Source organism: Oncorhynchus clarkii, chromosome 2 (genome assembly GCF_045791955.1).
Source record: "Oncorhynchus clarkii lewisi isolate Uvic-CL-2024 chromosome 2, UVic_Ocla_1.0, whole genome shotgun sequence".
NCBI lineage: Eukaryota > Metazoa > Chordata > Actinopteri > Salmoniformes > Salmonidae > Oncorhynchus > Oncorhynchus clarkii.
Genome location: NC_092148.1, coordinates 75,833,843 through 75,949,499, shown reverse-complemented (window position 1 = coordinate 75,949,499; position 115,657 = coordinate 75,833,843). Strand labels below are relative to the sequence as shown.

Here is a 115,657-nt window from a genome sequence, read left to right as displayed (position 1 = left end):
AGAAAACCACATTTTAATGGAAGGGCTATAAATATATCATTTAGTTAAAGGGCATCAGCAAGATTCAAATCTGTGATCATCTGGTCCCTGGTCCCCTTCCAGGGCCTAGTCCACTGCACTAGCAAGGGGAGGGCACCACTTTTATTTTTTTTCTTATATATATATATATATATAGCTGTTCAGTCAGTGATTGACTACAAGCATTGCATCAACCAAAGGTTTTGCGCCACCTCATTGACTTTGCGGTCAGGCACCAAATTCCTATCATATGACGTGGTTATCTATGTTAAACACCTATCCAAGCATTGTGAGATCTGGCAGGCATCTGCAATGTAGTCGGGCAAGAATGCCACAAGTCAGATTATGGGCTCTTCAATCTGTATTGATCAAGAGTTGAGGCATCTGCATACTAGGTCCGGTTTGCTCCTAGCGGAACTTGCCAAGGCGAATTGAGCACCTGTGCCTTGCATATTCCCTTAAAAGACCTTCGCAATCGTAATGTTTGTCCCTCTTGAGACGCCGTAGCCAGTTTATATGTCCTCAATAATTAATCTAAAATGACTCATGTTATTCATTTTTACCTTTTTTCCTAGGAGATCTTAGTCACACAATTTTACATCAAACTAATGTTAGGTTCAGTATTTAAAGTGAAAAAAACAAGTAGTCTCGTTGAATGGCAACATACTTAATTGAAGAATCCCTACTGTTGACCAATCACTGACAAAGGGGTGTGAATTTAGGCTTCCTCAAGAAAAAATGTGGCTGAACAATGTCGTCATATATGCACAAACTGTTTCAGATGAGAAGCATGCAGACACCTTTACACGCTAGAAATGTAAAGGTCATTTTCGAACGAGCCAACATATTAACTGTGTTAACTGTGATTGCAGTCTCCACGAGTGCGGGAACATTGTCTTTAACTTCCACAATACAGATGGAATAGAGCCCTAGAAATGTACTAAGTACATTAATGTCTCATTCCAAAATCATGGAGTTGGTCCCCCCTTTGCTATAACAGCCTCCACTCTTCTGGAAGGCTTTTCACTAGATGTTGGAACATTGCTGCAGGGACTTGATTCCATTCAGCCACAATAGCATTAGTGAGGTCGGGCACTGATGTTGGGCGATTAGGCCTGCCTTGCAGTCGGCGTTCTAATTCATCCTAAAGGTGTTAGATTAATGTCAGGGCTCTGAGCAGGCCAGTCAAGTTCTTCCACTCTGATTGACAAACCATCTCCGTATGGACCTCACTTTGTGCATTGTCATGCTGAAGCAGGAACGAGCCTTCCCCAAACTGTTGCCACAAAGTTTGTAGCACAGAATCGTCTAGAATGTCATTTAAGATTTCCCTTCACTGGAACTAAGGGGCCAAGCCGAACCATAAAAGACAGCCACCAGACCAGTATTATTCAGCCACCAAACTTTAGTTGGCCCACCCTCCCTCGGGCAGGTAGCGTTCTCCTGGCTTCCGCCAAACCCAGATTCATCACTCCAGAGAACGCGTTTTCACTGCTACAGAGTCCAATGGCGGTGAGCTTTACACCACTCCAGCCGACATTGTGCATGGTGATCGTAGGCTGCTCGGCCATGGAAACCCATTTCATGAAGCTCCCGACGACCAGTTATTGTGCTGATGTTGCTTCCAGAAGCAGTTTAACTCAGTTGTGAGTGTTGCAATAGAGGACAAAGGTGCTACAGTACTCGGCGGTCCCGTTCTGTGAGGTTGTGTGGCCTACAAATTTGAAGGGGTGTCCACATACTTTTGTATATATAGTGTATGCTGGGTAGACTGTTAAACAAAAAACGCATTGGGATTTGAACTGGGAACCTTGTGTTGCAACTCACATTTTAACGCTCTCCAATCTACCTATCTGCAAGCCTTTTATTTCACTGTCACGAAGATCTGCTCACTGAGCTTTCATCCACCAATCAGTCCCGGCTACCTCCGGAGGTGGTCGGAATGATGATCAATCTGTTTTTTAAAATGTCTATACTGTTCTAAAAATGTGGGCACAATCAGAATGTGGGAAAGGACACCGAACCAATGTTGGCACCAGGTGTAAACAGGGCTCATGAGGAAAGAAAGTGTTAAATTACATAGTTATTCTCACTCTAATAATTCAGTTAATGAGAACAGAGATTTGAAAATGGTTTTCCTTGGTAAATGACCACTACTACCTGCTCACTCTAGCTAGAACATAATGAACTTGTAAAATAATATTGTAACTATACTCTGTCAGTTGTTGCCTGGCTACCCGAACTCCTTTCTGCTGCCAAACACTACGCCATGATCACAGACATTGTTTATTCTCTGCCTTGAGTCTAGATCTGATGCTGTGTTCAAAAACAACTGGGAACTCAAATCGCTGACTTCCGAGTGAAAAAACAGTTTGGGGAAGAATTTGTTTTGAACGGTCATCCAACTTGGAAACTGGCATCTTTCTAGAGCTCAGACTTTGACCTGAAGAACACTGACATGATTTGACCTAGTTTTTTTTCAGTTCCCAGTTTTGAAAGCACCAAGAGTACCTCCAAGATGTTTTTAGGAGAGAACTTTTGATTTGAAACTTTTGATTGGTCCCAGAAACCGATTGGGTTGGGTCAGCGTGAGAACACACGTGGGTAAAGCAGAGGTTTGAAAATGTGTCATTGGCTTTGCTACTCTGATTGGTTAGAGATGATCCAATCAATAACTTTTTGTACAATACCCCTAAAATGTTGTCACTACAAACAACTTCGATGATGGCAGTCTCAGACTGAAGTATTTAGCGGAAGAATTTGTCAGGCAATGTCAGTTGTCCTCCACACAAAAAAACAATAGAGCACACACACGGATCACTTGGGTTCCCGTTTGGAAGGAAAACATGTCTATTTAATGTGGCTTTTATATATACAGTGCCTTGCGAAAGTATTCGGCCCCCTTGAACTTTGCGACCTTTTGCCACATTTCAGGCTTCAAACATAAAGATATAAAACTGTATTTTTTTGTGAAGAATCAACACCAAGTGGGACACAATCATGAATTGGAACGACATTTATTGGATATTTCAAACTTTTTTAACAAATCAAAAACTGAAAAATTGGGCGTGCAAAATTATTCAGCCCCTTTACTTTCAGTGCAGCAAACTCTCTCCAGAAGTTCAGTGAGGATCTCTGAATGATCCAATGTTGACCTAACCCAATCCACCTGTGTGTAATCAAGTCTCCGTATAAATGCACCTGCACTGTGATAGTCTCAGAGGTCCGTTAAAAGCGCAGAGAGCATCATGAAGAACAAGGAACACACCAGGCAGGTCCGAGATACTGTTGTGAAGAAGTTTAAAGCCGGATTTCGATACAAAAAGATTTCCCAAGCTTTAAAACATCCCAAGGAGCACTGTGCAAGCGATAATATTGAAATGGAAGGAGTATCAGACCACTGCAAATCTACCAAGACCTGGCCGTCCCTCTAAGCTTTCAGCTCATACAAGGAGAAGACTGATCAGAGATGCAGCCAAGAGGCCCATGATAACTCTGGATGAACTGCAGAGATCTACAGCTGAGGTGGGAGACTGTCCATAGGACAACAATCAGTCGTATATTGCACAAATCTGGCCTTTATGGAAGAGTGGCAAGAAGAAAGCCATTTCTTAAAGATATCCATAAAAAGTGTCGTTTAAAGTTTGCCACAAGCCACCTGGGAGACACACCAAACATGTGGAAGAAGGTGCTCTGGTCAGATGAAACCAAAATTGAACTTTTTGGCAACAATGCAAAACGTTATGTTTGGCGTAAAAGCAACACAGCTCATCACCCTGAACACACCATCCCCACTGTCAAACATGGTGGTGGCAGCATCATGGTTTGGGCCTGCTTTTCTTCAGCAGGGACAGGGAAGATGGTTAAAATTGATGGGAAGATGGATGGAGCCAAATACAGGACCATTCTGGAAGAAAACCTGATGGAGTCTGCAAAAGACCTGAGACTGGGACGGAGATTTGTCTTCCAACAAGACAATGATCCAAAACATAAAGCAAAATCTACAATGGAATGGTTCAAAAATAAACATATCCAGGTGTTAGAATGGCCAAGTCAAAGTCCAGAGCTGAATCCAATTGAGAATCTGTGGAAAGAACTGAAAACTGCTGTTCACAAATGCTCTCCATCCAACCTCACTGAGCTCGAGCTGTTTTGCAAGGAGGAATGGGAAAAAAATTTCAGTCTCTCGATGTGCAAAACTGATAGAGACATACCCCAAGCGACTTACAGCTGTAATCGCAGCAAAAGGTGGCGCTACAAAGTATTAACTTAAGGGGGCTGAATAATTTTGCACGCCCAATTTTTCAGTTTTTGATTTGTTAAAAAAGTTTGAAATATCCAATAAATGTCGTTCCACTTCATGATTGTGTCCCACTTGTTGTTGATTCTTCACAAAAAAATACAGTTTTATATCTTTATGTTTGAAGCCTGAAATGTGGCAAAAGGTCGCAAAGTTCAAGGGGGCCGAATACTTTCGCAAGGCACTGTATATAAAAATGTCAGGCCTCTTTCAAAGTTATTAAATATGAACTATCCTGAATTGTATTTTATGTACCAATCACAGATATAGACATGAGATAGAACTTTGCATTTTTAGTGGAATACAACACAGAAGACAAAAGGCTAAGTTTAATTTATTATTAAATATGTATTTTTGTACAATTAATAACAATACAGTCCTGTCCAAAATAAATCTAACCAAAAGGAATACATGAAGTATACAGTTAAAACCACATATGAATTAAGGACAACCCTTATCCTGGCGTTAATTTCTGAACCTTTCATGAGGATGATGAAAAAAGGAAACTGCCCTACTAGACCATTCATAAGTCAAAACATTTAAAAAAGGATCATTTTATATTTTGTCCTGAAAATACAAGTGCTCAATGGTCTTTAATTCAAAATGTGAAGTGTTGAATCCCAGAGGGGTACTGCATAGACGGGTGAATAAGTGACCTGTGGAGAACAGTGCAATGAGTTTGTGCAAAATGGAATACTTGCATTAGGCTAACATTGACAGAGCATGGAACCTGTCACTCAGAGCAAACTCTGCATACGTTTCAAATGCACACATACACAGATATTGGGTCCTTGACTCCTATGTTGAAGGGCAGAGACATTTATGAGTTTTGGATGGAGCCCCCCCCACTCAGTGGCAGCGGTGTCTGAAAACACACACAGCGGGACACTGCAAACTCGGGAGGTCACGTCTCCCATGGTAATTTACCACTGTCCTCTACAAGCTGGGCATAAGCCCAAGTTCCTGCCCTCCTCCCCCAAGCCTGAATACCCATTTAGACAAACCCCCGAATCCTCACTTTGCCGGCCATTTCAGACAACGAGGAGGTTCACTTATGTGCTGAACATGTCAATTTGCATTGATTTGAAACATTCATACTGTACACATGCACACGTCAGCTGACAAACTTTTTCCAGTATTTCCTCGACCAATTGAAAAGAGTGTATTTTTTTGGGGGGGGGGGGGCCCAGGGGACATGTTCAATTTCATTTACTTGGGCTGGATGAAACTATGCTCTTGCTGTCTGACTGACTCGGAGTCGCTCTCACTGCTGCCGTTGGTGGGGCCACGGGCCCCTGGCCTGGATTTAGGGGGCAACCTTCCTCGGGGCTCTGATGCCCCTCTCCTCCCCAGGCCAGTGGCTTTGGTCTGGGTGGGCCCTTCTCGGCCCCTTCCTGATGAAACATTGCTTACCAGAGTAGGGATGGTCTGCAGAGAAATGACGCAACCAGTTTTGTTCACAACACATAAAAATACTAATCTAAGACCATGACAAACCAAGAGAGAGCAAGCTAGTTCAAACAGATTTTAAGCAGATGCCACTAGAAATAACACTGGCCTAAACTGAATATATATAGAAAGTGTTGCATTGTACATACCCCATTTTCCTGACTGGTCATCAGGTCTTGGATCTCGGAATGCCACCCTAGGAATTCACCAAACCTCCTGACCGTGTCCACCAGGTCCCCCAGCTCTATGTAGTCGCCCCTCCTCAGGGGCACCTTCTGAAAGGGACCCACTGCGTCCCGGTTCAGGAGCAGCCGCGGAACCGTGGACCTCACTGTGTTCACCAGGCTGGCAAAGGGCTCGATCTGGCAGAAACCACATGATGTGAGACAGTGAGTCAGATCCATAGAAAGAACGCTGATGTTATGACATTGGTTCACTATTTTATGCTTATTTTCAAGTCTTATGGTGTTGTTGTTTCATCACAACTGTGTTTAAGTTTGTAATCTGGTTAAGATCAGCTAAAATAAAAAGTGAATTAACACTTTTAGGCAACTGAACTCAAGTGACAAATAGTGTGGAGTAGTAGTTGGCCGTGTGGTGCGGTACCAATATAACATTTCTGCAGCCGCTTAACAGTTTTGAGGTTCACCTGTAAAGACGTGCCCATGATGATGAGCAGGTCAGCTTTAGGGAAGTCTTTAGAATGCAGGAAGTACTTCTCAGGAAGGTCCTCTCCAAAGAACACTATGTCCGGTTTGACTGTGGCCTGGCAGAATGTACAGACCGGGACCTTGTCACTCATTATGGCACTCTGGAAGAGACGGTTATCCAAGAGAAGTTGGTCAAAGATTTACCAGGACTACTTTAGGCTGTTTAGCTCCTGCACTTGAATGTCTTGAATATTCTTTAAAGCAAACCCTGAATCAAGTCCATATTCATCTGTGTTACAAACTGGTGGCTTATTATTTCCATCTCTTTGTGGGTTTTGTGAATTAAGTTATTTTCATTTCTGATATTTTGCTGACCACCTGTGATTGGCATGGGCTGGTGACCTTTTGTCCTGGTTTACCTTGGCCTCCTGGGCAGGGAATGGGGTGTAGCACAGGTGACAGGAAGCAGTCGCAAAACTTCCATGAGCCTCCACCAGCTTCTCGTCTGGGATGCCACTTACTGTTAAGGGGAGAGGATGAGTCAGTGTCAATAACATTCACTAACATGGATAGTGATGTCCTTTCTCACATCTTTAATGTCAGTTGTTTGAGATGATACTGCCTGTTTAAGTTTCCCCTGCTCTGTCACAATGAAAGGCATGCTGCAATTCTGTGCTTTCTTTCTGTTTTCTACCACACATTTCATTGAAGGACGAGTAGACTTCAAATATAGCTAATGTCCTTATAAACTTAGACATGAGCAGATTCACTTTCCCAAAAGACCCACCCAGTCCCTCCCCCCACACCCACTCTTCTCCAGGCCGTCAATGTTCTGGGTGTACATGCGGAGCAGCAGGCCCTTGAGGTGCAGCATGTGGATGAAGTAGTGGATGTAGTTGGGTCGGTGGCTGCCTGGGTACAACTCCTTGGCCAGGGAGAAGAAGGGCCGAGGGTCGTTGGAGAAGTACTCGATGTTGAAGATGGCCTCCGGGTAGGGGATGTTGTACTTGGCCAAGTTGGCATACAGCCCTGTGCCCGGGGTCCTAGTGGGAGGGAGGATAGAAACACAAATTGGAGTGAGACAAAAACGAGAGCAAGAGAAAGTGAGCAAGTATACTCTAGAACCCATAGGACTTGCACCCACAACCCCACCTAAAGTCTGGGATACCGCTGGCCGTACTGATGCCTGCACCGGCCACTACCACCACGTTCTTACAGCGCCCCAGTTTCACCAGTCGAGCCACAGCAGCCAGGCCTCCCCGGGGAGAGGGATTCATTGCCGGCCCAGAGGGGGAGCTCTGTGTAGGCTTAGAGCCAGAGGACGACGGACCCTCTTGGATGGGGCCACTGCTGCCCTTAGACACCCTCCCTTTCCTGAAACAACACAAAGTTAGAAAATCATTATTCAATCTTATTGTCACATCTGTGACCCCACAGTCTCCAATCTTTTGATGTTATTAATTTTACAAAAGATATTTGCTGCGAAATGGAATTCAGTTCTTCCCAAATGCAAGAAGTACAAGTATCCATCCAACTGGATAACTGAAAATATTCTTCATGACTGACGTAACTGGAATTACCGTGGTAGTGAGGTGTCCTGTCCACTCACACTCATTTGACTGAGGTCCTGGGCCAGGGGTAGGGCTGAGTCTGTCTGCTTCCTCTGCTGGGTCCCATGTGGGCCAGGCCCAGAGTCCTGGGGCGGCTCTGTGTGCCAGGCCTGGGGGGTGGAGCTACGGGTCACCCTGCTGGATCTGGCCTTGCTCATATTTCCACCTGCCAATGGAAATACAGGACCATCCAAATGTCAGTCTCTTGACACTTCAGTCAGAAGCTAGCTCACATTTTCATCTGAAAATCAAAAAGTCTTTACCACTATGAGATGTGTTGTTTGGAAATTAGGGGGGAAAAAAATCTGAATTTAGGTGAAATATCATGCACTTGTTTGTTCAGCCACTTATCATTTTAAAATGTTACATATTTCTTAATCCATTGATTCCTTTTTTTCTATTAAAGGGTTTCTTAAATGTTTATATTTTCTAAATTGTAACTATGAAATAATACATATGGAATCATGTAGTAACCAAAGAAAAGTGTTAAACAAATAAAACTGTTATATTTAAGATTCTTCAAAGAATCTTTGTGCAAAGCTGCCTTGACAGCTTTGCACAATCTTGCCATTCTCTAAATCAGAACCATGAGGTGGAACCACCTGGAATGCATTTCAATTAACAGGTATGCTTTGTTAAAAGTTAAATAGTGTAACTTTGTAAGTTCTTCAAGTGCAGTCGCAAAAACCATCAAGCTCAGGCCTAAGGCACTGCATCGCAGTGCTAGCTGTGCCACCAGAGACTGGGTTTGCGCCCAGGCTCTGTCACAGCCGGCCGCGACCGGAAGGTCTGTGGGGCGACGCACAATTGGCCTAGCATCGTCCGGGTTAGGGTGGGTTTGGCCGGTAGGGATATCCTTGTCTCATCGCGCACCAGCGACTCCTGTGGCGGGCCGGGAGCAGTGTGCGCTAACCAAGGAAATGGTGTTTCCTCCGACACATTGGTGCGGCTGGCTTCCGAGTTGGAGGTGCGCTGTGTTAAGAAGCAGTGCGGGTTGTGTTGGGTTTCGGAGGACGCATGGCTTTCGACCTTCGTCTCTCCCGAGCTCCCGAGTAATTACTAACAATTGGATACCACGAAATTGGGGCGAAAAGGGGGTCAAATTGATTTAATATCTAAAAAAAACTTCAAGCTCTATGATGAAACTGGCTCTCATGAGGACCGCCACAGAAAAGGAAGACCCAGAGTTATCGCTGCAGCAGAGGATAAATTCATTAGTGATAAGCCTCAGATTGCAGCCCAAATAGATGCGTCACAGAGTTCAAGTAACAGAAACATATCAACATCAACTGTTCAGAGGAGACTGTGTGAATCAGGCCTTCATGGTCAAATTGCTGCAAAGAAACCACTACTAAAGGAGACTAATAATAAGAAGAGACTTGCTTGGGCCAAGAAACACGAGCCATGGACATTAGACCGGTGGAAATCTGTCCTTTGGTCTGATTTGACATTTTTGGATCCAACCTCCATGTCTTTCTGAGATGCAGAGTAGGTGAACGGATGTGGGGTGCTTTGCTGGTGACACTTTTCAGTGATTTATTTAGAATTCAAGGCACACTTAACAGCATTCTGCATCAATACGCCATCCTATCTGGTTTGCGCTTAGTGGGACTATCATTTGTTTTTCAACAGGACAATTACCCAACACACCTTCAGGCTGTGTAAGGGATATTTGACCAAGAAGGAGAGTGATGGAGTGCTGCATCAGTTATGCCTGGCCTCCACAATCACCTGACCTCAACCCAATTGAGATGGTTTGGGATGAGTTGGACCGCAGAGTGAAGGAAAAGCAGCCAACAAGTACTGAGCATGTGGGAACTCCTTCAAGACTGTTGGAAAAGCATTCCAGGTGAAGCTGGTTGAGAGAATGCCAAGAGTGTGCAAAGCTGTCACCAAGGGAAAGGGTGGCTACATTGAAGAATCTAAAATCTATTAAGATATGTTTAACACTTTTTTGGTTACTACATGATTCCATATGTGTCATTTCATAGTTTTGATGTCTTCACTATTATTCTACAATGTAGAAAATAGTACAAAATAAAGAAAAACCCTTGAATGAGTAGGTGTACTAAAACCTTTGACTGGTACTGTATAATAAACGACTTAATTGTTTTTAGCTCCAACAGGTTTCACACAGCTTTACACGCTCTGAACCCCCTCCCTCTGAATTACGCTAGCTTTCTGACCCATATTTAAAAATCAGGTTCAACAGAATCATAGTGGCGCTCCTTTGTGCTCCCTCCCTTGGCCCAGTGAAAAGCTGAAATGTTTTAAAAACTGTCACCGCTCAAACAAAAGGTAATGGCTGTAATATATTTAGCACCCCCCTCTTCAGCGGCTATGCTAATACAGTCCACAGCTGTGGCAGCTTTCATGTTCTGAGAGAGAAGAGAGGGGCGAGTAGAGGTGGAGTGAGGGGGGCGAGGGTAAAAAGCGGGGTGGTGGACAGGGGTGAAAGAGAACCCTAGATTGACTGTGTGTCAACAAACCCAGCTGGGAGAGAAAGGAGGGTGTCCCTTCCAGGCCCCCTCAAACAGAGGAGAAAAGGAGAGGGGGTGCAGAGAAATGATATGGAGGGAACGAAGGAGAAGAGAACGGAAAGGAGGGTGTGTGTGTCTTTTGCAAACCTTTTCTGGGCCTTCAAAAAACTTGCATGGGCAATGAGTGAGTGAGAGTGATCAGGGGAGAGAGAGAGAGAAAGAGAGGAGACAAAGGAGCTACTACCCATAAAGCAGGGCCAGCGTCAGAGCATGGGGAGGAGATAAGACCAGGCTTTTCACCAGGGCTCCTTATCGGCCTCAGGAGGTGGTGACATGGGGGGTCTCAATGTAAGCAGTTCACATGACATTGATGCAATACACAACAAAGCTATAAAAACATTTAGGCTACTGACTGATGGAAGGAGGAGATGTTCTAAGTGTCTCTATGGTGGGTAGCTAGCATCGACATGGTAAAATAAAACATCTTGTAGTCAATCTACGGCTGGTGTTCTTGAAGAAAAAAAATAGGTCTACTCTTAAAAATATTGAACGGGATCTTAAGCACTTACAAATTCTTAACATGTTGTACAGTTGGAATTGGTAACAGATATTTTTTTTTCAGGATGTAAGATATCATACAAAATGGATGACATACAGAATTGTCAGTGACCCGTTTAGACTTGTGAGTGCCACTTTCAAAACTACTGGCTAAAATGATATAAAACATCTGTAGCATAACTTTAACTCTAAGACAAACGTATCAAAAAGGAACAGCAACTTGACTTTCAAATCATATTTTTTAGCCAAGAAAACTATGAGCTCATTTTCTGGACATTTAATCTTTTTAACCACCAGACCAGTGGCATCTTGTCCTGAAAGGCTGAAGTCCCCACATCACCACTGCTTTCATGCATGTTCCTGCAGTTCTATTAAAAAGCTCAGGTGGGGGGGTGGGGGGTATTTGGTCCCCCCAAAAAGACACTGCTGAGTAGGACCAATAAATCACTGCACTGGTTATTAAGGTCCCACACAGATGGTGCAGGGTTACTGGCTAGTCCACTCAGTCCTGGCATGAGCCACAGTATAACAGTCATCTTCAAGAGAGAGTTAATGCAGCAAGCAAGAAACAGCAATGAGAGTGTGTGTTCGGATGTGGTTTGCCCATTTTGTGCAAAGGGGCATTCCAGAGTCATTATGAAGGTGAAGGGCAGGCTTCTTTTAGGTGGAATGATTGGGGACAAATGAAGCAGTGGACTGAATGTTTCATTGGTCTTGTCCCACACATAGCAACCTTGTGAACAGAAAAATTGGTTAATTAGAACCATAACTCACTTCAACATGCCTGATAGCGGATCTAAAACCACATGATCCTACTCTAGAAGAGGAACAGGATGAATAGGTAAGCGAATTTAGCAAGCAAAAAACATGTTTAGATAGTGTGATCATATGAGCTTAATTCATGAAAATGGTTAACTAGGCCTAACTTTCGTAACTATTTAATGGATAGCCTATCCATTCAATAGGTAGCCCTTTACACCCGCACCAGTATGTATACAGGTTGAAAATGGCAGATCTGGGCACTGATAAGCACCCAAATAGAAACACAGTGGCTGTACAGTAACATGCTATACATGAAGTCAGAGCTCAGGGTCTCGGTCACCGCGCTGTATGAGTTTTGACTAACAGACATTCTGAACTTGAGCACCTCGCGCAGCAAGAAGCTGCCGCCACTTTGATGTCATACCAGCAAGCAAAACACCCCGAGTCCAAAATCGGCACTTCACATTTCCATTTAATAAATCTCATGTCATATATAGTCTCAACTAGAGGTTGACTGATTAAATCGGCATGGCCGATTAATTAGGGCCGATTTCAAGTTTTCATATCAATCAGTAAAAATCAGTAAATCTGCATTTGTGGATGCCGATTATGGCCGATTACATTGCAATCCACGAGGAGACTGCATGGCACGCGAGTGCAAAAAGGAGCCAAGGTAAGATGCTAGCTAGCATTAAACTTATCTTATAAAAAAAACTATCAATCTTAACATAATCACTGGTTAATTACACATAGTTCATGATATTATTAGTTTAACTAGCTTGTCCTGCGTTGCATATAATTGATTTATAATCGAATCACAGACTACTTCGCCAAACAGGTGATGTTTTAACAGAAGCGCAATCGTTGCACCAATGTACCTAACTGTAAACATCAGTGCCTTTCTTAAAATCAATACACAAGTATATATTTTTAAACCTGCATATTTAGTTAAAATAAATTAATGTTAGCAAGCAATATTAACTAGGGAAATTGTATCACTTCTCTTGCGTTCTGTGCAAGCAGAGTCAGGGTATATGCAGCAGTTTGGGCCGCCTGGCTCGTTGCGAACTGTGTGAAAATAATTTATTCCTAACAATGACAGTAATTTGCCAGAATTTTACATAATTATGACATAACATGTTCTGAGCAAGCAACTTAAACATGAGCTGTTTTTTTACATGGAACATATTGCACTTTTACTTTCTTCTCCAACACTTTGTCTTTGCATTATTTAAACCAAATTGAACATGTTTCATTATTTATTTGAGAATAAATTGATTTAATTTATGTATTATATTAAGTTAAAATAAAAGTGTTAAGGCCTCCCGGGTGGCGCAGTGGTTAAGGGCGCTGTACTGCAGCGCCAGCTGTGCCATCAGAGTCCTGGGTTCGCGCCCAGGCTCTGTCGTAACCGGCCGCGACCGGGAGGTCCGTGGGGCGACGCACAATTGGCCTAGCGTCGCCCGGGTTAGGGAGGGCTTGGTCGGTAGGGGTGTCCTTGTCTCATCGCGCACCAGCAACTCCTGTGGCGGGCTGGGCGCAGTGTACGCTAGCCAAGGTGGCCAGGTGCACGGTGTTTCCTCCGGCGCATTGGTGCGGCTGGCTTCCGGGTTGGATGTGTGCTGTGTTAAAGAAGCAGCGGCTTGGTTGGTTGTGTATCGGAGGACGCATGACTTTCAACCTTCGTCTCTCCCGAGCCCGTACGGGAGTTGTAGCGATGAGACAAGATAGTAGCTACTACAACAATTGGATACTACGAAATTGGGGAGAAAAAGGGGTAAAATTCAAAAAAATACATAAAAAATAAATAAATAAAAGTGTTAATTCAGTATTGTTGTAATTGTCCTTACTACAAATATATATACAAATAAAATATATATATATACACAAATAAACAAATAAATATACTACAAATAAATAAATATATATATATATATATATATATATATATGTAGTATATATATTTTTTAAATTGTCCGATTAATCGGTATCAGCTTTTTTTTGGTCCTCCAATAAATCGGTATTGGCGTTGAAAAATCATAATCGGTCGACCTCTAGTGTCAACGTTTATGATCACTATGTTTGATGTAGTTACAAGATTACATGGCGTTATACCCTGGGTTGTCCTGAACAATCAAGCATTTCGCCACACCTGCAATAACATCTGCTAAAAATGTGTAGGTGAACAATAACATTTGATTTGAATTGCCTTGTGAAAGCCCAAGACGAAGATCGTATTTTATAATTTAGCGAGTCATGTTGGCAATAGAACATGCCTTCAAATGATGCCCACCTGACCCAGATTGTGATTTTAAAAGGGACTGTTTTTGGATTGTGTAAACAAAGGTAATTGTGGATACAGGGTTGTGTTCCAAACCAAACAACTACAAGTGTGCTTGCTATAGTTCCACAACAACACAGCTAGGAAAGCACCTTATAGTTGAAGACTCTTCTTTGAGTCATAAAAGTACATTGAAATTACTTAGGAACTGTGCACACGAGGTGTGTGGCCACTTGGAAACACAAGTTACTCCTCTCACTCAAACCCTTGTCATTTTTTTGTCTTATGATGGACCTACCAAACATTGTCCAATAATATTATGTTACTGAATGTATCCAGAGTATTTTCAGATTTCGTTGTCATCAAATGTGGCAAAAAGTACAATAAAATGTCAAATGCACATAAAATCAACAGTGTAATGCTTGGATTCAATCTTGTATCAGGTGAACTGTTGTGTCCTCACCTTTAGTCTAATCATTTTCCAATAATATCGAAACGGTTCCCTTTTAATTGCTACCATGTTCATGCACATTTCCATATTTCTTCTGTAAGAAACATTTAAATTTTAGCCCCATCCATATAGGCCAATTCCCACGAGTGGAAGGGTTTAAGAATGGTTGAATCTGAAGTGAAGTATGAATCAAATAAAACAAACTATGTCACATGTGCCGAATACAACCTTACCGTGAAATGCTTACTTGAGAGCCCTTAACCAACAATCCAGAGTTAGAAAAGATTAATAAAATGTTGCTAAATAAACTAAAAGGAAAATAGTAACACAATAACAATAACAAGGCTAGATACAAGGGGTACCGGTACAGAGTCAATGTGCAGGTGTACGGGTTAGTTGAGGTAATATTTTCCACATTTTGTTATGCTACAGCCTTATTCTATTATGGATTAAATAAAAACATTTCCTCAATCTACACAGAATACCCCAGAAAGTTGTGCAACTTTATATTTAAAATAAAGTTGTATAAAGTTACAGAAGTATTCAAATCCTTTGCTATGAGACTCCAAATTGAGCTCAGGTGCATCCTGTTTCCATTGATCATCCTTGAGATGCTTCTAAAACTTGGAGTCCACCTGTGGTAAATTCAATTGACTAGACGTGATTTGGAAAGGTACACACCTGTCTGTATAAAGGTCCCACAGATGACAGTGCATGTCAGAGCAAAAACCAAGCCATGAGGTCGAAGGAATTGTCCGTAGAGCTTTGAGACAGGATTGTGTCGAGGCACAGATCTGGGGAAGAGTACCAAAACATTTCTGCAGCATTGAAGCTCCCAAGAACGCAGTGGCCTCCATCATTCTTAAATGGAAGAAGTTTGGAATCACCAAAACTCTTCCTAGAGCTGGCCACCCAGCCAAACTGAGCAATCGGGGGAGAAGAGCCATGGTCAGGAAGGTGACCAAGAACCCAATGGTCACTCTGACAGAGCTCCAGATGTCCTCTGTGGAGATGAGAGAACCTTCCAGAAGGATAACCATCTCTGCAGCACTCCACCAATCAGGCCTTTATGGTAGAGTGACCAGACAGAAGTCACTCCTCAGTAAAAAAGGCACTTGACAGCCCGCTTGGAGTTTGCCAAAAGGCACCTAAAGGACTCTTAGACCATGAGAAACGAGATTCTCTGGTCTGATGACACCAAGATTTAAAACTCTTTGGCCAGAATGCCAAGCGTCACATCTGGAAGAAACCTGGCACCACCCCTGTGGTGAAGCATGGTGGTGACAGCATCATGCTGTGGGGATGTTTTTCAGCGGCAGTGACTGGGAGACTATTCAGGATCGATAGAAAGATGAGCGGAACAAAGTACAGAGAGATCCTTAATGAAAATCTTCTCCAGAGCCCTCACGGCTTTAGACTGGGAGTGAAGGTTCACCTTCCAACAGGACAATGACCCTAAGCACACAGCCAAGACAACGCAGGAGTGGTTTCGGGACAAGTCTCTGAATGTCCTTGAGTGGCCCAGCCAGAGCCCAGACTTGAACCCGATCTAACATCTCTGGAGAGACCTGAATATAGCTGTGCAGTGACGCTCCCCGTCCAACCTGAGAGAATCTGCAGAGAAGAATGGGAAAAAGTCCCCAAATACAGGAGTGCCAAGCTTGTAGCGTCATACCCAAGAAGTCCCAAAGTTGAAATCGCTGCCAAAGGTGCTTCAACAAAGTACTGAGTAAAGGGTCTGCATACTGTAAACATGATGTTTTTTTAAACATTTGTTATACTTTTGCAAAAAACCTAAGAAACCTGTTTTTGATTTGTCATTATGGGGTATTGTGTGTAGATTGATGAGGAAAACAAACAATTGAACTCATTTTAGAATAAGGCTGTAACATAACAAAATGTGGGAAAAGTGAAGGGGTCTGAAGACTTTCCAAATGCACTGTACAGGTAGGGGTAAAGTGACTATGCATAGATAAACAGAGAGTAGCATAAGCGTGTGTGTCATCAATATGTGTGCGTGTTGGAGTGTCAGTGTCAGTGTAGTATGTGTGACAGGGTGGTTAGAATCCAGTGAGTGTACATCAAGCCTGTGCAAAAAAATAAGAATAAATACAAATAAAATACGGGTGTCAATGTAAATAGTCCTGGTAGCCATTTGATTCACTTTTCCGCAATCATGTGACTTGGGGGTAGAAGCTGTTAAAGAAGCTGTTTTTGTCCCAGACTTGGCTATCCGGTACTGCTTGCTGTGTGGTAGCAGACAGAAGAGTCTATGACTTGGGTGGCTGGAGTCTGACAATTTTTAGGATCTTCCTCCTATTTCTCCTCACACTTCAGCACGGGTTAGCCTAATAAATGCTAAAGTAGAGCAGAAAACAACCGCTGCAGTGGAAGGGTAATGTCCAGCTGATATGTGCTCCAGAGGTCAGATCCATTGTGAGTGAGGGGGGAGAAAGTTGTCTTGTGCTAAAGAGAGACTTAACAAGCCTGAACATGGGGGCTTAACTCCAAAGGGGAGGGCAAAAACCAACATGGTCGCCGGGGTTGGAGGAAACCATGGTGAGGAGGCTAGCAACGGTCTCTCAGTAATGGAATGAGCAGCCTGACAGGAGCTGTCGGTAGCTAGCTACTGGGGGAAATACACAGAGTTAAGTCAACAGAAGAGAGAGAGGGGGAATCTTCGTTCAGTGACTTGTGTTGACAAATGTATTGCAATTAGTTTACTATGGGCCTGACTGGCAGCACAAGTGCAGTTGGTGATGTTACATCCACTGAATATGGTGAATTGGACCATCCATAACACCTCTTAATATCAATGTATGTGCAAGTCCCATACAACATTTTTGTGGGAAATATATAGCCCCAGTTTGGAAAATATATATCAATACCCAGTGCAACAATGAATGGCCAGAGAGGGTTTATTTATTTCTATAATAAAAAAAATAATTCTTAAACGCAATTATGCTACTTGATGCTGCTCTGATACCATGATTGTTCATTAATGACAAATAAATCCCTGTATAAATGACAAAAGATTTAGAGAGGATTTGAGGATTTGAGAGCCCCCTCGACATGGCCTTTGAGTTGGGGCAGCTCTCCCACCTCTCCCCAACCAAAAGCTCAGTCCCCTCAGTCCAAATCCTCTCCCCAGTGAACTGGCCCTGCCTCAGCGTTGGGATGGGGTGCAAGGACCACCAGGTGTGAGGTGGCCCCACGTATGGGGGTTACAGTAATCTAATTAGAGCTGTCCCTCAACTCTGCTCACCACCCTTACCCTGCCTCACCCCTCCAAAACAGCCCAGCTCTATAATAATTTTACAAGTCAGAGAGAGACCAACATCTCCTGTAGAACCATCCAGACTCCCACCACACACACCTCAACATAGCCTTCAACCGCTACTCTGCAAGAGGTCCCAAGTGAAAAATTAGGCTTATGTGGAAAAAGAAGTGGCACACTAACTAGTACCAATGCTGGAGCTGAACACCATGTTCTACCATGGACACCGTTTGAAGCTGATGTGTCTTTAATAACCTCAAGGCTACAGTTGCTGAGAGAGTGAGCAATGCAACATCCTGGTGGGTTTTAACAGCTACTCAGCCTGATACACAATCTGAGACAAAGAGACAGGCAGTAAAACGTTTAACTTAAAAGCATTAACCCTCTGCTTGCTGCCAAACTCTACTTTTCCCCTTGGTCCACCTGTCGATCAATGCTGCCCCTCAATGGCAAGGATTGGAATTGACAGGCAGCTCAGTCACCATGGAGACCTCTTGAAGACTTCTGAAGAGGCAAAAGTGTCTGTTCTTTCCCCCCACCCCTGCACTAATGACATTTCACTTAGTGTTGCATCTTTGTTGGATTCTCAATTGGCACAAAGCAACTAATTTGTGTTGGGTATATATTGTTTGCTCAAAGAGAGAGCAAGTGAGAGAGCGAGAGAGAGAGAGAGCGAGAGAGAGAGAGAGCGAGAGAGAGAGAGAGAGAGAGAGAGAGAGAGAGAGAGAGAGAGAGAGAGAGAGGGGGGGGGGGGGGATTTCCAAGTCAACACAAATGACTACAACTAATGACTCTTGTCCAGTTACTTTTTCTAATCAAGTACTGCCAGCAGAATTATTCAAAGCATTCATTTTCTTCCTCTCTGTAATTAAATGACAGAATAGAGCAGTAAAATGTAGGCAACACTCAAACCTTTGAGATTGGACAGAGGAAATGGAGGTTCAAAGTGTAAGATTAAGTAAGATTGTCATTGGTCATCTGTTTATGCTCATCTCAATATGGTAAACTCCTTTGGAAAATCTTTTTACAAAATGCTCAAACTACTACATGAATTATTCAACCACCAAATCTAAATCACACTAGCTACACGTCATAGGCTACTGGATACTACCAATGACTTAAATATACACTATTTTTTATTTAATTTAACTAGGCAAGTCAGTTAAACACTCTTTCTTAACCACATCTCAGTAATGACCAACACATCTGGATTGGAGCTGTGAACCCACACTTTCAATTGATCCCTTTTAGGTAATAGGTAATAAGCGTTAGTTAACATGCAGAAAACCCAGGCTTTTCTGCGAGCAGAAATCAGTGAAGCAGATATTATTATTTTTTGAAAAGTATTTTTACCTTTATTTAACTAGGCAAGTCAGTTAAGAACAAATTCTTATTTTCAATGACGGCCTAGGAACACTGCTTTGTTCAGAGGCAGAACGACAGATTTTTACCTTGTCAGCTCACGGATTCGATCTTGCAACCTTTCGGTTACTAGTCCAATGCTCTAACCACTAGGCTACCTGCCACCCCAAATATGAGAACTCAAAACAGAATAGGGGCTAGCAACAGTAGATGGGCAAAGGTGTACATGCACATTTCCAGATATAATCAGCAGTAATACAATCAGGGCACGGCAGAAGACAGGGGGAGCTCTGCAGTGTTGATTTATAACATTTGAATGTGCATTCGATGGCAACAAGATCATATTGTACAGCAATTCCATCAGGTAGCATGAATACAAAGCCGGCGAGAGGTGGTTAGAATAGTTTGGGAGACCAAGATTCCGTGTAACTAATACTGAGTCAGAGTTCCGAGTATGGGAACAAACAGTCTGTCCCACAGTTGGGTAAACAAGCAAATTCATAGTTAACAAAGCCCACAGGAGTCATGAGGCAAATAGCATAAAGCACAAGAGAAAAATAACAACTTGGGGCTAGCCATTGTAAGTTCAAAGTCACTCACCCAACACTGCGTGTGTGCTGGAGGCAAGTGAAAGCTCAGGAGAGAGGGGAGTGCACAGCAGGAGTACCTGTACCAGACAGGGGGAGACAGGCCAGGGCAGATGGCAGTGGTGTAAAGTACTTTTTTGGGGTATCTGTACTTTATTTATATGTTTGACTACTTTTACTTTACTACATTCTTAAAGAAAATTTTTACTCCATACATTTTCCCTGACACCCAAAAGTACTCATTTTGAATGCTTAGCAAGACAGAAATGGTCCAATTCACACACTTATCAAGAGAAAATCCCAGGTCATCTCTACTACCTCTGATCTGGCACTCACTAAATACAAAATGCTATGTTTCTGAATGATGTCTGAGGATTAGTGTGCCCCTGACTATCTGAAAATTAGAAAAACATTAACAATTGTGCCATCTGGTCTGCTTAATATAAAGAATTTGAAATTATTTATACTTTTACTTTTGATACTTAAAACCAAATACTTTTACATTTTTACTCAAGTAGTATTTTACTGGGTGAATTTCACTTTTGAGTAATTTCCTATTAAAGTATCTTTACTTTTACTCAAGTATGAAAACTGAAGAGCTCGTGCAACGCTGTGTACTACTTCCTTCACAGAACAGTGCAAACTGGCCCTAACCAGAATAGAAAGAGGATTGGGAGGCCCCGGTGCACAACTGAGCAAGAGGACAAGTACATTTGTGTTTGAGAAACAGACACCTCAAGTCCTCAACTGGCAGGTTCATTAAATAGTACCTGCAAAACACCAGTCTCAACGTCAACAGTGAAGAGGCGACTCCGGAATGCTGGCCTTCTAGGCAGAGTTCCTCTGTCCAGTGTCTGTGTTCTTTTGCCCATCTTAATCTTTTAATCAGTCTGAGATATGGCTTTTTCTTTGCAACTCTGCCGTGAAGGCCAGCATCCCGGAGAAGCCTCTTCACAGGTGACGTCGAGACTGGTGTTTTACGGGTACTATTTAATGAAGCTGCCAGTTGAGGACTTGTGAGGCATCTGTTTCTGTATGTGCAACGTCTTAGATTGATCCAATGAACCATTACTGGTCAAAATGTTGTATCAAGTCTGCCCAAATGTACCAAATTGGTTTATTGATACATTTTTAAGTACATAACTGTGCACTCTCCTCAAACAATAGTCATGCTAATCACATTAGCTCAGTTGTCCCATGGGGGGGGGGGGGCACCAATCCCGTAGAGGTTAATGCATACTTTAAAATATTATATGAGCTAACATACAAATAAAAAATGTATAAAAAAAGCTTGAAAAGCTGAAATGTGTAACTTTAGGCGACCCGACCAATTCACATAGAAATGTGAGCTAAAGATCTGTCACTCAAAGGCAAATATAAGAAGCGATAGATATGTTCTATGTGCTCGGTCTATGCTTCCCGTTCTTAAGTTTAGTTTTTGTATCTTTTACATTCGGTTTTGTACAACAACTTCAAACATCTGGAAATACAACATTGCTGGTGATTGAAAAGTTATTTCACAGAGGTTTAGATGGTTCAATGATTCTCTAAACTGCTTGTTTTGTCATAAACTGAAATTGGTGTGGCTGGCTTCTGGGTTAAGCGAGCAGTGTGTCAAGAAGCACTTGGAAGGGACGTGTTTCAGAGGATGCATGGCTCTCGACGTTCGCCTCTCCCAATGAGTTGTTATTTATGATGCAAAGTGATTTGTATATCAGTCATTAGGCTGATGCCTGCAATGTCGAATAAGCCCGTAGCTGATAACAGAGGCTGGGCTCTTAGGCTGCACTGCCATCTACTGGCTTCCAAAGATTTTACAGGTGAAGTTGTAGATATTGAGTATGAAGATGGCTAGTGCAGATGTAAACTCAGCAACAAAAAAAGGGGTCCCTTTTTCAGGACTGTCTTTCAAAGATAATTAGTAAAAATAACTTCACAGATCTTCATTGTAAAGGGTTTAAACACCTTTTCCCATGCTTGTTCAATGAACCATAAACAAGTAATGAACATGCACCTGTGGAACAGTCGACACCAACAGTCTGTTAGACGGTAGGCAATTAAGGTCACAGTCATGAAAACTTAGGACACTAAAGAGGCCTTGACCCCTCAACATTATCAATCACCCCTTAGCTGACAGTTCTAATTAACATAAAACCTAGGAATGCACTCACTGTCTTATCTTAAACACCCCAGAGCTAAGTTTCGTCGGTTCAACCATAGGTTAACGACCTTATCGGTTTACACAGTCCACTTCTTTCTTCCTAGTTGGAATGGTGTTCATTAACTTTAATTACTCCTTGTCTGTGTCACACAATCACATCTTATGAACTCATATTGTTAATCAGATATAATAAAACAGAGTATAAGTTTACTTAGTTACAGTTCCATTTAAAATGATTTGTTCAGTCATTTAATCATAATTTTACCAACACCTATGGGCACAAACCCACGGTCACTGGACCAGACAGGACTGACAAAAAGTGCTCTTCACTGATGAGTCGCGGTTTTGTCTCACCAGGGTTGATGGTCGGATTTGCGTTTATCGTCGAAGGAATGAGCGTTACACTGAGGCCTGTACTCTGGAGCTGGATCGATTTGGAGGTGGAGGGTCCGTCATGGTCTGAGGCGGTGTGTCACAGCATCATCGGACTGAGCTTGTTGTCATTGCAGGCAATCTCAACGCTGTGCGTTACAGGGAAGACATCCTCCTCCCTCATGTGGTACCCTTCCTGCAGGCTCATCCTGACATGACCCTCCAGCATGACAATGCCACTAGCCATACTTCTCGTTCTGTGCGTGATTTCCTGCAAGACAGGAATGTCAGTGTTCTGCCATGGCCAGTGAAGAGCCCGGATCTCAATCCCGATTGAGCACGTTTGGGACCTGTTGGATCGGAGGGTGAGGGCTAGGGCCATTCCCCCCAGAAATGTCCGGGAACTTGCAGGTGCCTTGGTGGAAGAGTGGGGTAACATCTCACCGCAAGAACTGGCAAATCTGGTGCAGTCCATGAGGAGGTGATGCACTGCAGTACTTAATGCAGCTGGTGGCCACACCAGATACTGACTGTTAATTCTGATTTTGACCCCCCCTCCCTTTTGTTCAGGGACACATTATTCAATTTCTGTTACTCACATGTCTGTGGAACTTGTTCAGATTATGTCTCAGTTGTTGCATCTTGTAATGTTCATACAAATATTTACACATGTTAAGTTTGCTGAACATAAACACAGTTGACAGTGAGAGGACGTTTCTTTTTTTGATGAGTTTACATCACAGGATGGTGGCGCCTTAATTGGTGTGGACAGGCTCCTGGTAACGGCTGGAGAGGAATGAGTGGAATGGTATCAAATACAAAACACATGGTTTCCATGTGATTGATGCCATTCCGTTCGCTCCGTTCCAGCCATTATTATGAGCCGTCATCCTCTCAGCAGCCTCCACTGCTGTACATTAGTATTATTGGTGTGACAGTCATTTTATCTGGCTGTGGAAAACCATCTCCCATGAACTCCCAGCTTCCTTCATTTGTTTTTGTTTGTTTTTTAAAAGCAACAGATCTGTAAAGGAGTTACAGCGATGGGACAATTGGATATCACGAAATTGGGGAGAAAATAATTTTTAAATAATCGGAATCGGTTCGCACCGTTAATGACTAGATAATTACAGACTGCAATTTGTGCTTATTTACGATATTATAGTCGCATTTTAATTAAATAACCTTGGTATGGCAAAACATAAGGCTTATTTAATTAATTTAGACTTACTTTTCAACATATTGATACAGCACAACTGATAAAACTGCACTGTTTTGAATTGAAAAGTTCAAATAGAGTATAGTGTTGCACATCATCATGATATATCGTTTTGCGAGTCACAATGTATCGTCAATGTCAAATATCACGATATTCGATTTAATCATATTTCGGCCCAACCCTAGTGCCAATATGTCGACCGGTGGCTTCAAAGCCTCTCAATGGCCAATACATAGCATCGTCAATTCAGGGTTTATATACATCCTTGGATACTACTTATTGGACAGGTATGTAAACTGTATGGAACTGTGAACTTTTACTGCTACCCAGTGGAGAACGCTTGCCCCCTCTCATTGAAGCCACGGCAGTTCAAGGTAGACCGCGGTACTGCAGGCATCGTTATCAGAAAACAGGATCCACCATTATAGTAAATGGAAAAATCGTCATGGTCAATCTTCATCTAAGTAAAATAAACATTCTAAGACAATCACGTTACCAATAATTGCTTCTTATACACCAGACTTATGTCCTTGAACCAATTATTTAACTAAAATTCAATGAAATAATAATTTGCACACAGAAGTTAAGGATCATTTAGTTGCAAATGGCAGCCTGCAGGGCCCCACGGTCGGCCTTCAACTTGAGTTACACAATGAGAGGGGCAGCACTGAGCTACCCTGCAAAGTCACTTCCTGGAGTAGCTCTAACTGTGCATGCTATGTCTCTATGAGACGCCATCTTAACAGATTTGATTTTGCTTCAATGCGCTATTGAGTTTTTACATAGGAATGAATGGTGTCATTAGAAGTGTTAGAGGTCAAAACCATGATGTAAATTGTGACTGACTGACTCTACAAATAATAATAACAATAATAATAAGTTGTTATTTATGATGCAAGGTGATTTGTAGATCAGTCATTAGGCAGTTGCCTACACTGTCAAACAAGCCCATATCTGATAACAGGGGCTGGGCTCTTAAGCTGCACTGCCATCTACTGGCTTCCTAAGATATTACAGATGAAGCTGCAGATATTGAGTATGAAGATGGCTAGTGCAGATGTAAACTCAGCAGGATGGTGGCTCGTTAATTGGGGAGGATTGGCTCCTGGTAACAGCTGGAGAGGAATGGTATCAAATACAAAACACATGGTTTCCATGTGTTTAATGCCATTCCGTTCGCTCCGTTCCAGCCATTATTATGAGCAGTCATCCCCTCAGCAGCCTCCACTGCTGTGCATTAGTATTATTGGTGTGAGTCATTTTATCTGGCTGTGGAAAACCATCTCCCATGAACTGCCAGCTTCATTCATATGTTTTGTTTGTTTTTTAAAAGCAAAAGATTCTGTATGAAAAGCACTATATAAAATAAATATTGTAAGGGATCAAGGGGATTGGATGCATGTTTTAAAGAAACGCTCCTCAAAATTAGAGTGGGGCTGAATATAGAAAATGTTTTCCACTGAGTTTATAAAAACTAAAAATAGCAGCACAGCAAGATGTTTTATGTAAAATATTGTCAATAAAATTAGGTTACTGTTATTCCTGTCCATATTGCAGAATGCATATGGCTGTTTTGGCTGCCAGAGCTAGTCTACCTCTGAAAATAACATAAGGTCCTTGGACCTTAAGGAGTAATGGTAACATTAGGCTACTTAAGAGTACATCTTGGGCTAGCTATCACTAATCCTCCCAGTGATTCCCAATACTATTAGCCTGGTCACCCAGATCTGTAGAGTTTTACATTATATTAGTTAATTCCTGACTCTAAATCAAGATGGCGTTTCTTTTGGAATTACACACACACACACACACACAGACAGAGAGAGAGAGAGAGAGAGAAAAGTATGGACACACCTTCAAATTAGTGGATTTGGCTATTTCAGCGACACCCGTTGCTGACAGGTTTATACAATCGAGCACACCGCCAGGCAATCTCCATAGACAAACATTGACAGTAGAATGGCCTTACTGAAGAGCTTAGGATCATCATAGGATCAGTTCAAGTCAGTTCGTCAAATTTCTAGCCTGCTAGAGCTGCCCCAGTGAACTGTAAGTACTGTTATTGTAAAGTGGAAATGTCTAGGAGCAACAATGACCCAGCCACAAAGTGGTAGGCCACACAAGATCACAGAACGGGACCACAAAGTGCTGAAGCACATAAAAATCGTCTGTCCTCTGTTGCAACACCCACTACCAAGTTCCAAACTGCCTCTGGAAGCAATGTCAGCACAATAACTGTTCATCAGGAGCTTCATGAAATGGGTTTCCATGGCCGAGTAGCCTCAAACAAAGATAAGATCGCCATGTGCAATGCCAAGCGTTGGCTAGAGTGGTGTAAAGCTCGCCTCTATTGGACTCTGGAGCAGTGGGAACGCGTTCTCTGGAGTGACTAATCACGCTTCACCATCTGGCAGTCCGACGGACGAATCTGGTTTTGGTGGATGCCAGGAGAACGCTACCTGGCCAAATGCATAGTGCCAACTGTAAAGTTTGGTGGATGAGAAATAATGGTCTGGGGCTGTTTTTCATGGTTTAGGCTCCTTAGTTCCAGTGAAGGGAAATGTTAATGCTACATCATACAATGACATTCTCAACAATTCTGTGCTACCAACTTTGTGGCAACAGTTTGGGGAAGGCCTTTTCCTGTTTCAGTATGACAATGCCCCTGTGCACAAAGCGAGGTCCATACGGAGATGGTTTGTTGAGATTTGTATGGAAGAACTTGACTGGCCTGCACAGAGCCCTGATCTCAACCCCATCGAACACCTTTGGGATAAATTGTAACACAGCAAGTCCCAGCAGCAATGTTCCAACATCTAGTGGAAAGCCTTCCCAGAAGAGTAGAGGTTGTTATCGCTGTAAAGGGGGGACCAACTCCATATTAATGCCCATGATTTTGAAATGAAATGTTCGACAAGCAGTTGTCCACATATACTACTTGACCAAAAGTATCTTTATAACACAACAATCACTTTGATTGTGATTTAGAATAAAGGTAGACCTACATATTGTTAAGCGACTTTGGATAATTGAAAAGTGCTATATAAGTCCCATGTATCATTATTATTACATAATAAAGTGATTGTTGTGTCGTAAATCAAATCAAAATGTATTTAGACAGTACATTATAGACATGGAACCCAACAATGTTCTTTACAGGGGAAAAAAACAAATAAAAAAAACAATGAAAATAAAAGCTGAAACACTTACTACAAAGAAAATAAGATAAACATTTTTGTTTTTTTTAAAGACTGACAAGCTGAATAAGTAAAAAGCACCGTAAGGAAAAACAAACCTAAAAATATGTATTTTAAGATCTCTTAAATATGTCCACAGTTTCATCCGCCCTCAGGATCTCTGGCAGGCTATTCCAAAGGCTGGGGGCATAGTAACTAAAGGCTGCCTCTCCATGCTTCTTGGTCCTAGGCTTTGGGATAGTTAAAAGGCAGTGCCGGAGAACCTGAGGGACATACTGGGTACACAACTTAAAAGCATGTTTGACATGTATTGTGGTGCACAATTGTAGATTAATTTAGAAACCAATAGAAAAATCTTAAAATTAATTCTAAAACTCACAGGCAGCCAGTGCAGAGACCTTAAAACCGGTGTAATGTGTGCTCTCCGTCTGGTCTTGGTCAGTACCCGTGCTGCAGCATTCTGTATGTTTTGCAGTTGACCAATGGCTTTATTGGGTAGACCAGACATGAGAGCATTACATTAGCCAAGCCTGCTTGTAATAAAAGCATGGGTCTCTTTGCATCAGCCTGAGAGAGAAACAGACGCACAGTGGCAATGTTCCTCAGGTAGTAAAAAGCTATTTTGGTGACATTCCTAATGTGTGATTCAAAATTTAGTTCAGAATAAATAATTACACCTAGGTTTTTTATCTGATGTTTTATCTTTATTGCCCGTGAATTAGAATGTGCGGCTAGAGTCTCTCTCTGTGCTTTGGCTCCAACAATAATTACTTCGGTCTTGTCTTGATTTAGCTGGAAGAAGTTGTGAGCCATCCAAGTATTTAAATCACTAACATCGTATAATAATTTATCCGTGGAGCTAAAATTGAACCTTGTGGAACGCCACTCTCGACCAGTTAAATAGGTCCTAAACCAATTTATTGGCCATCATGGTCAACAGTGTCAAATGCAGCACTTAAATCTAAGATTAAAAGAACAGAGAGCTGTTTGGCATGTGTTGGCTCTAAGATAATGTACCACTTTAACTAAGGCTGTCTCTGTGCTGTGGTGGGCATGAAAAAAAAGATAGGAATATTTCAGGAATATTTCAGAAATATAGTTGGCACTTAAAAAATAATTTAGCTGTTTGAAAACCAATTTATCCAGAATTTTTCTTAAGAATGGAAGGCTGGAGATTGGCCAAAAATTGCTAAAAGCTAAAGAATCTAGATTACTTTTCATCAGAAGGGGTTTCAACATAGCAGTTTTTAGTGCAGTGGGGAAAGTTCCTGTGGACAGGGAGTGAGTAACAATTTTTAAGATATGCAATTTAAACTGTTTTGAAGAAGGTGGTGGGATTGAGAAGGCAGGTAGAAGGCTTAAATTGTGATATCACTTTCCTGAGCATGTCTGTGTCAACCAGGGAAAATAAATCCATAGTGCCTTTGCGTGGTAGGCTAGAGCACATATCAAACTTCTCATCAGGTCTTGCTTGACTGATACCTAGCCTAATGTTGGTTCTCTCTAAAATATGCTGCCAACCCATCACATGTAGATGTGGAGGAAAGTTCCCATAGGCTTGCAGGGGTAGGATATATCAAGCCATCAGTGGTCGAGAAGAGCACACTCAAATGATTCATATTTATAGTGATTATGTTAGAAAAATGAGCCAGTCTGTCATTTCTAATTGCCTTGTTATATATGCCAAGTTTCTCTCAGAATTTCATAATGGCCCTACCAACTTCGACTCTCTCTGCTTCTGCTATCTTTCTGAAATGTATCTTTAATTGACTAGTTTCCTCACTCATCCAAGGGGCTCTCCGTTTGGATGTGGCCTTTTCAACTTTACTGGAGCTATGGCATTAATGGTTGCGCTTAATTTGTTATTAGTCATCAACTAAATCCTCACAAGAGGAAGGCAGACTAGGTGGTGGTGGAGTATTGTTCATACACAATAACATCTGTAGCAGCTTCAGAGGTAAAATAGCGTTTCTTAATAACGCGTTGGGCAACAAGGTAGTAAAAATGCACAGATCAGAAAGTAACAACAATTCAGGAGGATATGTCAATATAAAGTGCATTGGTAACCAGGTCAAGAGTATGGCTGCGGTTATCAAAACACTGAACAAACAAAGGCTAGCTAAATAGAATAGATGTCGAATTCAACATTTTGGCTTTCAATGATTGTAGGCTCTGTTGTCAATGCTTTTGTAAGAGACTAACGTTATTCCTTATCTTGCAAGTTAAGTTACGAAGTAGGCACATTTTTATGATTTTATCAACACGCAAACTGAAGGCAATGTTCGATAAACATGTAAAATTACCTGTCTTTCCAGAGGGCGGAACTTTAGAAAGCTGATGGGATGGAAGGCGCGCGTTGAAGATGTTGCGCAACAAGGGATGTTCTACATCAACATGCAGACTGTGACGCGTGCAACATAGTGACAACTTCTACTTGGCCAGCTCCGAAGAAAGTTTGAATTGCACCTGTTTAGATTTCTGTGTTGCTATATTTCTCCACTGGCATCTGTCGCACGCAGCACCATTTACCGCGAAGGAAGTACGTCACTTCCAGCTTTCAGTGCGGGAAAATCCTTCTCTGTGCATATGCGATTTGAAATGGTTTGCCCTCTCCCGCCAAAATTCTGAAATTTAGAAACGGCATAGACTTTTCGATGTTTTATTTATTATACAGTGGGCCTACTTGCATCTGAGTACAAAAACATGGTCTATTTTGAATAAGGCCTAGGTATTTATAAATATGTTAGTGTAACTGTCCAATGAAAATATAACTTTTAAAAGTTACTATCCTGCTATTTTAGCAAGTCAATCTTGTTGGGGCAAACTCATTTTTTTTTTATATGCATGCCATTAAAGCCACAACACTAAACAATATATTCATTGCACTATAAAGGTGACAAACGGTGCCCATAAACTGTTAGGGCCTACATAAAGCTGTCCCAACAGCAGGGCTTTCTTTTCAGCACCATGGAGTGAATCCTTAACACGGTCACACCTGGCTATCAGCGGAGCCTTGTCTGGCAGCAAAAACAGTATATAAGCAGACAATGAAAGCTCTTAAAATATTCAATGACTACTTTTGTCTAAAACAGGCTATAGGCTACATGTGCACCACCAGGTCAGAACAGTAATCTAAACTATACGGGGGAAAGGGACCAAATTATTAGGGTGAGGCACATGGGCTACTAACAGCTTACTACACAACATACACTTAGTATTACTTTCTTAGCTACATTATACATATCTCCCTGGCATATTAAATCATTTATGCAGCGGCATACAAAACATTTTTGGAATCACCTTGTTGTGCTGTGCTCACTTGAACAGGAAGATGGCGCCACAGTCCTTCTTGTAGGCAAATTTTGTTATCAAACTTTGTCATCGATGTCTGGCAATCTCTGGATTTATGGTGCTTTCAAGACAACTGGGAATTCTGAAAAAAACAAGGTCGGATCATGACGTTAGTGATCTTCAGGTCGGGGCTCTGGAAAGAGGCCTGTGTTCCTGACATGGAATTCCAAGTTGGGTGAACATTCTAAATGTATTTTCCTAGTCAAAGCCTGTTTTTTTTTCAGTTCCCAGTTGTCTTGAACTCACTGAAGTCTGAGATTTCCCAGTTTCCGAGTTTACAGTTGTTTTTAACGCGGCAGAAGTCATGCTGGATTGACAGCATGGCCAATGTATTCAACCTTTCCTGGCCCCTGGTGTTGCATGTGAATGTTTATCATTTTAAGCTTGGAAAAGAGACCTTTAAAACCAAGAATTGGACCACACACCCTCTCCACTGAATAGCAGGCTAGTGATTGCTTTGCAATGCTTTCAATTAGCCACTGATTCCTTCCAAACCACTCATTGTTGAATTGGCCATTTCCAACTTGTTGTGTAATGTTTATGTCCAATGGCCGATGAGCACCGATGCGTTTTGTCTATAATTTTGCTTCATATGACAAGGATTGAAAAGGATTTGCCAGTAGATTGCCGACTTGATTCATGGTGATGACTGTTTGTCCAGCTTGCTAGCTAAGATTTTGAAAGTAGCTACGGTAGGTATAATGTTATTTGATGTCATTTTATCTATGGCCAATGACCTTGAGCCTTCTTGGATGGGCACTTTTAATGTAAATCTATGGCAGCACACAAGGGGCTTGAATTTTCGAGTTCTCCCTGTAGATTTCTCGGTGACCATGAGTTTCACCATGAGTGACAAAACACTGAACCAATCACGGCGCAACTAGAGAACATTACCAACCCCTACACTTGTTATTTTCCACTGGCTGTCCCACCACCACAGAAAGCAGCACACCATATGTGAATTGATTGCCCCCCATCTATCGTCAGAGTTCATACTGCTAGGTGACCTAAATTGGGATATACTTAACACCCCGGCTGCCCTACAATTTACACTAGATGCCCTCAATCACACACAAACTATCAAAGACCCTACCAGGTACAACCTCAAATCCGTAAACATGGGCACCCTCTTAGATATCATCCTGACCAACTTGCCCTCTAAATACACCTCTGCTGTTTTCAACCAGGATGTCAGCGATCACTCCCTCATTGCCTGCGTCCGTTATGGGTCCGCGGTCAAACGACCACCCCTCATCACTGTCAAACCCTCCCTAAAACACTTCTGCGAGCAGGCCTTTGTAATCGACCTGGCCCGGGTATCCTGGAAGGATATTGACCTCATCCCGTCAATAGAGGATGCCTGGTTGTTCTTTAAAAGTGCTTTCCTCACCATCTTAAATAAGCATGCCCCTTTCAAAAATGTTTAAACTAAGAACAGATTGGTTCACTCCAGACTTGACTGCTCTTGACCAGCACAAAAACACCCTGTGGCGTGCTGCACTAGCATCGAATAGTCCCCGCGATATGCAACTTTTCAGGGAAGGCAGGAACCAATACACACAGTCAGTTAGGAAAGCAAAGGCTAGCTTTTTCAAACAGAAATTTGCAACCTGCAGCACTAATTCCAAAAAGTTTTGGGACACAGTAAAGTCCATGGGACACTGTAAAGAATAAGAGTACCTCCTCCCAGCTGCCCACTGGACTGAGACTAGGAAACACTGTTACCACGGATAAATCCACGATAATTGAGAATTTCAATAAGTATTTCTCTACGGCTGGCCATGCTTTCCACCTGGCAACCCCAACCCCGGCCAACAGCTCGGCACCCCCCGCTTCTCCTTCATCCAAATCCAGACCGCTGATGTTCTGAAAGAGCTGCAAAATCTGGATCCCTACAAATCATCTGGGCTAGACAATCTGGACCCTCTCTTCCTAAAATTACCCTCACTAACTTTAAGCGTCAGCTGTCAGAGCAGCTTAGCGATCACTGCAGCGGTACGCAGTCCATTGTCACTATCGTCGTCGTCGTGGAAATGACCGGACCAAGTTGCAGCATGGTGAGCGTACATTTTTCTTTATTATAAATGTCGCCAACAAAACAAGAAACAAAAAAAAAGAACGTGAAGCTTCCTAGGGCTATACAGGCCACTAACAAATACAACTACCCACAAAATACAAAAGGGAAAAAGGCTGCCTAAGTATGATTCCCAACCAGAGACAACGATAGACAGCTGTCCCTGATTGAGAACCATACCCGGCCAAAACATAGAAACACAGAACATAGAGTTTCCCACCAGAATCACACCATGACCAACCAAACATAGAGAATAAAAATATTTCTACAGTCAGGGCGTGACAGTACCCCCCCCCCAAAGGTGCGGTCTCTGGCCGCAGACCTGACAAAATAGGGGAGGGTCCGGGTGGGCATCTACCTCGGTGGCGGTTCCGGTGCGGGACACAGAACCCACTCCACCTCTGGCTCCCCCCACTTTGGTGGCGCCCCTGGTGCGGGGACCCTTGTCGCCGACCCCGGACTGGGGACCCTCGTCGCAGGCCCTGGACTGGGGACCCTGCGGATCGACGCTGGAGGCTTCGTGCCATGGATCCTCACTGCATTCTCAGTGCCATGGATCATCACTGGAGGCTCTGTGCCATGTATCATCACTGGAGGCTTCGTGCCATGGATCATCACTGGAGGCTTCGTGCCATGGATCATCACTGGAGACACCGTGCAGTTGTTCTCAACTAGCCTACCTGGTTAAATAAAGGTTAAATAAATAAAAAAATAAGCACTGAGCTAGGCTGAAACTCCTCAAAGCGAAAAAGAGACCATGTTTGAATGCGGCTTAATTAACTCTATTATTATAATTTTTTACATTGTTTGCAAACTAATATGTGACACGTATTAATGCCAAAATAACATGCAAAACATACATCAAAAAAGAATACAACATTTTCTTTCTTTTTTTTTTGCTAAACAGGTGAGGATGAAAACAGGTGGGGCTCTGCCTGAATGACGGGTCGCCACTGGTTAACTCATACCCAGATAATGTTGTATATTCATGTTTTTGGCCAAAGCATAAATTGGAGAGAAAAAAAACACTTCAAAACCTCACCTCAAACAGATGTTTAAAAAATTCTAACTATTTCATCATAGAGGATGTCATCTTGAGGAGGATGAGCTGGCCAATCAACAGTCTACTTGTATGAATATTGTAAATAACCAGTAAACCCATTCTTTTGTTGTGGTAGTCCACACCATTCCAACACAGAAAATCTGCTTTTCAACATACTTAATTACCATTTGTTGGAAGGAAAACTATTACACTCATATTGTAATTAATTATAGGTCATATTTAATAGAAATCGGGAAACAATGGACAGTTACTTTAAAGGGTAAATGACAGAAACATTTTATAGTAGCATATACTAACCAATTGCATAAGTAGGCTAGCCTATTCATAACTGGCTGTTCATGACTGCACATATAGAGAATGCAATAATACATTGACCAACGTTTGACTCGGTAATGCACATTTTATTACAGTATGGGCTACTGGTTGCATGAGCACATTTGGAAAATGGTAGAATGGCTTGTATTGAAATAATTATTGTGCCTTGACATAGGCACTTATAAAACCCTACACATTGGCCAAGCAGGTGTCCAGGTGGGCAGTGCATGTTGGGAAGGGCCATATTTACAGAATGCTTAATTTAGACTTCATGACATGGCTTATAAACAAATTCTATAAATGGTTTATTTAAATGAGGCACGACATTGCAATGAGTCACTGCTGTTGTGCTGTTGAAATCAGACAGTGTGTTAAACTTTCTTTCTTCTTCTGAAACATGTTCTTTACCTTAACTTTTCAACTTGTAGGAAAACATCAGACTTTACAACACAAGTCCATGGTTTTATATCTTACACATGCATGCCCTGAGTATCAGATGTGTCCATTTATGTTCCTGTTGTGCAGATTACACAGTGCAGTCAGCTAAAGAATGGTTATGTGCCTAATTGTGAAGCAAACTGGCCTGGTTAAATGCCCAGTCCAAAACAGTGTGTGTGTGTGTGTGTGTGCAGAGTCTTATTCATAAATCTATGCTTGTGTGCGTGTGTTTGATGCCTCCAACTACAGGTGTCTGTTGTTGCTGCTAAGCAGTTTGGGGTAGGCTGTCCCAATGGAGCGCCCGTGCCTGACCACCACCACCTCCAGCTGACATTCGTCAATGTTGACCACTACTGTGGTGCTCCGATGTGTGTTGATGAGGAAGATGATGGTGTACAGGGCCATCTCAAACTCCGGACTGGCCCCCACGAAGGCACTGCCCACCGGCTTCACCAAACCGTGCCAGCTGAACTGGAGGTTCAGGACGTGGTCGTCTTGGTCAGGCTGTGTGTGTGTGAGTAAGTGAGAAAGAGTGAGGGACATCTTTGTTAGACAAAAGTCAATTCATAAAATTGGTTTGTGTGGGTTGGGAACAAGCATAATTGAACATGAATTCGACATGTTTAAAGCTGCAGTGAGAGTGAAGTTTTTGATATCCTGTCAAAGTAAAGGAAATGTTGATCAATGTTACATGTTTGAAAAGGGCTGAAAAGGACTCTTACTATGTCATGGTCCCTGGCTTTGTATCCCTTGTAGTCCAAATTCCTGCTCTTCTCCTGCAGGTAGAACTGGACCCAGTTATGGAAACCAGCAATCTCATTTCCGAATTTAGTCTCTCCAACAAACACATGCTCAAATCCGCACGAGTCCTTACTGTCAAATGAACAACAGACTGGGATAAGACACATTTCACACAACGTAACAAACAAAAATGTGGTGGCAATTCCAATGTTATTTCAAACTCCAGAAATGGTGGTCAAAAAGTTCCTCAACAAACAGCCAAACTGCTGGAGAGAAGCAGTGAGCAAGTGACAGGATATGGTCCACATCTTCTGGACAAAAATACTGGTGAGCTGGAATTACAATAATAAACAGGTCATTAAATATATAATTAGATAAGGACCCACCATGTATCATACTTGGAGCAATATCAGAAAGTTTCCTCAGTGGTAAAAAGTGGCTTATTACCTGACTCTTCCCTACAAATCAACACATGTAGGATCTAGTGTGCACAATTATGTTGAAAGAATGTCTAAAATACACATTTTCCGGACGTTGAAATCTGGTTCATTTTCGGTTCTGAATGAAAGTTGAAATATGTACTTTCCGGATGTTGAAAATACGTATTTTCAGGATATTGAAAACATGTATTTTTTTTGGTAATTGTTTCTACGGACAAATTTCAACCGTATATAATGTATCTATCTACATGTCAATGAAGAAGGCATTTATATCACATTTAAAATAGTTATTTACAATTAAAGTAAGAATAATTTCTATAACTAAAGTATGCAGTATGCAGTATTACTGCAGTATGCAGTAAAGATTGCAGTATGAAATATTTATTACTGTCCCCATCTTTCAGTTGCGCTTTTTAAAAGCTTTAAAAGTCTTCTGTCAAAACCAACAGAACACTTCAACAACATTCTCAGTAACGGTTACATAAATGTTTTACTTACTATGAACCTAATATGTGGTTATTTATCTACCTTAGTTGAATGAAAGTTGAATGTAAGTCGCTCTGGATAAGAGCGTCTACTAAATTACCAAAATGTAACTGTAAATGTAAAAATGAACACTTGCAAAGCACACTTATTCTAACGAGCTCCGCACACAAACAAGACAAGACAAATTTGGTCAGTCCGGACCAGACCAAATCTAAACCAATCATAGATGTCTATGTTTCACAAGTTTGTATAGCAGAGTACAGTCCTGTACAGTACAGTAAAGTACAGTAAAGTTCAGTACAGTTCAGTACAGTAGGCTACAGTACAGTACAATAGAGTATAGTTAAGTACAGTATAGTATAGGGGTGTGAACATTTAAATGTTAAAATTGTTAAACAAAATTGGGATCCTTAACATTAACAAAAATCCCAAACCGAAAAACGATATTTAACAATGTTATTTTTTTATTTATTTACCCCACAACATTAAATCACAGTGCAATTATCACAAAACATATTATTAACTGTGTAATAGCCTGACTAGTCGATAAGCTATAAAGGCCTGGGGAAAGTTGTGTAGTATAAATGAAACCCTCCTCTCTCCCTCGCACTGGATCGCCTGGAGGTGAATTCATTATGCCGATTCTGTTGCAAAACGTTTCTAACATGGAACGGGAAGGGACCTACCTGAATTTGTCCAATAGAAACTCTCATTTTAGTTGCAAAATGTTGCATTTTGCAACTATTTGGACTAATGATTACAACCCTGCTCTCTCTTAGCTAGTGATGCGAGTGTGTGTTCTGTCATCAGTCTGTTGCGTGTAGAATATCCTAGCCTATTCATTGATGATAGGCCCTGCTAGAGGGAAAACACCCTATTCATTAGCAGTGTTGGGGAAGCTACTCTGAAAATATAGTTTACAAAGCTACTAATTACTTCAAACTGGAAGAAGTTAAACTACACCAAAGCTACCCTTAAAAAAACATAGTTTACTTAACCGTCGCGGACACAGACATCTTGCTTCCAGACAAGCTAAACACCTTCTTCAGTGCCACCAACACCACGCTACCAAGGACTGTGGGCTCTCCTTCTCCATGGCCAAAGTGAGTAAGACATTTAAGTGTGTTAACCCTTGCAAGGCTGCTGGCCCATACGGCATCCCTAGCCGCGTCCTCAGAGCATGCACAGACCAGCTGGCTGGAGTGTTTATGGACATATTCAATCTCTCCCTATCCCAGTCTGCTGTCCCCACATGCTTCAAGATGCCCACCATTGTTCCTGTACCCAATAAATCAAAGGTAACTGAACTACATGACTATCGCCCTGTAGCACTCACTTCTGTCATCATGAAGTGCTTTGAGAGACTAGTCAAGGATCATATCACCTCCACCTTACCTGACACCCTAGACACACTTCAATTTATTTACCTCCCAATATATCCACAGACAATGCAATCGCCATCGCACTGCACACTGCCCTATCCCATCTGGACAAGAGGAATACCTATGTAAGAATGCTGTTCATTGACTATAGCTCAGCATTCAACACTATAGTACCCTCCAAGCTCATCATTAAGCCCGGGGCCCTGGGTCTGAAACCCGCCTTGTGCAACTAGGTCCTGGACTTCCTGATGGGCCACCCCCAGGCGGTGAAGGTAGGAGACAACACCTCCACTTCGCTGATTTTCAACACAGGGTCCCCAAAAGGGTGCGTGCTCAGCCCCCTTCTGTACTCCCTGTCCCTGTACTCCCAATCATCAAGTTTGCAAACGACACAACAGTAGTAGGCCTGATTACCGACAATGATGAGACAGCCTACAGGGAGAAGGTGAGGGCCCGAAAAATAAACTCTCACTCAACGTCGACAAAACAAAGGAGCTGATTTGTGGACTTCAGGAAACAGCACAGGGAGCACCCCACTATCCACATCGACCGGAGCGCAGTGGACAAACTGAAATGGTCCACCCACACAGACAGTGTTGTGAAGGACTCAAACTCAGTGTGCTGAAGAAATTTGGCTTGGCACCTAAAATCCTCACAAACTTTTACAGATGCACAATCGAGAGCATTCTGTCAGGCTGTATCACTGCCTGGTATGGTAACTGCACTGCCCACAACCGCAGGGCTCTCAAGAGGGTGGTGCGGTCTGCCCATCGCATCACCAGACCAAACTACCTACCTTCCAGGACACCTACAGCACCCAATGTCACAGGAAGGCTAAAAAGATCATCAAGGACAACAACCACTCAAGCCACTGACTGTTCACCCCGCTATCATCCAGAAGGCGAGCATCAGTACAGGTGCATCAAAGCTGGTGTAACCGATGTGAAATGGCTAGCTAGTTAGCGGTGGTGCGCGCTAATAATGTTTCAATCGGTGCCGTCACTCGCTCTGAGACCTTGAAGTAGTGGTTCCCCTTGCACTGCAAGGGCCGCAGCTTTTGTGGCGCGATGGGTAACGATGCTTCGTGGGTGACTGTTGCCGGTGTGTGCAGAGGGTCCCGGGTTCGAGCCTGGGTAGGGGCGAGGGGACGGACTAAAGTTAAACTGTTACATTGATGCTGTTGACCCGGATCACTGGTTGCTGCGGAAAAGGAGGAGGTCAAAAGGGGGTTGAGTGTAACCGATGTGAAATGGCTAGCTAGGTAGCGGTGGTGCGCGCTAATAGCGTTTCAATCGGTGACGTCACTCGCTCCGAGACCTTGAAGTAGTGGTTCCCCTTGCTTTGCAAGGGCCGCGGCTTTTGTGGAGCGATGGGTAACGATGCTTCGTGGGTGTCAGTTGTCTATGTTGTGCAGAGGGTTCCTGGTTCGAGCCTGGGTAGGGGCGAGGGGACGGACTAAAGTTAAACTGTTACACTGGGATCAAGAGACTGAAAAACAGCTTCTATCTCAAGGCCATCAGACTGTTAAATAACCATCAGTAGCACCTTAGAGGCTGATGCCCTCTATACATAGACTTGAAATCACTGGCCACTTTAATAATGGAACACTGGTCACTTTAATAATGTTTACATATTTTGCATTACTCCTCTCATATGTATATACTGTATTCTATTCTATTGTATCTTAGTCCATGCCGCTCCGACATTGCTCGTCCAAATAGTTATATATTCTTAATTCCATTCCTTTACTCTGGATTTGTGTGTATTGTTGTGAAATTGTCAGATATTACTTGTTCGATATTGCTGCACTGTTCGAGCTAGAAACACAAGCATTTCACCACACCCGCAATAGCATCTGCAAAACAAGTATATGTGACCAATAAAATTGGATTTGATTTGATTTAAAGTTACTCTGAAAAAAGTTGTTCACTTCATGCAAACTACTAAAATGTCTTAGACTACAAATTGCAAGAACAGATCACTCTGAAGTCAGTTGTTAACATAATGTGTAAGTTAGCCTATTAAACACAAAAACTATAGTTCAAGTGAGAATAAGGCTGGTTTCACAACAAAAATAAATGAATAAAAAATAAAGGACATTTTTGCCTTCAAAAAACGTAGTGTGTAGTTCCAGGTGTTAACTCAACTACTACATGGCAGAAAAGTACCTACTGAAAACACAACCAAGATTTGAATTTAGTTCATCTACCACCAAGCTACTGCAAAATGTAGAAAAATTACAGGTTCAAATACATGTAGTTCACTACTACCCAACACCGTTCCTTAAAAAAACCTTGATGTATTTGGAGACTTCCCATTTCAGATCAGTGCAGATGAATGTCTACACTTTCTCCTGGGACACTGTGTTTCAAATAAAGAGTGTTAGCTGAACAAATCATGCGTTCAATACAAGTTTCCGGGATGGACATGATTGCAGCAAAAGTGAGTTTAGTTTGTGTTTGATGAACGTTTGAAACCCTGTAGATTATGTGAATTATTTAATTGTTATCTTTATGCGTATGTGAAATGTCAGAATTCGTCTTCTCTTCTTTGACAAATTATTTTCTTTTTGACATTGTTTGCCATGAGCACTTGTTCACTGTGTACCATGTCATATTTAATTATCCTTTGTGCATCCCTTTGATAGTATGTTGTTTATTGCAGAACTAGCATATGTTGTACAATTGCAGCATGTTTTCTGTTGCAAAATGTTTCACTATGGTGTGCACTAATGAATACTCCCCAATTCTTACCTTCCACTTCTGTAGTAGAGGTCGAACCAGATGGTGTACAGCTGACGCTTGAACGTCCTCAGGTCTGATTGGGAGTGGCCCTTGCTAACCAGATACCTGTGGGCATGCTGTGGGAAAAACATACATAAATAAATTCACCAGGTGACACACACCAAACTCCTCTCTGTCCATATTGTCAATGTGAGATGTCACAATTATGCATAAGAGGGTAAAACACAATTTGACAGAAATTGTGTTTTACTTGCCTGTTATAATTTTCTTAGAAATGTTCATCTCAAAATGATAAGTTGTATTAAACACATTTTGAACATGTGTCCCCACAGGCTGTAAGGTCTTTATTTGAGAAAGAGGCCCCAGCCAAGACAGCGTGCCAAGACTCTCCAGATGTTTTAGATGTACTGCATTGTTCCCTGTGTTTTTCTCCTAACATCGTGGCCATGGTCATCCAAGAACAGAGTGTGACAGGAAGAGCCAATACTCCCTCTAGAGTTTGGTTTCACAGAGTAGTTACTGACCTTATGTAGAGCATGGGAGTCCCCTCACAAACACTCTGTTCAGGCAAACCCAAAAGCACTTATGCATATAGCTTAGGGCAGGGAATTGCCAGGGACCTCACAATACTTTGGTGCCAATATGATTTGGATTGCGATTCTGTATCACAATTATTTATGCATCACAATTCTATATGTATTGCAATTTGATACTGCGATTTTATTGTGATCCAATGTTCCAAACATATTGCTCACTAACTGTCTGCTGCAGAGGAACAAGTAATACTTTCTACATATCTTGCATTACCCATCTCTGACATTGCTCGTCCAAATATTTTTATATTCATTTCATTCCTTTACTAGATTTGTGTGTATTGGTATAAGTTGTGTAATTGTTAGATATTACTTGTTAGATATTACTGCACTGTCGGAGCTAGAAGCACAAGCATTTCACTACACCCGCATTAACATCTGCTAAACATGTGTATGTAACCAATAGAATTTGAATTGAAGAGAGAGGAGAGAATTTGAAGAGAGAGACATGAGAAAGCAAGTTTTTGAGAAAAAAGTGTTCAAAACATGTTTTATTTGTTTTTACAAATCGATATTTGGAAGTCACAGTATCGATATGGAATCGGCGAAAATATACAATACTTCTGAAGCGAACCTCAGCCACGCTCTTAACAACTGAGCCACACAGGACCACTATACCAATTGTAGGCAATTTAGGTGACATGTTCTGCTGTACCTTCATGACCTCTGTGTTCAGAACGGCATCCAGGAAGAGATTGTTCTCTGTGACCTCTTCTCGGCTGACATGCTCTGCCACGCCTGTTGACCTCTCATAGTTGTCCAGGAGCTTCATGAAGCCTGCAGCGGAATGTCGTTGAAGACATCAAATAAGAGATTTAAAGTCACAGAAAGCCATTAGAAAGGCATTTGAAAGTAACAGAAAGTAATTTTTAAGTAATTCTAAAGTCTCAGAAAAACACTAACAAGTGTAATCTATTTGAGACGACTTCAGTTCACAACTAAATTCAGTTCATATATTCAGTTCAAACAATTTGTTTGACAATTTTGATGTAGACACAGATACTTACGGGAGAAGGTAGTAATGGTCTTCAGTTTGTTCTCATTGACATTGGAGAAGAGAGGCGATGAGGCATGGTCCCTGGCATGGTTACTGCCTTGAGAGACATAGCCAGCTTTGCCCTGGAGTGGACGACACATACATACACCAACAACTAAACACTTTCCTCATGTCAAAATAACATAGGCTAGGCCTTCTTCTTATGTGACTTATTTCAGTATAAGGACAGGAGTTTTTCTTGAGTGAGCCTACATCTTAGGGAGGGGTATTTTATTAGGGACTGGAATTTTTCCTGAGCAGGCCATTTTAGGAGGGACATTTCGGAGGTTTTCCTGTCCAGGAGGCCTACTTATGCGGGGCAAATTAGGGCCAGGAGTTTGTTCCTGTCCAGCTCCTAATTATAGCCTGTAACTAATAATGGAATGTGTGTCAGGTAAGGTGGTCAGGGAAAACTCTAGTCATGGGGGCCCTAGTCATATCCCACCTGCACAGAGATGGTATAGTCAGTCCCAGGCTTCATGCGGTTCACATCCAGCTTCCAGAGCTCATTGAAGAGGTCTGACAACTCTTGGTTTATTGCCTGACTACAACAACAGGAGAGCAAATCATGTTTTATAATAAAGTGTAATAATTATGTTATAAGTATATAATAATCACGTATAGAAATATTGTAATAACCAGATTAGTAATGTCCATGTAAGCAATAGTTACTAAGGCTTTTAAATCCATGTTGAACCCATCATGATTCTGAGTGAAGCAACAGTGAACTTGTGATCTTTACTCTACCCCAGGTTTGTTTTGTTTTCCTTAAAACTGCCTATTGTAAAAGCATTTTGGTGTCTGAGAAAAGCACTATTAAAATACTATGTATTATTTGTACATTTCTAAAAACACAGACCCTTGAAAGTAGTCATGAACCAATAGTGTTTGTCTATTCATTGGATTTGCTTTTAATTATTTTGATTTCTGTTATTATGGTATAATACAGAATATCTCGTGAATATTTTAGGAAGATCCACATTCATACAATAATAACAGTCAATGCAATGAAATCGGATGGTTTAAACTAAAGGCTACATTGGACTGGATTATGTGCTAGATTATCAGAAACACAGATGAACAGTAGAGTGAGCAAATGTCATCTCCAGTGATTCATATACCTTGCTGCATCCAAAGGGTGGAACACCACTGCCAGCAAAATGACAAGCAATCCACATCCTAGCAGAGCAGACCTGTAGATTACACAATTTTAAACATAATATTGTGGTAACAGATTTCCATAGAAAGGTTTTAAAACATGGATGCATTCAATTCCTTTAATACATCGAAAAAAGTTTTTTTTTAAACAACAACTCTAAATTAACTGATTGACTCCATGGTCAATCCATAACCTATTGACAATCACTATTGAAAGATGTTGGTTATGCATGTAGTGCATGTTTTGGACTTTTCTCACTACTCTATGGCAATAACATACATAACAACATTCTTCATAAATTACGCAATGGAGAACAGAACAGAGTGCAAACACAGGCAACATTCTCAACTTGTTCAGACATGGTTCAGTCAGTGATGTTTTTAAATGAATGCAGTGAAAGTTATGCTGTGATTCAAAAAATAATAATTAAAATAAAACGTTATCTTACCGTAGTGCCATAGTACCTCCAAATGTAGGCTTTTGGTAGTTTACAATTTTCGAGGTCCAGAGGTATGCTGTGTTCAAAGTTGTCTTGAACGATTGCAACAATAACTCTGCCCCTCCACCCGAAACACTGTATATACATACAGTCGACAAAAAACATTGTCACAAACCGCGCGTGCGCGTAGAGGAAGAAACTGTGTAGCAAATGGCTGTAAGTAAGCTATAGCCAAAGCGCTCTTGCATTTCTGTTGAAAATAGTCACAACATCAAATTATTTTGTCGGACTGGTCATTTATTTTTATTCAAATAACAGGCCTCTTAAAGATGCCCCATCTAGAAATCGCTCCGCCATTTCCTGGTTGCTAAACTTATAATTGTTCGCCTAATTTCAGTGTATGTGACAAAACAAGAAAGTAACGTTATAGTGTAGAAAATGACTGTACCATCTAAAGCGCTGTGAAATATCTTTACCACAACCAAAAATATATTATGTTCAGCTGTTTGAAGCTGGTGTACCAAACCATAAGTAAAAGACGCAAAAACAGCGCTCGTAGTGGCCGGGGACTTTAAAACCTCTACAGGATGGGTGTCCCTATACCGGGAAAGTTGAGCTAACGTGCGTGAGCTAATGTGATTAGCATGACAGTTGTAAGTAACAGCAAACTTTCCAGGACATAGACATGTCTTATATGGGCAGAAAGCTTAAATTCTCGTGAATCTAATTGCACTGTCCAATTTACAGTAGCTACTACAGTGAATAAATACCATGCTATTGTTTGTGGAGAGTGCTGTGCTCTGATGTGTCATCCTGTGGGCCCCAGAGATAAAACGTTGCATAGTTATGTTTGATCAAATCTATTTTTATATTCAAATGTAGGAACTAGGTTCTACAGTTTGAACCCCTGCTGTCTCTGGCTCCACACCCATCCCGCCCGGGCCATCTAGATGTATAAGCTAATGATCATGTATGACATTCCTGGGAGTGTGTAAACTTCAATTTTGTATTACCATATAATTTTTCTATGTTCTCTAGTTATGTACTTGAAAATGTATCAATTGATCAATTCAGCACATTTGGGCAGACTTGTTACAAAATATTGTCCAGTATTGCCATGCTTCACTGGATGAACATGAAACTTTGCAAACACACTGCTGTCATCTAGTGGCCGAAATCTAAATTGCGCCTAAATTGCAATAATACATTATGGCATTTCTCTTGAATTTTAAAGACGATGGAACAAAAAATAACATTATTATGTATTATCTTTTACCAGATCTAATGTGCTATATTCTGCTACATTAATTTCACATTTCCACAAACTTCAAAGTGTTTCCCTTCAAATGGATATGCATATCCTTGCTTCAGGTCCTGAGCTACAAATTTGGGTATGTCATTTTAGGCGAAAATTGAAAAAAAGGGTACGATCCTTAAGTGTTAATGCAGACAAATTTAAATCCTTTAGACCTAATTTCTAACAGCATGTCACATGTGCAACCAGAGGAAAAACATCTCTAGACCATCTTTACTCCACACACAGAGACGCGTACAACTCTCTCCCTCGCCCTCCATTTGGAAAATCTGACCATAATTAAATACTCCTGAATCCTGCTTACAAGCAAAAACTAAAGCAGAAAGTACCAGTGACTCGCTGACTACAGAACTGGTCAGATGATGTGTATGCTATGCTACAGGACTATGCTAGTACAGACTGGAATATGTTCCAGGATTCATCCAATGGCATTGAGGAGTATGCCACCTCAGTCAACGGCTTCATCAATAAGTGCTTCGACGACGTCATTCCCACAGTGAGCGTACGTACATATCCCAACCAGAAGCCATGGATTACAGGCAACATCCGCACCGAGCTAAAAGCTAGAGCTGCCGCTTTCAAGGAGTGGGACACTAATCTGGATGCTTATAAGAAATCCCGCAATGCCTTCCGACAAACATCAGACATGCAAAGCATCAATACAGGACTAAGATTGAATCCTACTACACCGACTCTGATGATCGTCGGATGTGGCAGGACTTGAAAACTATTACGGACTACAAAGGGAAACACAGATGCGAGCTGCCCAGTGATGTGAGCCTACCAGACGGCTAAATGCCTTCTATGCTCACTTCGAGGCAAGCAAAACTGAAACATGCATGAGAGCACCAACTGTTCCGGATGACTGCGTGATCACGCTCTCCGTAGGTGATGTGAGCAAGACTTTTAAACAGGTCAGGATTCAAAAGGCCGCGGGGCCAGACGGATTACCAGGACATGTACTCAGAGCATGCGTGGACCAACTGGCAAGTGTCTTCACTGACATTTTCAACCTCTCCCTGACCGAGTCTGTAATGCCTACATATTTCAAACAGACCACCATAGTCCCTGCGCCCAAGAAAGTGAAGGTAACCTTCCTAAATGACTACCGCCCCGTAACACTCATGTCGGTAGCCATGAAGTGCTTTGAAAGGCTGGTCATGGCTCACATCAACACCATCATCCTGGAAACCCTAGACCCACTCCAACTTGCATACCACCCCAACAGTTCCACAGATGACACAATCTCAATCGCACTCCACACTGCCCTTTCTCACCTGGACAAAATGAACAGCTATGTGAGAATGCTGTTCATTGCCTACAGCTCAGCATTCAACACCATAGTGCCCACAAAGCTCATCACTAAGCTAAGGACCCTGGGACTAAACACCTCCCTCTGCAACTGGATCCTGGACTTCCTGACACGTCGCCCCCAGGTGGTAAGGGTAAGCAAAAACATCTGCCACACTGATCCTCAACACGTGGGCCCCTCAGGGGTGCGTGCTTAGTTCCTGTTCACCCACGACTGCTTGGCCAAGCACGACTCCAACACCATCATTAAGTTTGCTGACGACACAACGGTGGTAGGCCTGATCACCGACAACGATGAGACAGCCTATAGGGAGGAGGTCAGAGACCTGGCAGTGTGGTGCCTGGACAAAAACCTCTCCCTCAAGATGAGCAAGGCAAAGGAGATGATCATGGACTACAGGAAAAGGAGGGCCGAACACGATGTAGTGGAGCGGGTTGAGATTCAAGTTCCTTATTGTCCACCTCACCAACAAACTATCATGGTCCAAACACACCAAGAAAGTTGTGAAGAGGGCACAGCAACACCTTTCCCCCCTCAGGAGACTGAAACGATTTGGCATGGGTCCCCAGATCCTCAAAAAGTTCAACATCTCACAATGACGCGGTTGGAATCAAAAATCTCCAATTTGGACTCCAGACCAAAGGACAAATTTCCACTTGTCTAATGTTTCTTGGCCAAAGGAAGTATATTCTTCTTATTGTTGTCCTTTAGTAGTGGTTTCTTTACAGCAATTCGACCATGAAAGCCTGATTCACTGAGTCTCCTCTGAACAGTTTATGTTGAGATGTGTCTACTTGAACTCTGTAGAGCATTTATTTGGGCTGCAATTTCTGAGGCTGGTAATTCTAATGAATTTATCCTCTGCAGCAGAGGTAACTCTGGGTCTTCTTTTCCTGTGGCAGTCCTCATGAGAGCCAGTTGCATCATAGAGCTTTATCGTTTTTGCACTTGAAGAAACTTTAAAAGTTCTTGAAATGTTCTGTATTGACTGGCCTTCATGTCTTAAAGTAATGATGGACTGTCGTTTCTCTTCGCTTTATTGAGCTGTTCTTGCCATAATATGGACTTGGTATTTTACCAAAAAGGGCTATCTTCTGTATATCCCCTCTACCTTGTTACAACACAACTGATTGGCACAAATGAAAGAAATTCCACAAATTCACTTTTAAGAAGGTACACCTGTTCACTGAAATGCATCCCAGGTGACTACCTCATGAAGCTGGTTGAGAGAATGCCAAGAGTGTGCAAAGTTTTCATCAAGTTAAAGCGTGCCTATTTGAAGAATCTTAAGTATAAAATATATACTGACACTTTTTTGATTACTACATGATTTCACAGTTTTGATGTCTTCACCATTATTCTGCAATGTAAAGACTAGTAAGAATAAAGAAAAACCCCTGAGTGAGTAGGCGTTCAAAAACTTTGGACCGGTAATGTAGCTTCATATTTGTAATATTTAAAAAAAATATAGAATTTTATTATTCAGCCCCCAGCTGTGCCCTGGACACCATATGTGAATTGATTACCCCCCCATCTATCTTCATAGTTCATACTGTTAAGTGACCTAAACTGGAATATGCTTAACACCCCGGCTGTCCTAAAATCTAAGCTAGATGCCCTCAATCTCACACAAATTATCAAGGAACCTACCAGGTACAACCCTAAATACGTAACCATGGGCACCCTCTTAGATATCATTCTGACCAACTTGCTCTCTAAATACACTTCTGCTGTCTTCAACCAGGATCTCAGCGATCACTACCTTATTGCCTGTGTCTGTAATGGGTCCCCGGTCAAACAACCACCCCTCATCACTGTCAAACACTCCCTAAAACACTTCAGCGAGCAGGCCTTTCTAATCGACCTGGCCCGGGTAACCTGGAAGGATATTGACCTCATCCCGTCAGTAGAGGATGACTGGATGCCCTTTAAGAGTGCTTTCCTCACCATCTTAAATAAGCATGCCCCTTTCAAAAACCGTAGAACTAAGAACAGATATAGCCCTTGGATCCCCCCAGACTTGACTGCCCTTGAACAGCACAACAACATCCTGTGGCGTTCTGCATTAGCATCGAATAGCCCCTGCGTTATGCAACTTTTCAGGGAAGTCAGAAACCAATATACACAGTCAGTTAGGAAACAGAAATGTGCATCCTGTAACACTAATTCCAAAAGGTTTTGGGACACTGTAAAGTCCATGGAGAATAAGAGCACCTCCTCCCAGCTGCCCACTGCACTAAGGCTAGGAAACAATGTCACCACCGATAAATCTACGATTATCGATAATTTCAATAAGCATTTTTCTACCCCTACCCCGGCCAACAGCTCTGCACCCCCTGCAGCACTTTGCCCAAGCCCCCTTCGCTTCTCCTTCACCCAAATCCAGACAGCTGATGTTCTGAAAGAGCTCCAAAATCTGGATCCCTACAAATCAGCTGGGCTAGACAATCTGGACCCTCTCTTTCTAAAATGATCACCCAAAATATTTACAACCCCTATTACTAGCCTGTTCAACCTCTCTTTTGTATCGTCTGAGATCCCCAAAGATTGGAAAGCAGCCACGGTCATCCCCCTCTTTAAAGGGGGAGACACTCTAGACCCAAACTGTTATAGACCTATATCCATCCTGCCCTGCCTTTCTAAAATCTTTGAAAGCCAAGGGAACAAACAGATCACCAACCATTTCGAATCCCACCGTACCTTCTCCACTATGCAATCTGGTTTCCGAGCTGTTCACGGGTGCACCTCAGCCACGCTCAAGGTCCTAAACGAGATCATTACCACTTTCGATAAAGACAGTACTGCGCAGCCGTCTTCATTGACCTGGCCAATACTTTCGACTGTCAATCATCACATTCTTATCGGCAGACTCAACAGCCTTGTTTTCTCAAATGACTGCCTTGCCTGGTTCACCAACTACTACTCAGATAGAGTTCAGTGTGTCAAATCGGAGGGCCTGTTGTCCGGGCCTCTGGTAGTCTCTATGGGGGTGCCACAGGGTTCAATTCTCAGACCGACTCTTTTCTCTGTATATATCAATGATGTCGATATTGCTGCCGGTGATTCTCTGATCCACCTCTATGCAGATGACACCATTCTGTATACATCTGTTCTTTCTTTGGACACTGTGCTAACAAACCTCCAAACGAGCTTCAATTGTATACAACACTCCTTCCGTGGCCTCAAACTGCTTTTAAGAGCATGTAAAACTAAATGCATGCTTTTCTTCCGATTGCTGCCCGCACCCACCCGCCCAACTAGCATCACTACTCTGGACAGTTCTGACTTAGAATATGTGGACAACTACAAATACTTAGGTGTCTGGTTAGACTGTAAACTCTCCTTCCAGACTCACATTAAACATCTCCAATCCAAAATTAAATCAAGAATTGGCTTCCTATTTCGCAACAAAGTCTCCTTCACTCATGCTGCCAAACTACCCTCGTAAAACTGACTATCCTACCGATCCTTGACTTCGGCAATGTCATTTACAAAGTAGCCTCCAACACTCTACACAGCAAATTGGATATAGTCTATCACAGTGCCATCCGTTTTGTCACCAAAGCCCCATATAATACACACCACTGTGACCTGTATGCTCTCGTTGGCTGGCCATTGCTACATATTCGTTGCCAAACCCACTGGCTCCAGGTCATCTATAAGTCTTTGCAAGGTAAAGCCCCGCCTTAGCTCACTGGTCACCATAGCAACACCCACCAGTAGCACACCCTCCAGCAGGTATATTTCACTGGTCATCCCCAAAGCCAACACTTCCTTTTGCCACCTTTCCTTTCAGTTCTCTGCTGCCAATGACTGGAATGAATTGTAAAAATCTCTGAAGCTGGACTCTTATATCTCCCTCTCTAACTTTAAGCATCAGCTGTCAGAGCAGCTTACTGATCACTGAACCTGTACACAATCAATCTGTAAATAGCACACCCAACTACCTCATCCCCATATCATTTATGTTCTTGCTACTTTGCACCCCAGTAGCTCTACTTGCACATCATCATCTGTACATCTATCACTCCAGTGTTAATGCTAAATTGTAATTATGTCACTTCTATGGCCTATTTATTACCCTAATCTTCTACATTTGCACACACTGTACATAGATTGTTCTATTGTGTTATTGACTGTACGTTTGTTTATCCCATGTGTAACTCTGTGTTGTTGTTGTCTCCCTGCTTTGCTTTTTCCTGGCCAGGTTGCAGTTGTAAATGAGAACTTGTTCTCAACTGGCCTACCTGGTTAAATAAAGGTGAAATAAAAATAAAATAAAAGGATCCCCCCACCCCATCAGGCCCCAGAGCCAGTCCACCCCCAGCAACAGGCTCTGCTGTTATGGTCATCTTGCTGGTGACAATACAGTTGTAGAGACCCTGCTCTATAAAGGAAAATATGAACTGGACCAGGAAGATGTCATTGGGGGTGCCCAGGCTGGGTTGTAGCTGGTTCTGGGGTTCCTGGAAATCCAGGGAGTTCCTCAACTGGCCGGCTACATAGAGAGATGCCCGGGACAAGACCTCAGACTTGATGTCCCTCTGCCTCAGGATCTCCTCAGCCAGCTCCCTGAGTTTCCCAGGCCCATGTTGGTAGCAATCATCAACCTATTCTACTCAAATCTCAAATTTAACCTAGAGCAAACATTTTTAGTCCACAGTCGTGGCCAAAAGTTTTGAGAAGACACAAATATTAATTTCCACAAAGTTTGCTGCTTGTGTCTTTAGATATTTTTGTCAGATGTTACTATGGAATATTGAAGTATAATTGCAAGCATTTCACAAGTGTCAGTGGCTTTTATTGACAATTACATGAAGTTGATGCAAAGAGTCAATATTTGCAGTGTTGACCCTTCTTTTTCAAGACCTCTGCAATCCGCACTGGCATGCTGTCAATTAACTTCTGGGCCACATCCCGACTGATGGCAGCCCATTCTTGCATAATCAATGCTTGGAGTTTGTCAGAATTTGTGTGTTTTTGTTTGTCCACCTGCCTCTTGAGGATTGACCACAAATTCAATGGGATTAAAGTCTGGGGAGTTTCCTGGCCATGGACCCAAAATATTGATGTTTTGTTCCCCGAGCCACTTAGTTATCACTTTTGCCTTATGACAAGGTGCTCCATCATGCTGGAAAAGGCATTGTGCATCACCAAACTGTTCCTGGATGGTTGGGAGAAGTTACTCTCGCAGGATGTGTTGGTACCATTCTTTATTCATGGCTGTGTTCTTAGGCAAAATTGTGAGTGAGCCCACTCCCTTGGCTGTGAAGCAACCCCACATGAATGGTCTCAGGATGCTTTACTGTTGGCATGACACAGGACTGATGGTAGCGCTCGCCTTGTCTTCTCCGGACCAGCTTTTTTCCGGATGCCCCAAACAATCGGAAAGGGGATTCATCAGAGAAAATGACTTTACCCCAGTCTTCAGCACTCCAATCCCTGTACCTTTTGCAGGATATCAGTCTGTCCCTGATGTTTTTCCTGGAGAGAAGTGGCTTCTTTGCTGCCCTTCTTGACACCAGGCCATCCTCCAAAAGTCATCACCTCACTGTGTGTGCAGATGCACTCACACCTGCCTGCTGCCATTCCTGAGCAAGCTCTGTACTGTATCCTGCAGCTGAATCAACTTTAGGAGACGGTCCTGGCTCTTGCTGGACTTTCTTGGGCGCCCTGAAGCCTTCTTCACAACAATTGAACCGCTCTCCTTGAAGTTCTTGATGATCCGATAAATGGTTGATTTAGGTGTAATCTTACTGGCAGCAATATCCTTGCCTGTGAAGCCCTTTTTGTGCAAAGCAATGATGACGGCACGTGTTTGCAGGTAACCATGGTTGACAGAGGAAGAACAATGATTCCAAGCACCACCCTCCTTTTGAAGCTTCCAGTCTGTTATTCGAACTCAATCAGCATGACAGAGTGATCTCCAGCCTTGTCCTCGTCAACACTCACACCTGTGTTAACTAGAGAATCACTGACACGATGTCATCTGGTCCTTTTGCGGCAGAGCTGAAATGCAGTGGAAATGTTTTTTGGGGATTCAGTTAATTTGCAAGGCAAAGGGGGACTTTGCAATTAATTGCAATTCATCTGATCACTCTTCATAACATTCTGGAGTATATGCAAATTGCCATCATACAAACTGAGGCAAATGTAATATTTGTGTCATTCTCAAAACTTTTGGCCACGACTGTAGAGCTAATGAAAAAGTGTTCCCCCATCAGAGACAAAATTTTAAAGACAATCAAAAATGCTAAAACCATTTACAAGACTCTTAGATGAGTTGTGTTATTTTCCTTCAATGAAACCTCTAGTCATTCCTTCATTATGGAGTCACAGTATTATCCAAGGTTCAGCTCAGCACCAATATATCATGCTGGAAGATCAAGAGGATTTCCATGCAAAACACATTGTTCAGACTACATCAATAGCAGCCAGCTGTGAATGAGGTGGCTCAGTTATGGTTTCACATGAATAGCATACTTTACTTCTGCCTGAACAGAACTGGAGGAGCAATGCTCCTGCCCCTAATGCATTTTATTTTTAATGCGTGTTCATGTTCATCATGCTGCAAATAATAGCTTGTCAAACCTTTAATTTAAAGTGCACACAATGGGTAGGATACAGTGTACACAGTTGTTCAATTTGGGCAACTACTAACAAAAATATGGGTCTGTACGTGTTGACAAAAATATGGGTCTGTACGTGTTGACAAAAATATGGGTCTGTACGTGTTGACAAAAATATGGGTCTGTACGTGTTGACAAAAATATGGGTCTGTACGTGTTGACAAAAATATGGGTCTGTACGTGTTGACAAAAATATGGGTCTGTACGTGTTGACAAAAATATGGGTCTGTACGTGTTGACAAAAATATGGGTCTGTACGTGTTGACAAAAAAATGGGTCTGTACGAACATGGATGCTTTTAAATGGTATTGAATCTGCACTGCGGAGCAAAATTGACCCACACACTTTATGTTCTACATTTCCAAGCCTCCTACCTGAGCATTGAAAGACATCACTTGGTTTAAATTACTTTATTAACCCTAGAAATGGGTAAAACCTCAACCAGTACACAGTATACACTTTCTTCTCATGTGGTTAGGGCGTTCCATAATAGTATCTTTGCTTTTGAGACATTCTTGCATTACTTCATCTCTCTCAACATGCTACAACGTAGCCTGGGTGCCAGTCACTTTCTACTCTGTCAACTCCTTGTCACTCCAAACAATATGTTTGGCATGACAATTCCATTAGGAGTTGGCAAGAGAGCAGAAACAGACAGGCACCCAGGCTAGCTACAATACTTGGAAAATAACTATGCTATTTGGCAATTTTTAAGAATAGTTCTCAGTACAATGATAAAACAAAGTCTGTCTTCTGTTGGCAGGTGTACAACATTTTGGCTACAAGAAAGGCTTCAATAACATGCAATGATGACACTTAACAGGAATCAAATGCATTGAACTGTGTATTGTACTAAAATGCATACAGTACGGTATTGGTGCCAATGCATGCAAAGAAACACCATTACTGGGAGTGTCTAGGATATGGCGCGATATGTTGAAAGTATAGTAATGATGCAGCTAATAGTCTGGTTTTCTGCATAAACCATATCAACTGTTTTGGGGCATACCACTTAACTTGGGCAAATCTGCACAGCATTATACCGTTATTTTTCTGTCGACAGTAACTTCGTTCAAAAAAAAAATATTCTTTAAAATGATATATTAGATTTTGCAATAGTCCTATAGTACATCTTACTGTAAAAAAAAGTGTATCAGATATTGATATTAATACTTAATTCCACAGAAAGATGGCCAGTATACAAACAAGGATTACAAATGTCTCCAGTATCCAGCTGGTAGGCAAACTATGGTGGCGTATTGCTTTGAAATACATCCTCTCCCAATAGGTCAGTTAAAATGGATTGGCAACTTACAAAAACAGAGGAGTGTGTCAGTTCACATGACATCAGACATGGTCTTGTATTTCTTTAAAATCTAGATTTTTTTATACCTCATCTAAAAATACTAAAAGGAGATCTGGTGCTTGCTCTGTGAGGGTTGTAGGGGTTACGGTGGAGTCTGGAGTGTGTGCTAGTGGAGGACCCGGGTTGAAATCTGTTGAGCGTTTGCTTTAGCCTGCCTGGAGTGCTAGATGGGCAGACTTTTCTATTCCCATTGTATTCCAACAGGCAAGCTCAACCAAGCACAGCTGAAGTATTTGAAATGATTTCAAATAGTATTTGAATCCTGGTCTGCTAGTGGAGACTGTTTCGTTCACAACAACACTAGGGAACAGGGTCACATGGCGACGGTCAGCGTCACATGTTGGAATCGTCATCTGTTATGCTGGGGTTGGGTGAGTTGGAGATCTCCTTGAAAAATTCATCGTCTTTCAGCATGCTCTGGAAACACAGGGACACAATGCATGAAATAAGAAATTAATACTGGAGAAGAAATGTAAGAACTTAGAGGTCGACCGATTAATCGGAATGGCCGATTGATTAGGGCCGATTTCAAGTTTTCATAACAATCAGATTTTTTTTAAATACCTTTATTTAACTAGGCAAGTCAGTTAAGAACACATTCTTATTTTCAATGACGGCCTAGGAACGGTGGGTTAACTGCCTTGTTCAGGGGCAGAACGACAGATTTTCACCTTGTCAGCTCGGGGATCCAATCTTGCAACCTTACAGTTAACTAGTCCAACGCTCTAACCACCTGCCTCTCATTGCACTCCACGAGGAGCATGCCTGTTACGCAAATGCAGTAGAAGCCAAGGTAAGTTGCTAGCTAGCATTAAACTTATCTTATAAAAAACAATCATAATCACTAGTTACATAACTACACACGGTTGATGAGATTACTAGTTTATCTAGCGTGTCCTGCGTTGCATATAAACGATGCAACGCTGGGGGATGATTTAACAAAAGTGCATTTGTGAAAAAAAGCACAATCGTTGGACGACTGTACCTAACCATAAACACCAATGCCTTTCTTAAAATCAATACACAGAAGTATATATTTTTAAACCTGCATATTTAGCTAAAAGAAATCCAGGTTAGCAGGCAATATTAACCAGGTGAAATTGTGTCACTTCTCTTGCGTTCATTGCACGCAGAGTCAGGGTATATGCAACAGTTTGGGCAGCTTGGCTCATTGCAAACTAATTTGCCAGAATTTTACGTAATTATGACATAACGTTCAAGGTTGTGCAATGTAACAAGAATATTTAGACTTAGGGATGCCACCCGTTAGATAAAATACCGAACGGTTCCGTATTTCACTGAAATAATAAACGTTTTGTTTTCGAAATTATAGTTTCCGGATTCGACCATATTAAATTACCAAAGCCTCGTATTTCTGTGTGTTATGTTATAATTAAGTCTATGATTTGATAGAGCAGTCTGACTGAGTGGTGGTAGGCAGCAGCAGGCTCGTAAGCATTCATTCAAACAGCACTTTCATGCGTTTTGCCAGCAGCTCTTCGCAAGCACAGCGCTGTTTATGACTTCAAGCCTATCAGCCTAATGGCTGGTGTAACCGATGTGAAATGGCTAGCTAGTTAGCGGGGTGCACACTAATAGCGTTCCAAACGTCACTCGCTCTGAGACTTGGACTAGTTATTCCCCTGCAAGGGCCGCGGCTTTTGTGGAGCAATGGGTAACGCTGCTTCGAGTGTGGCTGTTGTCAATGTGTTCCTGGTTCGAGCCCAGGTATGGGCGAGGAGAGGGACGGAAGCTATACTGTTACACTGGCAATACTATAGTGCCTATAAGAAGGTATATGATATATATATATATATATATATATATATATATATACAGTGGGGCAAAAAAGTATTTAGTCAGCCACCAATTGTGCAAGTTCTCCCACTTAAAAAGATGAGGCCTATAATTTTCATCATAGGTACACTTCAACTATGACAGACAAAATGAGGGAAAAAAAATCCAGAAAATCACATTGTAGGATTTTTAATGAATTTATTTGCAAATTATGGTGGAAAATAAGTATTTGGTCAATAACAAAAGTTTATCTCAATACTTTGTTATATACCCTTTTTTGGCAATGACAGAGGTGAAACGTTTTCTGTAAGTCTTCACAAGGTTTTCACACACTGTTGCTGGTATTTTGGCCCATTCCTCCATGCAGATCTCCTCTAGAGCGGTGATGTTTTGGGGCTGTTGCTGGGCAACATGGATTTTCAACTCCCTCCAAAGATTTTCTATGGGGTTGAGATCTGGAGACTGGCTAGGCCACTCCAGGACCTTGAAATGATTCTTACAAAGCCACTCCTTTGTTGCCCGGGCGGTGTGTTTGGGATCAGTGTCATGCTGAAAGACCCAGCCACGTTTCATCTTCAATGCCCTTGCTGATGGAAGGAGGTTTTCACTCAAAATCTCATGATACATGGCCCCATTCATTCTTTGCTTTACACGGATCAGTCGTCCTGGTCCCTTTGCAGAAAAACAAACCCAAAAGCATGATGTTTCCACCCCCATGCGTCACAGTAGGTATGGTGTTCTTTGGATGCAACTCAGCATCCTTTGTCCTCCAAACACGACGAGTTGAGGTTTTACCAAAAAGTTATATTTTGGTTTCATCTGACCATATGACATTCTCCCAATCTTCTTCTGGATCATCCAAATGCTCTCTAGCAAACTTCAGACGGGCCTGGACATGTACTGGCTTAAGCAGGGGGACACGTCTGGCACTGCAGGAATCGAGTCCCTGGCGGCGTAGTGTGTTACTGATGGTAGGCTTTGTTACTTTGGTCCCAGCTCTCTGCAGGTCATTCACTAGGTCTCCCCGTGTGGTTCTGGGATTTTTGCTCACCGTTCTTGTGATCATTTTGACCCCACGAGGTGAGATCTTGCATGGAGCCCCAGATCAAGGGAAATTATCAGTGGTCTTGTATGTCTTCCATTTCCTAATAATTGCTCCCACAGTTGATTTCTTCAAATCGAGCTGCTTACCTATTGCAGATTCAGTCTTCCCAGCCTGGTGCAGGTCTACAATTTTGTTTCTAATGTCCTTTGTCAGCTCTTTGGTCTTGGCCATAGTGGAGTTTGGAGTGTGACTGTTTGAGGTACTGGACAGGTGTCTTTTATACTGATAACAAGTTCAAACAGGTGCCATTAATACAGGTAACGAGTGGAGGACAGAGGAGCCTCTTAAAGAAGAAGTTACAGGTCTGTGAGAGCCAGAAATCTTGCTTGTTTGTAGGTGACCAAATACTTATTTTCCACCATAATTTGCAAATAAATTCATTAAAAATCCTACAATGTGATTTTCAGGATTTTTTATCCTAATTTTGTCTGTCATAGTTGAAGTGTACCTATGATGAAAATTACAGGCCTCTCATCTTTTTAAGTGGGAGAACTTGCACAATTGGTGGCTGACTAAATACTTTTTTGCCCCACTGTATGATATACGAATGAAAGAGAGAAATAGTTCTATAAATACTATATTAATTACAACATAAAACCTCTTACCTTGGAATATTGAAGTCTCATGTTAAAAGTAACCACCAACTTTCATATGTTCTCATGTTCTGAGCAAGGAACTCAAACGTTAGCTTTTTTTACATGGCACATATTGCACTTTTACTTCTCCAACACTTTGTTTTTGAATGATTTAAACCAAATTGAACATGTTTCATTATTTATTTGAGGCTAAATTGATTTTTATTGATGTATTATACTAAGTTAAAATAAGTGTTCATTCAGTATTATTGCAATTGTCATTATTACAAATAAATAAAAAAGAGGCCGATTAATCGGTATCGGCTCTTTTTGGTCCTCCAATAATCGGTATCAGCGTTGAAAAATCATAATCGGTCGACCTCTAGAACCTATATTTATGTCACAAATCCCTTATATATTTATACCGTGCCTTCAGAAAGTATTCATACGCCTAGACTTATTCCACAATTTAAAATTGATTTAATAGATGCTTTTAGCTCACCTATTTACACACAATACTCAATAATGACAATTAAACAATATATATATTTTTTAATGTTTGCAAATGTATTGAAAATGAAATATGCTTCATCACAATTCTAGTTCCTTGGACTTCATGGTATAGTTTCTGCTCTGACAACTTTGGGACCTTTTCTAGAAAGGTGTTTCTTTCTAAATCATGTCCAAACAACTGAATTGGCCACAGGTGGACTCCAACCAAGTTCTCGTGACATCTTAACGATGATCAAAAGACAACAGATGCACAGGAGCTCAATTTGGAATGTCAAAGCATAGGGGTGTGAATACTTATGTAAATGAGAAATCTTGATTTCATTTTCAATACATTTGCTAAAATAAAAACATGTTTTCACTTTGGCCTTATGGGGTAGTGTCACTGTAGATGAAAAAAAAAATGTCACCAATTTTGAATTCAGGCTGTACATTTTTTTGTAATACATCAAGTGGTATGAATACTTCCTGAAGGCACTGTAGCGCTTATACCCTAAATATTGTTATCCACAAACCATATCAACATAACACTTAAGCACAATTAAAACAGAAAAAAATAAAAGATTCCTTCTTACCGTCAAGTTTTGGATGCCCTCGGAGAAAGCTCCTATCTGCCTCACAGTTCCCTCTGAGTCCTCCATCTGCAATAACAGATATGGTTTGACACAACACCATTACTAAGAAGACCTGTCTGTGCAGCTGCTCTGAGCGAATATAGAAACTAGGCAGTGCTGCCATCTCCTGTTACGGCAGTGAACGACCAAAAAGGTCTGTATGTAATACAGGCAGACTGGAAACATTGAGGAGAGAACAATCTAAAAGGTGGAGGTTGAATCTTAGTATTGATGAGATGACTTACTAATTACTTGGAGAACTTATTAAGTGATTACTGAGCACCATGCAACCTTTACAGAGAAATGCTTTGCCAAAATGCTTGGTCTGACAACGACCATAGGAGTTGGCAAGACAGCACAAACAGACTTAAGACCCGACTAAAAAGTTTACCTGCTCTAGCCGGTCAATGTCGTCCTCGTAGAGCTGAAGCTCATAGCCTTTCTGGAAGCTACGTCCCTTTGGCATCTCCACGTCCATGGGGCAGACATACTCCTCACTGTCATCCTGCCTCTTCTTCCTCAGGCTGCCGAAGCTCCCGAACGACATCTTCCTCGGCTGGTGGGAACAGATTTCTCAAATGATTATAAATTGAGACCACAGCTCATAACCAAAACCAGTGTCAAACACATGAAAACAATCTTACCACACCCAAACACACGTCTTCATCACTCCTTACCAAAAACCATGGTTGCATCCAAAATGCGCCCTATTCCCTATATTGTGCATTACTTTTGACCCCTACCTTGACCTTGGCGGTGGCGGTGAGCAGGGTGTAGTTGGGATTCTCCAGACAATCCTGTTTGAGCCCCTGGGCCTCAGAGCCCACCAGCAGGTTGAAGTGGGTGGCCAGATGCCTCCGCAGCAGGGTCTTGTTGGGGGGAATGTTCAGCAGCAGGGCCATAGTCTCCACGTTGAACCGTGGCTCCAGCACCTGGGGGAAGAGGGAACATTATGAGATGTGAGCTAGGTTGAGACGCATCCCATTCTAAGATAAACCCCATTGTCATTTCTATGTTGTCGCCAACTGGTTTTAGGCATTTAGTAATTTTTCAAAAACAACAAAAAACATTGGTCTTATTTTACCAAGACCACTGTGGGCCACATTAAACCTGATCACAGACCTCTGATAATTCTCTCTCACCATGAGTCCCCCGTGAACGCCGCTGCCCCTCAGGTTGGGGGCATACTCCGCCAGGTCCACTGATCTCAGCCACTCCATCACTCTGTGATTGGTCCACTGGGAGATCTCTGCTGGCGTGATGTTGTTCTGACGAATCAGGAGACAGAGTGAGAAAATAATGTGTTTATCAACAGACCAAATGATTGTATGCCAATATTTGTTAAATATTTGTTTAGCTTGAAGAAGTACATAACAAAAAGTGACTAGTGTTCATGTATTCCTGGAACCAGGGTTGTCTTCATTAGGGCACACACCGGAAAACTATTTAAAACATTTGCAACAGAAAGCAAAAAGGTGCCCGTTTTCTTCTATTTGGGGACTACTGAAAACAACCGGTGGACCTACCTCGTCAGAGGGCCGTCGGCGCAGGCAGTTGGGCTCGTAGTTGTTGAGGCGCAGCACCTGAATGGCTCTCTTGATGCTGAGGTGGTGGAGCACACTGCCCACCTTCAGAGATAGCAGGTCATCCTGACAGAGGACACAGGTGCAAGAATGTTAAAAAGAATGTCAGGTCAGATGGAAATAGTTAGCAGGAGGACTCCTACATTGAGTTAGTGAGGATTTTACCATTGTGCAAAGAAAAAACTATTTCCCAGCAGGTAAGGTCCAACAATCTGATGAGATTCTATTTGATTGTACTAATAGTAGTGTGGTATATGGCTAGTGTTTGTTTTTGCCGTCTTGTTTCAAGCCATTGTGTAGTCATTGCATCCACAGACGGTGAGACTAGGCCTCCAGTGTTACTAATCATACTCTGTAGTCCATGCTGTACAGTCTGTTCAGCTTAATGTGAACTGGCAGTGTGATCATTAGGCCTAGAGCCATACAGTATCTCAATCTGTGGCTCTGAATCTGATCAGGCCTATCCATGCATGGCCTGAGGACAGGAGTGTCAGTGTGTGCGTGTCTATCTCTTCGACACTCACTACTGTCATGTAGTGTAGCATGCGGCCGTCCACCCTCCCCTCATCAAACTGGGTCTTATACTGAGGCAGGCCAATGTCATCCAGCCACCCTATGGGAGGAGATGAGGGAGAGAGAGGGGGGATGTGTCAAACTGCCAGTCAATTTCCACATTAGAAATCAAATAATCAAAACGTACATCTCGAATTCATCAAATTCAGGACTTGTTAATTGGATTCCAATTAATTTGAAACGCCCACCATATAATTGACAACATGAGATGTTAAGCATAGTAAAACCCCAGTATTAACCATGACTCCCATACTGGCATTCATTCACTCACTGGTCACCCAGTTGTAGTCCAGTTTGCCCTTGTTGTCATCCTCCTCAGAGCCCAGGGCCTGCAGGGCCAGTTGGAGCTTCTTCCTGTGCAGCGGGTGTTTAATGCCCAGCTCCTAAACAAACAAACAAACAAACACACACACACACACACAACAACCACCCAGAGCCACACCCCCAGGACAGAACAGAGGATTAGTTCCATCCACTTTCTCCGGTCATAGAGTACAGTATTTTTGGCCAGAGAATAAAGAGAGGCAGTGCCTAGGTTAACCATAAAGTGCTGAATGAATAATATTTTCATTTATGTGTAAAGTCACCCAGAGTGACCCATCCCTTACAGAATTATTTGAACCCATCCCTTACAGGATTATTTGACACATATATAAGGTCCTTAACATACAGTAGAATGAATACATCAATAAATGTTTTACACCTCGGTAGCGTCAACCACAACCCTAATGGGGCGAATTGCCTCATAGGGGATCCATACAAATGACATCTGGCTGTACTGCGGAGTCCAAGTGTTTTTATTCATACAGGTTAGTCTCATTGAGATACAATCTCTCCTGCTCAGTGCTCACCCTCTCTAGGTCCTGCTGTGAGCCCTGCAGCAGAGTCTGTCCAGAAGAGATCCACACGCGGGCCATGTTCAGGTAGAGCCCTAGGCCCTGCTCCTGCAGCCAGTCACACACCTGCTCCTTGGACCAGCGGGCAAACGGGGTGTCCAGGTCACTACGATCAAAAGAATGAGGACATGTTGGCTTAAAGTGGGTCACCCGTTCATAAAGGAAGACAGTATTGCCTTCTAACAATGACTTGACCGTGGTAGGACGCAAAACCGGACTAGTTTAGATTCAACTTCCTTTTCATCACATAGCCTGGTCCCAGATCTGGCTAGGCTCTCTATGCCTGTAGGAGTTGGCAAGAAATCACCAACAAATCTGGGACCAGGCTACATGATTGGATAAGAGTAGTGTAAGAGAAAGTCATTTCTAGCATTGTTTTTCCTCTGTGTATTTCACCACACAGAAAGCTAAAGGAAAGCCAAGTGACGCACATTATGTTTCTCAGTGCTCAACGAGAGTGCACTGAGCACAAAAACTTGTTTCTCATTAATTCAAGGTGAAATCACAGTGCACACTAACTTCTTGGGTAATCGCTGTAGGTCACGGGACCAGCCCAGTCTGGGACCTGCTGTGGCTCGGACGCCGCCTCTCTTGAACTCGACCGCCTCTGATAGGTTGTCATCCAGGTTGAACGTGGTGGACTGACTTCTCCTCAGCCTTAATTTGTTTTTACAAAAAATTCAAATACATAATTTAAATTCAAGTCTGGTCATGACTCCAAACGAATGTACCATGGTTGCGGTGGGGTTAGCATAGCTGAAAGCATACATTTTTTTTATTATAAAAGAATACACAAAACATGTTTCTCTTCCTTATATTGCCAGCTTAGTTTTTTGATTAGTCAAGACTTAATTCAGAGTTTTAAATCAGATCAATATTAACCAGGGTTGTATTCATTAAGGCACACCGTAGCTAAATGTTTTGCAACAGAAAAAAAAAAAACATTTTGTATTGAACAAGTTCAAGTACTCCCTCCCCGTTTCAGTCAGTTTCCTTCTGTTTTGGTGCCTAATGAAAATGACCCAGGCACCCAAAACTCAATATTGATGTCTTACAGGACAGTGTCATCAAGAGTTCTGTACCAAACAACTTTAACACTTACTTTCCAAAGAGCCCCTTGATTCCTTTGGACTTCTTCTTGCACTCAGGGGATGTAGTGGAGGTCACACTGGTCAGTGTGTTGGTGCTGTCGCTGTTGGCTGACCTCTGGGGTAGACCGGCCAGGTCCAGATGGTCAGTGCCCTCCTCTCGCTCTGTCTCAGCTGTAGAAACAGGACATCAGCAATGACAACAGGACATCAGCACCGCCATGTCACCATGGTGACAGTCATGGGGTGCATCCAAAATAGCATCCTTTTGGCTCTGGTCAAAAGTAGTGCAACATAAAATCAGGTGTAGGATCTTAAATTGATCTTCCTCTTGTTGTAGGAAATGTTCTGCACAGCAGGAAATGCAAACTTGTAGGTTTAAAAAGGATTCTAAATGTGTAATTTTCACTTTAAAATGTTAGACTTGATTTGCCCCAAATAAAAATGTATCGACCCCTACAAAAATATCCATTCATTATAATCCACATTAACTGTCGCTGCAGGATTACTTTTTGCTGTGAAAAACCGGTCAAAGATTCTTCACCTGTAGGGAGTAAGATGTCATTTCAGATGCAGCCATGCCCTGCATCTCAGGGCCAGAGGCTGTGGCCCAGAAACACCCTATAGCCAGCCACACAACTCCCAGACAGAGAAATCATAGGGATGGTATAACACTAATACCCAGGCAATGCTACTAACTTTTTATTATCTATGCATAGTCACTTCACCCCCACCTACATGTACAAATGACCTCAACTAACCTGTACCCCCACACACTGACTCAGTACCGGTGCCCCCTGTATATAGCCTCATTATTGTTATTTTATTGTGTTACTTTAGTTTATTTGGTAAATATTTTCTTAACTATTTCTTGAACTGCACTGTTGGTTAAGGGCTTGTAAGTAAGCATTTCACAGTAAGGTCTACACTTGTTGTATTCAGCACGTGGCAAATAAAGTTTGATTTGAATCTGTTAATATCTGCATGCAATGGAGTGGAGACTCCTGAAGCACTAAAGAGTTATTTTATTTTAGTTGCAGTCAAAGACTAGTTGTCCACTGGTGTATAGGCAAAACATGCATACAATTCAAATGTCAATATTATACTTGAAGAGATATTGGAGGCATCCTAAATCTTGAACAGAGTGTTTATTTATTGAACCTTTATTTAACTAGGCAAGTCAGTTAAGAACAAATTCTTATTTTACAATGACGGCCACTCCCAGGTCAAACCCTTCCCTAACCCGGACAACGCTGGGTCAATTGTGCATCACAACCGATCAGGGCCGGTTGTGTATCACAACCGATCACGGCCAGTTGTGATACAGCCCGGAATCGAACCAGGGTCTGTACTGACGCCTCTATCACGGAGATGGAGTGCCTTAGACAGCTGGGAGCTAAAGAGTGTAATTCATGCACACACACATATTCCTAAATGAGACTCACTAGGCCTCTGGCATGCATGACCGCTTCACTGAACTCAACTTATACATGGGAGAGTGAGGTGGTCTAAGTTAGGAAACCACAACATAATCAGTATCTAACTGTGTTTAGTGGGTTTAAGAAAAATGTTATTTGAATATTTGGAGTTGAATTTAGCTTTCAGGAATAGTGAACAGCATATCAACCGATAAGAGCCAAAACATCAGAAGAACATAACATTCAAATAAAGAAATGTACTTCATGAAGACTATCAGGGAACATCACTGCAGATGACATCTGGTTATAAAACCGGGATATGGTTTGTTGCGAGGGGAGTTTGAACAGAAATAGAAATGAGCATATACAAGCAGTTTGCCGACACACAGAACAAAATATACAAAAAAGGCTCCGATCTTTGATGTTATCCAGCCATGTTGCAAAGCCGTTTGCCTCTGAACAATTGCTGGTAACATGGGTGTGGTTGCATGTGAGGATGTCTACTGTAGCTACTGTAGAATTATATACCAAAATAGCAGCAACGATAATGCCTTGCCATGGGCTAATGGTTGCCGGAGAGGAAGTAAATCAAATCATAAATCAAATCAAATCAACCTCTTTTCAAATGTTTAGAGTGGAAATTCAAACCTATGTGAGAACTCCCAAGTTATGGGAGCAGAGATCTACAGCTGAGGTGGGAGACTCTGTCCATAGGACAACAATCAGTCGTATATTGCACAAATCTGGTCTTTATGGAAGAGTGGCAAGAAGAAAGCCATTTCTTAAAGATATCCATAAAAAGTGCTGTTTAAAGTTTGCCACAAGCCACCTGGGAGACACACAAAACATGCGGAAGAAAGTGCTCTGGTCAGATGAAACCAAAATTGAACTTTTTGGCAACAATGCAAAATGTTATGTTTGGCGTAAAAGCAACACAGCTGAACACACCATCCCCACTGTCAAACATGGTGGTGGCAGCATCATGGTTTGGGCCTGCTTTTCTTCAGCAGGGACAGGGAAGATGGTTAAAATTGATGGGACGATGGATGGAGCCAAATACAGGACCATTCTGGAAGAAAACCTGATGGAGTCTGCAAAAGACCTGAGACTGGGACGGAGATTTGTCTTCCAACAAGACAATGATCCAAAACATAAAGCAAAATCTACAATGGAATGGTTCAAAAATAAACATATCCAGGTGTTAGAATGGCCAAGTCAAAGTCCAGACCTGAATCCAATCGAGAATCTGTGGAAAGAACTGAAAACTGCTGTTCACAAATGCTCTCCATCCAACCTCACTGAGCTCGAGCTGTTTTGCAAGGAGGAATGGGAAAAAATGTATCTCGATGTGCAAAACTGATAGAGACATACCCCAAGCGACTTACAGCTGTAATCGCAGCAAAAGGTGGCGCTACAAAGTATTAACTTAAGGGGGCTGAATAATTTTGCACGCCCAATTTTTCAGTTTTTGATTTGTTAAAAAAGTTAGAAATATCCAATAAATGTCATTCCACTTCATGATTGTGTCCCACTTGTTGTTGATTCTTCACAAAAAAAATACAGTTTTATATCTTTATGTTTGAAGCCTGAAATGTGGCAAAAGGTCGCAAAGTTCAAGGGGGCCGAATACTTTCGCAAGGCACTGTATATATATATACCCTTACATCTCTATCAACACCAGCATGCTTAAAGAATATGTAGAAGTCACCTTCAACTCATATTCCATATATTTGTTGGTCACCCAACAAAGAAAGAAATTGTACATTTTTTAACTAAGTCTGGGGAGAATCATGATTTATGAAATTAAATTACAAAAGACAGTTTATCTCACATAACGTTTGTGAGTTAGGTTAAAGTAGATATTCAACAGCTGGTTGAGAGGGTTTGGGAAGGAAGGGGACAGAGCGAATGTTATGAGGTCAAGGGTCATATCCAGTAGTGGTAATTCCCCCAGCGAGGCCATACTGCTGCCCTGCCTTGCCCTGAGGACATTATACTGTACCTAGCATAGGCGCACTCGCACTCTGGCTGCGATCTACACAATGTTTTACAGAAAGCAGACATGACATGAGAGGAACAAGACAGAGTTCAAAGGTTACCGAAGGGAAAAAACAACAGGGGAGAGTCACAGTATAACGGTAGGAGGAGGAGACAGATAATATACATATATAACACAACCAAAGCGTACACACTGTAGGCTAAATTTTCATAATTAGACCGGGAGAAGTTTCTGGGACTAGTCATTATGGTGTTCGTATGTATTTTAAATATGGGTGTGGTTTTGGAGAACATAAATAAAAAAACAAAAAAACATTAAAAGCTGCATAGAAAAACCAAGCTCTTTGTTAAGAACCACTCAGACTTCAGAATAAACCAAAAGGCTGTGCAGCGCTGTAATGGTAAGCACGTCAGCACGTCACATACGACACTGTTTCCACTATTTCCACTATTTCTCTCACTTGCCTGTCTACCCCTCTAAGTTCCTTACTGTCTGAATTACGTGGCAGAAACACCAAAAATATATATACACAAAAGTATGTTGACATCCCTTCAAAATAGTGGATTTGGCTACACCCATTGCTGACAGGTGTATCAAATCGAGCACAAAGCCATAAAATCTCCAGAGACAACCATTGGCAGTAGAATGGCCTTACTGAGGAGCTCAATGACTTTCAATGTGGTACCGTCATAAGATGTCACTTTTCCAACAAGTCAGTTCGTCAAATGTCTGCCCTGCTACAGCTGTCCCGGTCAACTGGAAGTGCTGTTATTGTGAAGTGAAAATGTCTAGGAGCAACAACGGCTCAGCCGCTAAGCCACAAGCTCACAGAAGAGGACCCCTGAAGCGCGTAAAAAACGTCTGTCCTTGGTTGCAACAATCACTACCGAGTTCCAAACTGCCTCTGGAAGCAATGTCAGCACAATAACTGTTAGTCGGGCGCTTCATGAAATGGGTTTCCATGGCCGAGCAGCCGCACACAAGCCTAAGATCACATGCGCAATGCCAAGCTTCGGCTGGAGTGGTGTAAAGCTCGCCGCCATTGGACTCAAGAGAGGTGGATAGATTTTCTCTGGAGTGATGACGCTTCATCATCTGTCAGTCCGACGGACGAATCTGGACATTGAGGATGCCAGGAGAATGCTACCTGCCCTAATGGATAGTGCCAACTGTGAAGTTTGGTGGAGGAATAATGGTCTGGGGCTGTTTTTAATGGTTTTGGCTCCTTCGTTCCAGTGAAGGGTAATCTTAATGCTATAGCATACAATTACATTCTAGATGATTCTGTGCTTCCAACTTTGTGGTAACAGTTTGGGGAAGTTTTCCTGTTTCAGCATGACAATGCCCCCGTGCACAAAAAGGTCCATACAGAAATTGTTTGTTGAGATCGGTGTGGAAGAATTGACTGGCCTGCACAGAGCCCTGACCTCAACTCCATCAAACGCCGACTGAATTGGAACAAAGACTGAGCCAGGCCTACACGCCCAACATCAGTGCCCAACACTAATGCTCTTGTGGCTGAATGGAAGCAAGTCCCCACAGCAATGTTCCAACATCTAGTGGAAAGCCTTATTAGAAGAGTGGATGTTGTTATAGCAGCAAAGGGGGGACCAACTCCATATTAATGCCCATGATTTTGGAATGAGATGTTCGAAGAGCAGATGTCCATATACTTTTGGTAATGAAGTGTATTTTCTTTAAGAATAAAAAAAAAAAAGACAACCATCTCACAAATCTAATCATACCTAACATGAATTGGTCAAAATGCACAAGATACCACATAATACAAGTGAAAAGAACACTAAAGAAGCAGAGTTAGCAGGCAGAAACCAGTGAGTAGCAGTGTTATACAGTATCTGGGCCTAATTCATAAAGCATCTCAGAGTAGGAGTGCTAAACTAGGATCAGTTTGGCCTTCTAGATCTTAATGAATAAGATTATACGGGCGGGGAGTACCTGATCCTAGATCAGCACTCGTGGTCTGATACGCTTTGTGAATATGGGATCTGTTACCACAAAGCTTCCACCTGAGACCCAGAGCTCATCCACCCACACCAGGCCATCCATCTCTTACCCAGGTTAGGGGTGCTGGCTGTCCTCTTGCCTCCCTTGATCTTGAAGAAGCCCCGGCCGAAGGAGGAGCGAGCCTTCTTGTTACCGAAGCGGTCATCCTCCGTGGTCACGGGGTGAGACGAAGAGGGAGACTTTGGCGGGCGCTCGCTGATCTTACTGATCTCCTCCACAGCCTTATTCTGAACAGTAGCAGAAAAGACACATTTACATTTCCGTCATTTAGCAGACGTTCTTATCCAGAGCAACTTACAATCAGTGCATTCAACTAAGGAAACAAACACATGACAATCATTGCAAGTCAAATTATTCTTCAAAATAGCCGCTATCTGCCAAATCAGTGCACACAACGCCAGAACCATGTCACATCAAACATGCAGTAACATATAAAACAATCTATGGGAAATTTGATTTGAAAATACCATACAGTGCAGAGTTGGCTTAAAGTGTAAAGTCATACATTTCAATTGAATGTGATAAAAGGCAATCAAACGCATGCAACGAAACCAAGGTGACACACACACACGGATGGGAATAAAAATGTTTTTTTTGCTGTTTCAAAAGTACTTTATTTCAAGTACTCAAATTAATAAATATTTATTTATTTTATTTGTAACACGCAATGGAATTTCTCTCTGCGCATTTGTATATATTTTTATTTAACTAGGCAAGTCGGTTATGAACAAATTCTTATTTTCAATGACGGCCTAGGAACAGTGGGATAACTGCCTTATTCAGGGGCAAAAAACAACAGATTTGTACCTTGTCAGCTCGGGGATTCGATCCTGCAACCTTTCGGTAACTGGTCCAACGCTCTAACCACTAGGCTACCTGCCGCCCCAACAGATTGGAACAATGCCTAATTTATCATAACCACTACAGATAACACATCCTAATTGCCCCATATACTGTATATTCAGTCAATAAAAAAGAAAGTGCCATTTAAGATGAATTTATTGAAACCGTAATATCAACTGGTTATTGTGGAACACAATCTTCCAAAAGGCAGTAGCCTCAGTAGTGGAGATGAGCAGAGATGGGTGGGATGGGCTGAGGGAAGCTGAGGGTTGGGATGTGGAATTGGAGACAAGTGGGAGAGGAGTTGCTGGGCGGGGGATTGAATGATGGTCAAAGATAAAAGTCTAAAAAATAAAAAGTCTAAATAAAACATAGTAAAAAAGTTTGAATGATAATGAAAGGCAGCTAATGCCGATTTGCCTGAGGCTGATGCCGTGCAGGTGTTTGTACACATGCATATACACACACACTCATTCAAATACACACATACACATGTAAATAGTGCCAGGCATGCACTCAAACATATACAGTTGGCCTTGCTGTTATGATTTTAGTTGTCCTTTGTTTATTTGCATTGTTTTCTGTCTTGTCTTTTTCTCTCTTTAGTTCATTTTCTTAGTTGTTGGTGCACTGGGGGTGGGGAATGAAATTATTTGTATTTTTTTTCTTGGGGGGGGGGGGCGATGACTGTGGGAGGGGTCCCGGATGGTTGAGGGGTGGCTCTTGGGGAACTGTGGGGGGAGGGGAAATATTGGCGGATTCGGGTCCCCGTTTTTGGCCTGGTGGTAGATCTGTCGACGTGCCCTTGAGCAGGGCATTGACCCTGGATGCTTCTGTGTGTCACTCTGAATGGGAGTCTGTTGGATGACTGGTATGATGTAGTAGTTGAGCAGCTTCACTGCAAGTATATTGTATGTTTTGGATATTCAATACAATAAAATGAAATAAATGAGGTAGTGGCGATAGCTTGAAGAAGCCTATGGCTGTACAATGGCATAGCCTTGTTTTGTTAATTTAGCAGACAAGACGCTCTTATTTCCAGCCAAGATACCCATTTTATGTTTGGGGAGTATGCATATTCTTAATGATTCTGATGAAAATACGCTCTGTCTTGATCAAATTAATATTTTTGCATATTTTCCGTGTGGATCCTGTCCATGTTTAGGTGGGTTATAAACCTAGTGATATTTAGAATTGACTAGCCTAGGCCCCTCAAACTCAATTCAAATCAAATTTCATTTGATTGAGTTTGAGGGGCCTAGGCTAGTCAATTCTAAATATCACTAGCAGTTCGCAAAGTAGCTTAAGCAGAAAATAGACAGGACAAAATTATTCCATAACTGCAGCTCGTTTTGGAACACATATTTCTACTTCAATCAACCAGTCCATTTTGAATGTGATAAAACTGTTGTCATTTGGCAAGGAATGTAGCGTGTGTATCCCATCATTTAGATATACGTTTTTATAGGCATTTACACAGTGTCCAAAACATTAGCAACACCTGCTCTTTCCATGACACACTGACCAGGTGAAAGCTATGATCCCTTATTGAGGTCACATGTTAAATCCACTCCAATCAGTGTAGATGAAGGGGAGAAGACAGGTTAAAGAAGGATTTTTAAGCCTTGAGACATGGATTGTGTACGTGTGCCATTCAGAGGGTGAATGGGCAAGACAAGATTGAAGTGACTTTGAATGGGGTATGGCAGTTGGTGCCAGGTGCACCGGTTTGATTGTGTCAAGAACTGCAGCGCTGCTGGGTTTCATGCTCAACATTTTCCTATGTGTATCAAGAAGGACATCCAGCCAACTTGACCCAACTGTGGGAAGCATGGGCTAGGGTCAAATAACATTTCACTTGCCACAAAGCACATTCCACCAAATAGTTTTACAGTATTTGAATAAAATGTGAGCTCTCGTTAAAGATCAAACTTTGTCGTCCATTCCAGTACCCGTGTCCATCCCTACACACACACTCATAAACATTAGCCTTACTGAGGATGCTAACCTTCAGGAGGCTTTCTAACAAGACGGAAGAGACAAAAAGGAAGAGAATATAAAGAATGATAAAGAGAAGATGAGCAAAAAAGAGAATAGACTCTCCTCTGTTGGCTTTTCGTCCATCACCAATGTAATCTGCCACAGATGATGAGATGGAGTGTTAGTGGTGAAATTCACTGAGGACTTTAGAATTCATCAGAAATCTCTGGACCAGAGACTCTGGGTTCGTGCCCAGGCGACCGGGAGGTCAGTGGGGCGACGCACAATTGGCATAGCGCCGTCCGGGTTAGGGAGGGATTGACCGGTAGGGATATCCTTGTCTCATCGCCCACCAGCAACTCCTGTGGGGGGCCGGGCGCAGTGCACGCTAACCAAGGTTGCCAGGTGCACGGTGTTTCCTCCGACACATTGGTGCGGCTGGCTTCCGGGTTGGATGCGCGCTGTGTTAAGAAGCAGTGCGGCTTGGTTGGGTTGTGTATCGGAGGACGCATGACTTTCAACCTTCGTCTCTCCCGAGCCTGTACGGGAGTTGTAGCGATGAGACAAGTCTCTTCCGGCGCCGACAGAGATGGCCGCCTCGCTTCGCGTTCCTAGGAAACTATGCAGTTTTTTGTTTTTTTACGTGTTATTTCTTACATTAGTACCCCAGGTCATCTTAGGTTTCATTACATACAGTCGAGAAGAACTACTGAATATAAGATCAGCGTCAACTCACCATCAGTACGACCAAGAATATGTTTTTCGCGACGCGAATCCTGCGTTCTGCCTTACAAACAGGACAACGGAGTGGATTCCATGCAGCGACCCAAAAAAACAACTCAGAAAAAAAGGGAAACGAGGCGGTCTTCTGGTCAGACTCCGGAGACGGGCACACCGTGCACCACTCCCTAGCATTCTTCTTGCCAATGTCCAGTCTCTTGACAACAAGGTTGATGAAATCCGAGCAAGGGTAGCATTCCAGAGGGACATCAGAGACTGTAACGTTCTTTGCTTCACGGAAACGTGGCTCACTGGAGAGACGCTATCCGAGGCGGTGCAGCCAACGGGTTTCTCCACGCATCGCGCAGACAGAAACAAACATCTTTCTGGTAAGAAGAGGGGCGGGGGCGTATGCCTTATGACATGGTGTGATGAAAGAAACATACAGGAACTCAAATCCTTCTGTTCACCTGATTTAGAATTCCTCACAATCAAATGTAGACCGCATTATCTACCAAGAGAATTCTCTTCGATTATAATCACAGCCGTATATATCCCCCCCCCAAGCAGACACATCGATGGCTCTGAATGAACTTTATTTGACTCTTTGCAAACTGGAAACCATTTATCCGGAGGCTGCATTCATTGTAGCTGGGGATTTTAACAAGGCTAATCTGAAAACAAGACTCCCTAAATTTTATCAGCATATCGATTGCGCAACCAGGGGTGGAAAGACCTTGGATCATTGTTACTCTAACTTCCGCGACGCATATAAGGCCCTGCCCCGCCCCCCTTTCGGAAAAGCTGACCACGACTCCATTTTGTTGATCCCTGCCTACAGACAGAAACTAAAACAAGAGGCTCCCACGCTGAGGTCTGTCCAACGCTGGTCCGACCAAGCTGACTCCACACTCCAAGTCTGCTTCCACCACGTGGACTGGGACATGTTTCGTATTGCGTCAGACAACAACATTGACGAATACGCTGATTCGGTGTGCGAGTTCATTAGAACGTGCGTTGAAGATGACGTTCCCATAGCAACGATTAAAACATTCCCTAACCAGAAACCATGGATTGATGGCAGCATTCGCGTGAAACTGAAAGCGCGAACCACTGCTTTTAATCAGGGCAAGGTGTCTGGTAACATGACCGAATACAAACAGTGCAGCTATTCCCTCCGCAAGGCTATCAAACAAGCTAAGCGTCCGTACAGAGACAAAGTAGAATCTCAATTCAACGGCTCAGACACAAGAGGCATGTGGCAGGGTCTACAGTCAATCACGGACTACAGGAAGAAATCCAGCCCAGTCACGGACCAGGATGTCCTGCTCCCAGGCAGACTAAATAACTTTTTTGCCCGCTTTGAGGACAATACAGTGCCACTGACACGGCCTGCAACGAAAACATGCGGTCTCTCCTTCACTGCAGCCGAGGTGAGTAAGACATTTAAACGTGTTAACCCTCGCAAGGCTGCAGGCCCAGACGGCATCCCCAGCCGCGCCCTCAGAGCATGCGCAGACCAGCTGGCCGGTGTGTTTACGGACATATTCAATCAATCCCTATACCAGTCTGCTGTTCCCACATGCTTCAAGAGGGCCACCATTGTTCCTGTTCCCAAGAAAGCTAAGGTAACTGAGCTAAACGACTACCGCCCCGTAGCACTCACTTCCGTCATCATGAAGTGCTTTGAGAGACTAGTCAAGGACCATATCACCTCCACCCTACCTGACACCCTAGACCCACTCCAATTTGCTTACCGCCCAAATAGGTCCACAGACGATGCAATCTCAACCACACTGCACACCGCCCTAACCCATCTGGACAAGAGGAATACCTATGTGAGAATGCTGTTCATTGACTACAGCTCGGCATTCAACACCATAGTACCCTCCAAGCTCGTCATCAAGCTCGAGACCCTGGGTCTCGACCCCGCCCTGTGCAACTGGGTACTGGACTTCCTGACGGGCCGCCCCCAGGTGGTGAGGGTAGGCAACAACATCTCCTCCCCGCTGATCCTCAACACTGGGGCCCCACAAGGGTGCGTTCTGAGCCCTCTCCTGTACTCCCTGTTCACCCACGACTGCGTGGCCACGCACGCCTCCAACTCAATCATCAAGTTTGCGGACGACACAACAGTGGTAGGCTTGATTACCAACAACGACGAGACCGCCTACAGGGAGGAGGTGAGGGCCCTCGGAGTGTGGTGTCAGGAAAATAACCTCACACTCAACGTCAACAAAACTAAGGAGATGATTGTGGACTTCAGGAAACAGCAAAGGGAACACCCCCCTATCCACATCGATGGAACAGTAGTGGAGAGGGTAGCAAGTTAAGTTCCTCGGCATACACATCACAGACAAACTGAATTGGTCCACTCACACAGACAGCATTGTGAAGAAGGCGCAGCAGCGCCTCTTCAACCTCAGGAGGCTGAAGAAATTTGGCTTGTCACCAAAAGCACTCACAAACTTCTACAGATGCACAATCGAGAGCATCCTGGCGGGCTGTATCACCGCCTGGTACGGCAACTGCTCCGCCCTCAACCGTAAGGCTCTCCAGAGGGTAGTGAGGTCTGCACAACGCATCACCGGGGGCAAACTACCTGCCCTCCAGGACACCTACACCACCTGATGTCACAGGAAGGCCATAAAGATCATCAAGGACATCAACCACCCGAGCCACTGCCTGTTCACCCCGCTATCATCCAGAAGGCGAGGTCAGTACAGGTGCATCAAAGCTGGGACCGAGAGACTGAAAAACAGTTTCTATCTCAAGGCCATCAGACTGTTAAACAGCCACCACTAACATTGAGTGGCTGCTGCCAACACACTGACACTGACTCAACTCCAGCCACTTTAATAATGGGAATTGATGGGAAATGATGTAAATATATCACTAGCCACTTTAAACAATGCTACCTTATATAATGTTACTTACCCTACATTATTCATCTCATATGCATACGTATATACTGTACTCTATATCATCGACTGTATCCTTATGTAATACATGTATCACTAGCCACTTTAACTATGCCACTTTGTTTACATACTCATCTCATATGTATATACTGTACTCGATACCATCTACTGTATCTTGCCTATGCTGCTCTGTACCATCACTCATTCATATATCCTTATGTACATATTCTTTATCCCCTTACACTGTGTACAAGACAGTAGTTTTGGAATTGTTAGTTAGATTACTTGTTGGTTATTACTGCATTGTCGGAACTAGAAGCACAAGCATTTTGCTACACTCGCAATAACATCTGCTAACCATGTGTATGTGACAAATACAATTTGATTTGATTTGATTTGATTTAGATAGTAGCTACTAACAATTGGATACCACAAAATTATAGAGAAAAAAGGGGGTAAAATTAAAAAAAGAAAAAAAAAAATATATATATATATATTTTAGAAATCTCTTTACCTTTTCGCTGTTGCTGACATACAAGTTGTCCTGACTCCCTGAATTGGGGCTATCCAGGGTCCTGAAATGACAAAGCTCATCACAGTGAACATTAACAACATCTGGCCAACATATGTACTGAACTGCTGACCTTTGGGAGGAAGGAATTCTGACAGAAGCTTGAAGCGTACATGACATGCAGCTTCACACCATAGACATACTCACTGTAGAGTATCACATGAAAGGGGGGCCTCCTGTGACTCTTCCTGGCCCCCTGCCTCGCTGCAGGGGATAAACAGACAAGTGTTTGGATGCTAACCCGATGCTAACATGGACAAGCTGCGAGCAGTCTGCTGCACGCTATACTGTTTACTGGCTGTGGTCAAACCTGGCTGTGGTGGCTATAAATATTTGTCCAAGGAAGCCTTATTACTCATTCAAGCGGATTTATACACCCTTATTAGACACATTGGACCTTGTGGTATCGACATGTCATCAATTATGCCGCATTTATCATGCTAAGGGCGAGATGAAGCATGATAGCTCGCCTAGATATTGACCTTTTCCAAGGCCAGTCTCATTTCAGGAAGTAGGTCTACACCATAGCAAAAACAAAAGTTGACTAAAGTAAGAATTGGGGAAATTCAGGTAGGTCCGTTCCTGTTTGGTTCCTAGCGAAAACACCCCAGCACTGGACAGACATTTGGAAATTGTCCCACAGGTTTAAACAAAGCCTGTTGTTTCGAGGATTATAGAACATTATTATCTCTAGTTCAGCTCACCTCTCTGGTTCAGGTTGGTCCAGCTCTGGCCCCCTTTTTGGATCGCATGCTGACTGGACTGAAGGGCTGGGTGTGGGCGAAGACACTTCAGTAGCTCCATAGTGCATCTCCAGCTTCACAATGAAGCAGAGGACCAAACGGGAAAGAACATTTAGTAAAGTACAAATGCCAGAAATGCCAGAGTTTACCTTTCTTGTGTCAGTGTTGTCACAATTTAGTAGATTAAGGGTAACGAGCAGTAAAGATTGTTTTGAATTATGACAAGCACTGACAACCATCAAAAGTGTCACTGCAAAGTGATATTGAATGTTATCAACCTAATTTGACGAAGTGACAGTGACTCAACACCTCGTTCAAAAATGTGTAACTAGCTGTTTTATTGGTTGGAGGACATCTTAGTAGTTATGACATGTCATCTTGTACCTCGTCTGGGCTTTTCCCTGCTACTTCCTCGTCTCCGGCTAGAGCGTGCCTCTCCGACTCCATGGCAACCAGGGTGGTTGTCGTTGACATCACGGAGAGGGAGCTGTCGCTGTTACTCTCGTCACTCTCGCCGTCTTGGGTTTTCTCTAGAATGGAATATGAAAATTATTTTTATCAGGCAGATATTTATGTAGCCCAGAGAGAGAGTTCAGAGTTGGCCATTCTATTGGAGCCCACTGCCAGATATGAGGCTTTGACGTTCAAATTTTTTAAATATTTCCCTCAAGAATATTTCTATCTGCTCTTACAAATCACTGCTAACATTAAACTGCATCCGACTGATCATTCACAAGGTCACTCAGCATTGTTTGTAGTGTTACTTTGATCTTGAACAAACAAACTACAGTATGATAAGAGTGTTTCTCGCCTAGAAAAAGAACATGGTAATAGCACATTGTTTTAGAGAGAGAACATGGTTTCTCAAACCTTTCTTCCCTTGCATTGAACTCCTGTCCTGGACCTTCTTGTAGTGCAGCAGCGACTGCCTCAACTCCTCAATTTTACGATCCTACAGGGGGAGAGGGGTCACAAAGATCAAACTTGACAAAACTAACCATCTAAGAATCATTATGGAGGGCGGTGGGGTCAACTGTAGTTTACTGTACCTTCTCCTCATTGGCTGCCATCAGTGATTCCACTGCTTTTTTCATTCTCTGCACTTCCACATCTGAAGGGTAAAGAAATTGATTTTTGCTAGAGAATATACAGCTGGGTCAACTCCGGGCAAAGGTTTGTCTGGGGTCCTCTGACTAACTCATCCATAGTGATCTATGGTACAACAGTACATTATTTAGAGAGCTGTCAATATATATTAGTATCCAACAGCACTACCTAAACAGTCAGGGAGACCTCCTGGGGGACATTTTGACTCCCTAACCATGTAGTCTAACTACTTCCTAGCCTCACAGTGAAATAAGCACCACATCTAACAGTTGAGGGAACCTTGAGTGAAGGATTTGGACTTGGTGGGTGAAACTATGTCAATGCGCTTTTCTATAGCTGTCACAAAGACATGAAGATGACAAGGATGATGGACTGACGATGAGGGTTAGCAGACAGCACGCTGGGTGTTGATGGAGAGAGCAAGTGGTGAGAGGAGAGAAGAGTAAGGAAAGGGTGAGAAGGAGAGGTCTGTGGTTGAAGGAGGTGTTGGTTGAAGGAGAAAGCAGGAAGATGGGAGCACAGACTGAACAGTGAGCGAGCGGGCGGGCATCTATACCATAACAGATGAGAGGAAGGGATGTTTTGACATGTAGACGGTCTATCATCGTATATATTTATAAATCCCTAGGGCAGTCTTAAAGGCACAATCCATCAATTAGATTTACATTGTAATCAATATGTTGTGTAGAGAGCTTTTGGGAGCGTTGCAATCACAATACCAAAGAAGAGCAGGTGAATAAATTTGAACAACATATTTCTTGTTGTGTATAGGTTGTGTTTTACACGTTTACGTTTCAACTTCATCTAGTTGCCATGGAGGACAGAGAACTAACAGAATGCACCTTTAAGATATTTAAGTCAACTAACTTTATCATTCTTACAGTACATAAAGACAAAAAACCTTTCTGCAATACAAACCACTGATATCTTTTCATTCACTTATTTGAGTTCTAAAATATCGGTGGCTGAACTGATAAAATGATTTCACAGAGTATATACACAGTATTAAGTAGCTTTCCAATGGGTTATGGACAAGCAAAGTTCAGATGGACCATTCATGCCCATACATGCAAACAGGGGACAGATGAGCAAGAGCAAATAATAATAAATACAAGAATTGATAAAACGCATAACCTTACGTTTCTCTTTCAGCCTCAATTTAAGAGTTTCATCTGGGTGAGAGACTAAACAGGACACAGAATTACTGGCTTCAGTTTCTGACGACTTCAGTTTCATTAAGACTGTATTCTTTTAAATCATGTTGGTTGGTTACAAAATATGACAAACTGCAATATCAGACATAATATATTATAAGCATAATAATAAGACAAATGCTCATACATGCTTATAACACGTTATAACGCATTATACCTGTCTGCTTTCAGTAAAGTGTAACCAAAATGTTATCTTTGCTTAATGGAACATGTGTCACAGATCTCCATTGGACAGACCTTTCAGTGTAGAACTAGGCCTAATCTGTGTCCGGGAAACCGGCCCATTGAGTAAAGACACAGATAGAAAGTCAACTGCGGCCCATGATGTCACCTCTGTCTCCACTGTCCATTCCAACCGGTGTGATGCCTCTGAACCCAGTCTCGTCGTGTAACCTCCTCAGCTCTCCGTCCCTTCCCTCCAGATGCCTCCTCAGCATTGCCAGCTCCTCCTGCTCAACACACAACAGTTAGTCAGCGACATCCTCACAAAAAACACTGGTTGCATTCCAGGCCAACTACATTGCAGACGTACTGCAGCATTGCATCAACAAATGGTTGTGTGCCATGTCATCGACTGCGCAGTTGAGCAAGAGAATGGTCGTGTTCCCCTGCTTTGACGTTGCATTGCATCAACCAATGGTTGTGTGCCATGTCATCGACTGTGCCGTCAGTCACCAGATTGCTATAACATATGTGGTTAGCTGATATAAAATACCTATCCAGGGCTTGTAAATTCTGGCATGCATCAGCAACACCTGGGCAGAGGAACGCACCCAACAACTATGGTGTGGTTAACCGATATGTTAACCACTTATCCAGGTGTTGTGAGACCTGGCAGGCTTCTGCAATGTAGTCTGCCAGGAACATGGCCACTGACTTAACGCCCCCTTTCCCCACCTCCATCCTTACCAAACACCCACCTTCACAAACAAACCACAACACAAACATTCAGATGCTGACTTGACAGGCAGAGACAATGATACACACACACCCAGAACAGGTGTGACTAAGGGAGGAGGTGGGGATGTGGGGGTCAGTGCGGGGGTCTGGGGTGGTTGATGTCTCATCAAGTGTTGGAGGAGCCATTTTACATGGCAGCGTCCTAATAGCCTGGTCGCAGGCCTATTTGTGCTGGCAAAACAACATAAACAGATCTTGGACCAGGCTAGTGTCAAAATGTCAAGGGACAGAACATCAAGCATGAATGATTTCAAAACAAAAAAATTTCATCCATAAGAAAGAGGGAGGGAGGGAAAAAAATTAAAATAAACTGCAAAACAGACTTCCAAAAGAGGTCACAAAAGACCAAAATGAAGACATACCTGTGGTTTACATTAAATATGCTATATGCTTAAATTAGGGTCTTGTGGATGTCGCCACATCCACAAGGATGTTTAAATTTGTATGTATAAGTGCTTAGCTTTTTGCACCTGCACCAGAAAAACACATCAATTTTACCATTTGGATCATTCAATTGTTTTTTATGATAAGTCAGTTGAGTTGGTCTTTTTCTGCTAACACACCTTTAATCTTGGCTAGAAATATGTAAAAACAAAAAAAATAAACTGAACACACATAACCCCATATCAGATGGCAACAAGCAGAAACCCTGGGAGAAGCCAACCTTCAGGGCCTGCAGTTTGTTTTCCTTCCTCTGTTTCTCATACTGCATCTGGCCCACTTTGATTTTCAGGCTAGAAAGCTTGGCCATTAATGACTAGTAGCGGTAGAGAAAGAAGTAAGCCAAGGAAAGAGAGAGAAAAGAGAGATGTTATAAAAGAAAGACAGCAAACGGGGGAGGAGAAGAGGGAGGAGAAGACGGAGGAGAAGAGGGAGGAGAAGAGGGAGGAGAAGACGGAGGAGAAGACGGAGGAGAAGAGGGAGGAGAAGAGGGAGGAGAAGAGGGAGGAGAAGACGGAGGAGAAGACGGAGGAGAAGGGGATACTCAAGATTTGAAAAATATTCAAAGAAAGAAGAGAGGATATACGTGTAAAGAAGAAATGGGCTATAGGGAAAAGTTTTCCTTCTGGAAGTAGATTTCTTTTAGCAGAATAAATCATTCATATATTACATATTGCAGTGTAGGTAGGCCTACTCCACAGGACCACATGATAACTCACCTTAGTGGATTTCAGTTTCTTCTCATACTGTACTCTTTCACTCTCCATCTCAGTCACTCTGTACCTCAGTTCATTCATCTCCAGAACCATGTCCTGATAGGGGAGAGAAAGACAGCATGACCCACAGTGTACTGGGGAAGGAGGGAAGCTGAATACAACATGTTTGTTCAATCAGAGAATTTCTCAAAAGTTCTAGAACAGTCACCCCGATGGCTTGATAAACCATATGGTAAGATTGCTTGTTCCTCATGCGCTACTTAAGATACGTCAAAACATGGCCATGGTTTTCATTTTATCAAAATAAATATTTTGAACCCTGAAGAAGGCAGCTTAGCTGTCGGCTTATTAGACTTATCACATCGGAGCGATTCGAGTGAAAAGCTTTGCTTTTTCTTATCAAAAGAAGCCTATACAGAGAATTTTCTCCCACATACTCCAAGGCCAACTACTGATCCCCACGGAGACCATATCATGTGATGAGGGACTAGTTTCCAGGCACAGTAGAAATCCCAGAGCTGTTCCCAGAGCTGTTCTGCTTTGCTCCGAACTGTCGTGTAAACAAGATATGAACAACCTTTTAGGTTTTTGTTGGCAACCATACAACCAGAGTTAAGCCAAATCTTCACATTTCTCCATTATCAAAACCCTAATGCCAGACATTTGAGTGAGAGCAACTCATGCATATCTTCAAACAACGCACAGTGCCCCTGGCCATGGTAACTGGCATTCTCTTGGCAGTGAACAGTGTCTTTACTTGCCCCAACACACTGCGGCTTTGAACACATGATGATATAAGCCTCCCCTCCCCACACAGTTTTCGGGCAGCAAGAAAGGGTGTGTGTGTGTGTGTGTGTGTGTGTGTGTGTGTGTGTGTGTGTGTGTGTGAAAGAGCGCGAGGGAGAGGAAAAAGACTGCAAGAAGGATGAATCCTAAAGCAGAGGCCTCCCATTCCATACCTCATTGTCACTGAAGTCAAAGTGCAGTCTGTCCTTCTCAAATGAGTTCAGCTTCAGGTTGGACACCTCGGCCATCAGGTCCTGTTTCTGAGTCTCTAGAGCCGTTCTGCACAGGAGTTCCTGCGAAACCACAAAACACAGACTAAATATAGACAACACACACACACTCAGAGTTTGCCTTGCTTGGTTTTGCAGTTCAGCAGTGGTGACAATAATATAACTTCAACAGAGCCCCGTGTTCAGGGGCCGTTCTCCTCCAAACTGACCTGTTGCAGCATCTCCTCAGTGGTGTTCAGTTTCTCCCGGTGCTCATCCAGACACATGTCCAAGTCCCTTATCTTCTCCCCCTGCGCCTCTACCTGGTCTGTCAACACACTCACCTGCACAGGAACACATGGGTAAGACTAAGTTGCTCTTATACCTGTGTAGTAAGACAGTAATTACAATTACTATGCACCATAATAATGTTTGAGTTACTACACCAAGTTCATTAAAGCCTGGTCCCAGATGTGTATGTGCTGTATAGCCAATTCCTCAAATCACATTTTATTGGTCACATACACATGGTTAGCAGATGTTAATGTGAGTGTAGCAAAATGCTTGTGTTTCTAGTTCCAACCATGCAGTAAAATCTAACAAGTAATCTAACAATTTCAAAACAACTACCTTATACACACAAGTATAAAGGAATGAATAAGAATATGTACATATAAATATATGGATGAGCGATGGCTGAACGGCATAGGCAAGATGCAGTAGATGGTATAGAGTACAGTATATACATATGAGATGAGTAATGTAGGGTATGTAAATATTATATAAAGTGGCTTTGTTTAAAGTGACTAGTGATACATTTATTAAATCCAATTTCTAATTATTAAAGTGGCTAGAGATTTGAATCAGTATGTTGGCAGCAGCCACTTAATGTTAGTGATGGCTGTTTAACAGTCTGATGGCCTTGAGATAGAAGCTGTTTTTCGGTCTCTCAGTCCCAGCTTTGATGCACCTGTACTGACCACACCTTCTGGATGATAGTGGGGTGAACAGGCAGTGGCTCGGGTGGTTGTTGTCCTTGATGATCTTTTTGGCCTTCCTGCGACATCAGGTGCTGTAGGTGTCCTGGAGGGCAGGTAGTTTGCCCCCGGTGATGCGTTGTGCAGACCTCACTACCCTCTGGAGAGCCTTATGGTTGAGGGCGGTGCAGTTGCCGTACCAGGCTGTGATACAGCCCGACAGGATGCTCTCGATTGTGCATCTGTAAAAGTATGTGAGTGCTTTTGGTGACAAGACAAATTTCTTCAGCCTTATGAGGTTCTTTACCACGCTGTCTGTGTTGGTGGACCAATTCAGTTTGTCTGTGATGTGTACGCCAAAGGAACTTAACTTACTACCCTCTCCACTACTGTCCCATCGATGTGGATAGGGGGGTGCTCCCTCTGCTGTTTCCTGAAGTACACAATCATCTTCTTTGCTTTGTTGACGTTGAGAGTGAGGTTATTTTTCTGACACCACACTCCGAGGGTCCTCACCTCCTCCCTGTAGGCCGTCTCGTCGTTGTTGTTAATCAAGCCTACCACTGTAGGGTTGTCTGCAAACTTGATGATTGAGTTGGAGGCGTGCATGAACAGTCATGGGTGAACAGGGAGTACAGAAGAGGGCTCAGAACGCACCCTTGTGGGGCCCCAGTGTTGAGGATCAGCGGGGTGGAGATGTTTCCTACCCTCACCACCTGGGAGCATCCCGTCAGAAAGTCCAGGACCCAGTTGCACAGGGCGGGGTCGAGACCCAGGGTCTCGAGCTTAATGAAGAGTTTGGAGAGTGCTATGGTGTTAAATGCTGAGCGTTAATCGATGAACAGCATTCTTACATAGGTATTCCTCTAGTCCAGATGAGTTAGGGCAGTGTGCAGTGTGATTGCAATTGCGTTGTATGTGGACCTATTTGGGCGGTAAGGAAATTGAAGTGGGTCTAGGGTGTCAGGTAGGGTGGAGGTGATATGATCCTTGACTAGTCTCTCAAAGCACTTCATGATGACGGAAGTGAATGCTACAGGGCAATAGTCGTTTAGCTCAGTTACCTTAGATTTCTTGGGTACAGGAATAATGGTGGCCCTCTTGAAGCATGTAGGAACAGCAGATTGGGATGGGAGTGATTGAATGTGTCCGCAAAAATACCAGCCAGCTGGTCTGCGCATGCTCTGAGGACGCAACTAGGGATGCTGTCTGGGCTGGCAGCCTTGCGAGGGTTAACACGTTTAAATGTTTTACTCACATTGGTTGCGGTGAAGGAGAGCCCGCAGGTTTTGGTAGCAGGTTAGGAGGTCATTGTCATGCCAAACATTTTTGTAAGTTGGCTATTGTAAGCGCAATCAGTTCTGGGACAAAGCTAAGTTCATTACAATAAAAAGGTAACTTGCTGATAATTAATTTTGTTGTAAAGCCCTTTAAATGAGCCATTTAGGCTTCCTTGGTAAGATGGCTACTAGCTATGACATGTTGTTGTGTACTGGACACTACCTGAAGCACCAGGGATTCCTTGTCACCCTCCAGCCGAGACAGTCTCTCCTGGTAGAGGTCCCCACCCATGGAGATGTGGTGACCATTGGACTGCAGGCAGGCACAGAAGACAACATGAAGAGTCAGTGAAAGAGTAGCACTTTTGATTGGTCTGTGAGTGTTAACATACATCCTCCAATAGTATTTTGTGATAGACCGTTAAACATAAATGTTCATCAAGTTATGAGAAGCTGGACAGCGTGGACCCAAGAGGTGGTTTTGGGTTCTGAGATGAAGCCTCTATTACACTGGTAAAGCTTTACGACATGCTCAGTGCTTAATGTGTCAAGATCAAGTCAGATCAAGCTAAAGATCGATGCTGTGGCACCTCTGGTACACTGGAATATGTCCTAGGGTGAACACGGCATATTGGAAGTGCCTTAAACACGGACAATTATCAGACAACAAATCGCACAAGAGTCTTTCGAGTGATCGCTTTGTGTGATTGATGTTGCATTTGCCCTTTCCTTTGCCTGCAACACCTTAAATGGTTGAAGAGACTAGTGTACACACAGAGTGGGTTTCAGCAGAGAGTTACTGGTGTACACACAGAGTGGGTTTCAGCAGAGAGTTACTGGTGTACACACAGAGTGGGTTTCAGCAGAGAGTTACTGGTGTACACACAGAGTGGGTTTCAGCAGAGAGTTACTGGTGTACACACAGAGTGGGTTTCAGCAGAGAGTTACTGGTGTACACACAGAGTGGGTTTCAGCAGAGAGTTACTGGTGTACACACAGAGTGGGTTTCAGCAGAGAGTTACTGGTGTACACACAGAGTGGGTTTCAGCAGAGAGTTGCTGGTGTACACACAGAGTGGGTTTCAGCAGAGAGTTACTGGTGTACACACAGAGTGGGTTTCAGCAGAGAGTTACTGGTGGACACACAGAGTGGGTTTCAGCAGAGAGTTACTGGTGTACACAGAGTGGGTTTCAGCAGAGAGTTACTGGTGTACACAGAGTGGGTTTCAGCAGAGAGTTACTGGTGTACACAGAGTGGGTTTCAGCAGAGAGTTACTGGTGTACACAGAGTGGGTTTCAGCAGAGAGTTACTGGTGTACATAGAGTGGGTTTCAGCAGAGAGTTACTGGTGCACACAGAGTGGGTTTCAGCAGAGAGTTACTGGTGTACACAGAGTGGGTTTCAGCAGAGAGTTACTGGTGTACATACAGAGCGGGTTTCAGCAGAGAGTTACTAGTGTACACACAGAGTGGGTTTCAGCAGAGAGTTACTTGTGTACATACAGAGTGGGTTTCAGCAGAGAGTTACTAATGTACACACAGCCTCTGGCATTTCCCGTGGCCCAGATCCTAGATCCCAGTGGTCTCTGCAGCAAGCAGTTGGTTCCCATCACATCAGTGGGTTGTTTCTCACAGCAGTCTGTCACAAACCCTGGCTTTTATCTTATTGACTACAGCATACTCTAAGAGTTCAGGGAGATGTTTGCTTTGTAAACTCTGAGGACCTGTTCGTGGACATTGGAGACTCATATTAGAGGTGTTCTTGTAACATTCAAAGCGAGGACAGGCTGAAGAACTGAACAAGATGATCAATGGCCAGATGGGCTTCACATAGTTAGTTTGAACTCAGTGTTCCAGAAACATTCCTGCTGTAAAACAGCTACAAAACAGAATAGAACGAAGAGCACACTCAGAGAGCAAAATATATAGGCTTAATCATTCATATACTATTAGTCGGCACAAAGAATCAACGTTTTAACCAATTGCCTTTGATATGGGTGTGCTGGCTGGTTGCTCTACAGCAAGATCCTCTAGCTGCCCAATGGAGCTTCAACCCCAACCAACATTTCCCTTGATCAATATTTAGAGGGTTTATATATTACTACTCTGCTGCTAAAACTGACCAGGAAATGTCTGTGATAATGTATCCCCTCATACCATACTTCTCCTTTAACCCTCATACTGTCACGTTCGTTATAAAAATGAGACCAAGGCGCAGCATGAGTAGAGTTCCACATGTTTTTAATAAAACCGAAACTGAGCAAAACAAAATAAAAAAGCACAAACGAAACGTGAAGCTTTACGAATAGTGCAGACAGGCAACTAAACATAGAACAAGATCCCACAAACACCAAAGGGAAATGGCTACCTAAATATGATCCCCAATCAGAGACAACAATAAACAGCTGTCTTTGATTGGGAACCATATCAGGCCAACATAGAATTACAAAAACCCTAGACAATACAAAAACCCTAGACAATACAAAACTAGTGTACCCACCCTAGTCACACCCTGACCTAACCAAAATATAAAGAAAACATATCTCAGGTCAGGGCGTGACACATACACAGCAGTAGAGCTCTTCAACGTACCATGCCAGATTCCCCACCAGACGAGTCTCAGACATGTTGTTTTTGTAGTGACACAGGAGGGAATAACACAAGGGAATAACACGAGGGACACAACAACAACAGATGTCCCCTTTGTGGATCTAACCTTATCACACCATAAATCACCACAACAACAGATGTCCCCTTTGTGGATCTAACCTTATCACACCATAAATCACCACAACAACAGATGTCCCCTTTGTGGATCTAACCTTATCACACCATAAATCACCACAACAACAGATGTCCCCTTTGTGGATCTAACCTTATCACACCATAAATCACCACAACAACAGATGTCCCCTTTGTGGATCTAACCTTATCACACCATAAATCACCACAACAACAGATGTCCCCTTTGTGGATCTAACCTTATCACACCGTTAATCACCACAGCAGGTCTATATTTACACATTCCGTGACATGTCTGGACAAACACCAGCCGTAACATGACACCGCTGTGGAGACTAATGTGATGAGGGATGTCATCGGAGCTGAACACGAACTTTAAATTAATGCAACAGTCGTCTCCCATGTCGGTTTACAGTACGTCTGACATTCTCTTAGTCCTCTCATCACAGATGTGTGTGTCTCTCCCAGGTCACTAGATGTGACAAAGGATTTCATACACATGGCTTTGAGAAGGTTCTAGATAAAGTAAGTTTTAGTACCAGCGAAACCAGGAAGACTTTGCAGTCCCTACACTGTGATACAGCACATTCAACCACAGAGATTTATCATCAACATCATGGGTGGATGCATCTGAAACAGCACCCTATTCCTTATATAGTGCACTACTTTTGACTGGTCTCACCATCAGGTGTCCCTGCTGCAGCCAGTCCACCAGGCTGTCTGCGGTGGCGTCAGGGATCTGGCAGCGCAGGCCCTCCCTCTCCTCTGTGTCCATTAGCTCCAGCACGCCCCGGAGGTCCTCCAGCAGGTTCAGCGCCCGCAGGCTGCCCATGAAGGGAGAGGTGGGCGACTGGCAGTCAAACAGCCCGTTAGAGTAGTCCATGGCCTTGGAGCCTGGGGGGGAAAACACTCAATTAAACAGTTTCTATACTTTAAAGATGGAGAAAGATTCTCTATTTGCAGTTAGCCTCCCCATGAAAGAAGTTCAGTCATTTATAAGGTCTATTAAATGGTACAACTTCATCAATTGACTATGTTGTATTTTAGCCCAAGAAAGAGGACATTCTATGTAATGTATAACAGGTTCACAACAGCCCTGCATTTCTAGAGTAGAGTGAAAATAACTCTCGGTTATACCATTACGTCACTGCTCCTCATTACAGGAACTAGCCGACACGACAAGTGAGGAAATCTAGCTAATTTACACACGAGACTCTACAGGGAAACACAGCTACAGGCAGAGAAAGAGTGGGATAGCAAAAGAGAGACAGAAAGAGAGAACAAGAGAGAGAGAGAGAGAGAAAGAGCTTGAATGAGGACAGAAAGGCTAGAGTTACTTGGGAAACGTAGACATCATGTGATCGGACAGTTAACTGAAATGTCAGGCCTATAATTAACCCAATGCATAAAATAAGATTAGCCTTAAAGCTCGTCTATGCTGACTCTGTGCATTAACATTACTGTACTAATACAGCCATACTGAAGTACCGAGATGGGCTTTACATTTATCCCCATCAGCTACAGTACTACATTTAACTGCCACATGTTGAATTCCTCTATCAAACCACAATGGGAAATGTCCACTTCTTGAAGATTTTTTTTTATTTCCTGTCTGAAAACATGATCATCAAAAACAGTTAACATTAGCAATAGCGACATGAGGGGATAGTACTTGCTCAAACTAGCCTGAGCGTGTGATCATCAGAATGATCTGGTATTCTCAGTTAATTAGACAGTCTAAAAATGTTCTTCTGCCTCTTGAAATGTGTGTTGCAGAGCTACACTGGTTGGGCCAGGTATGACCATTAATCCTTCAGTGAGTATTGAGAAAGGCATATTGTACTGGAAATTAATTTCTGTATGCATCAAGTGTCTCAGAGGAAGAGTGCTGCTCTAGGATCAGCTCTCCGCCCCCGTCCGTATAATCTTAATCATTATGATCCAAAAGGCAAAACTGATCCCGAATCAGCACTCCTACTCAGACTCTTTGTTAACACAGTCCCAGGTCTAACTATCCAACTCCGATAGTGTTGCGCCAGTGAATGTGATGCTGAGAGATCAGTCGTTGTTCTTCAGCATGCCAACGCAGCAGTGACAGAGATTCTTACCTGCTATTATCCCGTCCATCTGCTCCAAGGCTGCTGCCAACATGTCACTGGCATCAGACATCATCTTCAACACTCAGTGGGCACCCTGGGAGAAAGAAAACAGGACAATGAACCATTAAGCTATATGTAATTAAGGGCTAGGAGTTTTTCCTGACCCACTAGAGGGTTAGGCAATACATGCCACTTAGTATTGACTTCACAGGAGGTTGGTGGCACCTTAATTGGGGAGGAAGGGCTCATGGTAATGACTGGAGCGGAATCAGTGGAATGGAATCAAATACAACAAACACATGTTTCCAGGTGTTTGATGCCATTTCATTTGAGCCATTTCTTCCCTCAGCAGCCTCCACTGACTGACTTACTTTGCAGTGAGTGCATACATTCTTTGTATGTGATCCCTGTGGGTTGGAACCCATGACTGTGGCATTGCTAGTGCCATGCTCTTGCCCACTGAGCCGTGGTCGGGAAAAACTGCTGGCCATAGGTATAGGCTTGTAGTTACTTAGATGTAATCTCCACATCACTAGAGCAAGAGCTTTTATGAGATTTTGAAGTAAAAAAAATACATATACATTTTAAAAACTAACTCTATGGAGTCTGAAAAGGTAGGAAGTGAGGGGAGGAAATTTCTGCTAAGAAATATGCAACACTTTCTTATCGTCAGTCGGCTCAGTGATTGCTAAGAACCAGAATGCGCAAGGACATAAAAAAAACATGGCTAGGTTTTGGCTATTTTTTATTTAACTAGGCAAGTCAGTTAAGAACAAATTCTTATTAACAATGATGGCCTACCAAAAGGACTCCTGCGGGGATTGGGGCTGGGATATATATATATATATATATATATATATATATATATATATATATATATATATATATATATATATATATATATATATATACACATACACACACATACACATACACACACACAGCTCAAAAAAATAAAGGGAACACTTAAACAACACAATGTAACTCCAAGTCAATCACACTTCTGTGAAATCAAACTGTCCACTTAGGAAGCAACACTGATTGACAATAAATTGCACATGCTGTTGTGCAAATGGAATAGACAACAGGTGGAAATTATAGGCAATTAGCAAGACACCCCCAATAAAGGAGTGGTTCTACAGGTGGTGACCACAGACCACTTCTCAGTTCCTATGCTTCCTGGCTGATGTTTTGGTCACTTTTGAATGCTGGCGATGCTTTCACTCTAGTGGTAGCATGAGACGGAGTCTACAACCCACACAAGTGGCTCAGGTAGTGCAGCTCATCCAGGATGGCACATCAATGCGAGCTGTGGCAAGAAGGTTTGCTGTGTCTGTCAGCGTAGTGTCCAGAGCATGGAGGTGCTACCAGGAGACGCTACCAGGAGACAGGCCAGTACATCAGGAGACGTGGAGGAGGCCGTAGGAGGGCAACAACCCAGCAGCAGGACCGCTACCTCCGCCTTTGTGCAAGGAGGAGCACTTCCAGAGCCCTGCAAAATGACCTCCAGCAGGCCACAAAATGTGCATGTGTCTGCTCAAACGGTCAGAAACAGACTCCGTGAGGGTGGTATGAGGGCCCGACGTCCACAGGTGGGGGTTGTGCTTACAGCCCAGCACCGTGCAGAACGTTTGGCATTTGCCAGAGAACACCAAGATTGGCAAATTGATTGGCGCCACTGGCGCCCTGTGCTCTTCACAGATGAAAGCAGGTTCACACTAAGCACGTGACAGACGTGACAGAGTCTGGAGACACCGTGGAGAACGTTCTGCTGCCTGCAACATCCTCCAGCATGACCGGTTTGGCGGTGGGTCAGTCATGGTGTGGGGTGGCATTTCTTTGGGGGGCCGCACAGCCCTCCATGTGCTCGCCAGGGGTAGCCTGACTGCCATTAGGTACCGAGATGAGATCCTCAGAAGACCCCTTGTGAGACCATATGCTGGTGCGGTTGGCCCTGGGTTCCTCCTAATGCAAGACAATGCTAGACCTCATGTGACTGGAGTGTGTCAGCAGTTCCTGCAAGAGGAAGGCATTGATGCTATGGACTGGCCTGCCCGTTCCCCAGACCTGAATCCAATTGAGCACATCTGGGACATCATGTCTCGCTCCATCCACCAACCGTTGCACCACAGACTGTCCAGGAGTAGTCCAGGTCTGGGAGGAGATCCCTCAGAAGACCATCCGCCACCTCATCAGGAGCATGCCCAGGCGTTGTAGAGAGGTCATACAGGCATGTGGAGGCCACACACACTACTGAGCCTCATTTTGACTTGTTTTAAGGCATTACTTCCGGCACCGACAGAGATGGCCGCGTCGCGTTCCTAGGAAACTATGCAGTTTTTTGTTTTTTTACGTGTTATTTCTTACATTGGTACCCCAGGTCATCTTAAGTTTCATTACATACAGTCGAGAAGAACTACTGAACATAAGAGCAGCGTCAACTCACCATCACTACGACCAAGAATATGACTTTCGCGAAGCGGATCCTGTGTTCTGCCTTTCACCCAGGACAACGGAATGGATCCCAGCCGGCGACCCAAAAAAATGACTTCGTAAAAGGGGGAAACGGAGCGTCTTCTGGTCAGACTCCGGAGAAGGGCACATCGTGCACCACTCCCTAGCATTCTTCTCGCCAATGTCCAGTCTCTTGACAACAAGGTTGATGAAATCCGAGCAAGGGTAGCATTCCAGAGGGACATCAGAGACTAACGTTCTTTGCTTCACGGAAACATGGCTCACTGGAGCAGCCAGCTCGGTGCAGCCAGCTGGTTTCTCCACGCATCGCGCAGACAGAAACAAACATCTTTCTGGTAAGAAGAGGGGCGGGGGCGTATGCTTCATGGTTAACATGACGTGGTGTGATCATAACAACATACAGGAACTCAAGTCCTTCTGTTCACCTGATTTAGAATTCCTCACAATCAAATGTCGACCGCATTATCTACCAAGGGAATTCTCTTCGATTATAATCACAGCCGTATATATTCCCCCCCAAGCAGACACATCGATGGCTCTGAACGAACTTTATTTGACTCTTTGCAAACTGGAATCCATTTATCCGGAGGCTGCATTCATTGTAGCTGGGGATTTTAACAAGGCTAATTTGAAAACAAGACTCCCGACATTTTATCAGCATATCGATTGCGCAACCAGGGCTGGAAAAACCTTGGATCATTGCTATTCTAACTTCCGCGACGCATATAAGGCCCTGCCCCGCTCTCCTTTCGGAAAAGCTGACCACGACTCCATTTTGTTGATCCCTGCCTACAGACAGAAACTAAAACAAGAAGCTCCCGCGCTGTGGTCTGTTCAACACTGGTCCGACCAATCTGATTCCACACTCCAAGACTGCTTCCATCACGTGGACTGGGATGTTTCGTATTGCGTCAGACAACAACATTGATGAATACGCTGATTCGGTGAGCGAGTTCATTAGAACGTGCGTTGAAGATGTCGTTCCCATAGCAACGATTAAACCAGACCAGAAACCGTAGATTGATGGTAGCATTCGCGTGAAACTGAAAGCCCAAACCACTGCTTTTAAATCAGGGCAAGGTGACCGGAAACATGACCGAATACAAACAGTGTAACTATTCCCTCCGCAAGGCAATCAAACAAGCTAAGCGTCAGTATAGAGACAAAGTAGAATCTCAATTCAACGGCTCAGACACAAGAGGTATGTGGCAGGGTCTACAGTCAATCACGGATTACAAAAAGAAAACCAGCCCCGTCACTGACCAGGATGTCTTGCTCCCAGGCAGACTAAATAACTTTTTTGCCCGCTTTGAGGACAATACAGTGCCACTGACACGGCCCACAACTAAAACATGCGGACTCTCCTTCACTGCAGCCAACGTGAGGAAAACATTTAAACGTGTCAACCCTCGCAAGGCTGCAGGCCCAGACGGCATCCCCAGCCGCGCCCTCAGAGCATGCGCAGACCAGCTGGCCGGTGTGTTTACGGACATATTCAATCAATCCCTATCCCAGTCTGTTGTTCCCACATGCTTCAAGAGGGCCACCATTGTTCCTGTTCCCAAGAAAGCTAAGGTAACTGAGCTAAACGACTACCGCCCCGTAGCACTCACTTCCGTCATCATGAAGTGCTTTGAGAGACTAGTTAAGGACCATATCACCTCCACCCTACCTGACACCCAAGACCCACTCCAATTTGCTTACCGCCCAAATAGGCCCACAGACGAGGGAATCTCAACCACACTGCCCTAACCCATCTGGACAAGAGGAATACCTATGTGAGAATGCTGTTCATTGACTACAGCTCAGCATTTAACACCATAGTGCCCTCCAAGCTCGTCATCAAGCTCGAGACCCTGTGTCTCGACCCCGCCCTGTGCAACTGGGTACTGGACTTCCTGACGGGCCGCCCCCAGGTGGTGAGGGTAGGCAACAACATTTCCACCCCGCTGATCCTCAACACTGGGGCCCCACAAGGGTGCGTTCTGAGCCCTCTCCTGTACTCCCTGTTCACCCACGACTGGGAATAACCTCACACTCAACGTCAACAAAACTAAGGAGATGATTGTGGACTTCAGGAAACAGCAGAGGGAACACCCCCTATCCACATCGATGGAACAGTAGTGGAGAGGGTAGTAAGTTTTAAGTTCCTCGGCGTACACATCACAGACAAACCGAATTGGTCCACCCACACAGACAGCATCGTGAAGAAGGCGCAGCAGCGCCTCTTCAACCTCAGGAGGCTGAAGAAATTTGGCTTGTCACCAAAAGCACTCAAACTTCTACAGATGCACAATCGAGAGCATCCTGTCGGGCTGTATCACCGCCTGGTATGGCAACTGCTCCACCCACAACCGTAAGGCTCTCCAGAGGGTAGTGAGGTCTACACAACGCATCACCGGGGGCAAACTACCTGCCCTCCAGGACACCTACAGCACCCAATGTCACAGGAAGGCCATAAAGATCATCAAGGACAACAACCACCCGAGCCACTGCCTGTTCACCCCGCTATCGTCCAGAAGGCGAGGTCAGTACAGGTGCATCAAAGCTGGGACCAAGAGACTGAAAAACAGCTATCTCAAGGCCATCAGACTAACTAACATTGAGTGGCTGCTGCCAACACACTGACACTGACTCAACTCCAGCCACTTTAATAATGGGAATTGATGGGAAATTATGTAAAATATATATCACTAGCCACTTTAAACAATGCTACCTAATATAATGTTTACATACCGTACATTATTCATCTCATATGTATATGTATATACTGTACTCTATATCATCTACTGCATCTTTATGTAATACATGTATCACTAGCCACTTTAACTATGCCACTTTGTTTACATACTCATCTCATATGTATATACTGCACTCAATACCATCTACTGTATCCTGCCTATGCCGCTCTGTACCATCACTCATTCATATATCCTTATGTACATATTCTTTATCCCCTTACACTTGTGTCTGTCTATAAGGTAGTAGTTTTGGAATTGTTAGCTAGATTACTTGTTGGTTATTACTGCATTGTCGGAACTAGAAGCACAAGCATTTCACTACACTCGCATTAACATCTGCTAACCATGTGTATGTGACAAATAAAATTTGATTTGACATTACATCAAAGTTGGATCAGCCTGTAGTGTGGTTTTCCACTTTAATTTTGAGTGTGACTCCAAATCCAGACCTCCATGGGTTGATACATTTGATTTCCATTGATCATTTTTGTGTGATTTTGTTGTCAGCACATTCAACTATATAAAGAAGAAAGTATTTAATAAGAATATTTCATTCATTCAGATCTAGGATGTGTTATTTTAGTGTTCCCTTTATTTTTTTTGAGCAGTGTATATATATATATATATATATATATATATATATATATATATATATATATATATCACAACAAGCGAGACACCACAACACTATGTAGAGAGACTTAAGACAACATAGCATGGTAGCAACACCAAATGACAACATGGTAGCAACAAGAAGAATACCTTTAGAACTTAAAAGGATTCCTCTTAGTCATACATGGTGCTGACAACATAGCCAGTCATAAAAACACATGGTTGGGTAGAATAGTTTACACTAAGTAGACAACTGTTGAGACAGAAATATGTGTAGACTTGCAGTTAATAACGTCATATCATGGAGGAGACATGACAAATGGAGCATCATCATCTTAGAGAAATGTCATTCATAGATCTGTATTCTGTAAATAGTCTGTATTTCACATGGACCGTAAATGTCAGTCATCATAAATAAGCTACAGTACTAGTGGCGCTGTGTGTATACAAGGGCGGCAAAACAAGGAACTGTAAATAATACAAGAAAATAAGTGCAGGGCATTCTGGACCAGAATCATGTTGTAAAAATGATGTTGTGCATAGTTAATGTTTCTCTTTTTGGAAAATACAAATAGCCAGACATCTTTGGATTCAGTAGTATCAAACATTGGAACAACTTTTGAGCAGCCATGTCGTAAATCCAGAGCAGTCTTAAAACAAAGCCACAGCAGCAGCTCCCGACTGTACACCTCAATAAGGAGCGGTGTTGAGAAGCTTGTCATTTCATAATCTATCCCCCAGAAATTAGGCCCGGCCTGCTCAAAGGCAAGGGGAATGGAATCTCTGGTGCATGAAATGAGAAATTAGCCTTTCAAATAACACGTTTTTATTTTATTATACATTTGGTTGTTAAATCAGTTTGGCCAGAAAGAAAAGTGTAAGAAGTACTCTGGATTCAATTTGACTGCACATAATAACCATTAGTACTAGAGTGTTTGACAGGTGCGTAAGTTTAAGAATCATAACGCATCAAAAAAATCAAATAAACATGCACACAGTTTTGGATGGAGCAATGAAAGACCGTAAGATAAGGAGGATTTAGCAAAACATGAAAGTGTCTTGAGGCAACATCAAAATGAACAACTTTACTCTCTACTCTGGCACTGTTTCTTTTTAAACATGCAAACATTTGAACCTGAACGTGTTTTTAATACACGGCAGCCGGTGGGGTTCAAATGAACATCCAAACGAGAAATATGATCTCCTTGTGCTTGAGGTGAAATGTTGGCCAATCTTAAGCCCTTCCTGTGTTCCCTAGGTTACCCTGTCAGGCGTGGGTCATTGGACACACATTTAGAATAATAATTAAGCCATTTACCCCATTTATTGGCACAGTGAGTGAGCCACCGCTATGGACACTGGACACTTTGTTTTGGAGACCAGCGAGGAAACATCTTCTGGGCCCTAGTTTGGAGAAAGGCCCAAAAAGCACAGCAAGGCCATTCTCTGTCTAGCTTCCTGATCAAAAGGATGCGCCCGCACACACACTCACTCACACACACAGAGAGAGACTCATCACTAACAATACAGGCCTGTTCTATGCCAAAACTACATTCTCTGAGAATTTATGTTTTGAGCTACAATGGTCTTGCATGAGTACGACACTGCTTTACAATTTGAGTCCATAAGGTTCTGCCTGCTTCTCAGACAATCACGGTCGATTGAGACAGCCCCCCACACCGCTCTGATTCAGAAGGGTGGGGATAAATGCAGAAGACACATTTCAGTTGAATGCATTCAGTTGTATAACTGACTAGGTATCTCCCTTTCCCCTTCCCACTGACCCACTCACACAGTGCAGTGTTCTCCATGGTATGGGCCAAGGTAAACTCCACTCCTGAGAGCTTTCCTTCACTGGCTGCTGACTCACTTCCTGGGGGGAGGACCCCAATGTGTTAGGGTGTAACACTGTTCTACTTTTTATGGAAACCACCCAGCCACCTACCACTGTCATTTCAGCATTCCTGTGGTCAACATCTTCCTTATGGAAAACACATGCAATGAATGCATCAGGATTTTCCCTGCTTACAGTGTTGAAAACACCAACATCATACAACGTTTTATCGTTAACAGATGATTTATGAGTCATTCATATCTACTGCAAATTGTGGTGTGTAAATTGGAAATTTTGTTGAGATGATTTAGGCTACAGTAGCTAACAACCAAAAATCTCTGCCTAGGTTTTTGAGAGAAGGCCTGAAATTAACTTCACACTAACTTAACGAGCTGTGTTAAGTAAATTAGTATTTAGCTGCTATTTTCAAAAGAGCACAAACATGTGTGCTCTGCTAACGCTACCCCCCAAAAGGTACATACATCCATACATACATACTTTGGGGCTAATCAGCCATTTTAAAGTCATTAACAGGATTTCTGTTAAACACTTTCAAGAGTTGCCATTCTAACACCCTTTTATCTTTTCTCTCTCCCAGAAATGTAATTCCAGAGTTCCTGGCAAATCTTTATTTAGTAACTTTCAGAAGCAGTTGTTTTTCTAAATAGTTTGGATTTGTATCAGGCCATTGGTTGAAGTCATTTCAAAAGGTAAAAATATTCCCAAACTCACGACCAAAAATAGAACTAGCCTAATCATGTCACCAAGACAATGAACATCAGTGACACAAAACTGTCATAAAGCACAACAAAAGTCATTCGCTTTTCTTTCTAAAAGTTGCATCATCACTGATGAAAGCTGCAAAACGTTGAAGGCTTTAAAGATCACAGAGAGATTGGAGATTGAAACAGACTTGTCTCACGGCAAAAATCAGCTAAAAAAAAAGTATTTTATTTCATCTTTTCACTCGTTAGACAGCCACAGTAGACTGCACTTGACTCAGCACAATACAAAAAAAGACCAGGAACTCTTCAAGGTCAAGGGAAATATGCTATTAGGCCCCATTCCCACTAGGAGATATGAAGAAGAGTGAGGAGCAGGGTGGTGAAAGAGAGATCTACTTTTCAGTTCACATTACATCCTTACCTTACGTTGTCTGGCAATGCGACATTCTTGGTCCGCAGCTCAAATTTACCGTAAATATCAAAGTAACCAGTAAGCACAAACTATTCAACAATGACAAACCTTTCCTCTTAAACATATTACACTTAAGAAATAAGGCACATCGAAGGGCTGTTCTTAAGCACGTGCAATGCGGAGTGCCTGGACACAGCTCTTAGCCGTGGTATATTGGCCACATACAGTACCAAAAACCCAAAGTGCCTTATTGCTATTACAAACTGGTTACCAACGTAACTAGAATAGTAAAAATAAAATGTTATGTCATACCCATGGTATACGGTCTGATATACCACGGCATTCAGCCAATCAGTATTCAGGGCTCGAACCACCCAGTTTATAATTAAGCAATAAGGCACGGAGGGGTGTGGTATATGGCCAATATACCACGGCTAAGGGCTGTTCTTATGTACGACGCAACGCAGAGTGCCTGGATACAGCCCTTAGCATTGGTATATTGGCCAAATACCACAAAGTGCCTTATTGCTATTAAAAAAACTGGTTAACAATGTAATTAGAGCAGTAAAATTACATATTTTGTCATTCCCATGGTATACAGTCTGATATACCACGGCTGTCAGCCATTTAGCATTCAGGGACTGAACAACCTAGTTTATAATATTGAATACTGCAACCAAACTATATTACACTGTTGAATAATGCAAGATGTGCAGACAATTAAAGGGTTTATTTTCTCGTCTGTTGGCTACACTCATTACATTTTAGCTTCAAGACAAAAGCAGAGTGGCTAAGAGCATTTCTTCAAGTAAAGTTAGCCTACCAAAAATTAATGATTAACCCACTCATATGAAAATAAAAGTACAGTAGGCCTACCTTTAAAAAATTAAGCCTGGTTTGTTTTATCAATATCATGCAAATTAGTACAAGTGGAATGCAACAAGTTGTTTTATATGGAAGACCTACTGCCCCTTTAAGAGCTAGAATTTATTTTTTTGTACCCCGTTGTGATTCTCACCAAAAAATGTTGCTTTCTCACACTATTTAAATCCCACAATCGAATTAACAGTTAATGAAGCTCTTAGCCTATGAATTACATATAGTAAACAAATAATCTGAACTCCACACATACAGTTGAAGTCAGAAGTTTATATACACCTAAGCCAAATACATTTGAACTCAGTTTTTCACAATTCCTGACATTTAATCCAAGTAAAAATTCCCTGTTTTAGGTCAATTAGAATCACCACTTAATTTTAAGAATGCAAAATGTCAGAATAATAGGAGAGAATGATTTATTTCAGCTTTTATTTCTTTCATCACACTCCCAGTGGGTCAGAAGTGTACATACACTCAATTAGTATTTGGTAGCGTTGCCTTTAAATTGTTTAACTTGGGTCAAACGTTTTGGGTAGCCTTCCACAAGCTTCCCACAGTAAGTTGGGTGAATTTGGCCTATTCCTCCTGACAGAGCTGGTGTAACTGAGTCAGGTTTGTAAGCCTCCTTGCTCACACATGCTTTTTCAGTTCTGCCCACAAATTTTCTATAGCATTGAGGTCAGGGCTTTGTGATGGCCACTCCAATACATTGACTTTGTGGTCCTTGAGCCATTTTGCCACAACTTTGGAAGTTTGCTTGGGATCATTGTCCATTTGGAAGACCCATTCGCAACCAAGCTTTAACTTCCTGACTGATATCTTGAGATGTTGCTTCAATATATCCACATCATTTTCCGTCCTCATGATGCCATCTATTTTGTGAAGTGCACCAGTCCCTCCTGCAACAAAGCACCCCCACAATATGCTGCTGCCACCCCCGTGCTTCACGGCTGGGATGGTGTTTTTCGGCTTGCAAGCCTCCCCTCCCCCTTTTATTTTTGTTTCATCAGACCAGAGGACATTTCTCCAAAAAGTACGATCTTTGTCCCCATATGCAGTTGCAAAACGTAGCCTGGCTTTTTATGGTGGTTTTGGAGCAGTGGCTTCTTCCTTGCTGAGCGGCCTTTCAGGTTATGTCCATATAGGACTCGTTTTACTGTGGATATAGATACTTTTGTACCTGTTTCCTCCAGCATCTTCACAAGGTCCTTTGCTGCTGTTCTGGGATTGATTTGCACTTTTCGCAAAGTACGTTCATCTCTAGGAGACAGAACGCATCTCATACCTGAGCGGTATGACGGCTGCGTGGTCCCATGGTGTTTATACTTGCATACTATTGTTGTACAGATGAACGCGATACCTTCAGGCGTCTGGAAATTGTTCCTAAGGATGAACCCTACTTGTAAAGAACTACAATTTATTTTCTGAGGTCTTGGCTGATTTCTTTAGATTTTCCCATGATGTCAAGCAAAGAGGCACCGAGTTTGAAGGTAGGCCTTGAAATATATCCACAAGTACACCTCCAATTGACGCAACTGATGTCAATTAGCCTATCAGAAGCTTCTAAAGCCATGACATAATTTTCTGGAATTTTCCAAGCTGTTTAAAGGCAGTCAACTTAGTGTATGTCAACTTCTGACCCACTGGAATTGCGATATAGTGAATTATAAGTGAAATAATCTGCCTATAAAAAATTGCTGGAAAAATGACTTGTGTCATGCACAAAGTCCTAACCGACTTGCCAAAACTATAGTTTGTTAACAAGACATTTGTGGAGTGGTTGAAAAACAAGTTAATGACTTCAACCTAAGTGTAAATAAACTTCCGACTTCAGCAGTACATTAACATTTTTGTGCATCTTTGACAATCGCTAATCAATATCCAAAAACAGTATTTTTTTGTAAACCTGCAGATCACCTCTCTTTTGTGGCACCAATATGAGGGTTTATGGCATGGGAAACAGTGTTGCAGTAGTCTAGTGTGACTCCTTTGGAGTGTTCACACTGCACAAAATATTAAGCGAGTCCACAAAAATTGGCTGAAAGGGACCAAGTTTTAAAACACCCTTGGTGATAGCTGGGTTCTCAACACTGCACTGGAGAATATATTGGAAAAACAGAGTGAGGACGATTTACAGCAAGGCTATGATCTAAATGCATGCTTTTCAACCGTTCGCTGCCTGCACCCGCAAGCCCGACTAGCATCACCACCCTGGATGGTTCCGACCTAGAATATGTGGACATCTATAAGTACCTAGGTGTCTGGCAAGACTGTAAACTCTCCTTCCAGACTCATATCAAACATCTCCAATCTAAAATCAAATCTAGAGTCGGTTTTCTATTCCGCAACAAAGCTTCCTTCACTCACGCCGCCAAACGTACTAAACTGACTATCCTACCGATCCTCGACTTCTGCAATGTCATCTACAAAATAGCTTCCAATACTCTACTCAGCAAACTGGATGCAGTTTATCACAGTGCCATCCATTTTGTTACTAAAGCACCTTATACCACCCACCACTGCGACCTGTATGCTCTAGTCGGCTGGCCCTCGCTACATATTCGTCGCCAGACCCACTGGCTCCATCATCTACAAGTCCATGCTAGGTAAAGCTCCGCCTTATCTCAGTTCACTGGTCACGATGGCAACACCCACCCGTAGCACGCGCTCCAGCAGGTGTATCTCACTGATCATCCCTAAAGCCAACACCTCATTTGGCCGCCTTTCGTTCCAGTTCTCTGCTGCCTGTGACTGTAACGAATTGAAAAAATCCCTTTAGTTGGACTTCTCTCCCTCACCAACTTTAAACATCTGCTATCTGAGCAGCTAACCGATCGCTGCAGCTGTACATAGTCCATCGGTATATAGCCCACCCAATTTACCTACCTCATCCCCATACTGTTTTTATTTATTTACTTTTCTGCTCTTTTGCACACCAGTATCTCTACCTGCACATGACCATCTGAGCATTTATCACTCCAGTGTTAATCTGCTAAATTGTAATTATTCACCTACCTCCTCATGCCTTTTGCACACAATGTATATAGACTTTTTTTTTCTTTCTACTGTGTTATTGACTTGTTTAGTATTTACTCCATGTGTAACTCTGTGTTGTCTGTTCACACTGCTATGCTTTATCTTGGCCAGGTCGCAGTTGTAAATGAGAACTTGTTCTCAACTAGCATACCTGGTTAAATAAAGGTGAAATAAAATAAAAAAATAAATACTAAAAGGCACAATGCCAACAACCCTCCCACCAAAACCCTATATTCAGCACATCTCTGGAGACAAATAGTGGCATGCATGGCTGACACCTGCCCTCAACCTACTTCAAACAGACAGGCATCTCCACAACAGATGTGCTCACTGCTCTTAAGTTTTCTGCCCACTTGTCATCCACTAAGTTCACAGGTTTAGAAATCATGTCTGAACACTTTTAGCTGAGCTGTTTGGACATTGCATCACCCGTCAAGGCCTCCATGCATTCAACGTGTTAGTGCTGTATACGCAACGGCTCAACAACTAACAAAGCATGCTTAATTAGACCACAACACTCAGCCCTGGTCTTGGAATGCCTCCATTGTCTCATCGTATGTAAACACAGAGCTTACTCCAGCTGAGCATGGCTGGCCTTGAAATGTGGTAGGGTGCTTACTCTGCAGGTATGTTCCACTGATCGCTCATAAAACAATTGTTTGCAGCCAGCATTTACACAGTGAAATCCAGATCTGGGTTCAAATACTATTTAATTTACTATCATTACAAAAACTTCAGCTGGGATGGATAGAGCTTGCCTGGTACAATGGAAGTCACACAAATGCAAACCCCGCCCATCTGGCAGGCTAAAGCAAACACTAAACATATTTGAAAGATGTCAAATAGTATTTGAACCCAGGACTGCTGAAAACACATTGCGTCACAGCGTCTGTTGATTCACAAGGATAATCCCAAGTAGGTTTGGGCAATATCCAGATTTTCATACCGTCATAATACAATTTCTGTACCATACCGGGGCATACGGTATTACCGAATGTGCACACAAGGTGCGCTACTTAAAAAATGTAAATAAATGTAAAAGTCATATACAGTGTTCAAAACATGAAGAAATTCTTCCTAATATTGAGTTGCGTTCTTCATCGACTACAGCTCAGTGTTAAACATTATTGTGCCCCCAAGCTCATCACTAAGCTTAACACGGAACCCAAACTGGCTGAGCGAGTGCGCCATCGAGCATAAATGTATTTTGTCCCCCTACACCAAACACGATCACGACACGCAGGTTAAAATATCAAAACAATGCTTGTGTTTCTAGTTCTAACAGCACAGTAATATCTAACAAGTAATCTAACAATTCCCCAACAACTACCTAATACACACAAATTTAAAAGGGGTGAATGAGAATATGTACATATAAATATATGGATGAGCGATGGCCAAGTGGCATAGGCAAGGTGCAATAGATGGTATAAAATATAGTACATACATGTGATATGAGTAATGTAAGATATGTAAACATTAAAGTGGCATTATTTAAAGTGGCTAGTGATCCATTTATTAAAGTGTCCAGTGATTGGGTCTCAACGTAGGCAGCAGCCTCTCTGAGTTAGTGATGGCTATTTAACAGTCTGATGGCCTTGAGATAGCTGTTTTTCAGTCTCTCGGTCCCAGCTTTGATGCACCTGTACTGACCTTGCCTTCTGGATGATAGCGGTGTGAACAGGCAGTGGCTCGGGTGGTTGTTGTCCTTGCTAATCTTTTTGGCCTTCCTGTGATGTTGGGTGCTATAGGTGTCACGGAGGGTAGGTAGTTTAGCCCCGGTGATGCGTTGTGCAGACCGCACCACCTTGCGGTTGAGGGCGGTGCAGTCGCCGTACCAGGCTGTGATACAGCCCGACAGGATGCTCTCGATTGTGCACCTGTAAAAGTTTGTCAGGGTTTTGGGTGACAGGCCAAATTTCTTCAGCCTCCTGAGGTTGAAGAGGCGCTGTTGCGCCTTCTTCACCACGCTGTCTGTGTGGGTGGACCATTTCAGTGTCCGTGATGTGCACGCAGAGGAACTGAAATAGTTCCACCTTCTCCACTACTGTCCCGTCGATGTGAATAGGGGGGTGCTTTCCTGAAGTCCATGATCATCTCTTATGTTTTGTTGACGTTGAGTGATGTTATTTTCCTGACACCACACTCCGAGTGGCCTCACCTCCTCCCTGTAGGCTGGTCTCGTCATTGTTGGTGATCAAGTCCACTACTGTTGTGACGTCTGCAAACTTGATGATTGAGTTGAAGGCATGCATGGCCACGGAGTCGTGGGTGAACAGGGAGTACAAAGGAGAGGGCTGAGCACACACCCTTGTGTTTCCTACCTTCACCACCTGTGGACGGCCCATCAGAAAGTTCAGGACCCAGTTGCACAGGGAGGGGTTGAGACCCAGGGCCTCCAGCTTGAAGATGAGCTTGGGAGGGTACTATGATGTTGAATGCTGAGCTGTAGTCAATGAACAGCATTCTTACATATGTATTATTTTTGTCCAGATGGGATAGGGCAGTGTGCAGTATGATGGCGATTGCATCATCTGTGGACCTGTTGAGGTATGCAAACTGAAGTGGGTCTAGGGTGGCCGGTAAGGTGCCGGTGGTATGATCCTTGACAAGCCACTCAAAGCACTTCATGATGACACGGGGTGGTAGTCATTTAGTTCAGTTATCTTTGCCTTCTTGGGTACAGGAACAATGGTAGCCATCTTGAAGCATGTGGGGACAACAGACTGAGATAGCGATTAAATAGGTCTGGAAACACACCAGCCAGCATGCGCATACTCTAAGGACGCGGCTAGGGATGCCGTCTGGGCCAGCAGCCTTGCAAGGGTTAACAAGTTTAAATGTTTTACTCAGCCACTGAGGAGAGGGGAGGCTGCAGTCTTTGTTAGCGATCCACAACGGTGGCACTGTATTATCCTCAAAGCGGGCAAAGAAGGTGTTTAGTGTCTGGAAGCGTGATGTCGATATCCGTGACGTGGCTGTTTTTGTAGTCAGTGATTTCCTGTAGACCCTGCCACATACGTCATGTGTCGGAGCCGTTGAATTGCGACTTCACCTTGTCCCTGTATCGGCATTTTGCTTGTTTGATTGCCTTGCGGAGCGAATAACTACAATGTTTACACATTCAGCCATATCGCCAGACCTCTTTCCATGGTTAAATGTGGTGGATCACGCTTTCAGTTTTACGCGTGACGTGGCGCATGTGACAAATAAAATGCTAATTGACAAGTGAAATCAATAACGGATCATAGCTTGTGCATGTCATGGAAGGAGCTTTGTGTTTTGTAGACAGTACCAGTCAAACGTTTGGACACACCTACTCATTCAGGACTACCTGACATGATGACTCCTTGCTGTCCCCAGTCCACCTGACCGTGCTGCTGCTCCAGTTTCAACTGTTCTGCCTTATTATTATTCGACCATGCTGGTCATTTATGAACATTTGAACATCTTGGCCATGTTCTGTTATAATCTCCACCCGGCACAGCCAGAAGAGGACTGGCCACCCCAAATAGCCTGGTTCCTCTCTAGGTTTCTTCCTAGGTTTTGGCCTTTCTAGGGAGTTTTTCCCTAGATCTCCGCATGTGTGGTTCCCACTGTGAAGCATGGCGGAGGAGGTGTGATGGTGTAGGGGTGCTTTGCTGGTGACACTGTCAGTGATTTATTTAGAATTCAGGGCACACTTAACCACCATAGCTACCACAGCATTCTGCAGTGACACGCCACTCCATCCCATCTGGTTTGAACTTACTGGGACGATCATTTGTTTTTCAACAGGACAATGACCCAAAACACACCTCCAGGCTGTGTAAGGGATATTTGACCAAGAAGGAGAGTGACTGAGTGCTGCATCAGATGACCTGGCCTCCACAATCACCCGACCTCTACCCAATTGAGATGGTTTAGGATGAGTTGGACTACATAGTGAAGGAAACGCAGCTAACAAGTGCTCAGCATATGAGGGTGGCAACTTTAAAGAATTATTTCATAGTTGATGTTTTCACTATTATTCCACAAAGTAGAAAATAGTACAAATTAAGAAAAACCCTTGAATAGGTTTGTCCAAACTTTTGACAGGTACTGTATTGCATGTTGGCAAATGTTTGAAAATGAAGTTTTATTGGATGCTTCCCAGGCTCAAGGGAAAGAAGGGAGAGAGACTCTCACTAATGGCTTTTCAGCTTTGGGCTCTTCAGGCTAAGAAAGCATCACAACCCATCCTCTGCACAGCACAGAGCACTAAGCTATTCCCAGGTCATATTTAATCAGGCACCAAACAGAAGAAAATGGACTGAAACAGTGAGGGACAAGTTTGACTTGTCCAATAAGAAATGCCCATTTTCATTTAAATTGAGAAATGTTTTAAAACGTTTTCTGATGTGTGCCCTGATGAACACAACCCTGACATACAAAACCCTGCCCTATGCTGAACTCTGGTTTCTCTCTGTTAGGCAGGCAGGCAATCTCCTGGTACATGCTGCAGAAAAATACTGTCCTGAGGGCCACTTATCTGTGAAGAAAAAAAACATTTATGGCAGCCATGCAACTCTGGGAGCTGGCTCTGACTTCCAAGAGATCGAGCTGAGACGCGTTGCGATGCATTGTTTCTCTGGCTGGAAAGTGCTCTGTATAAGAAAGAGGATTTTACGATGTTGGCACCAATTTCTATGTGTAGCATCAGACAGCCAGTGAGGGACAGTAAATGTTTATCCAGTTGACAAAATAAATCCAAATCTAAAGATACTCATAAACATACAAATTTCACCTGGTTAATATTGCCTGCTAACCTTCTTTTAGCTAAATATACAGGTTTAATAATATATACTTGTGTATTGATTTTAAGGCATCTATGTTTATGGTTAGATACACGGAGCAACGACAGTCCTTTTTCGCGAATGCGCACCGCATCGTTTATATGCAACGCAGGACAAGCTAGATAAACTAGTAATATCATCAACCATGTGTAGTTAACAAGTGATTTATGATTGATTGTATTTTATAAGATAAGTTTAATGCTAGCTAGCAACTTACCTTGGCTTCTTACTGCATTCGCGTAACAGGCAGGCTCCTCGTGGAGTGCAATGAGAGGCAGGTGGTTAGAGCGTTGGACCAGTTAACCGTAAGGTTGCAAGATTGAATCCCCGAGCTGACAAGGTAAAAAATCTGTCGTTCTGCCCCTGAACAAGGCAGTTAACCCACCGTTCCTAGGCCGTCATTGAAAATAAGAATGTGTTCTTAACCGACTTGCCTAGTTAAATAAAGGTGTAAAAAATATTTTTATTTTTTAAAACTGCCAAATCGGTGTACAAAAATACTGATTTCCGATTGTTATAAAAACTTGAAATCAGCCCTAATTAAATCGGCCATTCTGATTAATCGGTCGACCTCTAATGCACACAAACACACAGAAATGTATATATGTATACATATATATACACATATATATATACACATATATATACATATATACACATATATACACACACACACACACACACACACATACACACATAACTTAAACGAGTTGTAATGACTCCAACCTAAGTGTTTAAACCACTCCACAAATTTCTTGTTAAACTATAGTTTTGGCAAGTCGGTGAGGACATCTACTTTGTGCATGAAACATAATTGTTCCAACAATTGTTTACAGACAGATTATTTCACTGTATCACAATTCCAGTGGGTCAGAAGTTTACATAATCCAAGTTGACTGTGCCTTTAAACAACTTGGAAAATTCCAGAAAATTTAATGGTTTTTAGAAGCTTATGATAGGCTAATTGACATAATTTGAGTCAATTGGAGGTGTACCTGTGGATGTGTTTCAAGGCATACCTTCAAACTCAGTGCCTCTTTGCTTGACATCATGGGAAAATCAAAAGAAATCAGCCAAGACCTCAGATTTTTTTTGTAGACCTCCACAAGTCTGGTTCATCCTTAGGAGCAATTTCCAAAACGCCTGAAAAGGTACCACGTTCATCGGTACAAACAATAGTATGCAAGTATAAACACCATGGGACCACGCTGCCATCATACCGCTTAGGAAGGAAACACGTTCTGTCTCCTAGAGATGAACGTACTTTGCGAAAAGTGCAAATCAATCCCAGAACAGCAGCAAAGGACCTTGTGGAGATTCAGAAGGAAACAAGTACAAAAGTATCTATATCTACAGTAAAACAAGTTCTATATCGACATAACCTGAAAGGCCGCTCAGCAAGGAAAAAGCCACAGCTCCAAAACCACCATAATAAAGCCAGACTACAATTTGCAACTGCACATGGGGACAAAGATCATACTTTTTGGAGAAATGTCCTCTGGTCTGATGAAACAAAAGTAGAACCGTTTGGCCATAATGACCATCGTTATGTTTGGAGGAAAAAGGGGGAGGATTACAAGCCGAAGAACACCATACCAACTGTGAAGCACGGGGGTGGCAGCATCATGATGTGGGGGTGCGTTGCTGCAGGAGGGACTGGTGTACTTCACAAAATAGATGGCATCATGAGGACGGAAAATTATGTGGATATATTGAAGCAACATCTCAAGACATCAGTCAGGAAGTTGAATCTTGGTCGCAAATGGGTCTTCCATACGGACCATGACACCAAGCACACTTCCTAAGTTGTGGCAAATGGCTCAAGTACAACAAAGTCAAGGTATTGGAGTGGCCATCACAAAGCCCTGACCTCAATCCTATAGAACATTTGTGGGAAGAACTGAAAAAGCGTGTGCGAGCAAGGAGGCCCACAAACCTGACTCAGTTACACCAGCTCTGACAGAAGGAATGGGCCAAAATTCACCCAACTTATTGTGGGAAGCTTGTGGGAGGCTACCTGAAACATTTGACCCAAGTTAAACAATTTAAAGGCAATGCTTCCAAATACTAATTGAGTGTATGTAAACTTCTGACCAACTGGGAATGTGATGAAAGAAATAAAAGCTGAAATAAATCATTCTCTGCTATTATTCTGACATTTCATATTCTTAAAATAAAGTGGTGATCCTAACTGACTTAAGACAAGGAATTTTTACTAGGATTAAAAGTCAGAAATTGTGAAAAACTGAGTTTAAATGTATTTAGCTAAGGTGTATGTAAACTTTTGACTTCAACTGTATGTATATATGTATATGCTTCGTTAACTGTGAAAATACTAAATTCTCTATGAAATTTTCATACGCACATGGTGCAAGACAGGTTGCCTGATGACTTGAACTGAATACTTCTGCTGATCTATGTTTGCTTCATACTTCAGTCTGACTGCCATTGATAAAGTCAATTGTGGTGATGTACAAAACAAAGTCATCAGCGATTGGATCATTTCTAATCAGAGTATCAAAGCCAACGATGAAGTGTCAAAACACATCTTTACCCACGTGTTCTTTCTCTGGCCCAACTCATCGATTTCTGGGACCAATCAGAACAGTTAGAATGTGTTTGCTTTCTAGAAATCCGTGGGTAGATACTCAGATCCAGACTCATCGCGGAGAAGAAACTAACATCTGTAGCAGTGGCGTATCGTTTGGCCGGAGCAAGGACTGGGTAGTCAGGCAACAAGACAGGAGCCACAAATACAAAATATAATGTATCCGAGAAAATTAGAGGCTGCTGTGAGCTAAGATAAAAAGTTTGAATGTGATGACAAGCATCTGAATATTTTTTTTTTTTTATGGAGTTGTTAAGTGTCTGTTTCACTACATGCATGCCTTGTTCAGTTGGTTGGAGCACTTAGGCTATTGCTATTCTTTCAGAAGGCATAAACCACACATTCTAACGTTACTCGGACTATACACCTGAGTGAACGTAAGAGAAGCAGTTCTTCAGCTTTGGTGCTTAAGCATTCCAAAAGCACAAATATGAAGAAACATTTGCATTCCAATTTGGACCTCTCTAGAGCAGATCAGGCACACTCCCAAAATGTTAATTTAGAGCCCTGCTATTTAATGTCACCAAAGCCCCATATACTGCCCACCATTGCGACCTGTATGCTCTCGTTGGCTGGTTCTCGCTACATATTCGTTGCCAAACCCACTGGATCTAGGTCATCTATAAGTCATTGCTTGGTAAAGCTCTGCCTTATCTCAGCTCACTGGTCACCATAACACCCACCTGTAGCACGCGCTCCAGCAGGTATATTTCACTGGTCATCCCCAAAGCCAACACCTCTTTAGACGCCTTTCCTTCCAGTTCTCTGCTGCCAATGACTGGAACGAATTGCAAAAATCACTGAAGTTGGAGACTTATCTCCCTGACTAATTTCAAGCATCGGCTGTCAGAGCAGCTTACCGATCGCTGCAGCTGTACACAACCCATCTGTAAATAGCCCATCTGTAAATAGCCCATCCAACCAACTACCTACCTCATCCCAATATTTGTATTTTTTCTGCTCTTTTGCACACCAGTATTTCTACTTGCACATCTATCACTCCAGTGTTAATTGCTAAATTGTAATTACTTTGCCACTATGGCCTATTTATTGCCTTAACTCCTTACTTCATTTGCACACACTGTATACAGATTTTCTATTGTGTTATTGACTGTACGTTTGCTTATCTCATGTGTAACTCCGTTGTTTTTGTCGCACTGCTTTGCTTTATATTGGCCAGGTCGCAGTTGCAAATGAGAACTTGTTCTCAACTGGCCTACCTGGTTAAATAAAGGTAAAAAAAATATATATATATATATATTTTTTTTAAAGCCACTCAACTAAAGACATTAAACATATGCCTGATAAGGGAACATACCAATGATTCCATTGAACAGTCAAACTGATTTTACCATTCACTTCTATTTCACTGAAAAGTCTAAGTGAGATCCTTGCAATGGGGTGACGTCCAGCTCTGACGTCACCCCATTGAAGTTGACATTTAAAACAGTTAATGTACGGATTAAAGTTAGGGATGTCCCAAGGATCCCATTCAGCATATATTTGCTATTGTGCAGTGGAGAGGAGAGCAAGCTCTGACAAATGGGCTCAAGGGGTTCCCTGACATTTGAAACAGTGTAGCTGCACATCTGTGGAAAAGACAGAAGGAGAGCAGTGCTTTGAAAAAGGGGCAAAATTATAATTGTCGTCATCTTGAAGTCCATTTGCTGCAGTAGCCTCCTTTTGAGAAGCATTCTCCATCGAAAAGCTCATGCAGAAATATAAACTAACAGAAGACGTTAGAGCAGGGCTCGCCAACCCTGTTCCTGGAGAGCTACCCTCATGTAGGTTTTAATCTCATTCAGCTAATCAACCAGCGAATTATTAGAATCAGGTGTGCTAGATTAGAGTTGGAGTGAAAACCTACAGGAGGGTTGCGCTCCAGGAACAGGGTTGGAGAGCCCTGTGCTAGAGAAATAAAAAAAAAAATATATATATATATATATATATATATATTTTGTTCTAAGTCATAACAGTTGACTCAACTAGTGTGTGGATCAAAATAAATTCTACCTTATAATCTTAGCGAAAACAATGAATCAACCTGAATCTAGGTGAGAACATTCGTGGCCATCTGTTAAAACGACTGTTGCGAAAACGGTAACATATTGATGAATGGCAGCAAGTGTTTGAAAGCATCACAGCTGTCTGTAGATCAGGGGTATGCCCCCTAGGGCCCGTGAGGTACTGCAGTTGGTCCGCTAAAATATGGATTGGTCCCCCCCATGTTTTTATGAATATCGCTAGCAACCGAACAAACAAACTTTGAATTACATACCTACAGTATTAACAGAGGAGAGAATCTAATGTCAAATTATGTCAACTTTATTTTTCAAGTCCTAATATTGAGCAAATTACACTCATTGGCGCCAATTATACTCACTGGAGTATCTGACATAGGCTTTGAAAAAGCACCCATGTAAAGGCTTTCTTGACTTGGACATACATTTTGCCAACACATGGCTAACTTTTGTTAAACTAGCTAAACAGCTGCTCTTAGCGAAAATGTGGTTTGAAGTTACAGTACCGTTCTAACTAATAGGCTATAGAACAGGTTTAGGCCAAATTTGGCCCGCAGGTTATTTTACTTGGCCACCCAAGTTCTTTGCTTGGCCTTTTTTCCATCTACGTAACATTGCAAAAATCAGAAACTTTCTGTCCAAAAATGATCCAGAAAAATTAATCCATGCTTTTGTCACTTCTAGGTTAGACTACTGCAATGCTCTACTTTCCGGCTACCCGGATAAAGCACTAAATAAACTTCAGTTAGTGCTAAATACGGCTGCTAGAATCCTGACTAGAACCAAAAAATTTGATCATAATACTCCAGTGCTAGCCTCTCTACACTGGCTTCCTGTCAAAGCAAGGGCTGATTTCAAGGTTTTACTGCTAACCTACAAAGCATTACATGGGCTTGCTCCTACCTATCTCTCTGATTTGGTCCTGCCGTACATACCTACACGTACGCTACGGTCACAAGACGCAGGCCTCCCAACTGTCCCTAGAATGTCTAAGCAAACAGCTGGAGGCAGGGCTTTCTCCTATAGAGCTCCATTTTTATGGAACGGTCTGCCTACCCATGTCAGAGACGCAAACTCGGTCTCAACCTTTAAGTCTCTACTGAAGACTCATCTCTTCAGTGGGTCATATGATTGAGTGTAGTCTGGCCCAGGAGTGGGAGGGTGAACGGAAAGGCTCTGGAGCAACGAACCGCCCTTGCTGTCTCTGCCTGGCCGGTTCCCCTCTTTCCACTGGGATTCTCTCTGCCTCTAACCCTATTACAGGGGCTGAGTCACTGGCTTACTGGGGCTCTCTCATGCCGTCCCTGGAGGGGGTGCGTCACCTGAGTGGGTTGAGTCACTGATGTGGTCATCCTGTCTGGGTTGGCGCCCCCCCCTTGGGTTGTGCCGTGGCGGAGGTCTTTGTGGGCTATACTCAGCCTTGTCTCAGGATGGTAAGTTGGTGGTTGAAGATATCCCTCTAGTGGTGTGGGGGCTGTGCTTTGGCAAAGTGGGTGGGGTTATATCCTTCCTGTTTGGCCCTGTCCGGGGGTGTCCTCGGAATGGGCCACAGTGTCTCCTGACCCCTCCTGTCTCAGCCTCCAGTATTTATGCTGCAGTAGTAGTTTATGTGTCGGGGGGCTAGGGTCAGTTTGTTATATCTGGAGTACTTCTCCTGTCCTATTCGGTGTCCTGTGTGAATCTAGGTGTGCGTTCTCTAATTCTCTCCTTCTCTCTTCTCTCTCTCGGAGGACCTGAGCCCTAGGACCATGCCCCAGGACTACCTGACATGATGACTCCTTGCTGTCCCCAGTCCACCTGGCTGTGCTGCTGCTCCAGTTTCAACTGTTCTGCCTTAATATTATTCGACCATGCTGGTCATTTATGAACATTTGAACATCTTGGCCATGTTCTGTTATAATCTCCACCCGGCACAGCCAGAAGAGGACTGGCCATCCCACATATGCTCTCTCTAATTCTCTCTTTCTTTCTCTCTCTCGGAGGACCTGAGCCCTAGGACCATGCCCCAGGAATACCTGACATGATGACTCCTTGCTGTCCCCAGTCCACCTGGCTGTGCTGCTGCTCCAGTTTCAACTGTTCTGCCTTAATATTATTCGACCATGCTGGTCATTTATGAACATTTGAACATCTTGACCATGTTTTGTTATAATCTCCACCCGGCACAGCCAGAAGAGGACTGGCCACCCCACATAGCCTGGTTCCTCTCTAGGTTTCTTCCTAGGTTTTGGCCTTTCTAGGGAGTTTTTCCTAGCCACCGTGCTTCTACACCTGCATTGCTTGCTGTTTGGCGTTTTAGGCTGGGTTTCTGTACAGCACTTTGAGATATCAGCTGATGTACGAAGGGCTATATAAAATGAATTTGATTTGATTTGATTTACTGAAGAGCTCAGTGACACTTTCAACATGGCAATGTCATAGGATGCCACCTTTCCAACAAGTCAGTTTGCCACCGAGTGCTGAAGTGCGTAGCGAGTAAACAATAGTCTGTCCTCGGTTGCAATACTTACATCACTCCAGGCAAGCTTTACAACACTCCAGCCGACGCTTGGCAGTGTGCATGGTAATCATTGAACTCTGGAGCAGTGGAAACATGTTCTCTGGAGTGATGAATCACGTTTCCCATCTGGCAGTCCAAAGAACGAATCTGGGTTTGGCAAATACCAGGAGAACGCAACCTGCCCAAATGCATAGTGCCAACTGTAAAGTTTGGTGGAGGAGGAATAATACTCTGGAGCTGTTTTTAGTGGTTTAGGGTCCTTCGTTCCAGTGAAGGGAAATCTTAACACTACAGAATATAATGACATTCTAGACAAGTCTGTGCGTCCAACTTTGTGGCAACAGTTTGGGAAAGTCCCTTTCCTGTTTCAGCATGACAATGCCCCCGTGCACAAAGCGAGGTCCATACAGAAATGGTTTGTCAAGATCGGTGTGGAAGAACTTGATTGGCCTGCACAGAGCCCTGACCTCAACCCCAGCAAACACCTTTGGGATGAATTGGAACGCGACTGCGAACCAGGCTTAAATCCCCCAACATCAGTGTCTGATCTCACTAATGCTCATGGCTTAATGGAAGCAAGACCCTGCAGCAATGTGCCAACATCTAGTGGGAAACCTTCCCAGAAGAGTGCAGGCTGTTATAGCAGCAAAGGGATGACCATCTCCATATTAATGCCCTTGATTTTGGAATGAGATGTTCGAGCAGGTGTCCACATACACTACATGACCAAAAGTATGTTACGTTTGGTATGGTTACATAAGACATATGGTTATTTAAGGCAAAAACAAAAGTCGGGGTGGATGGGTGGGCATATAACGCGAACGTCCAGCTCGCTAACATTAGTCACCTAGTTAGAATTGTAACAAATCATACATATTGCAAATTCATAACATATAGTAAATTTTTCAGATTTGTAACATATTGTACGTTTTGCTAATTCCTAACATATAATACAAATTGTAATTAGTAACATGTTTAAAAATAATAAATAACCCTTATTTTACCAGGATGAATGAGCCAATTCTAGACTGGGGATGATTAGTTGACTGTGACTGTATGAGGGCCAGATTGGGAATTTAGCGAGGACACAGGGGTTAACACCCTTACTCTTACGATAAGTAGGATCTTTAGTGACCACAGAGAGCCAGGACAGCCATTTAACATCCAATCCTAAATAAATATAAGTTTGATGACATCCACAAATTAATACATACCATACGAAAAGTAACAACATATCATACTAAATCGAGTGTCTCAGATTAACAGACAGAATGAGACCAGGTTGGGTCCCCTGACCATCGCTCAATAAAATAAAAAAATAGTCCCGCAGCTATATCTAGTTGAAAATCCCTGCTATTGAGTTATACTTCCAACAACGTGGGGAGGTCAAAATTACCTAAAAAAACTCACAATTATGTAATTAAACCATTTTTTTTGATTACTTCTCCTTGCCATTATCATTCACCTGACATGACGTGACATTTTTTTTTGTTAACGTATGATTGGGGTCCCTGGGCAAGAAAACGTTGAAGACCCCTGCTGTAGATTAAAGTGAGAAGCCACGTTGCTGGCTACATGCTATCTGTTAGGGTGTAATTATTATACAATTTCACTTTTTAAAGAACGAATTTGACGTACGTAGGCCACATTCATTCACTGGAACAAAATGAAAGCTGTCAATAATTCTCCTTGCAAACAACTCAATGTGCAAAACTAACATTGCAACAGTATGTCATTAAAAGTGCTAATATTAGAATGAGTTGGATAAAAGTAACATTACGACTGTCAACATTGTCAAATCACAGCAGCCGCTACTCACTGTGACTGAATTAGATGGATACAAAACATCTGCATAAATGTCGCACTTACCGAAACTTTGCTTGAATTCTAGTTATACCTTCCAACGGTTTATATATCCTCCTACTGAAATCCCTGTACTTTATCAACTTTTCCGCTACAATGCCAGCCCGCTGCGTTGCCTCTTCTCTACGCCATGTCGGAAATGGGACGATGGGAAGTTGGAAAGTGGAAACGTCATCGCAGGCAGGCACATCCCGCCCCGCTCCGGACTGGATTGGTTTGGCAAGAGGAAAGTCTCTGATCTTTTCAGAGTTTGGGACATGCCTGCCAATCAATTTTAAAAAGCAAGACGGCCCCATGTGGTCTGTAGGGGGCACACACGTAACCTAAGTGAAATAGTCTGGAAAATAGTCTGGGAAATGTATTTCATAATTACTTTTCAAATTTCCAGTGTTCTATTGCCTTTCTTGTACAATAAGGGGTAAAAAAAACATCTTAGAACTTGTTAATAGAATGGTATTTTGTTTAGGAATGGAAGTCAGCTACAGTATTGCTTTCAAGAACTGTAACACATATAAACACTGATAGTCTTGTCCTTTGGAAACTTTGCACAGATAGCTAGATTCCAGAGATTGTCTCAGCCCATATGTCCAGTTCAGTGCATCAGCTGACATCAAAGAGAGAATGAAATGAAGTTTTGGATCCCTCCACATCACCTCTCTGTCTGTCTTTACTCAAGCGCCATCCTTTCCACATTCAGTGTTGAGGTCACACTCCAGCATCTCCCTGATCCACTCATCATCCAGGGCCCCCACGATGAACTCCTCCAGGCTGATGGCTAAATAGAACTGAATGTTGTAGAATAAAATAGAATGATCAAAATTATATGTTTACAGCCTTGTATTGGCTGCACACTCACAAGATGTAGTTACAATCACAAATACAACAAAATACAGTTCAAGGCAGGGCTGGATAATTAGAATAGAGAGAGAAACTGCAGCAATAGCTGACCAGCTGACTGGGATACTGTAGGTTTTGTAACCTTAAATTAGGATTACCTGTGTTTTGAAATGCTTCCTGTGCGATCCTTACT

General features: G+C 42.8%; 3 protein-coding genes across 10 annotated transcripts; all 3 read right to left on the bottom strand.

The window, feature by feature from the left end:
- Positions 1-4,636: 4,636 nt before the first annotated feature.
- LOC139382494 (NAD-dependent protein deacetylase sirtuin-3) lies at positions 4,637-29,277 on the bottom strand. The gene is made up of 8 exons (XM_071126582.1): positions 29,038-29,277; positions 7,998-8,193; positions 7,570-7,791; positions 7,228-7,460; positions 6,837-6,937; positions 6,417-6,578; positions 5,917-6,129; positions 4,637-5,746 (listed from the first exon to the last, which is right to left on the bottom strand). Exons 2-8 carry the CDS (start codon positions 8,183-8,185, stop codon positions 5,528-5,530), a joined length of 1,338 nt encoding a protein of 445 aa, XP_070982683.1. The 5' UTR covers positions 8,186-8,193; positions 29,038-29,277; the 3' UTR covers positions 4,637-5,527.
- Positions 29,278-33,418: 4,141 nt separating this feature from the next.
- Positions 33,419-43,555, bottom strand: LOC139373801 (endonuclease, polyU-specific C). The gene is made up of 8 exons (XM_071114811.1): positions 43,005-43,555; positions 42,519-42,590; positions 41,843-41,942; positions 41,369-41,480; positions 41,017-41,138; positions 39,778-39,884; positions 34,698-34,848; positions 33,419-34,479 (listed from the first exon to the last, which is right to left on the bottom strand). Exons 1-8 carry the CDS (start codon positions 43,013-43,015, stop codon positions 34,219-34,221), a joined length of 936 nt encoding a protein of 311 aa, XP_070970912.1. The 5' UTR covers positions 43,016-43,555; the 3' UTR covers positions 33,419-34,218.
- Positions 43,556-52,646: 9,091 nt separating this feature from the next.
- LOC139373771 (PPFIA binding protein 1b) lies at positions 52,647-115,412 on the bottom strand. Of its 8 annotated transcripts, XM_071114747.1 has the most exons (28): positions 114,634-114,840; positions 88,117-88,201; positions 86,691-86,902; positions 83,492-83,581; positions 81,242-81,355; positions 80,976-81,095; positions 80,020-80,112; positions 79,524-79,616; positions 78,231-78,348; positions 77,825-77,869; positions 76,628-76,689; positions 76,449-76,530; positions 75,963-76,108; positions 75,540-75,652; positions 74,983-75,039; positions 74,779-74,839; positions 67,850-68,027; positions 62,373-62,532; positions 61,790-61,927; positions 61,226-61,376; positions 60,646-60,757; positions 60,326-60,414; positions 59,745-59,867; positions 59,361-59,486; positions 58,962-59,150; positions 58,610-58,774; positions 58,180-58,245; positions 52,647-54,034 (listed from the first exon to the last, which is right to left on the bottom strand). In XM_071114747.1, exons 2-28 carry the CDS (start codon positions 88,178-88,180, stop codon positions 53,951-53,953), a joined length of 3,051 nt encoding a protein of 1,016 aa, XP_070970848.1. In that variant the 5' UTR covers positions 88,181-88,201; positions 114,634-114,840; the 3' UTR covers positions 52,647-53,950. The 8 variants fall into 8 exon arrangements, 6 of the variants coding, with proteins under 6 accessions (XP_070970848.1, XP_070970858.1, XP_070970867.1 ...); XR_011627607.1 differs by lacking the exons at positions 74,983-75,039; positions 79,524-79,616 and having other exon boundaries at positions 52,647-52,805; positions 52,932-54,034; XM_071114757.1 differs by lacking the exon at positions 77,825-77,869 and having other exon boundaries at positions 114,634-115,412.
- Between the last annotated feature and the right edge of the window lie 245 nt (positions 115,413-115,657).

Coding starts and splice junctions, on each gene's coding strand:
- LOC139382494 (XM_071126582.1), bottom strand. CDS start 8,185: ATGAGCAAGGCCAGATCCAGCAGGGTGACCCGTAGCTCCACCCCCCAG. Junction 6,938..7,227: donor CATTGACGGCCTGGAGAAGA/GTGGGTGTGGGG, acceptor TCCCCTTAACAG/TAAGTGGCATCCCAGACGAG. Junction 6,579..6,836: donor TCCCTGCCCAGGAGGCCAAG/GTAAACCAGGAC, acceptor CGTCTCTTCCAG/AGTGCCATAATGAGTGACAA.
- LOC139373771 (XM_071114747.1), bottom strand. CDS start 88,180: ATGATGTCTGATGCCAGTGACATGTTGGCAGCAGCCTTGGAGCAGATG. Junction 81,356..83,491: donor AGGAATCCCTGGTGCTTCAG/GTAGTGTCCAGT, acceptor GTTCCTGTGCAG/GTGAGTGTGTTGACAGACCA. Junction 62,533..67,849: donor AGCCAGCACCCCTAACCTGG/GTAAGAGATGGA, acceptor CTGTTTCTACAG/CTGAGACAGAGCGAGAGGAG.
- LOC139373801 (XM_071114811.1), bottom strand. Junction 41,481..41,842: donor ACTATACCATCTCTGTGCAG/GTGGGATATGAC, acceptor CGTCCACTCCAG/GGCAAAGCTGGCTATGTCTC. Junction 34,849..39,777: donor CTCTACTACAGAAGTGGAAG/GTAAGAATTGGG, acceptor TTCATTTGACAG/TAAGGACTCGTGCGGATTTG.